At 34.5% G+C, this 144179-nt stretch overlaps 1 protein-coding gene and 1 pseudogene across 13 annotated transcripts; one reads left to right on the top strand and one right to left on the bottom strand.

Annotated features, from left to right (window-relative positions):
• Positions 1-46414: 46414 nt before the first annotated feature.
• On the bottom strand, positions 46415-85975 carry LOC149530970 (uncharacterized). Of its 13 annotated transcripts, none has more exons than XM_089811813.1 (8): positions 85835-85975; positions 85148-85649; positions 84597-84965; positions 84108-84464; positions 76629-76959; positions 76436-76505; positions 46804-46858; positions 46415-46641 (listed from the first exon to the last, which is right to left on the bottom strand). In XM_089811813.1, the coding sequence occupies exons 5-8, from the start codon at positions 76647-76649 to the stop codon at positions 46509-46511; spliced, it is 279 nt and encodes a 92-aa protein (XP_089667939.1). In that variant the 5' UTR covers positions 76650-76959; positions 84108-84464; positions 84597-84965; positions 85148-85649; positions 85835-85975; the 3' UTR covers positions 46415-46508. The 13 variants fall into 12 exon arrangements, 2 of the variants coding, with proteins under 2 accessions (XP_089667939.1, XP_089667938.1); XR_016359248.1 differs by lacking the exons at positions 46415-46641; positions 46804-46858 and adding an exon at positions 65016-76175; XR_016359237.1 differs by lacking the exons at positions 46415-46641; positions 46804-46858 and adding an exon at positions 65016-76153.
• Positions 85976-89648: 3673 nt separating this feature from the next.
• LOC149530969 (reticulon-like protein B10) lies at positions 89649-92388 on the top strand (annotated as a pseudogene).
• The last annotated feature ends 51791 nt before the right edge of the window (positions 92389-144179 follow it).

Below are 144179 nucleotides of genomic sequence, written 5' to 3'. Positions count from 1 at the left end.
AGCAGGACTATGTCATTATCAGAAAGGAAACTCAAAGTCTAGTTAGACCTCTTTCAAATGTTATAGCTAGAGAGTAATAAAAAGTGGGGGGACATTGAGGAAATCTCTAAAGCTCTGCAGGGGAGGATGATGACTCTGGTGTTGACTGGATGAAAGTGGAGGCTAAAAAAACCACTAAATCAAAAAAGAAAATTGAGGTTTTATCTTCAAAAAAGAATAAAGAAAATGCTTTATTAAAAACTAGGAATAATAAGAAAGAAGATAACTAGCACACCATCTAGAAAAGGCTTCAAAAAAGGTGATTTTAAGAGAAACAAGGCTAGGGAATACAGTTTACCTTCAACACTATCTAGTAAAGGTATCAAAGCTAGAGATGCTGGTCTATCTCCTTCTTCTACAAGAAGACCCTCCAATGTGCAAAGAAGAATAGTGAAGACTACTAGGAGTATAGTAGATGGTAGTCAGAGGACTATCTTAGATTCAAAATCATTTCATAAGAAATGAAGTTTATATCATGGAATATCAAAGGATTAAATAATCCTCACAAGCAAGATATAATGAGAAATATGATTAGGAATAACAAACTGGATATTTTTCTTATTGAAGAAATAAAAATGTTAAAGGATAAAGTTGAAGGTTTGTTGGTTTTTTGGGGAGGTAAGATTATTGGGAATTATTCTGATGGGGCCTCAGGTGGTATGGCAGTTTACTAGAATGAAAAATGTATTAATTGGGAACTTATCTCTTAGAATACTAATATGATGAACATTAGATTTACCAATTTTAAGGATGGATCGACTTGGGTGCTCACTAATGTTTACACTCCCAACTCCATATGGGGTAGAAAGGCACTTTGGGAAGCCATTGCCAATTAGAGAAAGAATTTTGCGGATGAAGATTGGGTCATGATGGGGAACTTTAATACTCCATTAAAAGAAAATAAGAAGATGGGAGGAAGTCAAACTAACTTGGATAATAGATTGGATTTGATGGATTTTATTGATAATCATCTCTTGCATGATATGGATTTGCATGGGGTTGATTATACTTAAACCAATAGAAGATTTGAGAAGGACCTCATCCAAGTTAGATTTGATAGAGCCCTTATTAGTAGTGACTAGTTTTTGAAGTTTAAATATTCTCTTTTTGCTCAGGTTCAAGTTGGATTGGATCACTACCTCATTTTCCTTGTGGCTGATCCTTTAACTTATAAGAAGAATTATCCCTTTAGGTTTCAAAAAATGTGGAGCCTTCATCCAAGACTGAAAAATCTTGTTAAGAAATGGTAGAGCATTCAAGTGGAGGGTACTTCCATGTTCAAATTTGTAAATAAGTTGAAAAATGTTAAAAGAAACATCAAAACATGGAATAAGGATACCTTTGGGAACATTTTTGACAATAAAAGGAAGGTTATTGAGGAACTTAAAGAGATTCAGGACAATATTCAAGTTGAAGGATACAAGATAGTCTCTAGGAAAGCGGAAAGTGTGAAATTGACTGAATTGCATGATATTATCATTGAGGAGATATATTGGAGACAGCAGTCTAGAAAAGTCTTTTTGAAGGAAGGAGATTGGAATACTAAGTACTTTCACATCACTACCTTGAAGCATAGAATGACTAACAAAATTTCTAGACTTATGGCTAATGGGGTTCCTACTGAGGATGAGGAGATTATTAAAAGGGAAGCCATGGATTTTTTTAGTAATTTATTGAAAAGCGATCCCAATCTGGATAAGGATAAGAAGAATATGTTTCAAGATTGTATCTCAAAATGTATTTTTGAGGATCAGAATAAATTCCTCACTGCTATTTTGTCTAATGAGGAAATTACCAAGGTTGTCTTTTCCTTTGATGGAGACAAGGCACCATGGCCAGATGGGTTCCCTTTCCTTTTTTTCCACAAATATTTGTGTATCAAATTCAAGAAGATGTTTGTAATAGCGTTAAGGAGTCTTTTGGATCAAGGAAAATTCTCAAGGATCTAAATGGTACTTTCCTTACTTTGATTCCTAAAAAGCCTAGTGTTGATTGCATGGATCAGTTTAGACCAATCAGTCTTTGTAACTCATTTTATAAAGTTATATATAAAGTAATAACACTTAGAATTTTATCTTTCCTTCCTAATTTGATTTCTAGATAGCAAAATGGCTTTGTTCCTGGCAGACAGATTTTGGATTCTATCATCTCGGTGCATAAGAATATTCATTCCCTTAATATGTCCAAGAGAGAGGGGTTCCTTCTTAAACTTGATTTATCTAAGCCTATCGTAGGGTGGATTGGGCATTTTTACAAAGAGGGTTGGAAGCTTTTGGTTTTAATAATAGATTTAGGGAGATGGTCCTTATGCTAGTTTCTTCTGCCACCTTTTATGTTCTAGTTAATGGTTATGTAATGTTGCACCCAGAGATCCTTAGAACAAGGATTTAGTTCAAGCCAAGATTTTTTTTTTTTTTACAAGTATGGATGCACATGACAACATCATATAAGGATCACAAAGATCACAATGGAAGACTTCACCACAATCCTGACAACCAATGAATCTATGAACCCCACTACCAAACTGAGACACACAAACAAAGCCAAAAATGACCACACACATGATGAGGGCTCAAAAAAATAGCCACTCATCAACAAAACACCAAGTTGGTGTAAAATGAAGAATCCTAAAATTTAGCTAAGTCTTAAATCCTAAAGCCCTAAAATTTCCTAGAATTTTATCTTATCTTAGAGAGGTCTAAAACCTATCTCAAAATATTCAAAGCATATATTAAAATATATCTTAAGTATAAGGAATCATATATTTTAAACCCCCTAGAAAGACTATCTTGAATTGGAAAGGTGTGAAATCCAATAAGGTGTCCAAAACCAACTTCCAAAACTTCTTCGGCCAAGCCTAATTACCCCCTATTTCTTGCGCAAGAAAGTGCACTAGTCTCGAGTTTCATGTGAGACCTTACATAACTACATGCAAGAAAGTGCATGGCTCCACACGAGGATCCATTGCACACTATATGAGGATTCACATCCCTACGTCAGGAAATACATTCTCATGTGAGGAAGTACATTCTCACACAAGGAACTGCCTTTCCAAATGAGAAAACACATCAGCACAATAACAAAACAAGACTAAACAGCACGAAAATAAGAAAACCTCCACACCGAGGAGCACTAGATCCTTGTAAATTGAGTAATGAACACTTGGGTGCATAAATAGCAAGGAAGAGGAACATCTATCCATCTAAACCATAGTAGTAAGGAATGTACTGAAAGAAACATCGCAGTGAACATAAGCAACATCATAATGTATAGAAATAACATCACAATGAACAAAACAACTAAGTACACAGTTCCTCCCAACCATCAATAGCATCATAAGACCATCATTGATCCTACCCATCCCCATGCGTAACATCCCAAGTGACCAATCAGATCGTCAGTACTATTATAATAGGGACATCACTATTAAAACATGTTAAAATAAAAGCATAAGGAAATCTAACATGCTAGTAGTAAAGCACAAGATAATCCTACAAGTAGATAACATCACCTATCACTTGCTAAACATCAATAAGCAATAGACATGCTAAGAAAGCAATTCACATCATCTAATCATATGCTAAACTTCATAATATGGGAATGTGTCAAATAAACTAACATCATCTAAACATGATATCGAAACATTCCAATGAAAGCATAAATCACAAGAAAGCATACTCTAAAACCCAAAGTACCAAGTAAAACATCTAGCAACAGTTGCACTAGGACAAAAGACCGTCATTGTACACCCATCCCTAGCAGTGGTGAAGCTAGATATGCCTCCCAAACATGTGGCACTCATAGGTCCACACCCATCGTTCTGATGGAGATAAAGATCCAACCACAAACACACATAAAGCACAACATCTATGGCTAACACTCACACCAGACAGTATGATGGTTGTAACCAAGAACCTAAGACAATGCAAGGAGTACAGGTCTTGGTCAGACACTCAAAAGGCTACTAAGTAGGGTCTAACATCATGGAGAGTCGCTTGGCATTGAAAAGCCCAAGCTCAGACTTGTCCAGATTCAACATCCCTTAATGGAAAGGCTCTAGCACCCCACATCTTTTATTGTCTTAAGTTTTATTACCACTCACACATTTTAATTAGTTATCAATTATTTAAAACTTCCTCTGCCAACCCTCTAGGCACAATGATAACCAGGCTACAGGATAGAAGCCCCCTCCATATGCTACCCTACCCTACCCAAGCTCATCCTATGACAAGTTCCCGTGGGCATGCATACTCCCATCTCAACCCTAATGATCATAACTTCTGAAAGTACCACAAAAGATTGGGTCTCGCAAGTCACCTGACAAATGTACGTGCATGTACTTTTGTATAGCGCACCACCATCATGAAGATCAAAACACAAGGATTGGATGAGAACACAATGCAAAACAAAACACCCAACCCAAAGAACCTTGAGAGGATGGATTCTACATGAATCCCAAAGCACAAAAAACCATGCATCATGAAATCACTCAATCGGCCTCAATCTAAGAGTATGGATTCTACATGAATCTCAATGATGCAACAAGACCAAACATCATAAACTCACTCAATTGGCCTCAATCCAAGAGCATGGATTCTACACGAATCCTAGTGTCCATGCAACAAAAGAAAAAGTCTAAAAGAAACCATACAATAGGTATAAAATTACTCAATTGAACACAAAGTCGAGAGTACGGGTGCAACATGCATCCCAATACAACATAAAAGTGCAATAGTAGTCTGACTGATATCCAAATGGATCATCTAGGTCTACAACACACATTGTGCCAAGAAAATAGGGTGGCACACAAAACGAGGTAAAAATCCCAAATTTTGGAAAACTTTAAAATTAAAACCCATTTGACCTTTGGGTACAAAAACTCCAAAAATCCAAAAATAATTAAGTTCGAACATTGTATGCAAAAATGGCTAGCATAATAGTGCAAAACCCCAAACCTTCATCCCAAAAATAGGGAAATGCTCATACCCAACCAACTAGGCAGAACCAACAAACAGAAATGGAGGGGAACACTTGTTCTTAGTCTCCAAACAAACGGCTACCAAAAATAGAAGTTGAAACAGAGTAGAAACAATAAAACAAGAAAACCCTACTTCACAGCCAAAAGGAGCAAAATGAGAAACTGAACCATAAAATAAATAGCCCAGAGAAGTAGCTAAAAATTGTGACAATCCAAGGTTTCCCCAAGTTTAATCCAACTAGCTCAACCTCACAATGATCACACACCCATAACTCGCACAATAAAAAAAATAGTAAATCCTCATGAAGAGGATTTTGGGTTTTACTCTCCAACTTTCTAATTCAAAAGTGAGAAGTGAGGAATTAAATTCCTTTTTGGATATTTATTCACTTTTTGAGTGAATAATCGATTAGGGAAAATAACCAGCCAACCTTGTTAAACCCCAAATCAACCCAAACAAAAATAGGCTATTCTTAGAAATAGGAATTCATCTATTGCAAAGTTGCTAGAAATTAAAACAAACCATTTAAAAGCCTGAAAACCCAAAAACACAAAAATTTCCTTAACAACTTTCGCAACAATGTGTACTTCTAAATGCATAAACATGCTCACTGGATTTAATAATCTCCAAAAGGATTAATTAAACAACTAAAATAAGAATATGTTGACCATACAAGGATGACATTGGTAAAATATGAATGGTTGAATCACTAACTCCATGTGCCATTGCTAGGGATATAAATCTTGCACACTAAACAACACAATCAAGTGCAATTGCATATAATAATGTAGCCAAAGCAACAAATGCATTAAATCATCTAATTTAACTATTTATTTAATTATATTAAAATAATCTATTTACATCACTCACATTCACATAAAGCATAACAAGATAGGAATGAAGTAAATAACCATAGCATTAAATCCATCACATAACATAATCAGTGATATGTCCAAATACTAGATAACTAGATATCATCATAAAACACACTGTCATCTCAAAATGGCATCATCATGCAATATGATCAACTGAATAGCATAGTAGCCTAATATCTATGATACTAAAATCAAGGTATAACATCTGACCCTCAAGTCCTCTCCAATGTAAAACATAATGTAAGTAACAAATATCCCTTAGATCAAATATAACAAGGTAAATGTCTCTAGCACATAACCAAATAATCCACATGGACAATCTATTTCTGATCATTTAAGTAGTTAATAATGATTTTTTTAAAAATACTTAAAGGCACTTAAAAGATATAAGTGAACATAGTCATAAACATGACTAACCACTGCCACAGGAACCTAGTCCAATGTAGCATGGTAATAGTACACTGTGCAATCTCTACACACATCTTAGGGTAATCATGGAACAACCTCATGATACCACATGGATCCTAGTAACCACTGGCACAAACCTCAGTGAACCATAAATCACATCATAATCTCATGAATTAGTCAAAGCATAATCAAGGCAATTGATACAAAAACATACATCAAATCACCTCTACAATGTAGACCACTCATGGTCACAATCATGATCCATCACAAAAAAAGATGAACAAGGTTGCATCTATCAAGATGATTTATAGAAGTGAAATGGGAGAGGTACTATAGGTTCTCCAACTCCTTTTTTCTGGGCTTCTCATGGTTTGACGCAGGGGGGTTTGTTTTCGCCAATCCTCTTCATTCTGATGGTTGAATGATTAGGTCAATTTGTGGATAAAATGGTGTCTATTGGTGATTTTTTTGGGCTCAAACCCTCATCTAAAGATCTTACTTGTTCTCACCAACAATTTGTGGATGATTCATGGGAGAAGCTTCTATTAGGAATGCAAGAATTATCAAGAAAGCTCTTGAGGATTATAGGTAAGCTTCTGGAAAAATTATCAATTGGAATAAAAGTGTGATATACTTCATTAGTGTTAATGATAATATGAAAAATAAAATTAAAAGAATTATTGGTTGTGAGATTGGTACTTTATCGGGCACTTATCTTGGTTTACTCCTTTGTTTGGACCCACCTGAGATATTTTGGAGTTCATTGATTGATAAAATCCATTTGAAGTTAGCAGGATGGAAGGGGTCCCTCCTCAGCAATGTTGGTAAGGTTATTGTTCTTAAATCCACCTTACAAAATGTTTCACTATATTCTTTGAGTTTTTTTAAGATCCCTAGAAAGTTTGCTTTGGCAATTGAAAAAATTCAAAAGCCTTTTTTATGGACGGGTATGAAAAAAAAAAAAAGATTGGCCTTGATTGCTTGGGAGAAAGTTTGCATGCCTTTCAATAAAGGTGGCCTTGGGCTTAGAAGAGTTGCTTCTATGAATGATTCTTTGCTTTCCAAGTTGATATGGAGATGGCATAAAGAGGAAGGTGAGATATTTTGAATGATAAATATAATAGGGAGAATCAAGATCTTAAACTCTTCCTTAACAATGAGATTTTACAAGGGGGTTCAATTATTTGGAAACATGCTCAAAAAAATAAGCAAATTATTAATAACGGGGTCAGATGGAAGGTGGGAAATGGGAGGATTATTCTTTTTTGGGATGATATTTGGATTCTTAATCACCCCTTCAGTTATGATCAAAGATGTAACAAATTTATGGAGCAGTGCAAGAATCTATTTGGGTTTTTTGTTGAAGACTATTGGGAGGAGAATAATTGGATTAACCTCAATAGAGTGGATAAAAATATTGATGATCTTTTTTTGTTGAATACCATTGGGAGGAGAATAACTGGATTAACCTCAATAGAGTGGATAAAAATATAAATGATCTTAGCAAGATTCTGAATGTTGTCTTTTTAAGCCAAGAGGAGGATGCTCTACTATGGAAATATAATCCTAATGGATTATTTTATGTGTCTTTGTTGTATGCTGATTCTTTAAAAGAGCATCAAGAGCCTTGTTGGGCCAAAACTTGGTTTAAAGGTATGACTCCCAGAGTTAACATTTTTTTTTTTTGGATTCTTTTGCAAGATAAAATTCTGACAACTGAAAATTTGTTGAAGAGAGGGTTTAACATTGTCAATAGATGTTACCTCTGTAAGGAAGCTGATGAATTGGTTAATCATTTTACTATTCATTTTTTTATACTAGAATATTATGGGAAAAGGTTTGTGGCTTGTTGAAAATTACCAAGGTTTTCCCCCGTACAATTCAAGATTTTTTCAATGGTTGGAAGTATCCCTCTACTATGCTTTAAATATAAGATTGTGGGATTGTATACTCTCATTCCTTTGCTGGGTTGATTGGAAGGAAAAAAATGATAGGGAGTTTAGCGGTAAGGAAACTAATCTAGGTCAGTTGTTCTGCAAGATTAAGAATATGGTATCTAAGATTATCAGATCTTGTGGAAAAGGGCACCAACTTTAGAATTCTTGGGAAGAGTCAGTGTTTTAGAATTGGAATTTAAATGGTCTTAGTCTAATGCAAAATGGTCCTAACTTGAGGGATTTTGCAAGATGGGATTGTCCTCCAAATGATTAGTATAAGATTAACTTTGATGGGGCCTCAAAGGGCAACCTAGGAATAGCAGGCTATGGTATCATCATTAGGAATATAAATGGGGATAGAGTGGGTCGAATGGCCATTCCTATTGGGGTTTAAACTAATCATGTGGAAAAAGCAAGTGCAACCCTCTATGGTCTTAGCAATGCAAGAATTTTGAATTTGAATAAGATATGGCTTGAGGGGGATTCCCTTAATATAATTGATTATCTTAATAAAGTTACTAATCCTTCCTGGACTATTAATAATATTATAGGCAAGGCCATTTATCTTATCAATTCCTTTGAAAATTATGTTTTCACACACAACTATAGAGAAACTAATCAAGTTGCTAACTAGGCAGCTAATGTGGCATGCAAGAGTGATGAGAAGTTAATTTAGAATCAAAGTGATAATATCCCTATCGAGGGACTTTTATTGATTGAGCATGATAAAGCTAGAAGTAAACAAAATGTTTCATTAATGATGAATATGCCACCAAGGATTAATAATGATATGGGTAGGATTAAGAAGTGGCCGGTTACTATGAGAAGGACAGTGTATTATCATTCAGTACTACATAGATTGTAGGTCTTTTTTCCCACTAAAATCATTGGCTGCAATTTTGACTCTGGTCTTTTCTTGCAGTGGGTTTTTTTAAGAAGTGAGAGCCATCATTTTAGTGTGAAGAAGATGAGAGGAAGGAGAAAGAGAATTGAACCAGCAAGCTGCAAAGAGTGGAGGAAGAAGAGTGAGATATAGGACATTCTAGAGCAAGGGAATTTTATAGGTTATATGGAGAAATTAAAAGGCATTAACCTTGTCATTACCCAAAAATTTTTCAAAACGTGGAAAGACAGGAGTATTCTGGTGGGGAATTAGAGGATGGAGGTTTTTGAAGATATCATTTCTGAAGAAATGGGACTTGATACGGAGGGTGTTTACTTCTACTGGGATAGGAAGCTTTTAGATCGGGTGGTTGAAGAGTTTGTAAATTTAGCTAAGGAATGCAACAGGCTCATAAAAATTGGTAATTCTTACTTTATCCCTAGCTCCATTTCTTGCCTGTGGAGATTTTTTATGTTTGTGGTGATTGAGTATCTCACTTTAGATGGATTCTTTACTAAGATATATGGTTGCCATTTCATGTTCGTTAACCATTTAAGGTATAGGGTTGGGATAAATCTACCATTTTACCTCAAACAATCTTTGGGTAATTCTATTTTAGCCATTCAAAATGATCCTGAGGGTGATCTTGCATGTCATGAGGGGTCAATGGTTCTAATAATGAACCTTCTAAAATTCAAAAAGGTGGATAGGCCTGAGAGTAAGAAATCTTTAGATTGTGAGATGGAGGGAAATGAAACTAAGGAGGGATTTGATGAGGATACAAAGGATGAAATGGTTGAGGTTGAAATGAACAAGAGAAAGAAATGGGATCCTGGGAGCTCATCCAGGAAGAAAAGAAAGGAAAAGGAGAGTGAATCAGAAAAAGATAATGATTTTGAGGAGGAGAATAAAAAGGGTATTGAGAAGAGGGGAACATTGGGCAAGGCTACAAGAAACAAGGGGAAGAAGGTTGAAAGAGATTTTTTTCCCCTCTAATGATGAACTCTTAATTAAGAGAGTAGAAAGGAAAAGGAAAACAATGCTTGATTAGGATGTGTATGTTGAGAAAGATCTCAAGGAAACAGAGCTAGATAGGAACAAACAAGGGGAGCATGGGATTTCCTTGAGCATAATAGGGATGAGGATGACTAAGGGTTTCTAAAGGGAATATTTGGTAACCCAGGGATAATGATGAAGGATATTAGCACCCTAAAGCAAAAAATGTAGGACATATCAAGGGGTTTTGATCAGCTCAGCAAGATAGCAATGGGGGAGAGAACACTCGATCAGCACATTGACAGAATTTTTGAGGTTATTAGTAATGCAGAAGAGGTAAATAATTTGATGAAGTGTGTGCCACCACCTGAAGCCAAGAATAGAAATTTAGATCAGCTAGGCAAAGATATTCAAAAAAGGATGGATGGTCTGGATACTAGAGTGGGTAATCTGGAAAAATAGTTAAGAAATTGATAAGTAGGAGATAATTTCCATAGCTAGTTAAGAAATTAGCAGATCAAAATTGTACTATCTTGAAGACCGTGGCTGATAACTTTAACACCCTATTGAACAAGATGGAACAAAGTAAAAGGAAAGACTCTAATGCTATGTAAGAGGACCAGGGCCCAAGAAAATGCATAGGGGCTAATTCCAAGAAGAATGAAGGTGCAGAAGCAAAAAAGTTGGATGACAAGAAAGCGTCTGCAAAAAATATGAATATCCTACCAGATCAAGAACTGGATCTTTTGAAGACTCTGTAGCTATCCTAGGGCTATCTTTTTTCTTTTCTTTTTTTGTCTTTTCTTGCATAGTTATTTTTTGGCTTGTATTGTTTGTTATCTTTTGGCTATGAGGCCTTTGTTGTCTGAGCTTCTCTACTCTTGTTTCTATGATACTTTGTACAAAGTTTTGGGTCCTTTAAAACCTATTTTTATGTAATCAAAACAACTCAAACTATGAAAACTCTTTCATACCTCAATCAGTGGCTCTGAACTAGCCATCATGGCAGCAACTCCACGATTCATGGATTGGTGAAGATGAGGAGGAGTCTCTGACATCAACAACTACAAATCATATAATACAATTTATATATTTATCTATAGAGTATACTAAATAAAATGAATAAAATTAACATGAAACAAATGTACCTCTACAAAGCTTGTATCACGCCTAGGCTCAGAGTCCCTTGTGAATGTCAATGGTCCAGTAGAGAACTAATGCACATGGATAAAAAAATCCAATCCTTCTTATGATTACTTATTAAATATATGTATTAATTGAAATGATTAAATCAATACATACCTGTCAATAGGACGTAAAATGGGGCCCAGAAGGCTATACTAGGGCCATTACCACTCTTACCCTGAATTTTGAACAATGTCAAGATACGTTAATTTATTTATCATTCATTGTACATATGAAATGTAATCAAATTAGCTTATTATAATTGCAATTTACCTTTGTATAAATTTCAAATGTCTCACTCAGGAAGTCATCAATGACTAGCCCATCATCCATAGTGTCTCCAACGTGATTGACAAACATGCATAAGAACCCACATGATATGTACATGTAACTGAGGTGCAAAGAAGGCTCCTCTTCAACTAATGGACTGGCACAATGAATGAGGATTTGTGTCAAAGCATTGATAGTTCCTAGAGTATCGGTCTCTACATGTTCCTTCACAATTGAAGGAATAATGACATGCTCACCATGTGGCTTGGCAACAAGTTCCCTAACTACATTAGGGTCACAATGTGCCCTCAGTCTTAAATCATGACCCCCCCCCCCTTCTATCATGAGAATCTAACATGCCAAAATAATTGGGGATCTCCCCAAGGAAAAATTCATAATACAATGTCCTTAAGAAATATATTGGAACCTCATGATAATTGCAGGAAGGGGCATCATAGACCATCCACCATCTATCCCAAAAGCTATTTCTAATATCATCATGGATGTGCCATTGGATGGGGAACCTTTTAGTTGTAGTTTTAAAAGTTTCTTCTTCTCATGGCTTTTTAAACAATGCACATATGTCATCTTTTTTTTATGTCCTTATTTTATACATCTTCATAGGATAATTTGTTTTCATAATATCTTCTTTGTTCTTCTCTCTTAACATGCCAAATATCCAACTGACCACTAACAGGAGCTACCTGACTCACAATGGACTCAAGGGAGGATGTCAATTGTTCTCTTGTAGGATTAGTTTTCCTGCAAGATTTTATCCTACCAATGATTGCTTCTAACTGAGTTTTCCCTCTTTCTATTTTATTCATTATATTGTCTTGGGTGCCAAGAGGAGGTATTTCAATTAGGTGGAGGTTTTGGAGGTTCTTGGTCTTCCTCACGAGGGTTTTCATTTTGATTTTATGGAGGATTTTGTTGATCAGGCTAGGAATTTGGTAGTTGATTATTCACATTTCCTAATAAGAAACCAATTGCATCTTAAAAAACTAAACAAACTTGAAGCAAAACTTTAAAAATAATAGAAAAAAATGTTAAAACATGAAAAACAATGCAAAAAAAAAGTTAGAAGACATGCTCGATGAACCAGATCTTGATCTCTTATGAAAAGGAAGTATTTGGAGAAGGATATTGAGAAAAGATGCCACCTTCTACAAAATGTGTGTGTGATGTTGGGGGTAGAGAAGGTTGTTGAAACAATTGATTAATTGTGTATTGTCCTTGATGTTACACAAAATGTCATATCATTATCAGTTAGTGTATGTTAAGCTCACTTAGGCATTGAAGACAATTTTTTGTACCTGTTGAGTGTTCCAGATTTTTCCTAGTTCATAAGAGAGTGTCTACCAAGTTCAGTGGGCACCAAAGGAAAGTTTGCAGAAGAAGAGTGCTAACTGAGCTCACTCAGTTAATGAAGAAAATGTTGGATGGAACTAGTGTTAACCGAGCTCACTCAGTTACCAAAGAAACTTTGTGAGTATGCAGTATTGACTAAGTTCACTCGGTTAACAAGGAAAATTTATTTTTAAGTTAGTGTCTACCAAGTAGGTTCAGATAACAAAGGATTTTCTCATTTGGCATATTAAGTTCAATTGACTTGTGTGTTGGTTCTAGCTGACTGTGGAAATGAATATTAATTATTCTAAGTTGTATTCTAGCCAACTTGATTATAGAAAAGATATAAATATAAGATCAAATTGAGATTTGGAAAATTAAGTGAAATACATGGAAGATAATTGAAGATTTGATGATGCTAAGAGGAAGCGAATCAAAAGGATAAGTAGAATATCCTTGTGGAGCTAAAAAGATATATTTGATCAAGAAGGATCAAGTATACAAGCCAGAATTGAGATTTGTAATCAGCAATTAAATTGCATCTGAAATTAGGTCATGTCATTATTACTCTCTAATCATTGTAGTAGTGATCTAAATCTCTTAATAGTGTTGGCTTAACAGCTATTTGTAAATCCTCTAACAAGGTGGCATTTCTATTGAAGTGCCTAAAGACCTCTAACAAAGCCAATCCTAATAGGGTGATTAAATCCTCTAATAGGGTCACACCTAATAGTGTGTTTTGTAACCTTTAACAAGATTGGCTCCTAACAGGGCTTACTTCAAAAGAGTGAAAATCAATAACTAGTTGCAATTGGTGGTTTTTCCCAAATTGAGTTTCCACATTAAATCTTGGTGTCAAATGTGTTCCTGCTATTTTTTTATGTGTTTGCAATTAAATTAAATTAATGGTAATCACATATAACATCTTAAAGTTTTCATGGTAAGTATTTGTCAAGTTATTCCAGTATTTATCGAGTTACAACATTTTATGTGTGTTTGTCAAGCAACAATAGAGTTTAGTTTTTAGAGTTTATTTTGTACTAACATCTAAGGGATCTGTAATTTATTTTTATAGTAAATAATTCACCCCTCCCCTCTCAGTTACTCCTATTATATTTCGAACAATTAGTATCAAATATTTTGGTGCTTACAAAGAAGGTTTTATGGACCTAAGCTAAAGATCAGGATGTCTTACAAAAGAGAGATTCCTAGGTTGAACTGAGACAACTTTGCAGCATGTCAAGGACTTATGAGATTACATTTGGCAACTATCAATGATTCAGGTTGTAAGTATCTTGATACTAAATACAAGACACCCACTTGAAAATTATCAGTTGAAGACATTGCTGAAAAGAAAAATCATAATATCATGATGATTGATATTGCATCTACTCTTAGTTATATTGAATTTGATGAAGTAAAAGACTGCACTACAACTCATGAAATGTGGATCAAACTGAAATATATTTATGGAGGAGATGACAATGTAACAAGAGCTAAAGCAGAAAGTCTCAGAGGTCAATTTGATTAGATGAAAATGAAAGAACATGAAAATATTTCAAAATATATAAAAAGAATCAAAGCAAGTGTGAGCACAATCAAAGCATCTAGAGGAGACATTGATGACAAAATAGTTGTAAGCAAGGTACTCATAACCCTTCTTCCTATTTAAACAATTAGAGTGTCTTCTATTGAAGAGATAAGATGTGATCCAAATAGAAATATAACTTTGGATGCTCCAGTTGGAAGATTGATTGCTTTTGAGTTGGATAACTTTGATAACCATATTCCTCATTCCAAAGGTATTGAGTCTGCATTTGAAGCAAACTCTCACTCAATAAAAAGAGTAAGAAATCATAGGCCGATCAATCAGGAAGTGAAGAAGAAAAAGAAAGTTCAAACAGTGATCTTGAAGTTTTTGAGGCCCTACTTGCAAGGAAATATTTCAAAGGAAGAGGAATGTACAAAGATAAAATTCCTCTAATATGCTTTTCTTGTGAAGAAGTTGGTCACATTTTTGTAAGATGCCCAAAAAAAGAAAACAAGGATGAAAAGAAAAGTAATAAATACAATGGCAAGAAGAAAATCAAAAACTACAAGGACTACAAGGACAAAGGTAAGAAATCTTTTTTTATGGCTAAAGATTCTAATAAAAGTGAAGTTGAAATGGTATATATTTTTGTAAAAGATGAATCTAGTGATGAAGGAGATAAGATGGCACTTATATATCTCTCATGTTAGAAAAAATGATACATGGATTATTGACAGTGGCTACTCTCATCATATGCCTAGAGACAAAACTAAGTTTGACCACATGGAATATTATGATGGTGGTAGTGTGAGATTTGGAAACATACCTTGTTGCATAAAAGGGAAAGGATGTATCTATTTGACTAAAGAACTTATATGTGATAATGCTTATTGGGTTGAAGGACTAAAGCATAATCTACTGAGTGTGGCACATTTGAATAACATTGGATTCAAGGTAGAATTTATGGATGGGAAGGCAAAATTGATGGATGGAAAAGGAAATTTGGTTGGATCTGGTAAACAAATGAAAAGGTAACCTATTCTATCTAGATCTCAGTGAAAGTTCATGTTTTATTGTTTAAATAGAAGAAAGTTAGTTATGGAACAAAATATTATGTCATGTAAACTTTGATAACCTAGTCAAGATAAGAAAACACAAAAGAGTAATAGGTATTCCTAGCTTGAGGAAACCTGACATGGGTCTATGCAAAAATTTTCAAATTGGTAAGATGAGAAAGACTAGTTTCAAAAGAAAGAACTATCATTCTGAAGAAGTCTTAGAGCTTGTTCATACAAACTTATGTGGACCTATTGGAATAGAGAGTTATAGTGAAGAAATTTGTTTCATTCTTTTTGTTGATGACTATTCTAGAATGATGATTGTAATGTAGTTATGCTAAGTTTCTAGATTAGATTTTGTAAAGATTTTTTCATCAACATTTTGAATCACACTACGTGATCCATCATCAGGATGAGAGAGTAAGAGATGTAAAACAATGTAAGTTTTTGGATTAGATTCTAATGTATCTAAAAGAAAAATCAAAAGCTTTTCAAAAATTCAAGTGGTATCTAGCAAGAGTAGAAAAAGAAACTAGAAAGAAGTTGAAATGTTTAAGATCAGACAGAGGTGGTGAATTCATCTCCAATGAATTCAATGAATTCTACATTGAAAAAGGAATTAAAAGACAAGTATCAACCCCTGGTACATCTCAGTAGAATGGTATAGCTAAAAAAAGTAACAGATCCATCATGGATTGTACAAGAACATTGATGATAGAAAAGAATGTTGAATCAAATACTGGAAGGAAGCAATGAGCACCGCAGTTCATACCTTGAACAAGTACAACTGAAGAAAGACTCAAATCAAACTCCTTATAAACTATGGTATGACTAAAAACCTAATGTAAGTTAATTAAAAGTATTTGATAGAAAATGTTATATCTTGAAAGAATCTAGGAAAGGTAAATTTGATGTCAAAGGTGATGAAGGCATATTCCTAGGATACTCCTATAGAAGTAAAGCATATAAGTGTTTGAATTTGTCTAGTCATAAAATTATAGAAAGTGCACATGTGAGAATTGATCAGTTTGTAGAAAAGAGTGAAGAAGAAAGTAACAAAGAGCCTAAGGATTATAGAAGATTTGTTTACTATGAACCTGATACCCTACCAAATCTATTTGGTAGAGAGGAGGCTTCACCTCTCGAGTCTCCAAAATCTCCAACTACTACCAAGTTGTAGACAGTGCAACTTGAGTCACAATCAAAGGCTACTGAGCTAGTACAAACCAAGTCTGAAGGACCCCAATCACAGATAGTGGGACCCAAGCTTGATACTGAAGTTCATGATGAAATCAATAAAACTCATTCCAAATCCAAAGAACCTGTGTTAGCAAGATATGTCAAAAGACATCATGCACCTGATCAGATTATTGGAGACAAATTAGATGGAACAATGACAAGAAGCAAATTGAAAGGTACATGTTTACTTGCTGAATTTGAACCTAGAAATGTTAAAGATGCGTTGGATAATGAAATTTGGATTCAAGTAATGAATGAACAATTGAAAAATTAGAGAAGAACAACACTTGGAATCTTGTTCCTAAACCCAAGGATAAAAATGTAATTGGCACAAAGTGGGTATTCAAAAATAAACTAGATAAAGATGGAAAAGTTTTCAGAAACAAAGCAAGGTTAGTATGTAAAGGCTATTCTCAAGAAGAAGGTATTGATTATGGTGAAATTTTTACTCCTATTGCAAGATTAGAAGGTGTTAGAACTTTACTATCATATGCAATACACATAGGATTTAAATTTTATTAAATGGATGTAAAATCTACATTCTTGAATGGAATTCTTGATGACAAATTCTACTTTGAACAGCCTAAAGGTTTTGTAGATCCTAGCAAAAAGGACATGGTTTAAAAATTACACAAGGCATTATATGGTCTCAAGAAAGCTCCTAGAGCTTGGTATGAAAGACTTCATAACTACTTGATATAGATTGGTTTTCAAAGAAAAATGATAATATTAGTTTGTATATCAAAGAAGGACTAGATAAAAAGATTATGTTGGCAGAAATATTTGTTGATGATACTTTATTCACAAGAAATAATGACTTATGCAAGCCATTTTCAAAAGAAATGAGTAAATAATCTAAGATGTCTCTATTTGGTTAGATAAAATTCTTTGTTGAATAGTAGATCCAGCATAAGAAAGATGGTATCTACATTACTCAATCTAAATATATGAAGGAGATACTAAAGAAATTTGGAATGGAAGACTCAAGACTAGTTGGAACCCCTATGTCTACTGAACATAAACTTTCCAAGAATGATGCTTCCAAAGAGTTAGATTAGACCACATACATATCAATGATTGGAAAATTACAGTATGCAGTGCATACAAGGCCAAATATTTCATTAGCAGTCAATATGGTGCCAAGATTCTTAGCAAATCCCAAAGAAAATCACATGATGGCAGTCAAAAGAATCATGAGATATCTACAAGGTACTGAAGAATATGGTTTATGGTACAAATTAGGAGGAAATTTGGATTTAAAAGTATTCACAAATGCTAATTGGGTAGAAAGTATTGATGATAGAAAAAGTACTAGTGGTGGAACATTCTTTCTTGGTAAAATACTAGTGTCTTAGACAAGTAAGAAATAGAATAGTATCTCTCAGTCAACTGCAAAGATAGAATATGTGGTAGTAGCAATCAATTGTTCTAATATTGTTTGGTTCAAATAACTATTGGTAGGTATGAAGGTAGAGATCAAGGATCTAGTAGTCATATACTATGATAACACTAGTGCAATAAATATATCAAAGAATCCAGTGATGCATACCGAAACAAAACACATTTCTATAAAATATCATTTCTTGAGAGAATTGGTACAAGATAAAAAAGTCAGATTGGAATATGTAAATACAAAAGGGCAAATTGCAGACATATTCACCAAGCCATTACCTAAGGATGCATTTCTGCATCTAAGAGGTAAGCTAGGGGTCATTCCCCTAACTGAAGCTCACTAAATGAAGTTTAGTGATGCATCAACTAGAGCATGTTGAAGATCAATTAGTTGATGCAATATTGACAAGGGCATATTGCAAATGAATCTAGCCATTACCTAAGGATGCATTTCTACATCTAAGAGGTAAGCTAGGGGTCATTCCCCTAACTGAAGCTCACTAAATGAAGTTTAGTGATGCATCAACTAGAGCATGTTGAAGATCAATTAGTTGATGCAATATTGACAAGGGCATATTGCAAATGAATCTATACTTGATGTACATTGATATTCCCTAAACATTGTCTTTGGCAGGAGATGTCAAAGAGGGAGAAGTTTGTTGTCATGTCTCATAGAAATTTTGTAAATAGAAAGAGAAAGATATGTTAGAGAGGGAGAATGAACTTGGCAGAGTTTTCTATCAAAAGTATTTATAGTAGTCAGAATTTTTCTGACAAAGGGAGAAACTGAAGGCAGAAAGAGTTCACAGTGACAGAGGGAGTTCTCATGGATGAGAATCAGAATGAAACTAAGGATAATTCCTTACTTTATTCTTTCTCTAAATTTTCATTGTATTATGACATTTATTTCCATCAATGCCAAAGAGGGAGATTGTTGAAACAATTGATTAATTGTGTATTGTCCTTGATGTTACACAAAACATCATATCATTATCAGTCAATGTATGCCAAGCTCACTTGGGAATTGATGATTTTTTTTGTACCTACTAAGCATTCCAAAGTTTTCCTAGTTTAGAAGATAGTGTCTACCAAGTTCACTTGGGCACCAAAGGAAAGTTTGTGGAAGATGGGTGTTAACCGAGCTCACTCAATTAATGAAGGGAATGTTGGATGGAACCAGTGTTAACCGAGCTCACTCAATTACCAAAGGAACTTTGTGAGTATGTAGTGTTGACTGAGTTCACTCAGTTAACAAGGGGAAATTGTTTCTAAGTTAGTGTCTACCGAGCAGGGTTGACTAACAAAATATTTTCTTATTTGACATATTAAGTTCAATTGACTTGTGTATTGGTTCTAGCTGACTATGGAAATGAATATTAATTATTTTAAGTTGTATTCTAGCTGACTTGACTATAGGAAAGATATAAATATAAGGTCAAGTTGGAATTTAGAATAGTAAGTGAAATGCATGGAAGTTTAATGAAGATTTGATGATGCTAAGAGGAAGTGAATTAGAAGGATAAATATAATATCCTTGTGAAGCTAAAAAGATTTATTCAATCAAGAACAATGAAGTATATAAGCTAGAATTGAGATCTGTAATCAGTAATTTAGTTGCATCTAAAATTAGTTCATGTCATTGTTACTCTCTAACCATTGTAGCAATGATCTAAATCTCTTAACATATTTGGATAAATAGTTATTTGTAAATCCTCTAACAAGGTGGCATTTCTATTAAAGTGTCTAAAGACCTCTAATAAGGTCACTCCTAATAGGGTGATTAAATCCTCTAACAGTGTCACACTAAACAATTTATTTTGTAACCTTTAATATGGTTGGCTCCTAACAGGGCTCACTTCAAAAGAGTAAAAATCAATAACTAGTTGCAATTGGTGATTTTTCCAAATTGGGTTTCCATGTTAAATCTTCATGTCAAATGTGTTCATGCTATTTATTTTATGTGTTTGCAACAAAAATAAAGTAATGGTAATCATAGCTAATATCTTAAGATTTTCATGTTAAGTATTTACCAAGTTATTTCAGTATTTACCGAGTTATGACATTTTATGTATGTTTGTCGAGCAATAGTAGAGTTCAATTTTCAGAGTTTATTTTGTACTAACATCTAAGGGATCTGGGATTTATTTTTATAGAAACTGATTCACCCCTCCCCTCTTAATTACTCCTCTTATATTTCCAACAAAGGCAACCAGTAAAAGAAATAGGTGAAAATGAAATGGTTCACGCATTGTAGTCCTTTTATAAGATTTCACATAGCGCCTATGCACTCTTAGGCTCCACAATCCAAGTTGTGGTGCCAAAAAGATGACACCCATATTAGTTTTTCAAAATTTCATATAGCACAAATGTTCACGTTATATGTAATTTTGAAAGACTAATATGGGTGTCATCTTTTTGGCACCACAACTTGGTGCATTCGCCCAAGGTAGCTTACCTAGAATAGCTAGAGTTTATGAATCTATTCAAAGCTTACATCCACGTGGAAGTGGAATTAGAGAATTTGGATGCTCTAGAATTTTTTACCCCCAACTTTGAGAAGTCCAGTAGGGAAAAGAATTCTTTTGAATTCCTGCCACATTTTCGGTGTGAAAACCCCAATGAAATCTCTGAAGTTATTATGGTCTTTTGGAAATAAGCTCTGTTAGGGTTCCTTTTTTTTTTTCTCCCATAATTTGGTGGAGGTTTTCCCCTATTTTGCCAGTGGCCCTGTGTCTCAGTTCACATTTTTGGCAAGCTCTCATTTCTTCTCTTGTTCAGAAGGCTTTGTTCTCTAAAGTCTAATTTATGGGGTATTCCAGGGCCAGTAAGTACATTATAGTATGTATATTTCTATGATTATACAGCATGTATAGTATGTTATGTTTACTTTCAGCTCAATGTATTAAGTTTAAGCTGAGTGACAATATGCTTCTACTAGTAGCTATCTCAGAGGTTGGGCAGTAGGTTAGTATTCTAAGCTAATCATTGTATCACTCGAATTCAAGTTATATAAAGTATATTTTAGTGCTAAGTTCATTTGTCTTATGCCTTCTTTGTATGCATGTTTTAGTTTCTATAGAAATAATTATTTAATTATTTCTACATTTGGCAATCTATTTTGAGCTCTCTCTTAGATTATGCGACAATTTTGATCGATGCTTCAAAACAATTTGTCTGATTTGGGATAGGAATATGAGATGGAAAATAAATTTATAACTCCTTATAAGATTAATCTAGCTAGGTTGAAAAGTCAATCTCAGAGACAAGTCCATTAATGATAAATCTCTAATCTGTAATAGGCATTTATTAGTTTGGGATCTGTAGTTGGAAGAAGTATTGATAACTCTGTTATGTATCCTGATAACTTTTGTATCCCTTTACTTTTTGATATCTATATCTCATTTTTTAATCATTACCAACTTTATTCACTGGGAGCTCGGTTTATGGGGTATGTTTTAATCTTCCATAGATTCAAAGGAAGGAATCAGGTTATCTTTATAGAGAATTTCGACAAGGAAACCATAATTAAAGTAGTCCTTCAATTTGATGATTACTCTAGTTTTGTTCGCTAAGTAATGATAGCATTTTCTTTTCTTAACTCAAGATGTCCTAATACTTTCTTTTAGTATTGTAGTAATATTAACATTTATAAATTATTGTACTATCGTAATACCTTCAGTTTCTTTCATTATTTGATGATGCTAGTTATTTTAATTTAGGTGAGATCTTTAAATGGTTTTCTCCTACCATTCGGTCATATCTAGTGAACCTTTGTTTTCATTTTCCTCCTCCCCAAAATTTGTGTTTTCTTTCAATTTAACTAACAATTCTAACATCTACTTTAAGTTGTATTTCTCAGCAGTGAGATTACAAGGGGAAAGAAATTCAACTATAATAGACAAGAAGAGGCACATATGGAAGCATTAAAGCTTCAATTTATCTAATCATATCTTATATTGTTTTAACCGAAATTAGTGAAAGAAGAAGTAAAATTTTATTCAGAAGAGGATTCGCTTCTTCCTCCTATATTGATTTTAAAAAATCTGGCATTTGACAACTGCGGTATGCCCCTTTTATTTTTGTAATAATAAAGGACTAAGGTCTCAAGCAAGACTAGAGGCTTTCTTCTACGTTATTTCCTACCAGTGCATGTTTGAATGGAGCCTGTTGTATTTATTTTTACCAATTTATTATAATCAAGGCTTCAATCATTTATTGATTTAAAAAAATATTTAACTTTATGCACCTTGCATTTTCATTTAATAATTTAGTAATTATTAAATGTCATTTACCTCTTAGGGTTTCCCTTTTAGGGAACTTTGATCTCCTTCATAAGGATTGATCGGTTGTAATTTCATTCATTTTGTTTTCCACAAGTAAATTCAATCTTCTTGTTTATCAAGCAAACCCTTCTCTCTCTCTATCTTTCTTTCTTCCTTGTAATAGGTTATTTGCATTCAGGATATCTAGGGATCTATGAATTTGTTCATCATCAAATTCTACATGGTATCAAAGCCTTGCATGCAGTTGTTTGTTCTTAATTGAAGAAAAATGAGGGTTGACAAAAGAAATCTTCATTTTTTCATTTTTTTTTTGTGAGAATAGGGGGGTCTCTAATTTTTGGATCACTTTGAGAAAAAAAATGGACCTCATCGTTGTGCTCAGAATGTCTAAAAACCCCTAAATCCATATAAGGCACTTCGATTTTGGACACAGTTGAAATTTGAGGCAAAAAATAATTGCCCCTAAATTTGACATGCTTCCTAAGGCAGCAATTTATTTTTATTAAAAAATAAAGCAAAATTTTAAAAATTTACTTTTTTTAATAAAAAGGCCTTGGAAAAGTTTTTTTTCAAAAAATGGCCCATGCAAAAGGTTTTTTAAAAAAATGAAAAAAACAAAGTCAAAAGCACTTTAAAAGCACTGACATCAGTGGTACAGTCACTGACATCAGTGATACAATTGTTGACATATGCACAGGTGCTAACATTGGCATTTTTCATGCCAAAATTTGATGGTTGTTCCCTCATCATTGTTTGATTTGTTTTGTCCTAAAGACCTATTGTTGGTTTTTTTGCAATATCTTAAGCATGTGGGGGTCTTTTTTTTATCTGAAAGAAATGTCAGAAAGTTGGTTTACAAATAGAGACAATGGTGCAGGTATTTTTTGGATGATTTTTCAGTTTGGTACCTATTTTTGTGCTTTAAGTCCATTGATGACTTCTATCTTCCAAGGGGTGTAAATTCTTCATTATAGCTCCATTTTTTAATCTGAAAAAAGCATCAAAAAGCTCTTGAAGAGCCCTATTCAAATTTGCTACTATTTTTCATTAGTAATACTCAAAGATACAAGTGATTATAAACTAAAGTTTTTTTTCTCTCTTCTTGTTTATGCATTCCTTCTAGCAGTTGGGGTTCAGTTTTTGTATGGTGGGGGGTATTTTGTATTATTATTTATGTTATTTACATCAATAAACTAGAACTTTTTTCAAAAATGATCCAACACCTTCTAAAATGATGGCCAAGACCTCTTCTTGTCTAGAACTTTTGACCCCTCATAACTATCACACATGGAAGACCTTGATGACGTGACTTCTTCGGTCAAAAAGGTTGTGGTCTTCTTTAGATGCAGTGCAACCAGTTTTATAGAGGCCTTTTGAGGTCATGCAATATAGGAACAAGATGGATGAGGCAATAGGATTGATTTCTTTATAGGTATCCAACAATCTATTGTTTCATCTTGATAGGTGCAATACCCCTCTAGCTATGTGGACCAAGCTTGAAGGCTTGTTTGGTATAGTGAATGAGTTCAAGGCACTTCAGATTGAGGTAGAGCTTACCTCTCTTATACCAAATTATTTTCCTTCCATTGAGGAATTCTTGATGAAGTTCAATCAATAGAGATATTTATTGCATGGTTGTGGGAAGACCAAGACTAACATTGAGTGCATTCATCTAATTCTTTCTAATCTTCATAGAAACTTTCAAAGTTTTGCTTCTACCTTCTATTCGACCAAAGATGTGTTGGGTAATAGATTTACCATGCCATCCTTTGAGGCTTTTTGTTATCATTTGACTCGAGAGAAAGCTAAGCTCTCTCAATTGGACTCTCTCACAAGCTCACAAACTTATGCATTGATAGCTCAACCATCTTTAGAGATGAAGGAGAAGACACATAAATCTCATTCTACAAAGTATCAGATTGATCCTAGCACTCATAGTTCATCAAGGCCACCTCCTCCTAAGGGGGGTAAATCAAAGCCAAAAAGGCTGAAGTGTTCTTATTGTAATAAGCCTAATCATGATGAGTCACATTACTATGAGAAGAAGTTAGATGGCTATGCCAAATAGGTTTCAGATTTGATAGCTCTCCTTCAGAAGAGAAACATTGATATTCCTTCTGCTTCTCACAGTTCTTCTTCATCATCATTTTAGTCATATGGTAAAGATATAGGAAAGGGTCATGCACTATGTGCAACTACTATTACTCATTCTTCTAGATGGTTACTAGATTCAAGTGCTTCACATCATATGGCATCTTCTCAGGATTTGTTCTCTTCTGTTGAGGCTTCTCCTACTCGACACATTTTGATGGGGAACAACATTGTTATGACTATATCTAGGAAAGGTTCTATTGACATTGATGATGGTACATCTCATGATGTACTTTGTGTTCCATCTTTGTCCTCTAACCTTCTCTCTATTTATTAGATTACACATAGTGGGACAGGGAAGATAGTTAAGTTTGCACAAGATTTATTGCACATCAAAGATAGTGAGACAAGAAATATTATTGCTACAAGGATTTTTGATCATGCTCCTTGCCTATATTCCTTCTCACATTTTGATCAACCATCTCCACTATCAGAGACTCACTCTCCTTTTTGCAAGAGTCTATTGAGGTGAAGTTGGGTTGCTTGAACTTATGTGTTGTTCCTGAGACCAATGTTGTGACTTCTACACCTACATCTCTTGTTCAGATTTCATCTCTCGCACATGATTACTCTTCATCATTTCCTACTATTGCAGCTCCATTCATCAAGCCACCTACTGCAGTTGTTGAGGATATATTAGAGGACACACATCTGCTCTCAGATGGCAGATTCAACGCACCTATTATCCCATCTCCATTGGAGATTCCATTTCAGGATCATCGTGCTTTCTCATTTGAGTGTCATCTAGGACTTCCAACTACACCTTACATACATGGGTTTTATCATCCTTGTCCATTGCCTTTTTTTCCTTCAGATTGGATCTACATTGGTCTATTCATCAACACAGGAGTTTTGCCATTCTTGGGGGGGTATAGAGTCTCAAGCTTCTATCATCGAGGCTTTTGTTGTACTTATGGTCTTGAGGGATTCTGTTGAGATGTTTCATTTGTGCATCCTTTTCTATCTCTTTTTGGAGTAGGGTTTTTTCTACTAGATTTTCTCTGTTTCTCCATTTCATAGAGATTTGATTATGATTGGGTACCTCATCACACCTTTTTGTCGGGACCCAAGTTTTCTTTCAGCATTGTAGTTTCCTTGCATTGTTTGTAGTTGCATTATTTCTCATCTTAAGTTGGGTGTTAGAGAAAAAGGTTAATTTAATTTATTAAATTACCTTTTCTCCCTTCTTAAGATTTCACTTTATGCACCTTGCATTTCCATTTAATAATTAATTAGTAATTATTAAATTTCATTTACCTCTAGGGTTTCCCTTTTAGGATTTTGATGTCCTTCATATGGATTGATTGGTTGTCATTTCATTCATTTTGTTTAGCACAAGTAAATTCAATCTTCTTGTTTATCGAGAAAACCCTTCTCTCTTTGCCTTTCTTTCTTCCTTGTAATAGGTTATTTGCATGCAGAATACCTAGGGATCTATGAATTTGTTCATCATCAAATTCTACAAAGTTTGCATACCTCAGCTAGTTTTATATGAAATCAATGTTGAGGCCCTATATTGAAAATATTTAAAATATTATATGACAATCTGAGTGTCCTTCAAAATATATATCAATGTTGTCCTAAAATAGTCTTATGATCCACTTGTCCCACCAAACAAACCCTTGTCCTCAAACCTCTCAACAAAGATGTCAATAACATTCCTACATACCTAAATATTAAGAAGCAGTGTCGTTATATCTTGTATCATGCTTCAAGGATTGACATATAGCAGAGAGGAGATTTTTACAACCACTATCTCTAACTTCCCTTTCATTATTATGAATCAAGATGGATTTTGATACTGACTTATGTTGCAGAGGCCACGATTTCCCAATGTTGCCCCATAAATCTCTCAATGTTATCCTAAAAAGCCTCGAGACACCACTCAAATTGCCACATATATATATATATATATATATATATATATATATATATATATATATAGATAGATAGATAGATAGATAGATAGATAGATAGATAGATAGATAGATAGATAGATAGATAGATAGATAGAGCGCTTAGAATTACAAGAAAGAAAAAATAAATTTATATATATATAAATTTATTTTTTCTTTCTTGTAATTCTAAGCTCTCTCTCTCTCTCTCTCTCTCTCTCTCTCTCTCTCTCTCTCTCTCTCTCTCTCTCTCTCTCTCTCTCTCTCTCTCTATATATATATATATATATATATATATAGAGAGAGAGAGAGAGAGAGAGAGAGCTTAGAATTACAAGAAAGGGAAAAATATATATATATATATGTGAAGAATTACAAGAAAACAAAATATATATATATATATATATAATAGAAACATTACAAAGTCAAGTGTTATGTGCAAATATTTAATCAAGCTCCAAAATTAGTTCACCAATGGTTGCCATATATATATATACACTTTTGTTTTTAATTCAATACAATCTTCACACTAATAGAACTCCCAACAAATGACTTATTTACTCATACCAAAATATTTCAATAAGTCGTGTTGACAATGCTCCACTACTTTAAGCATTATAAAATGTGAAGGAACCAATTAAGGCAAGAGTACCAGAGGAAATAATCTGTCAAACTATAATATTGCAAGCCCAACTAATAATACTCATCTTCTAATGTTTGACTTAAACTATTTCAAGAAGTATCATATTTTTTTTCTCTCATAGTATTATAAAGTAAGTAAGATCACAATATTATATCTTCCCTTCTTATGAAGCATCCTAGGGAGCCTCTATGTTGAGGAAAATGTATCAATTCCAAGTAGGAATTACAAGACCAACTATTAAGTTGCCAACATTTGAAATTACTTAAGCCATCAATAGAGTAGGTAGGTTTGAATCATGTCTAAGACGTTCAGAATCAATTTTGGTGAATTAAGTAAGAAACTCTTGTATTTTGCGATTAATAATGTCAATAATATCATTATTTCTATGGTGTGAGCTTATTTGGTTATTGAATAGTCTTATAACAAACAAGGTAACTTGCTAAATACTAAAACTATTGAAAAAAAAAAAAGGAAATCATTAATGGAGAACAAGTTTCAATTTTATTAAAAATGTCTAAAGTAAGGTTTTAAGTGTATGATTAGAAAATCAGAAATTTGAGATGGACTGACAACTTTTCCATCAAAAATATACTTTCTAGAACAAAGCTTTGACTCAAAGTCAATTAGTTTGACTAAACTTAAAAACTTTAAATTTAAAATGTTTTTGCACTCAATTCATTTAGAATATATTTAAAATAAAGTATTGTAGAATATTTTTTAGTTTTAATATAATTAACAATGATATTGATATGAGATAGAAAAATCATCTTTCTTATTGATTTAAGAAAATATAAATATTGAAATTAACAAGATGATATCTTTAAATTTCTAAACTAATAAATAAGAGATTGTCTTTTTATTAATTAAAAATATAAAAAATTAAAATTAGTAATGATAATATTTTTTTAAAAATAAAAATAAAAAGTAAAAAAATCTATTTATTAATTAAAAAATATAAAATTTATAAATAAAATGATATCTTTGTTGGAAATATAAGAGAAGTAACTAAGTGGAGAGGGTTGAATCAATTACCACTAAAATAAATCTCAAATCCCTTAGATGTCAGCATAGAACATAAACTCTACAAAAATATTGTAGCTTGGCAAACACACAGGCACTCGATTAGTATTGATAATATGTTGTAACTCAATAACCACTGAAATAACAGATGTAACTCGGCAAATGCTTAACATGCAAATCTTAGGATATCATATGTGATTAACCTTAATTAACTTAGTTTCATACACATGAAAGAATTAGCATGAACACAAGTGACACCAAGATTTGACGTGGAAACCCAATTTGGGAAAAACCACCAATTGCAACTAGTTATTATTTTTCACTCTTCTGAAGTGAGCCCTATTAGGATTCAACCCTATTAAAGGTTAGAAAACACATTGTTAGATGTGACACTGTTAAAGAATTTAATCACCATATTAGGAGTGGCCTTGTTAGAAGTCTTTAGACACTTCAATCTAGAAATGCCACTTTGTTAGAGGATTTACAAATAGTTGTTAAGCCAACTCTCTTAAAAGATTTAGATCATTGCTACAATGGTTAGAAAGTAACAATGAGATGACATGATTTCTAATGCAACTATATTGCTAATTTCATATCTAAATTCTAGTTTGAATACTTGATCCTTCCTGATTGAATGTATCTTTGTAACTGCTAAGGATATTTTGCTTATCCTTCTAATTCGCTTCCTCTAAGCATCTTCTATTCTTCCATGTACTCACATACTCATTCAATCATCCACTTGACCTTATATCACATCCTCGGCTTGAATACAACTTAGAATAACTAATATTCATCTCCTCAGTCGGCTAGAATCAAAAAACAAATCAATTAGATTCAATATGGGCAAATCAAGAAAATCCTTCATTAGCCAACCTTGCTCAGTAGACACTAACACTGAAAAGATTTTCCTGTGTTAACCATCTTTGCTAACATCCTTTGGTAACTGAGTGAGCTCGGTTAACACTGGTTTCATCCAACATTTCTTTTGCTACCCAAGTGAACTCAGTTAACACTCAACTTCTATAAACTTCTCTTTGATGCCCGAGTGAACTCGGTAGACATTGTCTTCTAAACTTGGCAAACATTGGAATGCTTGGAAGACATAGGAATTTGTCTTCATTGCTCGAGTGAGCTCGGTATACACTAACTGGTAAAGATATGACATCTTGTGTAACATCAAAGACAATACACAATTAACCAATTGTTTTCAACAATCTTAATGTTATAAAATAGTAAATAAAAAAATTATATCTTCAAATTTTTGAAATAATAAATTAAAAAAATTATTTTGCATTAATTAAATATATAAAAAATTATAAATAAAATAAGAATGTATTCAAATTTCTAAAATAATACCATGATGGTCTATAAATAGTTAATACTATGGTATTTGCTAAAAATACATACATGAATAGTCATGTGTTGTTTGAATCTCCTCATAATAGATCAAATGTTGAGTAAACATTTGGATATTAAATTTTTGAGCTCTAAGGAACCAAAAATTTGAAATAAACAACAAAATTTGTTCATAGAGGTGAGAACAAGTACATACCTTAATTCTTACATCATTATTGTCAATCAACATGAAAAAAAGCCCTCACCCCATTCGTAGTTTGCCTCTAATAGAAGCCACCTACAAAGGGATTATTGGCTGAAATCTTTAGCAAAAAAGTTATTTCAAGTCTCTTTCTTGAGAGAACTATTGAACATAATTTTACTCACTACCCCATAAGTTAGAAAATTACATGAATATGGAGTGCAAGGGAGACAGAGGCGGTGTACTTACAAACAGTGCCAAGCACATACTCACATATTCTTGTGAATGTTGTGGTAAACTCTCCAATGCATATCTAGGCTCAAATGTATGATATCATGCAATCATCCTAAAGGAATTAAAAACAATTTACCTAACTCATAGGTGGTAATGTGAGGAAATCAAGAGCTCAAAAATACCTCGCCACAACTAGTAGACATTTTTTATCAAAAATTTTATGTCAAAATTTTTTATCAAAGGAGCGTGAGACAAATCCAAAATGTGGTGCCTACGTAGTAAAAGCCTAATCAGCTAATAAAAATGAGTGTAACACATTTTTAATTAATGATCTAATTGATTGTATTGACCTTCAATTCTTGAGCATTCATCTCATATAAATACAACAATGAATTGCATGTTTTAAAAAAAAATGGTGGTCCAATAATACAAAAGGGACATAAATGCTAGAATAAATGAACAAGAAAGTCATAGTTTTAGTTTGAATAGGAGTTTGTAAAGAAGTAGTAATATGTTCATAGTTCTAGTTTGTTGTCAACAATTCTAGTTTATTGTCAATAAGGTTGTGTTTTTTGTCAATTAGTCAACTAGATGTAGAGTTTGTTTCTAGTTTTATAAGAGAGTAGTTGGTTGTAATTTATGTATATATATATATATATGTGTTGTAATGCCTTGTTGTGTTGTCTCCTGCTTGGTATAACCTTTGTTGCTAGTGTTGTAAAAGTAGTTCATAAAGGAAGAGGTTTGATCCAACCTTTAAGAAGTGGAAAGCAGCTGTGAAGTTGCCACATTTGAGCTGATTTGCTCAAAATCTGCAACATATGTTTATTCGGCAATCTGATTTGGGTTAAAGGACTGGTAAAATTCCTTTATTTTTTGTTATTTTATTTCTTCAAAATGACAAGTTTATCTAATTCCTATCTAACTAATTCAAATAAGTTGGTTCCAATTATGTTCATTGAAGATTTAAGATGCATAAGTTGATGGAGGGATATAATGTTTGGACCATTGTAAATGGATCTTAGGCTAAGCCCACTACACCTCCAAATATTGTTCAAGATTGGAGAAAAGAGAAAGAAAAGCTAAGATTATTTTATGAGTGTCTATAAAAGACTCTAGATCATCCCTCGTATAAGGGATATCACTAGTTCTACTAGTACTCAGAATGCCTTGAAAGGTTTGTATGAGATTACAAATACAAATAGATTTTTGATTTTAAAGAGCAAGTTACTTTCAATTAAAATGGAAGCAAATGAAAGTATTAGTGATTATTTATCCAGGATCAAGGATTCAAGGGATAAATTAGCTGACATTAGTGAATCATTTTCAAATAGTGATTTAGTTACTATTACTCTAAATGGAATGGTGAGTGACTATCAAGCATTTATTACCGGTTTGGTTGCAAGAGAAAATGCTCATTCTTTTGATAATTTGGTAGGTATCATTCTACAAAAAGAAGAAAGGAAGAAGCATGTGAACAGCAGATTTCAAAGTGCAGATTCGACTTTGATGGAAAAAGACAAGAAGTCATTCAAAGGAAAATAATGGTCAAAGAATAAAGGAGGTAACAAATTTGACAACCAAGGGCATAAATATGAAAAAAGATGTCAAGAAGGGGTATCATCGAAATCAAATATAAAGAAAAGTGGTAATTGTAATTAGTGTGGAAAGTTTGGACACTATGCTTATGAATGTGGGAAAAAGAAGTATAAAGAGTCCAAAAACAACAAATATGAGGCTAATTTTTGTTAGAGTAATAAATTATTTCTTATTAATTAAAATCATATTGATTTAATTATTAAATCACTTATTATCTCTAGTTTACTTAAGCTAAACTTTAAGTATATAATAATTAAGTCTTTTATTAATTATTATCATGCAACCTAGGTTAGATTCATGTTAGGGTTTTGATCTCCTTTTATAAGGATTGATCTTTTTGTAATTTATTAGTTCACTATTGATAATAGAAATTTCTCTTTTTGCTCATCAAGAATGTCTCATCTATGGATATGGCAATTCCAGCCTCTGTAGCTTTTTGCTTCTCTCTTTTTCTATGACAGGTGTTTGCATGCAGATGATTCTTGAGAGTTGTGGGGTTGATCTTTCTTCACCTTCAATATGGTCTCAGAGCTCCAGATCTTCATGCCCCTATTTTGTTTATGAGAAGTTTGGCTTGGCTTTCAAATCTATATTTTTTGTTCATAGGGTTTCATTTTTCAGAGTTTTTATTTGTATTGAATATGGGGTTCACTAATTTTTAGTGTTATTTGAGCCCAAATGAACATCACCATTAAACTCAGAGTGCCCAAAAATTCCTATTTTTATATAAAATTTGTCAAATTTGGACACTGTTAGACTCTATGGCAAAAAATATTGCTCCAAGATTGGGCACATTTCTCGAGATGGAAATTTTTAGATTTTAGACATGTCTTCCAATGTGGTGATTTTCAGATTTTGGTGCATAAATTAATATTTTTTGTTTCAAAAATTGAGAATTTTGGCATATTTTCTTAGGTGAGTATTGTCTGAATTTTGGTATGCAAATCAAGATTTTTGAAAATTAGAATTTTTTGGCACATATCTCAAGATAGTAAGTTTATGATTTCTCCATGAAAATTGAGATTTTTTGGAATGTAAATCAAGATTTTTGGCATGCAAATCAAGATTTTAGGTACACAAATCGAGACTATTTTGGTATGGAACTATCACACTTCCATAGGCAATTTTTCGTATTGTTGGGCACACTTTTTGATGCATTCTAGTACAAATCCCAAGGCAGCATTGTTTTTTCTTTTCCAAAGCTTTTTTTGGACCTGCATGTGATTTTTTGGCCATAACTTGCTCATCTGGACTCCCCTTTCACAAACAAGATATTGTCGGAAGTTGATTTTGAGCCCATCATTATGGTGCAATTTATTTGAATTTTTCATGTTGTTTGATGCCATATTTTGGTTGTCAAATCTATAAGTTCTATTTTGCACTCCAAGAGACAAATTTTGAGATATTTTATTTTCTAGATTCTACTCAAGGCACATCCCATTCATTTTTTTGTTTTTCAGCATTTTGATGGATATCTTGGTTGTCTTAGGTCTAAGGATCAATTTTGTTGTTTCAGATAATTTTTCACAGGTTATACTATCTATTGTATCTACCTTATGCCTCTTTTGATCTTTGTTGACATCCTTTTGTAGTATTTTTGAAAACACACTGAGATAAAATGTCACTCTATTGCATTTCAGGATCTTGTAGATCTTTGTGTTTTTTTGTACTCACACTACATTATAAAGTGTCTTGAGGTGTTTTATGTTGCCCGTATTTTCCATCTTCCTTTGTCAAGTGAGTTTTGCTTCCATGACATTAACCTCATGATGTGTCAATGGCACATGTCAGTATAAGTGTTTGTACTTCTTTTGCACTCTTGATGTTCCTGGTTCTTCTTTCTACAGGAGATATTGCATTTAGTTTCAATGTTCATGTCTTATCTCTCATCATTATAGGGTGGTTATTTTGGTTCTATTTCTTTCTTGGTTCAATGGATTGAGCTATGTATTCAGTATTTGGTCCTATGTACTAGGTGATTGCAATGGTTGGATACCTATGCATTTTGGTGAGATGGATCATTTATCATATAGATATTCTTTCATTCATATTTTTGGATGCTATGAAGATACCTTCCACCTTTGATTGATTAGCTCTCCAGACTTAGTCTTCTCTATCTAGTCATGTTCTATACAATGGAGGTTCTTCAAATCAGTAGTTTGGCAGTGTTTGCAGCTTCATGCTTTAGTGGTGTTCTTCATGATCATGTTTTGTTCCTATCTTCTAGAATATTCTTTCCATCTCTTTTTGGATTAGGGTTTTTCCCATGTGGTTTTATTTATTTCTCTTCTTTTTAGAGATTTGGTTGTGCTTGGGTACCTCATCAGGCCTTGTTATCGGGACCCAATTTCCTTTCAATAGTAGTTTCTAGATTTTTAGCTACTCCCTAAGTTTATTTTAAGAGGGGGGGGAGGGGGGGTGTTAGATTAATATGGTATTTTCTTATTAATTAAATAATATTGATTTAATTATTAAGTCACTTATTATCTCTAGTTTACTTAAGCTAAACTTTAGGCATATAATAATTAATTCTTTTATTAATTATTATCATGCAACCTAGGTTAGATTCATGTTAGGGTTTTGATCTCCTTTTATAAGGATTAATCTCTTCGTAATTTATTCATTCACTTTTGATAATAGCAACTTCTCTTTTTGCTCATCAAGAATGTCTCATCTATGGACTTATTATCTCTACTTTACTTAAGCTAAACTTTAGCCATATAATAATTAATTCTTTTATTAATTATTATCATGCAACCTAAGTTAGATTCATGTTAGGGTTTTGATCTCCTTTTATAAGGATTAATCTCTTTGTAATTTATTCATTCACTTTTGATAATAGCAACTTCTCTTTTTGCTCATCAAGAATGTCTCATCTATGGATCTGGCAATTCCAGCCTCCATAGCTTTTTGCTTCTCTCTTTCTTTGTGACAGGTGTTTGCATGCAAGTGATTCTTGGGAGATATGGGGTTGATCTTTCTTCAACTTCAACAATTTTTTGAATGGTCATGAGGATAAAATAAGTGATAACCTTCAAGATTTAAAGTTGTTTGTTTATGATCTTTCTCTTTCAATTGAATCAAGTGATTGTAATGATTGGTTTATAGATTCAGAGGCATTAGTTCACATGTTGTGTCATAGAAATTGGTTTTTTTTTTTTTTTTTAAATCAAGAGAAAGATGATAGCAGAAAGATCTATTTAGGAGATAGTAGATCACATAATGTAAGAGGATGTGGTGATAAGAGTACAAATACCTAATGGTCATGTGAAGAAACTCTCTAATGTTATGTATGTCACAAGAATTAAGAAGAATTTGATTTTAGTTTCAGCAATTACTCATCAAGGTCTAAAAGTTGAGTTCTTGAAGGCAAGTTTTCAAGTTAAAGATATGAAAAAACACAATAATGTGATTGGTGAAGGAATCAAGACAGGAAGTTTGTATAAAATAAATATTAAAATGGAAAATCATCATATAATGACTTCTACATGTGTGTTTACTAAGAATCTATGGCATAAGAGGTATGGTCATTAAATTAAAAGGATCTTATTTGTCTACAAACTAAAGAGATGGTGCAAGGTCTTCCAATATTTAAGGATGAACAAATTATTTGTGATGGTTGTGCACTATAAAAACAACATAGAAATGAATTTCCCTTAAGAACCAATAAAAAATAAAGAAATATTCTTGAATTAGTGCATTTAGATGTGTGTGGTCCTATGCAGACTCAATCACTTGGGGGAGGATCTTACTTTCTCATCTTCGTTGATGATTTCACTAAATATACTTAGGTGTATTTCTTAAGAAATAAGAGTGAAGTTTTTGAATATTTCAAAGAATTCAAAATCATGGTAGAAAAAAAAAACTCACAATGTTAAGATTCTTAGATTAGATCAAGGGAAAAATATAGTTCAGATAATTTTGTGAAATATTGTAGAGATAATGGCATTCTTAAGCAATATGCAGTTGCTCGTAGTCTTGAACAAAATGATGTAGCTAAAAGGAAAAAAAGAAAAAACAATTATTGAGTGTGCAAGAAGTATGTTGAAAGATAAGAATCTCCCAAATATTTTGTGAGTTGAAGCAATTAAAGCATGTGTCTATTTGTTAAATAGAAGACCTACCAAGTATCTTGCAAATAGAACTCCTTATGAAGCTCTCCTTGGGATTAAGGCAATTTGATGCAGGAGCATCCTAGGGAAGTCAGTAATCCTATATGCAAGGGCTTCGTGCTTAAGCTTGTGGAGTTCTAATTTATGTGGTTGGGGATTTTTTCAAGGCATATTGGGGAACCTTTCGTTAAGAGCGTGTAAGGATTGGATGGATCGTGTTGAAGTTAGAGATATTTTACCTTGTTGTTGAGTTGTATTTTCTATTTTTTGTGTGCTATTTGCACGTTGTGTAGCTGTTGATCCTTAATGATTCAGCCTTTTTTCATTCAGTGTCTTAAAGAAGACCTAAACTACTACCTTCAGTTAAGAGCACAAGTCTTAATTCATCTAGAGTTGGGAGATATCATTGTTTTCCTCGGGTATCAATTTTTGGCTAGTTTCGCATAAAATGTAGAGTTTTTCATCTTGCATGATTCTGTATGATGAAATGTGACCTTGTTAAGTTAGGGACATGTTCTTGGGTCATGTGTGGACCTAAATGTAACTTGGCATCAAATTTTTTTTATAGTTTCTATAGTTTTGGTTTGGTCTTCCAAGGTGGCCCTATAATGTAATTAAATGCTTGACTAGCCGACTTGTGGCTTAGCTGGCTATATAAGGAGCTTCAGTTGATGTCAAGAATTATTCTTGTGGATCATGATTCAGAGGATTCGATATCATCAGAAGGAGGAATAGCTGAGATAGAGAATTTGGAGAAAAGTTGGTGGTTGCAGTTTAGAAACAAGGAGGTTGCTTGGTGGCTTGCAAGCACAAGTTTAGATCTTGATAGAGGTTTCTACCAGATTGTTGTTATGTTATAGATCTAGGCTAGCTAGGATTTGAAATGGATCTTAAGGGATCTTGCAGAACTATTATAATTTCTTTGTATTTGGCCATTAATGAGAAGGCCTTACAGCCCGGCACATTGAATGTAATCAATTATTTTATGAATAAAGAGTTTTGAATTGGTATCAAACCTTACATTGTTGTATTGTTTTCGCTATGTGGTTATTAGCTAGGAGCTAGGACATCTCCTTTCAAGATTCTCCTTCTTTGCACTACATCAGATGGTATCAGAGTAAAGGTTTGATTTGGTTGATTATTGCAGAGGGTTTGCAAAGATCTTAGAAGATGCCTCCAAGAAGATTATGTTAGAGTAATTATTTGTTTGCACTTATTAATTAAATCACTTTGATCTAATTAAATAAGTTTCCTATTACTCTAGTTTGCTTAAGCTATCTTCTAGGTACATATAATTAATATTGTATTAATTATAATGTGCAACCCTAGCTTTTTTAGGCTTTAGGTTACCCTTTTCGAGTTTCGATCTCCTTTATAAGGATTGATCTCTTTATAAATCAAGAATCCGTTGAATAATATTTTTCTTCTTTGTCTAAGTTTTTCAGATCAAACCCTTGCCTCTTCTTGTCTTTTTCTTCTCCGTGACAAGTTTTCTACATGCAGGTTTTCTTGGGCTTCGTGGATTTGTTATGTTTTTCTATAATCTGAAAAATGCACCGAAAAGCTGGTTCTAAGATGGAGATGCTAGTTCAGGGGTTTTTGGGTTTTGATGCAGTTTGGTTGCCTACTTTGGCAGTCAAAGTTGGATGTTCTATTTTGCACTCTGGGAGGCGTATCTTAAGCATCTGATCTTCAATTTTGGACTTCTTTATATCGCTAGAAAGCTCTTTCTGTGCTCTTTTCAGTGGTACTGGTTGTTGTTCCAAATTCTGCTCTAGGCACATTTTATTAAGCCTTCTACATTTTTGCATGTTGGTGGATATCTTGGTTGTTTAAGGTCTAGGGATTGATTTTGTTGCTTTAGATGTTTCGTTTTGGCTTGTACTTTCTATTGTACCACCCTTATGTTTTTTCTGATCGTTGTTGATATTCATTGTAAGCATCTTTATGTAAACACACTGAGATAAAGTGCCACTCTTGCATTTCAGGATCCTTTTCATTATTTTGATTTGTTGTACTCGCACTATTTTATAAAGTGTCATGGGGGGATAGTTGATTTCCATTTAGGCCCTCTTCCTTTGTCAAGTGAGTGTCCCTTTCATGACATTAGCCCCATGATGTGTCAATGACACATGCCTTTATAGGTGTTTGTACCTCACTCTTGATGTGTTTGATTCCTATGTTGTAGGAGATTTTTGGCCCATCTTTTCAGTTGCCTGTCACCTCACCCCGTCTGCATTAAGGGGGGGTTATATTGTTGGTTCTAATGCTTCCTTGGTTTGATGGTTTGTTAGTGTGAGCTATGTATTTAGTACCTAATCCTACATACTAGGCAATTGCAGTGGCTGGCTACCTATGCATTTTAGTGAGATGGATCATCTACCATATAGATACACTCAGTTCGTGCCTTCTATTTCTGTGGAGGTTCTACAGATCGGCACCTTTTGATAGAGTTTTGCAGCTTTTCATGCTTCAGTGCTTCTCTTCATGATCTCTCTTTGTTCCTATCTTCTGGAACATTCTTTGCTATCTCTTTTTGGAGTAGGGTTTTTCCCATGTGCTTTTCTCTATTTCTTCAATTTACAGAGATTTCCTTGTATTGGGTACCTAATCAGGCCTTTTTGTCGGGACCCATCTCTTTGCTTTCATAGTTGTGCTAGGTTAGCTTACCTCCTGAGCTTTTCTTAAGGGGGGGTGTTAGAGTAATTATTTGTTTGCACTTATTAAATAAATCACTTTGATTTAATTAAATAAGTTTCCTATTACTCTAGTTTTCTTAAGCTATCTTGTAGGTACATATAATTAATATTTTATTAATTATAATGCGCAACCCTAGCTTTTTTAGGCTTTAGGTTACCCTTTTTGGGTTTCGATCTCCTTTATAAGGATTGACCTCTTTGTAAACCAAGAATCTGTTGAATAATATTTTTGTTCTTCATTTGAGTTTTTCAGATTAAACCCTTGCCTCTTCTTGTCTTTTTCTTCTCCTTAACAGGTTTTCTACATGCAGGTTTTCTTGGGCTTCGTGGATTTGTTATGCGCTTTTGCTCAAATCCTACAGATTAGGCCCTAGGGTGATTGAAGATCTCTGTGATGTTGTGGAAGCGAGGATCTCAGAAAAGGTTAAAGAAGATTTTTGAACTGAAATGGAGCTGATGAAGAGTGATATGATCATTGAGATAGTAAGTGCTATAGGTGGTGTACCTCGACATATGGGTACCGAAGATGGTTACAAGGAAGTTGTTGAAGACTTTGATGTAGCTGGATCAAGTAGAATTGATCGTATGGAGTGACCTATGGGAAATAGGGCTGGTCAGTTTGATAGATCTGGATCTCGGTTGAAGCTAAAGCATAAGATGGAGATTTCAAATTTTTAAGGTACTCTGAAGCCTAAAGACATGATTGATTGGATTGGAGAATTGGAAGACTACTTTGAGTTAGTGGATATTGAAGATCCACTCACAGTGAGGTTGGCACAAACTAAGTTGAAAGGGCATGCTGCTCTTTGGTGGAAAGAATTGCAGCAAGATTGAGAAGAAGAAGGCGAATTGAAAATCACTAGATGGAGGTTAATGGTGACTAAGTTGAAGGCTAAGCTCATTCGTACTAATTATGAACTTGAGTTGTTTAAGAAATTGCAAAATCTAAAGTAGAAGGATATGACTGTGAAAGATTTTACAAAGGAGTTTTACAAATTGACTATTCAGTCTAGACATAGAGAATTGTCTAAGGAGAAGGTGGCTAGATATATTAATGGCTTGAGATTTAATATTCAAGATGAGATTGGTATGTTGAATATTGTTTTGGCTGAGGATGCTTATCAATATGCTTTGAGAGCAGAAGAGAAGCTAAAAAAGAGACATCAAAGTAATCCTCGAGGAAAGGAGAAGTGGGATCACTTGTTGAAGAACAAACAAATTGCTACAGACGAGCCAAAACTTGTTGAATAGAGGAAGAGATTAGACAAAGGTGCATTTATAGTACTTGCTACAGATTTCATGAAGGACATAGAGCTTATGAATGCCCTAAGGCTGGTGACAAAAGAAGTGTTGTGGTGCAAGAGGTCGAAGACTTGGTGAATGAACCTGAACAGGATGCGGATAACTTTTTGATTCAAAGAGTGTTGCTTGGAAAGAGGACACCAGAACCTTGTCAAAGGAGGAATTTGAATTTGTTCAAGACTCGTTGTAAGTCTAGAGGTAAGATTTGTAATGTGATTGTAGATAGTGGTAGTATTGATAACTTAGTTGCTGAAGACATGGTTCAAAAAATTGGTTTGAAGAGGGTAAGACATCATTGTCCTTATAGGATTGGCTAGTTACAAGATGAACATTCTTTTGAAGTGAGTGAGGAATATCTTGTTGATTTCGAGATTGGGCAGTATAAGGATCAAGTGTTGTGTGATATTGTGGACATGAGTAGTTGTCACATATTACTTGGTAGACCCTAGTAGTATGATTCAAGGGCTATGCATGATTGTGTCAAGAATGTGATTATTATTGAGAAAGGTGGTAGGAAGAATTCTCTCATTCCTTTGCAGAATGAATAACTCAATAGGAGGAACCTGAGTATTGGTAGCCAAGTTGAGTTGAAGGATTTTGAAAGGGTTAGGGATCAGCATGGAAAGCAAACTTGTTGTACATCGAAGATAGATGTGAAGATGACAGTTGTAGAAGAAGAATAAAGGAAAGAGTGTACAAGTTGATTTGGTGGAGGACATGTATGTGAAGAACTAGTTCAAGGTTAATGTGTTGAACCTTGGAAGATGTTCTTCTTGCTATTAAGAACATATTTTCTTCTCACCTGGGGTGTCTGATGCAAGAGCATCCTAAGGAAGTCAGCAATTCTATATGCAGGGGCTTCATGCTTAAGTTTGTGGAGTTATGATTTGTGTGTTTGGGGATTTGTTTAAGAAGTATTGGGGAACCTTTCCTTAAGAGAACGTAAGGATTAGATCGATCGTGTTGAAGTTAGAGCTATTTTAGTTTGCTTCTCAACTATATTTTTTTATAATTTGTGTGCTATTTGAGCGTTGTGTAATCGTTTATCCTTAATGATTCAGCCTTTGTGCATTTAGAGTCTTAAAGAGGACATGAAATGCTACTTTATGTCAAGAGTGCAATCCTTATTTCATTCGAAGTTGGGAGATATCATTGTTTTCCTCGGGTATCAATTTTCAGCCAGTTTCACATAAAAAGTGGAGTTTTTCATCTTGTGTGGTTTCATATGATGAAATGGGATCTTGTTAAATTAGGAACATGTTCTTGGGTCATGTGTGGACCTAAATTTAACTTGGCATCAAGTTTTGTTTATATTGTTATAGTTTTGGTTTACTCTTCCAAGGTGGCCCTATAATGTAATTAAATGCTTGATTAGCCAACTTGTGGCTTAGCTGGCTATATAAGGAGCTTGGGTTGATGTAGAAAATTATTATTGTGGATTATGATTTGGAGGATTCAATAATATCAGAAGAGGAATAGTTGAGATAGAGAATTTGGAGAAGAGCTGGTGGTTGTGGTTTAGAAACAAGGAAGTTGCTTGGTGGCTTGCGAGCACAAGTTTAGATCTCGTTGGAGGTTTCTACCAGATTGCTATTATTTTACAAATTTGGGATAGCTAGGATTTGAGTTGGATCTTGAGGGATCTTTCAGAACTATTGTAATTGCTTTGTATTTGGCCAATCGGGAAGGTCTTACAGCTTGGCACATTGCCTATAATCAGTTATTTTATGAATAAAGAGTTGTGAATTGGTATCAGATCTTGCATTGTTGTATTGTTTTCACTATGTGGTCATTAGCTAGAGGTTGGGACATCTCCTTTGGGGATTCTCCTATCCTAAACTGCATCACAATTGTTAGTCATTTGAGATTTTTTGGAAGGAAGGCTATTCTCATATTTTTAAAGAGAATAGAAGAAAACTTGATGCAAAGTCATTCAAATGTATATTTGTTGGTTATTGTGTTGATCATAAGGCTTGCAGGATGTATAATCCTCCTACTCATAAGGTATTTTCTACAGTGATGTTATATTTCATGAATTCGCAGATGATGTTCAAGAGGAAAGAACAGAGGATGAAATCATTTGATTGAAACTACTTCAAGAAGACAATTAAAGTTCAGATATTGTAGATCAACAAACTCGTGATCAAAGTGGGCATGACACAAGTTAGGGTGAAGCTACTCCATCCAACTATGAGGCATTAAGAAGATCATCAAAGCAAATCAAGGAACCAATCAGGTATAATGATTATGGCTTGATGAATCAAGTAATGAGTGTAGATGAACCTCAAAATTTTGAAGAAGCTAAGAATTATAAAGAATGGATGAATGCAATGCAAGAAGAATATGATTCTATTATGAATAATGATACTTGGGAATTAACTAAATTGCCCGCAAGTAAAAATCATATTGGTTGTAAATGGTTGATCAAGATAGAGTTTAATTCTACTAGCATTGTTGATAAATTCAAAGCTAGATTAGTTGCAAAAGGGTGCTCACAAATGGAAGGAATTGATTATGAGGATACATTTGTACTAGTAGCTAAAATGAATACTATTAGACTAATGATTGCACTTGAAACTAAAATTGATTGAGATATTCATCAAATGGATATTAAATCATCATTTTTAAATGGTGATTTAAGAGAATAAATTTATTTTGTTCAACTTTAAGGTTTTGTGAAAAGGGGAAAAGAACAATTGGTATGCAAGTTTAAAAAGGCATTATATAGTCTCAAAGTAGCACCAAGATCATGGTATGAAAAAATTGATAAATTCTTCATTCAACAAGGATATATCAAGTAAAAATTATCCAAATTTATACATAAAGAATGATGAACATGGGAATGTTGTTTTGATTTCTTTGTATATGGATGACTTAGTCATTACAGGAAATTCTAAAGAGATGATTGATGCAATCAAGGAAGCTCTATCAAAGGCATTTGAAACTAAGGATCTTGAAAAAAATGCATTATTGCTTAGGAATGGAAGTGTGGAGTCAAAATGGTAGGACTTTGATTACTCAAAGTAAGTATGCAATAAAGTTAATCCAAAAATTTAATATGCAAGATTGTAAAGCATCATGTACTCCATTACAACAAAATTTCAGGTTCTCCTATGATAGTGATACTTCATAAGTCAATGGGACATTGTACAAACTAATGGTAGGAAGTTTGAACTACTTGACAACTACAAGACCTAATATTTCATACTATGCCAACATACTTAGCCAATCCATGGCTAATCCTCTTGAAGTTCATTGGAAGGCAGCAAAAAGAGTCATACGATACCTACAAGGCACCATATATTTTGGAATTGAATATACTAACCATTTGAATGTTGAGTTGACAAGATATTCTGATACTAATTGGGCAAGAGATCCAAATGATCATAAATCAATAATTGGTTATGCATTCAACGTAGGATCAAGTGTTGTTTCTTAGACCAACATGAATCAACCATTTCTCTTTCATCTACTGAAGTTGAGTGCAAAGCATTATGCAATGCTACCTATAAAGCAATTTGGCTAAGGAGAATTCTTAAAGATATGGGACAAGAGCAAGAGAGGCCTACTCCAATCAAGTGTGATAATCAAAGTACAATCAAGTTGGCCAACAATGTAATTTATCATGCAAGATCAAAGCACATTGAAACTCAACAACATTTTGTAAGAGAGAAAGTTCAGTCTCAAGAAATAGAGTTGCAATATTGCAACACAAATAATAACATGGCTGATGTATTCACTAAGCCATTGGGAAAAAAAAAATTGTAAAATGTAGAGATATGTTAGGATTGCATCATAATTCCCTTGTTGATTAAAAGGGGGTTTTGGAATAAGTCAACAAGTGAGTCACAATTTTAATTGAATAGGAGTGTGTGAAGAGCTAGTGATCTATTCACAGTTCTAGTTTATTGTCAACAATGCTAATTTGTTGTGTAAAGAACTAGTGATTTGTTCACAATTCTAATTTATTGTCAACAATTCTAATTTATTGTCAACAATGCTATTTTTTTGTAAATAAGGTTGAGATTGATGTCAATTAGTCACATCTAGATATAGAGTTTGTTTCCATTTTTATAGGAGAGTAGTTGGTTTTAGTTTGTGTATAAATATGCATTGCTTATGTTGTTCTCAATAGAAAAAATCAAAAGAGTTCGTCATTTGCTCTATTTTTAAGCTTTGTATTCTTGTTTCGTTTTTTAATTATAAATTCCTATCTTTGGTTGGAAAAATACACAAAGTTGTTAAATCATTCTACCAAGTGCATTTATTAAGGAGAACATGACCCTCACTTTGCAAGTCCTTAAAAATTGCTTTGCATGCCTTGCTAATCTTTATAAATAGGAAAATGAGTCTTAAGGTAAAATCTACAACATCATATTTCTCCTATCACACTTCCTCAAGCCCAAGATCAATTTTATTTGCTAGATTATTTACACATTCATGATCAATTCTAAAAGAACAAATTAAAAATAGTAAACAACACAGTCAATATATAGATTCGAAGTGTCCAACATACTGTTCAACATATCAATAAATCAATTATTAACATCTTCATCAAAATCCCTCCATCTAAAACTTAACTAAGTATTATACTTAAGTTTTATACTTTTTGTTCAAATCGTAGCTTGTTTATATATAAACATGTCCAAATAATAATTTTATCCCCCTATGCATATGTTTGTTAAACTTAAGTATTGGTGAACATTGTAGAAGTTTTACACATTTTAAAAGTTTTACTTGTATTGCTCGTCAATATATTTAGAATACCAACGTAATCATTTGTCTTTTATAAATTCAATTTCTTTGCAAAAAGGTTGGAGGCCTAGCTCGATTGGCGAGAGCTTCCTGTGGTAAAGCACAAGGTCCCAAGGTCCTTGCAAACTAAACAAAAATAAATAATAAATTTAAAAAATTGCAAAAAGGTTATAAAACCGCATGTTCTGGGAGTTGAAAACTCTCACCAAGACTAGTTTGCAGCTCTCCAATGAACTCTTTACCCTAATATAATCAAAATAACAACCCTCCTTGATTTGAAACCACATGTGACCACCATAGATGTAGAGAAGACAAATCAAGAATCTAGATCTCGAAAGTCACATGATTATACAAAATAAGTTTGTTGTTTCCTATAGATTGGTGAACATGTGTTCGTCACTTCCATGACAAAGTCATACCACTTCATTACACTGATTTAATTCAATTCTTCCAAGAGCCACATTACATTTACCTATGCATTATTTTTTGCTCAACTTTTCAAGAAGAAAAAATATATAAAACCCACCAAAATATTGATTTTACCCTAACAACATATCTAACTTATAAAGCTAATGAATAACACAAGTAACTCATGGAACGACATCTCCTCTACTACATAATATTATCTTATCTTATCTACTACATAATGTTCCAAAATGTCTCCTATATATCTCAAACTTTCTCAAGAACAAACGTAAGTCATTGTCCAAGACCATTCTATGAAATGCAAGCTTAGATCCATCTTTTAATCATTAACTAGGTTGTTGTTTAACTTACACTATTTTGTTCAAATAATTAAAAATAAAATAGTTAAAATTTTGTATTTTCATTGTGGAGACCTAAATTTAAAACTTTATAGTAGCACTAAAAGTGAAATTCTAAATGGTGTCTATTTAGAGTTTAATACTAATTTCTAAGTTAATTGTACTATATCACTATTTGTAATGTTGGAAAAATAAAGTGGTCACTAGCTTATACTTCCAATAATGAACCAAGCCTATTTCCACCTTGATTACATTAAGGAGAGTGTGTCCACTTGACTCAATCTCAATTTTGATTGAAAAGGATTAAAAGCACAGGGTGAATCCAAGCAATCCTTGTTTGAGTTGAAAATGATTATGAGAATATGTGAATTGAGTATGAGGATCAAGGCTAGAAGGTGCAAAATTGATGATGAACAACGTAAACGAATAATTGCATAATAGAATCACAAAACTAACCTAGATCTGAAATGAGGATACACAGAGGAACGTGCCACATAAATCTAAGTTGAATTAGGTGGTTAATGTCACCTTGGGCGCCCTTGACACACTAGTGAGCCTTTGAACATCGAGCAATATCTAAGACCTTGAATCACTACACTAATCTCTTGCCAAATTTAAACTGGTATGGGAGATCTATTGTGCTCCAAGTGCCTTGACCAAGCTTTTGGTACTAAATTTTTGAGTGAAGCTCTATCTCTATCTTTTGGTCACTTTTTCATCATCAATCTTTGACATAGGCTTATAGCTAGACTGCAATCTGCACACAAGGGGAGAGAAGTGATGTTTGAATCTATATAGTAGTTTGTCTTAGTCAAGCCTCAAGTTCGAACTCAACCCTACAAAGATAATGAATTGAAAAAGAAATCTAGATTGAAGTGCTTGATTAGAAGCACTTAGTTGAAATGGTTATATCTCCAATTTATGATACAATGTTCTTAGAATAAGTCATCCATGTGTTGATGAAATAACATGAAATCATAATTGAAACAAAATTAAAGATGTATTCATGTAGCTTGTGACCTTTGAATAAGATATACTCTTGAAGAAGAAGAATTGCTCCTGAATTAGAATGGAAATGATGTCTCACGTTGATGAGATGTAGAAATTGATTGGTATGGATGTCATGTAAAGGGATTTGAAAGGTAAATTTGCCTTTTGACTAAGTAAGTATTATTATATTTTACATCAAGGATAGCTCTGTGATGGAAGTAGCTTAAGGATTCACAAATTCAAATAGAAATTTTGCACATTTTGGCAACTTCTTAAAAATTTAACATCTAGGTTTGAATCAGAATTCTTTAAAGAATCACACATAAGTTTTACAAATAAATAGATATAACAAATTCCTTTTGCGAGAGTGAAGATGAATGAGTTAAACATAATTTCCCAAAGTTACAACCCAATCCATAAGTGGAATAAAATTTATTACAATTTTACCTAAACTACTAACAAAAAAATCATATTTAGACCTATCTTCACCAAAACGACCATAACTCCTGCAAATCCTGATGAAAGTAGACCAAGCCAAAACCAAATTAAAGCTAACCCAAGGTCCTTTCCGAAAATATAAGTTGCAAGTTTGTATATTTTTACATGTATTTGTACCAATACAAATAATAGACAAATTTCTGAAAAAATAACATAGAAAACTTTATAATAAAACTTACAAAATCAAGTTTCTTTCTATTCCACTCATCTCCAAACTCCTCCAACTTCTCATCTCTGTAAATTGCAACCAATACGTCATATTTTGAAGCCTTTACAAGTTCTCTAACCTATTAACTACCCCCCATGACTATTCACCTTCCCTTTTTCATCAACTTTTCATATCATCAACATTAAATGACAGTGTTTTATTACATATTGGCAACTTTTCATTTATCTTGACATTATGACCTTAAACATTATAAATGACCCTAATACATATCAAATACATTAGTCAAAACTACTTTAATCATGGTTGAACAATTGAACCTTAATTACCTTTACAATATAAAAATTGACTTATTAATCTTGTAATAGGACTTAATTTGACTAAATTTGACACATAAATGGTCTAATAGATCTTATTGAATTAAAAAACTAAAGACCAAATACTCCTTAGGACATTTGTCCCATAGCTGATCTTGCACCACTTAGGAAAGGGCAAAACCAATATAATATCCTCTCATAATTTCTTTTTAAAAAGTGAAGGTCTACCTTGCACCTAGCGACATAGAACCAAATAAAATGGCCCGGATTTTTAGGGATGCAAAATTTTAGGGTCCATATGTTCAATGCATTTTCATAGAAAGAGACGATGTTTAATTAGGAAAAGTGTCTTAAGATTTGAATTGAGGTGGCATCTATAATAAATTAAAATGATAAAAGAGCACGAGGAGAATTAAGGGCCAAAATAATAAAGTGTTCTTATATTAAAATGGAATAGGACTCAATATTAATTTAAGTTGATAATTTAAATCGATAAAGATCCAATAATGCATTAAAGAATATGAAATTACCAAAATGAGTACTAGAGAGTGTGAAATTGGACACCCCAAATTAAAAGTGTACAATTTACACATTATAATATCTACATCGAAAATTTAAATGAGAACAACATTTGAATTTTAAGACTATAATCTAAGCTAGATCTACATTTGTATACAAACATAATTTTTTTCATTTTTTCTTTGTTAAAGAAATGGGTTAGAGACTTCCAACAACACTACTAGTTCATCCTACTCTGTCCAACCTGTCAAAACTACACAGAAGCAAAGCCGTATTCTGACAGATTCAACTTGCAAGCTCCTAACAGAATACAGAGGACATTCATTGTGTCTTAACAGATGTCCAGACAAATCTACTCTGGTAGTCTCCTACATATTTTAATTCAAACCAGCTGCCACTAGCCTGATTTTTTAGAGGCTGGATTCAAAACCATGAATCAGAGAGTTATGGATTTCCTTGTGAGAGCCCTCATTCAGTTTAACCACAAGCAAATTGAGGAGAAACTAAGTGGTTTTAAGTTTTTACCACAATCATCATTGACGTAGTTATCACATTAGCTTGTACGCAAGTTCTTCAACAATGTGATTAGTATTCAATATTATAGTCTGTGTATATCTGTTATACTCTTCGCTTTTACAATCCATGCCAATAATACGCAAACATATAACAATCGAAAAGGATGTAGGTTTCAAGATAGATAGTGGTGGAACAAAGAAACGAATTGGGAGGGAAGAGATAGCAGGAACCGACAGAGGAATTGATGCAAGTATAAGCAGGGAATAACAAGAAAGAAGCCAAGAAAGTTTGGTCTAAACCTAGAAAAAATTATGAAGTTATCCGTTATAAACTTATTAGGTATTTGGTAAATGACTAAACTTTGACATTTGGTCAAAAGTAATGGCAAGAAGTACCATATTTTTAAATCGGATAATAGTCTGCTTGTCACTAACAATCCATATAAATTTGTAGAGCAACTTTATGGGTGGCAAAATAAACTACTCTGCCCTCTATATTCATCTTTATTACGAAATAAAACACTGCCCATAGATCTTGTAACCCAGATTTATCACTGACAATTATAATTTTATATTCTAAAATGATCTTAGAAGCCTATATTTTTATAAAGATCTAAAATTTAATTCAATCACTCATACAAAAGATCAATGTGTACCCTTGAAAATCTGATTAATTGTTTTTAACGGTTAACCAAAGCTAGCACAGCATGTAAATTTAAACCAAAATAACGGAACCTCTAATTAATTACGCAGCGAGATAAAACCTTAGACCTAACAATCTGAATATACAGAAAACTGTAACAGGCTAAAACAAAGATGAAATCAAGATGAAGTAGGCAGTATAATGGAGAGGAAATGAAGAGCTCCATTTCTCCAGCTTTGTCAGCCATGTGAAGAGGAGCTAGTCGGTGTTAGGGCAAGATCATGAAATCCACTGGGCATGTCCTTTTGATTGATACTATATCATCTTGGAGGGACAACTACGTATATATTAGGACTACAAATTTCTACAATCCATTAGAGTGCTATATCATTTTTGGATTTGATTGTGTAGCAATTTTTTTCCATCAATATTCCAAATCACACTAGGTGATCCATTATCAGGATGCAGATAAGCCAAAGAGAAAAATGATATGATAAATTGCAGGCTTAGCACCTACTAAAAAGAAGGGAGAACGGAAAGGATAGAGGAGGAAGACAAAAAATAAGGTATACAAGACCTTCAACCAACTCAGAAGTAGGAACAAAAATTAATAAAGGATCCCAATAAAAATAAAACAATAAGCAAGCAAATATACACAGAAGAACACCAAAGAAATAAACACACGAACTACAAATATATAAATAAAATATATAAAAGAAAAAACCACTAAAACAATCTAAATAATCCACTTCATGTGGCTCCACTGCTTGTTAAACCTATACAATAAATTAGCATTGCTTTCAGATGCATAAACACAAGGAATACCGTATAACAATTTTTAGGCCATAAATCCACTTTCATGTGGCTCTGCCGCTTGTTAAACTTATATATTGAATTGGTATTGCGTTCAGACACATTAACACTAGAAATACCATAAAATGCTCAAAAATATTTACAGAGCTTGGATTTCTTGGTTAAATTTCAAATATCTAGGAAATCTGTATCTCCATCACACTTGCTCTAGTAAGCAAAAATATTGCTCTTTAGATGGGAATTCATCTTTTCAAGCAACCACAAACCTACTGTTTGATCCAAATATGGATTTAAAATTTTGGTGTCATTTGGGAACCCAAATGGAAACCTATGAAACCATCAAGAAGCCTATATAGAAACCTAGCTGTTACAGTACAGTTCTACTTACCTGATGAGAGCATTCAAATGTCTACTATTTATGTTTGAGCTATTATAAATTAGTGTTGCAGTCACATACAATGCAAGCCCCAAGATTGAGATAGCAACATGGAAACCTAATGTTATAATGCAGTTCCATTTACCTGAGAAGAACCTTAAATGTATAATATTTATATTTGAGCTGTCTATAAACGGGTTAGGGGTTGCAGTTGCATCGAATGTGGGCCCTAAGATAGGAGATCATAACAATATGGAAACCTAGCAGCTGTTGCAATACAGTTCTAGTTATCTCGTGCAAATGTCTATTATTATTTTTTCAACTTATATCTAAACATACATGTATTGCAGTCACTTTGAGTTTGAATGCAATCCCCAGGATTGCAATAGTCAAGCAAAGCGGAGAGGGCTGCTGTCAGGTATGTCCATCAGAGTCAAGGGCTGCAGTCAGAAGGATGCAAAACAGAGACAATAACAAAGCACATTATAAGACGACCCATCATCCATTGATGCATAGACTGATAAGGAAAGTTGTATTTATTACATCAAGAAGATGAGGATGAATGACATTCCTTATCAATATTTACTAATCGACAAACTATTATTCCCTTAAATTGTTTTGACATTGATTGATTGGGGGTAAATAACTTAACAAGTGGCCTTCTTCAGTGCTGTGGGCTTCTACGGCATGTTCTTTTGCTGAAATATTCTTAAGATCTTTCAACCAAATAAGCTACACACAAAGCTTAAATTCACCAAAAGAATAATTTTAAACCAACATATTATCTACAGGCAGACGGAATCTATTTTATCACAGATAATGAAAAAGTTTTGTTTCAAAATAAATGCTGATAAAATCAAATGAATTTTTTAAGCACTCGAATTCAAGACAAATATGCATCTACTAACAATTTTAGTACTCAGTTTGTACCAATCAAAAGCTCCATTGATATTGGCACATAGAGTTGATCACTGTTAAAAGGGGCTGATGGCAACAAGAATAGTTGCTGCCACCAGCAGGCCTAGATTGGATTGCGTTGTGATTAGAATTGCAGATGGTGGGTGCAGAAATAACCTTCTAGGAAGCTCCAGCAATAGCAGATAGCCTAAACCCTTTTGTAAGCTTCATAATTTTACCATGACTCTCCTGCTAAAAAATCGCTCCCCTGTCAATTTCTGTGACTGCCAATAATTGACTGGGGCTATGTCCAGGCAGCTTATACAGGGTTATTGTCCTGTGCTAGCCTGAAGGTTGCAGAGAACTCAGTATTCAATGAAGAGAAAAACAAAGTAATGACCAATCTAACTTGCTTTGAAAACATCAACCCTCTATAAAAACCCAGGCCATTGCAAAATGCTGCAATTTATCTAGATTATTCATGACGGGCGGCCAGGCATTATTCCCAAAGTTCAAAACATATATATTAATTATCACCATGGTACTTGCTAGATATAACAACATTATAATTAAAGTTATAATTTAAGTGTGGCCCCTGATGGAACTCTAAATTTTTGCAAAATCTAGAGTCCCAAATGCCATGCCAAGGGGAGAATCCTCGTCTTCAAGTGTGCCACGCTTACATTATTCAGTTTCAGTGGTACTGTGCATTTTGGAACTATTGTTCAGGAAATTTATTGAACCTCGAAACATATTCAGGACATGAACTGATTATGACTGGATAATATTCAGGAACAAGGAAGCGTTTTGATCATAACAAGATAGCAATGTAAATATACATATCATTCACTTTTACCCATTGAGAGATTAAGGGTTGCAGGTTCAGATTGTTCAAAAATTTATGACCAAAGGATACTTATATATATATTGGAGTCCATGATTAAATTAAATGAAGTGATAATACTGGTGTAATAAGAGTGAACAGGGCAGTGAACAGAGATTGACCATTATAGAAGCAGCAGTGGTATGTATGTACAATGAGGGGAATATAGATTGCATATTTTATTTTTAAAAATAATGATGGTTTCAGAAATAAGTATACGATGCAGTAATGAATAGAAAGGTTGGAATATGAGAGTCACCCGAAGTCTTCATTGGTAAATACGGCAACAGAGATGTCTGAGGTATTACAAGGTATAACAAATACTTGAATAGCAAGAGCGATAGACTTCTGAGAAATTTTCAGAGCCCGATACAATATACATGCTAAAGACTAGATAATGGACAGGCTCGCTGGAGAGGAGTCGCTGGAGCATTGTTTTTCACCAATCATTGTCCAGTGATTTATACCTAACACACATTCTGTATTTGTTGTAGGTTGAAGGATTTCTTGCGGACCTGGAGTGTGGAATATTGCGAGCATGTTATGATCGTTCCTTAATCCAGATCTTGATCAACATCTATGCATTCCAATAACTGAAGAGATTCGAAGGCCACCTATATCATTGCCCGTGATTTTATTGCCATTCAGAATATATGAGAATGGTCATGTACTGTTGGCTTTAATCCCTTATAGATTAATACCAAATTATAAATTAAAAGCTCACGCTATGTAAACAAGCAATTAGTTTTTTTTTTTGAACAGTGGTGTGTCATTTGGAAATAACCATATGACCCATCATTCTCTATAAATAGGAGATTGAAAGCAAATGAAGATATGATTCATATTCATATCTACTTTCCAAAAAAAATCATATTATACATGCTCATTTGATGTATTATATTCTTTCATTGACATATGAATGAATTTTTGAACTAAGCTCGTGAAATCCGGATTATTGAATAAATATTTTATATGCAAGGAGCGTCTCCATTGCAATTTTAGTTCCGGCATGATAAGTAAGAATATTTATTTTATTTTATTTGCACGAAGCTTTAGAGTTAAAATATTATATAGTTTCGTCCTTTATAATTATTATTTTTTATTTTATCAATAATTTATATGATAGGTAAGTGGACAAGATCAATTATAGCATTTTAAAATCAAACATCATAGATATTGTGAAATATAATATATTTAATTGTTTCTGAATCTATGTCTAGTTTGTCTCCCAACCACAAGAGTTAAGAACACATTCTAAACTATTTTAAAATTGCGTCCATATATTTGATCTGTTGCATCTTGATTACTAAATTGTTTATAATTGATGTGCGTAGAATTTTATAAAATTGTATGTTTTAAACTTATAATACTGACTCTATCGCCCTTCGAGACTAGTCTTTATATTTTTCATAATTCGCAATCCATACACTGGCAATTATTTCATATCTTGCCTTTGAAGAATTAATATATTCATTTGTTGCATTAATCTATAATTAATCTTTATTTAAAACACTATCACATTTATACAATCATTTACTTTTGTTCTCAGTTCATAATTTGCAAGTTAAAAGCTTTCTATAATTCTTGCCATTTTGGAAGCTTTTTTTATATTCACATTCTAACAAATCTGCTATAAGCATCCTGGGCTTTAAGTGTTTTGTTTAGGATTAGGTACACCCGCCTTGGTTTTGCAAAGCTAGAAGCGCAAGGGATTTGGATTGCATCGATCAATCCTGTCAAGTTGGCCATAACCAATTGGATATCCCAACATCAAGTTGGCAAAACTCGTAGGATTCGAATCTGTGGTTTTGGGAACCAACAGCCCCAACATTAGATGTAATGAATAATTAAATATATTGTAACTCAAGCTTTTTGGGCTAATATTTAATTATTCACGTATCCCTCTTATTTATTCAATATTTTCCTAACCCTGTGAATGAAGAAGGCTAGGAAAATTCTCTCCCAATTGCTGTCATATGGAAAGGGACATCACAATCCTCCCTTCCCAGGATTGCTGGTCCTCAAACAATTGCAACTTGGGATGTTGAAAAATTTCTTCTCCTTCCCAAATTGCATCCCCAACTAGTAAATCTTTCCATGTTATCAGATATTCCTGGTTCACCTTATTTCTCAACTTCCTCTCTCCAATCAGCAACAACTTTGAGTACTACTACCAATCTTTCCTTCTTCATCCAAAGGTGGCAGCTATGGAGATGCACCAGCATGTTGACCCAATTCCTTTTTCAAGCAAGATACATGGAAAACATTATGAATCTTCTTTCCTTCAAGTAGCTCCATCTCATATGCAACCTCGCCAATCCTCCTAAGAATTTTGTAAGATCCATAAAAAAATTGCTTCAACTTTTCTGCACCACTACTCTTCAATGTCAACTGCTTGTATGGTAGCAAGCGCAAAAAACTAAATCCCCAATCTGAAATGCTCTTGCAACAAAATGCCTGCCTACGTCCATTTTTTGTTGATTTTGTGCATGCTTGATGTCATCTTTTAGTGTTTTGAGAATATCATGATAGCTCTGAATTGCCTCATAAGGGACCTTACTATCATCAAATGCTAAGTCCATGAATCGTAATGCACTATATTTTTAGAGTGCTCCAAAAGGTGTCATGCCAATAGACATGTGATAGGTGGTATTGTAGCAATACTCACTAAATAAAGCCACCTAATCCTAGCACGCTACAATCCTGAAACATAATTTCTAGGATAGCCCTCAACCCACTTATTAATAACTTTTTCCTTTCCATCCATTTGAGGGTAGTAGCTGGTGCTTGGTGTAAATTTTCTACCTGCCAATTGGAAGAACTCCTACCCAAACATACTAACAATTTTCTTGTCCCAATTGTTGACTATGGTCTTCGGAAGTCCATGCAACCTAAACACCTCTCTAAAAAATAAATCCACAACCAGAGGTGTTGAATAGAATAATCTATAGCAATGGAAAGTAATTGTTTGTACATCTGTCCACCACTGCAAAGATCCAATCTTTCCCCAAAACTCGCAGAAGACCTATAATAAAATTCTCCACTTATATCCCTTCCTACTTCTGCTCAAGTATCAGAAGCAATTGTAGAAGGCCTACAGGGAAAGTGTATTCTCACTTGTTTTGTTAGCAAGTTGAACACTCTATAGCACGTTGAAGTGCATCATCTTTCAGTCCCTTCTAGGAAAAGCTCTCGCAAATTAGGTGATCTAGGTGACCTACTAAAGGTGCATTACGTAATGCTCTCAAAATCTTGGCCCTCAACTTGGAATTTGGTACAAGATAGATTTTGTTCTTGTAATACATAATACCATCCATTACTAAATAGCTACCATCTTGTACTTTTCCATCAACCCAATCTGAATCAAATGTATTCTTCGCAAATTCTGACAATAGTTGAGATCTCTAATCAGCTGAAATCTCAGTAAGGGAGCACAGTGTTGGTCTTATGGATAAAGCATTGGCAACAACATTCTTCTTTCCCTTTACATACTCAACATCAAAGTTGATTTTGCTTACCAAATCTTCTTGTTGCTCATTTAGGTCCTACTCCAAAAAGTACTCGAGACTATTGTAATCTGTCTAGACCACAAATCTAGATCCTCAATTTTTTGCTTTCAAACACAATCAGGTGTTGTTCTGCATCAATATTCCCCTAATCTGATGCATCACATTACTAGACAAATAGTTTTGTGAAGTAATGCTAGTACTAGGCATGAGCTTGTAGTTTCCTTGAACTTGTCAAAAGTCACTTGCACCTCCTCAAAACATAAGAATGCCAACTCTTTGGTTAAATCTGTCAATGGGCACATGCACTATGAGAAGCCTTTAACAAACCTCATGTAGAAAGAAGTTAAGAACAAGACCCCAAAGAACCTCTCAACTCCGTTACGTTCTTTAGCAATGGCCAATCTAGGTTCACTTATATCTCTTCCTACTGAAATTTTACACCATATGCACCAATGATATGTCCAAGATATAGTAGCTTTGTCATCCCAAACTCACACTTTGAAGCTTTCGTATAAAGCGACTAGGCCTCCATGATACACAATGCCACATCCAAATGATGCAGATGATCACTCCAAGTCCTATTGTAGATTAAGTTATCATCGAAGAAAACTAATCACAAAATATGTGATTCATGCAAGACTGAAATGTTGTCAGTGCATTCGTACGTAAAGATAAGACCACAAACTCAAGATATCCATAATGGCAACAAAAGATTGTGTTATGAATGTCGTCCTCTCGGACTTTTATCTAATGATATCCAAAGCGGAGACCGATCTTAGTAAAGTACATGGCCCCATGTATCTCATTTATCCTGGGTTTACAATATTTGTTTTTAAGTTTTCTATTTAAATACTTTTTAGTCTATGCACATGCACATCATCCCATCCTCTTCTTCACCAGAAATATGGATGAAACAAAAAGACTCAAGCTGGGTCGAGTATCAATAGGATGTAGTAATTATGGGCTTTGAGCCCTCCAACTCAATGACATGCTCAAACCACACTCCAGTGGACTTCCAGGAGGTATATCACCAAAGACTGTTTGCTTCTCTAACATTGTCTCGATATCTACATGGTATTCTGGTTTGTTGGGTAGACGCCTGTCGGCAAGAAACAAAGAATTGCACTGCCCTATCTACATCTTTGTGCTTAAATAGTACCTCCATCCTCCTAGGTGAAACCACTCAAGGACCCTCACCTTAAGTGCTACTTTCTTACCATCAATCATAAATTATAGCTGCATTTGTTAAGTCCTCAACATAAGTGACTCCAACCAGTGAAGTCACAATATGGCATCGACATTGCCCAATCCTAGTTCATTAAAATCACCCATTGGTGTGTAGTCTCCAATTTGAATATTTAGTTGTGGATTTACTTCGGTACAGCTCAATGGGAATCCACCAGCATCTATAAAGCTGAATTCAGGAAACTACTCAGCCTGAAGTCCACATTTAATCACTACTCTCTTATCAATTAAATTATGAGTGGCTTTGTTGTTCACTAAACACACCAGCCATTGTCCTCTAAGGACAATCTTCAGCCAGAAAGGACGGCTGTGAGGAACACCAAATAACACAGCAATGCATAGAGTCTCTCTGATTGTAGTATTCCCCAATTCTATCTATTGGGACAGACTTTCTTGTGCAACATCCTCGTCACTACTACCCCCTCAATCCTCTTGATCTTCACTATCTAAATGAACTTCAATCAAATGCACTTTGCCTTCAAGGCAACGCTGACCCGGCTCCCACAGTTCTTTGCAAGAGAAACATAACTTTCTCCTCCTCAGTTGACTCCTTGACTCCTGTTCAGCTTTGGAAGGTACATTCTTTTATTGTTTAAGACTTGGAAGGTATGTTCTTTTATTGTTTAAGACTTCTCTTATCAGATTACCATGGATTGAAACCTTTATTTGGCAGCTCAAAAGATGGAGTCACCTCAAGATCTAAAATTAATCCAATAGCATCATCCAATGAACTAGACCTATGAGCATTTGTCACTTAACCCTTCTTGAAAGAGCATTGTGACCCGCTCCTGCGGCATGTGAGGGACCATGATCTTCTGAAACTCATTAATGTAAGACTCCAAGGATATCCAGAAACTCATTAATGCAAGTCTCCAATGGCCCCACTTGCATCAACTAAGCCAAGTCCCTGTAATAAACTTTGATGTCCTAGTCAAAACGAATGTATTATACCATGGTTCTGTGACACTAACCCAGGTACCACCAGTCATATGCCATACCCTCCAAATGCATTTTAGCAAATGTATGGTCTTGTCTTCCTCCATAGGCTTAAGTGACAGGAATGTATCAAGTTCGTACACCAAAGACCTAGCACTAACCTTCCCATTTACATCAAATATAGGCATAGAGACCTTATTCTGAGCATCCTTGAAATCTTGAGGTTGAATGCCTTGCCTGATGAGCCACCTAGGTCTCCTTTCTTCTCTCTCGTTATGGAATCTAGCTTTATCCCTTCGCTAGTTCATGTAATGATTTTCGTTCATTAGTTGCCTGACATCAGCTGGAAGCATTTTATACTCATCATTTCCTACCATAACATTTTCAATGATGTGAGTTCTTCCTCTGCCTCCACAACCACTACTTATTCAACTGGCCTTGGCAAGAAATGTCTAAGAAGTCAATCAGGCCAGGTGTCTACAGGCTTAACAGCATTAGAGGCTATCCTAACATGATGTTCATTCCCAGCATCACTTCTAGCTCCATCTGATCTAGTGCATGCAGTTGTTCAACCCTCAGATTTCCATTTGCAATACGAAGAAGTTGCTGAGATTGTACAAACATTTGCATCATCTGTTGCTGCTATTGGTCGACTGGGCTATCTGTGCCATAATACCCTGATGGTCTAATTGACCATTAGACCCATCATTTTTCTGTTCCTCAATGTTGTCTTGATCAAACCAGGGATTCTCTTCTTCTTCCCACTGTTGTCAGCCCTACTGCTGGTGAAATATATAAGTGATCCCGATCCTCTAGAGTGCGTAGAACTGATTCAAACTGAAATGCAAATGCTTACAAGCAACATGCAACCATAAAATCTGACACGCACGTGATTAGAAATTTAGAATGCCTCCAGATAGACATGCACAGAAGGTACCTCACAGGCTGGCAGGCATGGTGGCTCTAATACCACTGAAAGTATTCTAAATAAGATCTTTCAACCAAATAAGCTACAAACAAAGCTTAATTTCACCAAAAGAATAATTTTAATTTTAAAACCAACATCTTATCTACAGGCAGAAGGAATCCATTTTATCACAGATAATGGAAAGTTTTGTTTTCAATATAAATGCTGATCGAATCCAACAACTTTCTTAAGCACTCAATTTCAAGACAAATATACATCTACAAATAATTTTAGTGCTCAGTTCCTACCAATCGAAAGCTCCATTAATAATGGCACCCTGGATGAGGTTGATCGCTGTTAAAGGGGCTGATGGTGATGAGAATCATTACTGCCAGCAGCGCACCTAGATTGGATTGCATTGTGATTAGTATTCCAGATGGTAGGTGCAGAAATACCCTTCTTCTAGGAATCTCCAGCGATAGCAGATACCTTAAAGGGCCTAAAACCTTTTGTAAGCTTCAGACTTTCACCACGACTCTCCTGCCATAAAATTATTTTTCTTGCTAATTTCTGTGACTGCTAATAACTGACTGGGGCTATGTCCAGGCAACTTATACAGCGATATCATCCAGTGGCAGACTGAGGGTAGTGGGACTCAATATTCGATGAAGAGGAAAACAAAATAATGACCAATCTTTGTTCCTTTGAAAGCATCGACCCTCTTTATAAAAATCCAGGCCATTTCAAAACGATGCAATTTATCTAGATTATTCATCAAGGGCAGCTGAGCATAATTCCCAAAGTTAGAAAAATATCTATTAATCATCACTATGGTACTTGCTAGGTGTAATATAATTATAACTTGTGGCCCCAGCAATAATCATAATGAATAATTAGATATATTGCAAGTAACTTTAGCTTCTTGGGCTAGTATTCAATTGATAACTATTCACTTATCCCTCTTATTTTTCAATATTTTACTAACCCCGCAAATGAGAAGGGCTAGGAAAATTCTTCCCCATTTGTCATGTGGAAGGGGACATTACATTTGCAGTGCAGACAAGTGAAAGCTAAGTAGAGAAGAGGTCATGGAGAGTGAGATAAAAACATGAACACCTACAGAATCAGATTAATTTGGTATCAGAGGAACCAATCAACTGGTGAGTTAACAATCTTTTGGGAGAAAAAATAATAAGTTGTTAATCTGAGTCTCTAAAAACCAATGCAAATTGTGAAATAGAAAGGAAAACAATTAAATCGGAGAAAGATGTCACAGAAGAGTGAACTATTACTGGGATTCAAATGGTACTTAGCAGTTTTTCTGGTCTAAGATCCAAGAGGGTGAAATTTCCTCCCCATGAGCAATAATCATACTATCAAAGAATGTAAAGAATCTTGAATGCCCCTAACAAATGGGACTTGGTGAAGCCAGGAAAGAGCTATAAAATTGCGAAGCTAAGATCATTTTAATCCAGAAAACTAAGCTTACCAAAGATTTTGGTGAGGCCTTACTAGAGAAATGGAAACAGTGGAGATGAACTGTCAATGCTGAGAGCAGTTCAGGACGATCCTGTGGTCTCCCTAGTATGTTGACATTGTTGTCCTAGTATCTGGTCAGCAATTGCAGTTGCGTAGAGTCTCTAACTATTCCTCAATCCTTGTTTTTCCTTTTCAACGATAGGACTTCGAGAAATACTTGGAACAATTACGTAATCAATGGAAGAGAAATTAGTTATTGTAGGCAGTGACTTCAAAGTCATTCTATCTTTGAGTGATAAATTTGGTGGGCTGTCCAGCACCAATCAATCTCAGTTACATTTGTTGCTTTTTGGGGAAGATGGCCATTGGTTGATGTGATTCCAAAGAAAGGCCGCTACATTTAAATAAACAAAAATTTGGATTCTAGCAACATTTCTAAACACTTGGATACCTTTGTTGTCTCTCATAGTTGGGTGAACAGAAATTGGAAAGTGAAGAGTAGCAACTCATCAGTTTTGGGATCAGTACATTTTCTAATTTCACTCGATGTCAATGGTGACTCCCCTCCACAGAAGAGCCCATTTAATTTGAAAATATGTGGTTCCATGATCCAAACATTTTGGACAACAATAAATTCTTGGTGGTCAGATCCAACTCCCCTATAAGGTACAAAGATGTTCAAAATTGCTTAGAAACTTATTCATTTAAAAGGCTGCCTCCAGAATTGGAATGTTAACTACAAAAAACAAAATCTGGTAAATTATTGAGATTGAAATTGGAATTACTTTTACCAATATGGACATAGTGTGATTGTTAAGGTGTTTTTTTTTTGCCATTAATGTTCAAAGCTCGCTAGGGTGTTATGCTTGGGGATTGGGGTCCCCCATTGGTGACCTCACAGGTTCATTACTCCAAGTCAAAGCATTTTCCCCTTTAAAAATAAATGGAATTAATATTCTAAATTAAACTGTGCTTTCTTCAAGAATGGATCAATCGTCTATTCTCTTGGAGTAATCCCTGCTTGCCAAAATGTCTAAGATCATTCTGAGGAAAGAGATCTTCACTGACAAAAATCAAGCAAGCTATGGCTAACATATAGGGACAGAAATGTCAAATTTTCCGTAATTCAACCCTACATCAGAGATTTGTCAGTCGAATTGCTTATATTTCTTCTAGGGACAGAAGAGCTTTAACAAATCATTTGGAAATTAGGGAAGAAGCAATTGGATTTTTTGAAGAGTTTTGAAGATGTGGAGAAGCTTGTATTAAGGGAATAGAATATAATGCTTAACAACATCCCCTTATTGGTAACTACAATTCGATGACGCCTTTCTCAGAAGAAAAAATATTGGCATTATTTCAAATGCTCCTGGATAGGCCCCTGGTCCAAATGATTCCCCTTTTCTCAATAATAATTCAGGGATATAATGAAGGAAAATGTTTATTGAAGATATGGAATAGTAACCTCACTAAACTAGTCTTCGTGCCTTTGATTGCACATTCACTGCTTTGATCACAGAGAGATCTGCTCCGTCATCTTTTGGTTGTGGTAATCCTATTTTTTTGTAACATGGTGTACAAAATTATTGCTTGTGTAAGTGGTGAAGCATTTGAAGGTTACCCCTCCTTTTCTCATATTGGCTATATATAGCAGTTTTATCCATGGCAGAGTCATCTTGGCAAGTCCTGTTATCAGATATGAAGCAATATAATCAATGATGACCTATAATTCAAACTACGCATTAATAAAATTGCATATTTCCAAGCTTGTGATAGAGTAAACAGGAGATTCTTCAGGAAAGTTTTGGAGTGATTTGGTTTTTGTATTAAATGGTCGGAATGGATCTTCGAATGCATCTCTAGTTCTAAAAGATTGATGGAGCCCAATTGGTTTATATAAACCTACTAGACGATTAAGACAAGATCATCCCCTCTCTTTGTTTCTGTATGTTATTATGGTGAACACTCAGGCAGAATCAAAAGTGCATGAAGCAGAATCAAAACAAGGCAAGGCATTTTGGTGGCCAACAAAATCAATGCAATCACATATTAACAATTTACTAATGACACTATTCTTTTCAAAAAATAAACCCTGATGAAAGCCAAAACAATCGAGGGAATTCTCTATTCATTCTCTAGCCAGCTCAGGTCAGCTTAATAACGAAAACAAGTCCAAATTTTTACATTTCAATATTTATCCTATTCTTCAGGGTCTATTGTTGATATCATGGAATTCAAAATTGTGAAGCTTCATAACAAAATATTTTGTCATTTCTACTTTTTGTGGGTGCTAGGAAGGCTTCTCTTTGGAACAACCTCGGTGATTCTTTTCAAGCTAAACTCAGGTCATTGGAAAGAAAATGACTGCCATTGGCAGGCAGGTTTCTAATGACATTTTGTTTTAGCTGCTCTTCCTCTGTATCTAATCATAATGTCCACCCTCAAAGCTTTGTCAAATATCATTAGAAGTATAGATATGATAATGGGGTTTTTTAAGTCAGAAGGAACCAAAGACAGAAAAGAAAATTCCCTTGGGCTGCTTGGGAAAAAGCTTGCACTCATTAAGTTTGGCAAAATGTTGTTCTATTCTTCAAAAAATATCTTGATTCTAACTCACACCCTCACCATTTCAAATCCCCTAGACGCTCTCATGTATAGAGTTCAAAAATCATTTAACATGTGAGATTATGAATGGCCCAATGACAAATATTTTGGTAAGATTCCTAGAATGACCTCCAAACTTTGGTAAATACTAAATATTGAGAATCTGAAAAAAAAGAGATATCCTCTCCATACCTTGATGTAAGAATGTTTGCAACTATGTGTCCAGCAAATTTACAAATGGGATCAGAATTTTGAGTGAGGAAGTTTGAAAGATCTTCCTTGTTCAAGAACCACTACCAGCAACTAAGGCTCGCAAAAGATTTAAGAGGCTGCAAGACTATTTGTGGACTGGATGATGACATTATATGATGGGCTTGTGCTGACTCAGGGAACAAGTCAGCTAAAATAGGATATCTTGCCTCTTAAATTCAAATTTTGACATTCTTAGCCAACTGATCTATGCTGGATCAAAGATTGTCTTCCAAAAATAAGGGCTCTCCTGTGGACTGTCAGGCATCAAAAGATTCTCAGAAGGCATCAAATTTGTGCAATATGTACTGCTTAACCTTCAAGGTGTCTTTTGACTCTGAGATTCTTAATCAGTCGTACTTTCATTTGCTTTCCCTTTGCTCTGTAAAGTTGGCCATAGCTATGTGCTACATTAAGATAGTTTGAGGCTTTGATAGATACACTTCTAAAAATTATTTCACAATTGACCAACCCTCTAACCCAAATCTATTGTCTGGACACATTTGGAAAGAATGAAAACATAAAATCTTTCGAGACCAAGCTTTAGGGATTGAGATTGTTCTCCTGAGATTAGATATCAGATTTTTAGAGGTTGTACTGTCTAGATTTAGAAGCAAGTCAATGTTGTATATATTTGAAGTTTTCTCCCATTCAAGGTGTCTCCTTTGAGAACAAGCTTAGGGATTGAGGTTCTTCTCTTGAGATCAGATATAAGTTATTGTAAGAGGTTGTGTTGTCTCCTTGGGACAAGGGGCTCCTAACTTGTTGAACTCATTTGAAGTTCTCTACCATTCCAGAGCCCTATGGAGCTCAATTGGGTTCTTCAAAAGGGGATGATATAAAATGGATTCCACCGCCTTCAATCTGAATTGTGATGGAAACTCTAGACTAAATCATCAAAGAGTTTATAGAATAGGCTGCATTGTTGAGAAGCCCTCGATGGGCCTCAATAGTTCAATTTCCAAAAAATTGTAATGGGGAACAAATAATGGGGTAGAAGCAAGCGTGTTGGTTTTAGGCCTACAAATTTCTCTTCAAGCAAGAACCAAATATCTTCACATTCCTATAGACTCCAAATAGACTCCATGGTGATGTGCTATGCTATTGGAAATGAAGGTTCTCAATGTTGGAAACTCAATAATATATTCTGAGAAATTTCACTGATATTGGATCCTCTTGTTTTCAATTCTTTCAATGGCCATTACCATGAGGCAAATGGTGTTACAGATCATTTGGCAAATTCTTAGTATTGATTCTCTAGAGTCTCTAATAGCGAAAAGGTCCATGGATAAGTGGAATGGCTTGAGAATATATTGCGACAAAATATGATAAATGTTCATCATCGCCTTTTGGGCCAATGCTAAGATAACAAAATAATTATTTGAGTCATGCTTCTTTTTTGTTTGTTGTACTCAAATATTAGGATACATCATGATTTCCACCACCTCCCATATTTGGCTTATGCAACAAAAGTGCCTCCTTCACAACATGCAACATGGCATTGTTTCAACTTTCTCATTGCTAAAGTTCTTAGTATCTTATTTTCATTCCATAGCTTTATCATCTCCCCCTTATCATGGAGTTGTGCTTCCATGTCTATGCCACCAAGTAGAAGATAACATTCGTAATACTCATCACAAAGTAAAGGGCCGGAAACATTTTTATCATACAATCTAGGACAATGAGTGTAATAAAGGAGGCTATGGGCACAAACTATCTTGAGGCAAATACTCATAGTTTATTCAAAAACAACATCCCATGTATATTTGTTTCAAATGTTCTAGTCTTCACTCTAGATAAGGGTTTGATGAAATAAGTGGGTACAATTTTATGTGAAAGACAAATTCCTTGGGGAACTTGAAAAGAAATGGAAATCATTAAAATATCCTCTACTAGGCCACTCCCATTGTTGGCTATGAATTTAGTGGTCTAGTTTCTTTTTGGCTTTTCATGCGATTGAAAGTAATGTTTTGAAAATATAGTGAATCTTGTTCAAAAGAAGTTGCTAGAAGGGAATCTAATGATCTAGATTCTAAAGGAAGTTGATGAAACACCAAGACAACTAAATGGTATCTCCCAGCCTCCTCATGTGTGATTGGCAAAGTGTGCCATCAAATATCTCGTCAATGAAGTAGGAATAATTACTAGTGAAGGGCTTTTGCTAGTTGGACCTAGCAAAAAGGAGGTTGGTGACTAGATCTAGGTTAAAATCATATGCTACATTATCTAGCTTCTTTGCTATTTGATTTTTGTATTTAAGATAAAGCAAAGTATATAAATGTCCATGTTTTCTATAGCCTTGCTCAAATTTCTTGGTTTTGTTAAGTCCAACCTAATTAAAGTTTTTTGTATTAACATGGTAAAAGTAGTTGGGTTACATCACTAAAATAGATGGTATCTCAGTTACCTTAAAATTTTACTACCTCAAAAGAAACTCAGAAAACTATTGGATAGCATCTGAGTAGCTACCTATTGAAAACATTACTTACAATTTGAAGTAGCTACCTATTGAATACATTTACTTACAGCTTGAAGTAACCTACAGTCTATACTATCTGTTAATACAAAAAGATTCAAAATCAGCTTGAGAGAGGTGTCCTTCCAAACATCTGATAGTTGCCTGTCATTCCTCCTACTCCATATGCCCCGGTGCTGTTTGAACATGGAGATCTTTGTTTGTAGCAGCAGATCTATCTTCAATACTTAATCCTTTGATGAACTGGTTCAGATTATCAATTTCTCTATGACTGAGCATGTCCTTGTGAATAGAAAAGTATTGGCATGAGACGAAGTCCTCCTTGTGGATCAAGATTTGTCCCTCCCGCATCAGCACCATGAACCTGTCTTTGGAGATTTCTAAAGCAGCAGCACCCTGTGGCATCGTTTGAAAAATGAGTTTATATCCAAACTCAGTAAGTTGTCTCCTTCTCTTTTGAAAAATATCCCCATTTCGCTCCTTCCAAAGGAAACATAAAATTTCACAGGTTAAAACAGACCAGAAAGTGTTAGCTTTAAGATCAAAAGACTCCACAAAACCAGCTAAGATTTCACTCCAAGAAAGACCAAGTATACTATTCCAAACAAGAGGTGACCCAAAGAAAATGGACCAGACACCACAGGCAAAGACACATTCAAAAAAAAGATGCTCAAAAGATTCTAGGACAGAACACACATCACACATAAGAGGGCTACCTAATCCATGTGTCAAGGTATTACCAACACCAAGTTTCTCAAGAGCAGTAACCATCTACAGCAAGATTTCTTAGGCTCACAAGGAGAATGCCAGAAAAAGTCAAAGATAAACTGCCACTTAAAGCTTGAACGCCCCAACCCCCAACCATGGTTGACCCTATCAAAAATAGAACAGTCATCCTTGACCATATTATATATGTGCTTAGTAAAAACCTTACTAAGCTGATTGTCATATTTCCATTTGATCCACTGCAAAAACTGATTAGTATTCATAGTATGCCCGGGGAAGAAGTTGCCCACAGCTGTAGCAATAATAGAGTAAGTTTTCTTCTAAGAATTAGGAATGTGAAATTTATCTGAGATTACATTCCAATACCCTAACCTATTGTCAACCATAATATATTAAACTAAAGAGATGCCATATTTATACCAGTTTTTAGCAGAACAACTTTGGATTAATGCAAAAGGTTTACCATTGGCTTCAACTTCCCACCAAATAGATCTATCCAAAACAGAATATGTAGGAGAACCACCAAATGCACCCCTAAATAGGATAAGATTTCTAGCCTGGGACCAGGCCTTCCAAATGGATTGAAAGATTTTTGAGCCAAAAATGGATAATTGAAAATTTCCAAATACTTTATCACATAGATGAACATTGTTCTAGCTTATACCTTTTTTGATTTCCAATCTAGAGATGTTTCTAACCAAAACTTTCCATGGTTCCTCCCCTAAGAGGCCTTGTATGATCCATTTAGATGCCAGTGCCATACCCTGAGCTTTCAAATATTTAATACCTACTCAAATATTTAATACCCAGTCCACCCTTTTCTTTAGGTAAACAACACCACTACCATTTGACGTAATGCCTTTTCTTGTTCCCTAACCCATCAAACCACAAAAAATCTCTCATTATCCTTTCCAAAGTATCAGTTTGATTATTGGCAAACAACCATGCTAAAGAGAAGTAAATATGGTGAGCAGATAAAACTTTTTGAGCCATTTGCACTCTGCCTGCTTAGGAGAGGAGATGAGTTTCCCACTTCATATATTTCTTTTCAAATTTGGAGAAGAGCCAAGTCCACATATCCTTGAGAGATGGATTAATAGAGAATGGGATTCCTAAATACCTAACAATATCATTTGGCCCCAGCCATTGCCACCCTTTACTCACAATCCACTCCGGGGGGAGGGAAACCAAGCAATGATGGATGATTTATGGGGAGCCACTTTAGCCCCAGAGACCAAACAAAAAAATTAAAGCCTATGATTCATGTTATCAAAATTGACTTCATCCAATTCAATAAACAAAGCAGTATCATCAGCAAACTGGGCATTGAATAATACCTCCTAATTAGGAAGGTGATACCTCTAACAGGAGGTCCTAGTTGAGAAGATCTGAGAATATAGAACAAGGCATCAGCTACAATAACAAACAGGAAAGGGGAAATTGGGCATCCCTATCTTATAGATCTTTGAAGAACAATACTATTAGTAAGCTCACCATTCACATCAATGACTGTAGAGGAATCCTTAAGTAAAATGCCAATTCATTTGCAAAATAAGAAGGAAAACCAAAATCTTGTAGCATACCCATAACAAAGGGCCATTCGATTCTATCATAGGCCTTTTCAAAATCTAACAAAACCATCACTACATTTTGAGCATCATTCTTAGCCCAGTGCATTGCTTCCCAACTTGTAATAAGATTTTCAAGAATAAATATCCCTTTATTGAAACCTATTTGAGTGGGTGATATGAATTCATTACAAAGACCTCATATTCTTCTAGCAAGCACTTCAGCCACAATCTTGTAGGATAGGTTCAGTAAAGCTATGGGTCTCCAATTCTTAAACTTGAGACTTGTCACCACCCTTTGGTAATAATTTAATAACACCTTTGTTAATGTCAGTACCTAGTGATCCTAGATAGAAGGCATCTTCAAACAATTCCAGAAGTTCAGGGTCAATCCATTCCACATTATGTTTGTAAACTTCAACTAGGAGGCCATCAGGACCAAGTAATTTAACATTTGCTAGAGAGAGAATTGCATTCTTTATTTGTTAAAGAGTTATAGGCAATTCAAGCTTCACAACATCACTATTTGAAATCATTTTCGGGATAAACTTTCTGGATATTCTCAATCAATTATCTTTTATGTTTGGCTCTAATAATATTAAAAAAATACTTGGAACCTTTGTCTCCATATTTCATCCAATTCATCCTAGCTCTGGTTAGCTGCCCTTTTATCTTGTACCTCTGAATTCTCCCTAATTGGCATTTAATCCCAACAGCCTCTCCTCCAACTGAGGATCACAACCCTTAAGCCGTAAATCTTTTTCAATGGAATTCAGGGTGCTCTGTAGAATTTGTTCCTCCTTAATCCTATCAATAGCTTTTTTCTTACCAATAATTTGGTAGAATTTCCTACAAGATTCCACTAGTAGATTCCACATATCCCTGGGATTCAGTGCTTGATTACAGAGTTTACAAAGACTAGTCATCATTCTAATAGCATCATCATTCTCTTCATCACTAAGCAAGGAAGTATTTGAGTTTAAAACTAAGCCTTTTTCTTTTTCCTGTTATCTAAAAAGTTGTCCATAAAGACATTAGCATATATTGGGTGGTGATCTGATAAAGAGGAAGGGGTAACACAAACAAAGGCATACCCATCTTGTTTTCAACAGAGAATATGGAATCCTCAACATAGACCCTATCTAATCGAAAGTAAACTCTTTGTTGTCCAAATTGATTATTGCACCATGTGAACCAAATATCAGAGGAAAACTTTTTCTGAAGAGCTAAAGGGTCAGCAATTATAAACTTGCTCTTGAAATTGGACCAGAAAAACTGTTCATTTCCTTTCCAACAGTAAATTTCCCCCCCACTCTTCTCCTCTTTGTTTACCACCATATTAAAGTCCCCAACAAAAATCCAATGTGCTTTAGGTAGGCCATTAGATAATCATTCCCATAAAGTTGCACGGTCCCTATAATCATTAGGGGAATAGATATTACATGCCCCAATTGAAATAGCATTGTGATGGAAGATAACCCACAGGGCTCTATGACAAGGGGGGAACCATTTGAGATGACCTTTTCAACCCATTGTGGTCCAACTAAAATAGTAGTGCCACCTTTGCCTCTAGGGTGATTAGAGTAAAATCATATAGATTGGTCTCATTTAAATGATAGATTGGTCCCATTTAAATGTCAGAATGGTATAAGCTTGGAAACCCACAATCTTAATTTCTTGCAGGCACATAATATCTTTTAACTTGAGATTGTTGCATGATTTTCTAACCGTATATTTCCTGTTAGGCATCTCAAGACCTCTCACATTCCCCATGTATAAGTGTATCATTTGAATTGTTCAGATTTGGAATTATTGTACAATCTATTAAAACAATATGGAATATCCTTTCGAGATTTCCTATTATCATTAGAAAGAGGCCGTCTTTGAATTATTTTCCTCTTTTTCTTAGAGGTTTTGTGACTTTAGTTAATGGCTCCTCAATCATTGAGTTTGTTGTGTTATCGTTCTTTTAAACAACTAATTTTAGGGTCTTAGTTCCTTGTCTCTATTTAGGGGTCTCCATTAGAAGTCCTAATATTCTCAAATCTTTTATTAATGGTGTTAATAGCAAGTTCTTGTGCATTAAGCTTGGGTGGGAGTGAAAATTTATCATCAACCCTGGCATTAACAATTTCAGCACCGGAATTTGGTTGACAGTCGGTTAGAGAATTGGAGATACTAGAGCTTGAGGCTGGCATCACATCAATATCATCTTCAAACAAAGGGTTATTCAAACTGACATATTTATCACTATCAATAGTCTCCGTAACTACATCATTAGGCAGAGTTTCATTAGGATCCTTAAGAGAATCCTTATTGGCATCCAATGTGTCAACCCTAGAAAAATTATTAACACTAGAATCATCCTTTTTACACTGGTCTGACTTACCACCATCTTTAGAATTAGGTTTGAAATTACTGTCAAATGTAGGGTTCTGTAAGTTACTAAGAACCGAACACTTTTTTTGTGTGTCCATTCTTTTTGCAATGAAAACATGACCCTAAATTTCCTAATAAAGAAGCTTCCCAGAGAAATTATTCTTCTTCTAGTTCCATCGATATATAATCTGAGAATTCTATATTAGGAGCTAGTGCAAGCAAAATCCTACATTCAAATGAGGTAGAGTATACCTAGCATCCTCAATCTGTAAACTAAACCAAGAGGCTATACAATTTGTGCAATGAAAGGCCAAAATTCTAGTTGTAAGTTACTTACTTTCCCAAGTGGGGTGGAGCGAGCAACAACTTGCTCAACCTTACCTTTGGCCGACCATTGAACGGCCCTAAATAAAGACTGGCCCACATTCCAACAATTCTTTTTTAAAACTCTTTCTTGTATTCCATGTGATTTAAAAAATACCACAAATAACCCTTTTTGAATCATTCTACAAAAACCTACTTGAATCCCTAACTTCCTTTCCCAAATGTTAGCAATCCAATCATCAAAAAAAATATGTGAAGGCAAGGAATCCTATTCTAAGCAAACAAAGAAATAGCAATGTCTTCCAACCGCATCTGCTCTTTTGTAATGGCCATAACCATGTCTTGGTTAGGAGACAGAGAGAGAGTTCTGAAGTCATGGGGAGCAAGCTTACCATCTCGACTATTTCTGGCAACTCCATCTTCGGTTGCTCTCCCCTTGAATCTATCTCCATCAATTGTGGGTCCTCCAAAACCACCCTCTTTCCTGCAAAAAAAGTCCATTAAAGTTTGTTGACGGTGAACATTCAGGTCTACACTAGTCGGAAAGCACTTCCTTGTATAAAGGCTTAACTTCTCCTTTATCATTTCTGGGTGGTGCCTTATCACGATTGTCTTCGCAATCATTATTTATACCATTCTTGTCAATATCCATCTTGTCTCCAAATTGTCATCATTTCGCATCACTCCCATCTTGCACATGGGCGAACCAGGCTGGAAATTAAGGGGGCTTGGCTCCAACGATATAATACCTTAAACCCTAATCCAACACATAGAGCACAAAAGATTAAACCAAAACAAAGGATGAATGAAAAATAATTAGGGATACCTAACACCACACACAAACCAAGAAAAAGTATGAAGCCACATAGAGGAAGGAAGTAGAGCCACGGGGGTCTGCACTGTGTACGTTTGCAGACGATGAACACCTCACCAGGAGTCGTAAAATTGTAGAGCATGCTCCTATTTTACCCCTCTTTTAAAATAAAATAAAATAAAGAAAAAAAAACTAATTAAACTTTGAAAAAAAATCATGTTTATTATGATGGTTCAATACAATTGGCATTGGACCCCAAGTCTACTTTTACATATCAAAAAAAAAATTGTTACTTCATTACATTATTTTGTTATTGATTAGTTAGTGTTCATATGTAGTAGTGTCCGTTAGTGTGGAAAGAAAAACCTAGTTTTCTATTATATTGTCTTTACTTTGTGGGAAAGTGAAATCTTAATGATTAAAGTAGAGGTTAAGGGAGAACTATATAGAAACCTAAATGATTAGATCTAATTGGCACAAGCGCGTTCAATTGATGAACTATACGTCAAGTTATGCAAGGGTGAGTGAATGAAAGGACTTTGAGTCATTCCTTGACCTGGCTAAGAAGAAAGTTCTTGGTAGAACAAAAAGGGCTAATACAATGGCATCTGAAGATGATGAATAGCCACACCACGGAAGCAAATGAAGAAAATGGAGAATTTGATGCACACTCTATAATGAGGACCAGTTTCAATTCGTATTTGAATCTACAAAATATAGGTCACTAAGAAATCCATATCCTAACTCATGAAGCCATGTTGGTGCCCAAAGAAAACACAGCCAAAAAAATGCATTTTGGTATTTAAATTGAAATTAAATAAGAGTAGAACCATTACGTAACTTTCTCTTAAAAGCCTTGAAATATTTATCATATGTATTACTTGTCAAATTGGAGTCAAATGAAGCTTTAAGGCTTCAAGTAAATTGTATTGAACCATGATTGAAGATTTCATGGATTTTTTGAGGGCTCATGTTCCACTTGACAAATGTCTATCTATACAATGTGCATTTCTACTTACTCTTGTGATATTTTTGCTAGTAGTTTTGTCTCTTGGTTGGTTGTTAGCCTAGGTGCTACCCTTTTGTTTGTCCTTGTCTTTTGTTTCTATGTGATTTGATTGGATTCAATGTTAAATCTTTGCTAGTTTCGCACAAGGAGTTGAGCCATTGAAAAAGCCAACCTTACCCTTTATTTAAAAGATATTGGAGTCAATTGGATAAACCTTGATTTCTAAGTTAATGACATTTGTACTATACATGATGTTGTATGAGTTGATGAAGATTTAAGCCCACAAGCCAAGAATCATCTGCAAGCGCACCATCTATCACAAAGAGACATCAAGCAAGGATAATTAACTCAACATAACCTAAACACTTTGTATTGATTGTAGTATGTACAAAATGAAATGGCATTTACAAAATGGGACCTTTTTATTTATTTTTTAATAAGTGTCTAGCACACTATTTTTACATCACCAATGGCACTCCACAAAATGCCCTCTGACCCCATATGAAATGCTTTTGACCCAAAAGTATGAATCGGTGAACCACAAATAAGAGACTTCATCTTCATTAACAAAGTTGAGGCTCAAACCCCCGAGCAGATTGGACCAGCAAAGGCACAAGTCCGCGATCATAGTGGCCCAGCGATGGTTTGAACCTTGGTGGGCACAAGTTACAATAACGTCGTCACTTAACCAACACACTAAGTGGTGAAACCCCACAAAAATGGGGATTAATTATGATGCATAGATAAATTGGAAACATAGAAAGCAATGAACCGCAAATATAGATAGAAATAAATTAGAGCCAAACTAGGTTAAATCTGGCTCAACTAAGTGCACTTAAGCTAAATATGCATGCCTAATTATGCATGAGAATATTGTTGAGCATATGCACAATCATGAAATGCAAACAATAGAAAATGTACATGATGCAACAACCAGCTGTATGTGCAACAAATATGCATCCCTCCCCCCCCCTCCAAGTGAAACTCGGGGAGAAGTAAAAACCTCTAAGCATGAAATGCAAGAATTAATGGGTCTTGGCCACAAGGTTTGAATAGGTGCCCATGTACAAACCAATGCAATTCTCACAAACAAAGAAAAGGAGAAAACTCAGTAGGAGAAAACTCTTCTTCAAAGGAGAGAACGAAATACAAGAGTACATGTGACTAAGCATGAAGAACTCCCAAAATGTCCCCAAGTACCAAATTGATCAAATTAGCACAAACAAAACCCCCATAGGAAGAAAGGAAGAGACAATGTACCCCCCCCCCCCCCCCCCCCCCCATAATGAAGAAGCTCCAGCGTTGAAGATGTAGGCTCAACGACAAATGATGATGAGGATTCAAGAGAGACAAACCACATTACTCCCCTACGTAAAAAACACATCCAATGGCCAACGTCGAAGCAACTCCATGCAAGGAATGGCAAGGAATAGTCTCGTGATGTGTGCCAAGGAAGACTATTCAACTTTCCACATGTCTAAATCAAAATATGTCAAATCAACTAAAGAAAATCCAAACAACCATTAAGATACCTGGTGAACAACCTCTATAGGCATTGAAGATGGAATAACAGGAAGACTCAAACTATCATCAACGAGAAAGTGAAGATCCTCGATCGTGTCCCTAAACATCTGGAGTGTGACATGTCAAACAAATCTGCAATGTTTGGAGTGTGTAATGTATCAAACAGTGCTGCAATGTCTAGAAAATACTCATCCCACATTGCTGAAAGGGAACAATTAACCTACTAAACTGAATTGATCTATGATGAAGCAAGATGTGAAGGAGGCAAAACATAAGTCTCACAAACCAAAATGGATGACTAAAGTACACTCAAGTTCAAGTGACCAAACCTCTCCTAAAATATCTGATCCACTCAAGATGCATAAGAGCTAGGACCAACCAAAAGAGTTGCATGCATAAGGAGCAAAATGAGAGAGCGTATATAATCAAGATACATCATCAACTATGCCAACTACAATGATGTCTCTACTATGTTGATCTCTGATGAGCACTAAATCAGGGGTGAACTCAATTGTCTTGCCCTTCCCACTATGACTAATTTGGTCGATGGAAAGGAGTTTGGAAGATATTGAAGGGACACAACAAACATTATTGAATGTGTCGTCATCAACCTCAATAGAGCCACTCCCAATAACACTTGTGTAAGTGTTATTACCCATCAATATTTGTAGAAAAAGTACAATGCTCAAAAGAAGAGAACATACCCTCAAATCATGTAATGTGATGAGAAGCTCTTGAACAAGAAGCCAACTGTTGGATTGAGTGTGTGCCAAAACAAAGAGAGCATGGATTTTCATCTTGTCTTCACCAAATGCCATAAGATGCTAACCCACAACATGTGGTTCTAATGGAGTAGAAGAGGAAGCACTAGATAAAGACGGCTGAATATGATTCTTTCAGAGAATATCTCTTTCAACTCATAAAACTACTTCACAAAACAACAATTCTCATAATGTTTTGTGGGTGCAATAAGCACACTTAGGCTTGTCCTTCCAGGATGAAGACCAATTGGAAGAGATGGAAGAATCTGAATCGTGTCCATGAGACTCCCAGGTTGATTGAGTAGATTGTGAACCCTTATGCTTCTACTTTTGCTTTGGCTTCAGCTTTTGTTTCCCTGTAGATAGTTAAGCAACCAATGCTTGAGATTTGGAACCAAAAACTGAATCCAACTATGTCAACTTGGCCTACTCACATGTGAGGTGCTCAGAAAACAACTCATATTAAGGCATAGTATGGGCATCTCTGAAGGCATCAATGCTGGAATGAAATGATTAAGCAAAGAGCTGGAAAGGTCCTCGAAGCTGCAACAAAATCAGAAAGATGCACTCATTGTCTGTCTTGGTCTTGCCACAACCATGCAAAAGTGATTTAATGGATTTGAACTTCTCCAAAAAGTCCTCAATGTAGGGAAAGGAATCAAGTGTCAACGATGTCAAATGTATCTCAACATGAGGTGCACAAAACTCATTAATGCCCCCAAAGATCTCTTGGAATTTGACCCATGTAGCAATAGAAGTGGTGTGGGAATCGATATGGAACTAAAGACTATTGGAAACATGTAGCACAATCCAACCCATAGCTCAATCCATGTTGTCCCAACGCTGAAAAATCTCAAACTAATGGATTAAAGTAGGTGGGGTCTCATTGAGACAAGACAATAAACCTCTGGATTGAAGGAATCTGGTCATCTCCCATTTCCAAGTGTGATAGCTATGAGGTGTGAGTTTCTCAATGAAAACCTCCATTAGAATTAGTTTTCAGGTTAGGCAAGGGCTAGGGAAAGATGTAAATCTAAAAGATGATGATTCTACCCCCTCCCTCCCAGCAAGAAGACCCAACTCCTGTACAACTGTATAAGCCAAGAAATCACAAAATCAAGAAATGAACAAATCTGAGATCACTGTGTACGTGATACAAATTCTAGAAAAATGAATGGTGGATCTAGGGAGAACACAAAAGAGCTTTCCAATGATATCTGGTTTTTGAAAAATGGGAAAGGATGCACAAGTTATGGCCCTGGAAGCACAAAACAGATGGTCTGACTTCACCGGCCTGATATACAAAATATGTGAAGAATCTGATGATGACCACTACATCGGCACAAGGATCAGCATTCTGATGATATCTCATTTGCGTGATTTCAAATTCATTTTCTCAAATTATAGCCAAAAATCCAAAAATACATCAAAATGCAATCATGGGGCTTCAAGGGTTGCTGAGGTGGCATTCGTATGATGACAACATGTTGACATCCTAAGTCACAAGTTTTGAATTTGAATTTGAGTTTGTCGATCCGAAATTCGGCAAGGGTAAAAATTTATAAAAAATTCAACATTAGGTTTAACTTATATAAATTTACTTATTTTTAAATATAAGTAATATATCCACAAAATTGTCAAAAATAGTTTGACATTGCTAAATAATTAAACTACATAACTCAATATTATTTTAAAATAATATAATATTATTATGAATAACAATATTATATTAAATATCATAAAATTCGGATGAAGTTCGGAAAGGGTAAAAATTCACTAAAATTTGAACTTCATGGATGAAATTCGGCGAATCCTGTGACTTAGTTGACATCAGCAACATATTCTCAAATATTCCCTTTGATGAAAAAAATGCCCCCACTGCTACAAAATCTGTCACCAATATATTCTCCAGCTGTCAGAACATACATAAAAAATGTCCCCACTAGTTAAAAAATCTATCCCTGAAATATTCTCCATTTGTCAAAATATAATATAGGAATATTCTCAGAATCTAGAATATTCTCTCTACTGGGATCACAGTTCAGTCAACTGACATCAGCATCCTTTTGCCTTTGTGTGTAGGTCCGAACCTGCAGTGCCTTGACTTTTGCAAAAAAAAAAAAATTGATAAATAATTTTTTTATAAGAAAATTATTTGGATTAAAAAATTACCAATTATTTTGGTTGTGGGGCAGTGTTGTTTCTCGTGCGCTGACTGCCTGCTGATGCAAGGTCTGCACACCTGTATGGGTTCGTACAAATCCATAGAGTCATAAAGATAGTGCAACCTTGACAATTGTGCCCCCAAACAATTTGTCTAATTTTCACATTGACGAAAAAATTAACATTTGGCAAGCATTTTTACAGTTTTGAGCCTTCTAGGCATGATGGTGAGGTCCCTTTCACTTCATGATGCCCAATTTTTTCCCTGAACCACAGAATTTGCCTTGATTCGCATGTCCTCCAGCCAAATTGACCCAAAACTTCAACTGCTTAATTTTTGACAAAAAACAGCAGTCAATCATTTGGTTTTGTGATACTGTGAACGCAATGGCAGCCTTTGTTTGAGCCCAATATGCACAAAAATATAGCTCAGGGTCAGACATCTCAATCATATGGAAAAGAACTTTGCAAATCAGGTTCTCATATCATGTAGTTGCAGTAGCAATGACTGAACAGCTGAAATTATGTAGGACCTAAAGATATGAACAAGACATAAATCATATGTAAGAACACCACCTATCATAAAGAGAAATCAAGTGAGGATAATTTGCACAACACAACATTAGAATTTTGTACTGATTGCACAAAATGAATGCTGATTACAAGATAGATTTAATTACAATGCATAGATGAATTGCTTTTATAGAAAGAAATGACTAAAAATAGAGAAAAATGAACTAGAGCTAAAAAAGCAAACTAGGCTAAGGCTAAATTAAGCTCAACTAAAATTCAACTAAGTGAAAAACTAAGCATGCATGTGCAAACATGTGCTCAATTATGCATGAGAATATTCTTGAGCATGTATATAATTGTGAAATGCAATAGTGTCATACGTGCATGATGCAACAACTACATGCATGTGCAACAATATGCATGCTCTAACAGATGCAACATATTTTTTTGACATCTCTCACTATAAATCATCTTACGTAATCTGCCCATAATTATGAGTTTAACATTATCAGATTTCCACAATCCATAAGTTGAAGCAAATCATTTTTCTAGATTCGATTGCGTGTGTTTATTTAGCATCAAGTAAAACGTTTCGGATCACACTCTGTGATCCATCATCAGAATGAGTGAGAAGGATAGTAGAAAGATATGTCGACCAGCCAAACAGAGAGAAATAAAAAGGGAAGGAGAGAGAATGACACATACGGCAAAGAGGAAAAAATAAGAAGATTAAACTAGCACTTGCACCTTTAAGGAGTACAAGGGTTACGCCAATAGTGAAATATATATCAAAGGATTATATTGAGACATATTGATGGATCTAGATCCCTCTTTATTTCGATATCCATGTCTCTCTTTTTTACTTATAATTTCTCTATATATACATCCATATCCCTAACTTTATATATTTCTTACATACACACATAGGCACTAATTTTCTCCCTCCCTATTTCCATCTTTCCCATCTCTTGACCTTTATCCTCTCTACTTCTATACTTGATTTTGTCTATTTCTCTTTAACCTATCTATCTATCACCCCATAATGTTTATCATATATCTCTTCATCTTCCCATCCTCTCTCCTCTTCCCCACTTTGATATTTGATTTTGATCCATTTATCTACACTCTCTTTATATCTTTCTTACATATACACATCCCTACATACACGCCTTTACATACACACATCCTCTTCCCCATCCCTACCTTTATATCTTCCTTACATACACACATAGGCACTCATTTCTCCCTCCCTATTTCCATCTTTCCATCTCTTGACCTCTAGCCTCTCTACTTCTATACTTTATTTTGTCTGTTTCTCTTTGATCTATCACCTCATAATCTTTATCATTCTATCTCTTCATATTCCCATCCTCTCACCACTTCCCTACTTCGATATTTTATTTTGATCCATTTATCTACACTCTCTCTTTTGCCCTCCCTATTTTTATCTCTATCAAGTTTTTCACATCTCTATATTCCTTCTATCTCTCTTATTCTTTTTTCTCACTATCCCTCCTCTTCCAACTTCTCTTTACTCATCTATACCTCTTTCTCTCAATTTTAATATATCATTTTAATTATTTATCTCCTCCTATCCATATTTCCTTTTTGATGTCCATATCTCTCTCTTTACCTCTCTTTATCTCTCTTTATCTAATATACTCCTCTATCTTCCTCACCCCCTCTCTCCTTCTGTATCACCTCTTTCTCTTCCCATATTCATCTTCTTAGACATGTATAACATTCGACAATTAAACTATGTTATACTTTTAAATTAGTTTATAACACATAAAAAATATAAAAATAATAAATGTTTAATATAATAGGTATTAGTTTTTAGATAAATTATTTTTGAATTATTAATTAAAATTTAGGAAAAAATAGAGACTAAATGATTTGGTTAATTATTATCTTATAAGAATAAGAGAGCGAAGAATAAATAAAAATTTGAAAGGTTATTATTATCGTTATGAGATCTCGAAAGGCTGCAATGGCTACTATTACAATCCGAGCTAGGAAAAAGTATATTGGTCCACCTTTGACAGTGAGAATTTTGAAGTTGTTCCACCATGAAAGGCAAATGGGGCGATGGGCAAATGGGGGACCAAGATCTTTTTGATGGAATAGTGTACTTTGTAATGAAGCAAAGCTCCTCCATGTGAACTTTGTGATGCTTCCTGTTCCAAGTAATTTGTGTACAACTAAGAATTTGTATGGATCATTTGATAGAAATAAGGAGCTAACATGCATTTATCTCCATATTTTCTTCTTTGAATCTTGCTGGTTGCATAAGGGTTAACAACACAAAACATTCCTTCCAATTTTTGGTATGAAATAGGGTTGAGGAATTAATTCTTGTTATCATTAATATATTAAAGTGGTGTATTTAATATACACTTTAAGAAATAGGTATATGTCAATATCTTTTGGACTGAAGTATTTAAGATAGATACTAATTTATCATATGTAAGTAAAACATTCTACTAATTTATCATATGTAAGTAAAACATTCTAACTCCCTAGGATGACAAAATATCTTCATTTTCCTCTTCTTATTCATCCTTTCTATGAAAGATAGCACAGGAGTATTGATACCCGAAATCAAGGCTCGGGAAGTGAATAGAAACATTCTAACTCAAATCCATTGCAAAAAGAGAGAAGGGTTGTTGGTGAAATCCCTTGCAGAGCTTGAAAGGCTTAATCTCACTGTCATGAATGCTAGAATTATATCTTTCACAGAGACAACCCTGGACTTCATATTCACAGTTCAGGTAACATGACAAAAATTACACATCTACAATGCAGTCATGATCACACGATTGTTTCTAAAATAGATTTCATTAGTTTTCAATAGTTGTTCAATAAAAGTTCAATCTTTTAGCTTTTCAATGCTATTGTGGTCACAAGATTGTTCATGATAAAATTTAAGTCAGTAGTCAATAGATTTTCAAGGACAGTTTAGAATTTGCCCATAAAATTTCAAATTTTTTTCATTTACATTGAGTCAATTTTGTAACTGACAAACAATCTCTATTGTGTGTTTCCATCTGCATTACATTAACTAACCCGATTCATTTTATATGTTGGCAGATGGAAGAAGCCTGTGATTTGAGCGTTCAATGTATGCAGATAGGAGTGAACAATTTTTTTTTTGGTCTACTATAAGATTCCCGGTGAAATCTTTTTATCAGATTCATGTCATTCATGTACAAAGTTGTTCGCAGCAGCCATTTGTTTCAGAGGGTATCTTTCTACAGAGCCTCCGTAGGTTTCATCCTGTATCTCCAGTCCTGGCATTGTTCACCATAGTGGGGCCCCTTTCAGCACACTTCTCCCCTCTTGATTAATAAAGAACGCCTTTCAGTGGAGTGGTAAATTAGACATGTTTTTCAAACCGCCATCTGACATGGTAAGAGCACTAGGAAATGAGCTGATTTGCACAATGTTCCCTGACATCATTCCTTTTTTCCCAGCAGCCGACTGCCAGAAAAACCGAACAAATTGTTCAAAGTTTCTCAAGGAGTGAAGCCTATCGGGTTAAAAACTCAATATAAATAAATAAACCCAAAGCCCAAATATCTCTAAAGAAGAAACACATGACAAAAAAACAACAAAAACAATAAAAAAAGAAAAACTCAAACAAGGAACAAAATAAAAGAAGAAACATATATATAATATAACAATATAAATAGATTGCACTCATACATGCAAACTAGTTATAATAGCGTGCTCTATAAAGAATACAGTATATAACAATAACAGCAAGAATAAGAATAGCAAATATAAATTAAAGAAAACTAAAGACAAATATACAATAAGATAAAAAAGTCAAAAATAAAAAGAATTGCTTCAATTATGAGTTTATCAGATGGATTATAAAATTAGTGCATTGTAATTGTACTTAATCTTTAGAATTTTGGTTTCTTGTAGCTTGTTTATGTTATTTTCTCTATTCCACAGCATTTCCTAAGCAAGAATGGCAGGAAACAATATCAAGTTTGTATAGAGTTTAACCTTTCTTAAGTATTACATTTCATAAAAATCTTAAATATCAAGCTATAAAAGTACATAGCATGTTTGTAGCAAATAGGTAAGGACACAAAATAAAGTATATTTAGAAACTTCAGTGGCCTTGGCTTTAGCAAAAGAAATAGAAGCATTACATATGATGTGCCCAATTTGTTACTCTGTAGAACCAAACAACAGAAGAATGCTTCCCAACAATCCAATATTTTTCTCTTGTGGACACAGCATCATAATGTTTACAACTTAAGACTACATGAAAATAAGAGTGAGAGCATATGATCTTGATGAAACATTGTTGGAGAGCATGAAAAATATCAAAGAATTTGTTATATCCAACTTCCTTGAGGTGCCTTTGGGTCCATTTAGATTTTGGAAAAACTCGTATATCAATCACCAAGTGGGGTGCATTTTAAATCTCATGCCTTCAAGTAATGAGTTCCATAACCTCCCTTTATTTGAGGAACATGAGAATTCAGGGGTCTCCAATCATAGACAATGCACGCCACGTTCCTCTTCAAATTGACAGCTGCAAGTACAAAATGATTGCGGTAATTGTGAATGGAAATGTAAATGGAGAGTTATTTACATATAGGGTATGTTTGGGATTTATAGGGGGTATGAGAGGGCTTAAGGACCCCCAAGCACTTTCATCTGTGTTTTCTGAAAATGATCTTTTTAAAAATAAAAACTACAAAAGGGAACACATCCTTGAATTCTGTTGAGAACAGGGGGTAGTCAGGTAATATCCCCTGCTGCCCCCATGTCACTGTGATGGTAATAGAGACAAGGACATAGAAATGGGGATGGGAATGCATCCCCATTTATCCATGGTTATTTTTAGATACTTTTTATCTATGTGTTAATAAAAATTCATATTTATAAGGTGCTTTTCACAATCCAAGGAAATGGCTAATAATGACATTTCTAGAAACTTCTAGCAAATTCACCTAAGCTTGATGCTAAAAAGTCCATTTCTCTTCAATGTTCCTCCTCATGTTTGTGTGAAGCCACTTAAAACAGGCTGCAATCAAAGCTAACTTGGTCACTGAAGTATCTCAATAATCCAACATTTTTGTTCACTGGCTCAAATTTCTTTGAAACATTTCCTAGTACAGAAAAGAATGATCTTCCTTTTCCAATGTACATTCTATCATCTTGGTCTTGTTATGAGTTAATAAAATAATCAAGCTGTTGCTAAGACTTTCATTTGTATAGTCTTGTTCTTCACTGCATGGCTCCATAATTTCAGTTACTTTACAAAACATTCTCAAATGGAAAGAAGATAAATGACAAGTCTACTGGCATTCAATTGCCTCTTCGGTTTGACAAAGGCCAACATATGTTGCATCACTTTTTAAAGAAATGCACATATGGGTTGAAAAATCGGTCTTGTTCCTCAAAAGCTCAGAAAATTATCTAAATGATCCCAAGTGGTGACAAATTTAAAAAATTATTACATTTTATTAGCATATATATATGTTGAACAGTCTTCAAGTTACCGCGGCATTTCCAGGATGAGGGCAGCATAGCAAGGGATCCATTTCAGGAATGGCAGTCTACGGGCTTCATTTTGGGGGGAGAGAGAGAAAGAGAGATGGCTACCAAATTAAAAGACGGCAGTATTACAGTACAGGCTGGGGCGATCGAGTCGGGCTACCCAAGCTAGGCCGACCTAGGTTGGCAACCCAGGCTGGTCAACCCATTCGGGGGATGCAGGCTGGGCCGATCAAGGCGGGCGACCCAGGATGGACCGACCCCGGCGGGTGACCCAAGCTGGGCCAACCTGGGTTGGCTACCCAATTGAGCAACCCAGGATGTGCTGACCTAGGTTGGTGTGTGTGTGTGTGTGTGTGTGTGAGAGAGAGAGAGAGAGGTGGCTGACAAATTAAAAGACAGCAGTATTACAGTACCAATATAACATAACAATGTTAAAATAATGTTCGATGATGTCTGCAGAAGCCTACATGCCAACCACATTCCAAAAATACCGCACCCATGGCAAATGCTCCTTTAACCACTTTTACAACTGACAATAATGACTGAATGATAACATATCAAGACTGTTCAAGTGTGAGGCCCTTAGGAGCTATGAAATTAGAATCCAAATTATTGCTGTTTCTATTAACTGTTATATAACTTATATCATTTACTATGAATCTAAATTGTCATATTTTTATTGCTGTTATACTATGGTTGTCGCTATCACTACTATCATGATTAATTTAATTGCTGTTATAATGCTGTTATAGTCATATAATAGTATATTCATGTGATGTTATACTGTTGTTATAATGCTCTACTAATGCATTTAACAGTCATTTTTTAATGTTATGAAGTTTTTTTATATTATTAAGATTTGGTTCTCAACAGGGGACACCTAGCCATCTCCGTTATGGTGAAGGGACATATGAGACATCCCCGTCCGCCTCATAGACATCCCTGCTGTCTCAGGGAAGGCCAGGCATTCCCTGTGCATTTTGTGCCATCCCCAATTTTAGGGACACATTCCAGGCCACATTTTCTAAGATGAGGGGAATGGCCAGGGGATGTCCCCTATCGTCCCACCATCTCTGAAATGCCTCAAGGAATGAGGGACAGGAGTTTTAGGGGTGAGGACACGTCTTTGTGTAAAACAAGTAACCATGTAAACAGTAATTAGTATTAAAAATACTAAAACAATTAGCTACTTTTCAAAACTTACTGTATGATGTTACACAACCAAGATTTTAAAGAAAGTCATAAAGAAAAAACATTCACAAAAGTAACTTGAAAAACCACTGTAAGATAAAGCCCATGAATGGGATGAAAGTATGAAACATTCCGTGCTTGAAGGCTCAAGCTAAAAACTTAAAATTTACAAATTAACCCGAAAATGCATGTTAAAGCCACTGTATAGATGGCCAAAATCTCAGATACAACAAGAGAAGAAAATCCTCGAGAATGGAGAACTTTCAGTCTCTCTGTTCTATATTTAAATGCTCCAAGGCTATGACAAAAGTTTCCTATACCTTAAAGATGTATCCAAGGAAAACTTGGGACATATTCAATGCTTCCAGGGCAATAACATAATTATGAGATGCCTTAATATAACTTTGCATTAGAAAATGAGCATACTCGATATTTCCAGGTAAAGTACGCGTACCTTGAAGATCTACAAAACAGAAAATTAGCAAGTCGGACCTAGCTGACATGTAAATGGCCAAAACAGGAGGTAGACACGTTTCAACGTATCTTAAGGATATAAGTTCAATCCTTTCTATGTACGGCAACAGTGTTCTGCCTTGACAATTTATCAATCGACTTAATATGCACTTACATTCATGTGGGAGGGTATTGGGTGTAAACTTTTACATAACATTTTGAAGCACAATTCAGCATTCTGAAGTAAAATTCCGCTGAGCTGATAAATGATGAGATCAGTGAAGCACATAACCAACAAAACATGCATTAAACTCAGTGCGATAAAAAACTGGCTGTTTTCCCCTTTGCTGCAATTTATCTGTCATCAAAATATCCGATAGATTAACAAGATTGTAGAGCATCTGCTAAAAAGTAATTACACCTTAGTATTCTAAGTCTTTTCTAAAACAAGTAAAGAAAAGAAAAGAGTCCGAGACACAATGAGATTTACCTCAATTGTAAGTCAACATTAACCAGGAATATTCTTTATCAGTTATTAGTGAATGTATGGTATAAATCGAGCCAAAAAAGAAGATTCATGCTCTTATCCTAGCGAAGAATGGGGCAAAATCAATCAACTTCAGGAGGTCAAGGCAACAGGTTCAAAAGACAAGGCCGCCAACTTTAGGACGCTGAGGCCGACAATGGCTGAACCTATAGGTAGATGCACTCGTGTGATAGATCAAGGAAGCAGAGTACTTCCCATTCAAAAGAGGTTAAAAGGATTATCCGTAAGCCCTTATTCAATTAAACGGTTGTTTTTGTACCCTGTTAGTCAGGGCTACTCTTTAGCCCTTGTTCTGTAAGATCACATCTGCTCCTACAAAAACATGGAGGATCCATGACTTAATTCAATTTATTTCAGTTACATTATTTCACATAAATTTCCAGGTGTGCAATATCTACACCTTCAATATATTTATGATACCCCAGTTAAAAAATTGGGATAAGATTGAAAAATTCAATGACTATGAAAATTTTAATTTTTAAAGAAACTTATACCTGGGTCCATCAGTATTAGGATTCGAGAATCAAGGGAAACAAAACGGTAGAATTAAGGCGGGTCTTGCAGAGAGGACAAGCATATAAGCGCCGGCGGGATTTCTGAGCCCATTTAACGAGACAGGGTCCGCAGAAGAAATGTCCACAGATAGTTATTGTAGGGTTTTCACAGGGCCCCTCCATGCAAATGCTGCACTCGCCTAATTCTGCGGCAAAAACTCTGATATGTCGTGGAATTTGATTTCCCCTGTTGCAGTAGCGCAGGCAGGCCTTGCAATACATCCGAAGATTGCACAAATTTACAACTGGATCTTTGATGTCTCCTGCCATTTTGTTGCAATAATAACAGTACACAATCTTCTCTTTGTGTTCTTCACATGCATCCTTCATAACGACGTCAATGTGCTCCTCCTGGTAACCCATTTCAACGTCAGTATCGTGGATGATATATGAGTCCAACAGCCTCCTTAAGGAAACTGCTGCCATTGTCACTGTTCTGAACCTGTCATAAGAAGAACACGGTGAAAAGCCTGCGAATTACAAAAACATAGCAAGCGACCAGACATTAATGTTTCCAGAAGCTCTTCCTTGTCTACAAAGAAATATATGTTCTTCTATTTGCAATCCAAATACCAAAAAGGAACCAGCGAATCAAAATTTACAGTGGCAGCTCAAATTTCACAGTACCAGCTAAATTTTGAAGGAAGCAATTTTATGGAATGGATACGGAGAGTTCCTTCTTTTACCCGCTGGCAGCTGATGGAATCGGAAAAAGGTAATTATAGCATTAACAGTGTATTAGAAAAAACTAAAAGCAATAAAAAAACATGTTTTTAAGAAAACTAAAATCTAAAAAGTAATCTACGCCGTAGCTGTTTTTTTTATATGGAAGAAAACTAAAATCTAAAAAGTAATCTACGCCGTAGCTGTTTTTTGGCATATCAACGGTTTACCATTCTTTGAAAACGTTGGACGACCAAAGAGATCGTTTGGTCCATTGGATTATTTGTCATGACGTAGCCTTTATTTTGTCTTTTTGCCTATTAAAATTGTGCACTACATGAATGCTTGCGAGCAAATTAGGTGGTTTAAAGGGATTGAAGAGGATGGAAGAGGCAAACATGGATGAAGCAACTTTATGAAAAGGAGGATGGAGTGGACTCACCACCTTTGGTTTCAATATGGAAGACCTCTTTACTATGCAAGAAATTGAGAGGGATATTGAGAAGTTAGGTATCGGTAAGGTAAAAGATGCGGAGTTGCAAGTGGATTATTTCAAGTGAGGCATGAAAATTTTTTCACCTTTCATTACAAAAATCTTCAATCAACATGGATTTTCTAGAGACTGGACGATTAGCCTACTATACCTCTTTACAAGAGCGGTGGGGTCAATAACCCCTCTAATTACAAGACCATAATGATTAACCCTCTACTTGCAAAAGTTTTTGGTAGCATGATCGAAAACTAAATCAACAAATGGGTTGAAGAGAACCACAAACACACAAGAGGTCAAACAAGTTGCAGGCCAAAACATTCAACTGTTGACCATAGCATCACCCTAAGACACATTATCAAAAAAGCATGGGAGAGAAAGGATGAGGTTTTTTGTTGGTTTCTTGACTTTAAAAAGGCTCTTGACAATGTCCCCAGGGACAAGTTTTGGAGCAGGATAGAAGAATTGGGTATCCCTACAAATATTAGAGTTGTAGTTCATAGGATGTATGAAGAAGTATGAGTTAAAATCATAACTTCAAAAGGCATTTCAGAATGTTTTAGGAGTTTATTAGGGTCAAGCAGGGTTGGCCGCTTTCACCAACTTTGTTCGGCATATACATTTACAAACTTGAAGAATGGTTAGGCATGCAAAATGCTGAGAGTGTCCAATTAGGTGAGTTTGTGATAAGGTTGCTCCTGTATGAGGATGATATCATTTTGGTTGCCAAATCTGCCTATGGTTTACAAAAACATTTACTTTTGCTTGAGTGCTTTTGTAGAATGGTTAGGATGCAGGTTAATATGAGTAAGACTAAAGTTATGATCTTTTCTAAAAGCAAAAAATATCACCAGCATAATTTTTTTTGAGGGCAGCGTTCTTTAGGAGGTAGCGGAGTATAAATACGTATGGATTGACTTCAACAAAGATCTAAGCTAGGAAGGTTGTAGAAAGAAAAGGGTTTTGGAAGGATAGAAGGCACTTTATGCTTTGCAAAATAGGTGTTGTGATGTTGAGATTTGGGATTGGAAAACTAACCAAACTTTGTTCGGGCTTCTTGTGCTACCGGTTGTTCTATATGGTTGTGAAATATGGGCCAACAACATTTCAGTCTTACAGTGGAGACAAATCAAGATTATCCAAAAGCGTTCGATCGTTGACAAGTTTAAAATCAAAGGCACAGTCCCATTTGATATCATGCTTTGTGAAGTGTGGGCTATACCTACTGAGGCTCATGCTATGGCCCACCTCATTAGCTATCTACAAAAAATTGAAAAGATGGATGCAAGTAGATGGCCTAAAGTGGTCTTTAATGATATTTTGTGTAAACGTAAAAAGACTTGGATGCAGCAAAACATCAAATAGATGAGCAAATGGGATATCCATTTCAACACATGTCCCACTAACAATAAAGAAATAAAAGTATTTGCTATCGAGAAATTTCATAAGAGAATTTTGGGAAAGGGGCTAGGTAGGAAAAAGACTAACTACATCAGTGAGTTCAACCCCACATGTGATCAATGCCAAAAGGAGTACATAGAGGCCAACATACCTTGGAGAGATAAGACTCTTATTGCACAACTAAGGACCAACTCCCATCAACTCTGATGTGAGACTGGACGATGGAAAAGACCAAAAGAGCTCTAGGAAGAGAGAATATGCTTGTTTTGCAATTTTAAGAAGGTGGAAACCGAACATCACTTCATTTTGGAATGTGAGACATACAATGATAGTAGGGTCAAATTCACAAATATCATATCTAATAACTCCTAATACAATGTATTCAACAAGGAGAACATTGAAAAGTTTGGTGGACTCATCATCAGCCTACATAAAAAATGAATCAAATTAACAAAGTTGGTGTAGTAGGAAAGGTGTCCCATAGGCTATGTTCAACCTCATGGATGTTAAAATCTCATCTATCTATCTATTTATCTATTGAGATGGGGAAACTCATGGATCAATGCATGTTTGTTGTTAGCAACCATGAATTTACTTCTCTAAATTTCTTTTTAAATTGGATTTAATTTTGAATGTTACGCACTCTGATTAGGCATGGAAAAGGATTCTGATCCAATGGATGACAATTTTAGAAGAGAAATCATAAAATATGACGAGTTAGTTTATGCATCATGCAGGGTCTGTATTTTATGCATCAGATAGGGCCTTTATTTTGACCCAGAGTCAAAAACTTAGGGCCAATACAATTATTCCAAACAAACTTTACCATCGGTTTCAAAGTGACTCGATCATATTCATGTCATTTCATCCATCCAAGTTCCCAGCGGCTAACAGACATTTTGATCACTATGATAAAGAATTTGTTTTGACTCATGTAAGTTCCTCAAATTTGTTGGTAAATAGAAAACCATCACATCAATTTGGAAAATAGAGTGAAATTTAAGCAAATAAAAATTGAAGACAATAGAATACATCTACTATGCTTCTAAAATAACTTGCTAAGACTTATGTTGCCTTTTTCCTCTACATCTGGAGGCACGTCAGTTTGGTAAAGGAAATATTGAGAGAGGAAAATATATATAATAATCACAAATAAGAAATGAAAAATTCACATCAACTATAATATTTGGCAAAAAATTGAAGGACAAACGTCATTATTAGTCCATTTCTTTAAGGCATGAGATTGTAGTTTTCACCTCTCTTCTATGGTTAATTTAGATTTCAAAAATTGAAGGCTATTCTATAGGTTATTCTATAGTCTCTACAAATTTATTATTAAAGTGAATTTTGTGTTTTCTTTTTTCTTTTTTCCTATTGGGCCGTCCCTTTTTTTTAATGGTATTTTTTCATTTCCCCTCGTAAAATTATCAGAAAATCTTACATAGTGCTATGTTGTCCATTTCTTAAGGATAGATGGCTTCTATTTCTACAATAATATAACTTTATGCATGTGAGCTTCTCATCAAAGTCATCAACTTATTTTTCTTTATGCAGGAAACTTGTTTGTTGGTAAAGTTGGAGAGTAGTTCTACAAAATAATACATCTTTGATTCCAGTGATTCACTTGATCCTCCAAGCCTCAAAATATCATTTTTATTTCAAATATTGTAATTTTAGAGTTTCTGAAATCTGTTTCTAAAGACTAGGGTTTTTGATGATTTCATATAGAAATAATATCTGAAATTTGAATTAATTATTGCAGTTGAGTTGTTGCAAGCCTCCTAGCTTGCACAAATTTTATGTATGTAAATGCCCTAGAGCTTATTTTATGCATTTTGAAGTTAGTTTATGTTGTATTTTAATTGATGAATTTTATCTTGTTGGCATATGAGTTTTGGAGTTTTCGATGTAATTCTCTGGGGAAAAGGAGTATTTGTATCTATTTTCTTCTCGGTGGTGGTTTTATTTGGTACTTTTTAGAATAATCAATACATAGTTTTGTTTCATCATTACTACTTTTTGTCATCGTTCTTTTGTTTACAAGGGCAAAAACCGCTAGGATTCTTCAAAGGCAAGCAATTTTAACTTATCCTCAACATTTTGACACAAAAAGTGAACCGAATTAACAAAGTTTGTGTAGTAGGAAAGGTGTCCCATGGGCTATGTTTAGCCTCATGGATGTTAAAATCTCATCTATTTATCTATTTATTTGTTGAGATGGGGAAACTAACAAATCAATGCATGTTTGTTGTTAGCAATCATGAATTTACTTATCTAAATTTCTTTTTAACTTGGAATTTATTTTGAATGTTAGGCACTATGATTAGGCATGGAAAAGGATTCTAGTATGATGGACAACAATCTCAAAAGAGATATCATAAAATACGATGAGTTAGTTTATGCATCATATAGCGCCTGTATTTTGACCCAGAGTCAAAAACTTAGGGCCAATACAAGTATTCTAAACAAACTTTACCACCAGTTTTAGAGTGACTCAATCATATTCATGTCATTTCATCCATCCAAGTTCCTAGCAGCTACCAAACATTTTGATCACTATAATAAAGAATTTGTTTTAACTCATGTAAATTCCCCAAATCTGTTGGTAAATAGAAAACCATCACATGAATTTGGAAAATGTAGTAAGCAAACAAAAAATGAAGACAATAGAATACATCTACTATGCTTCTAAAATAACTTGCTAAGACTCATGTTACTTTTTCCTCTACATCTGGGGGCATGTCAGTTTGGTAAAGGAAATATTGAGAGAGGAAAAAAATATAATAATCACAAATAAGAAATGAAAAATTCACATCAGCTATAAAGTTTGGCAAAAAATTGAAGGACAAGCATCATTAGTAGTCCATTTCTTTAAGGTGGGAGATTGTAGTTTTCTCCTCTCTTCTACGATTAATTTAGATTTCAAAAATTGATGATTATTCTATAGTCTCTACAAATTTATTATTAAAGTGAATTTTGTGTATTCTTTTTTCCTATTCGACTGTCCCTTTTTTTTTTATGGTATTTTTCATTTCCCCTCATAAAATTATCAGAAAATCTTACATAGTGTTGTGTTGTCCATTTCTTAAGGACAAATGACTTCTAATTCTACAATAATGTAGCTTTATGCGTGTGAGCTTCTAATCAAACTCATCAACTTATTTTTCTTTATGCAAGAAACTTGGTTGTTGGTAAAGTTGGAGAGTAGCTCTATAAAATAGTATATCTTTGATTCCAGTGCTTCGCTTGATCCTCTAGGCCTCAAAATATCATTTTTATTTCAAATATTGTAACATTAGAGTTTCTAAAATTTGCTTCTAAAGACTAGGGTAAATTTTGATGTTTTCATATAGAAATAATATCTAAATTTTGAATTGATTATTGTAGTTGAGTTGTTGCAAGTGTCCTATATTGCACAAATTTTACATATGTAAATGCCCTAGAGCTTATTTTATGCATTTTGAATAGTTTATGTTGTATTTTAATCGATGAATTTTGTCTTGTTGGCATATGAGTTTTGTAGTTATCGATGTAATTCTCTGGGGAAGAGGAGTATTTGTATCTATATTCTTCTTGGTCGTGGTTTTATTTGGTACTTTTTAGAGTAATCAATACATAGTTTTGGTTCATCATTACTACTTTATGTCATCATTTTTTTGTTTATAGGGGCAAAAACCACTAGGATTCTCCAAAGGCAAGCAATTTTAACTTATCATCAACATTTTGATTTTATTTTGACGCTAATTTTGATTTAAATAATCATTTATAAACAAAATTTAATAGTTATTATTAATGGCAGACCACTTCCTGCTCTCCCTAATTTAACATTATGAAAAGGAACAATGACCAGAGGCGTTGCTAAACTAAGTGAATAGATCAATTTCATTTTGTCAATTGCTCATGAATTTTCTCATGGGAGAAATAAAAAGTTTTTTGTAAAGGTCATTTAATAATCTTTTGGATGGACTTAGGAGACAACTTTTATGATTTGCTAAGCATTTTTCATATCAGGATTCTGTTACTCAATGGGTCTACTATCATGAATGTGTTTTTAGTTGTTTTGACTAGATTCTTTGAGAATTGTATTTAGACCATTACAATATACATTATATTTGCTAAATAATTTTGTATTATAATGTTCTATTAATCTTTTGCATTTTTGGTGGCTTTCATTCTCTTACTTCTATCAATTACTAGAGGGATGTGCAACTTTCTCACAATTTTATATATCTATTAATAGTGGGAAGTTTTTAGTGTTTTAGCAAGTAATATGAATATCAAGATTTTCAATATTTTGACAAGTAATATGAATATCATTCTTCAATTGGAACTTAGGTCCTATTTTTTGGATTTTAAGAGGATACTATTATTAATTATGCTTATTTGTGTTGTAACCTTTTATATTGCATATCTTAGTTTATTTCTCATTGTTCCTGCACTGTACAACATATATGAGTATCGTCTTGATACTAGTGTAGAAACAACAATGAAGGAAATTGTAAAGCAAAAATAAGTAGCACAACGATAGATTTTGAAACATTATAAGAACCTTGATGAAAAATTCATAAGCAAGATCCTCAAAGGAATTTCTAATCTCTCAACAACTTTGAAGGAGAAGACTTTTTGAATTGTCTATAGATCCATGTCATGAGAAAAAATATGTACATGTAAAATCATTTTTTTGAAATAATCATAATTTTGGCTAAGCAATCTTTATTTTTCTTTGCTTGTATCCTACGATATGCAATACAACATAAACCATAAAAAAGAGGCATATTTTCTCAAGATCCCTGAATTGTATTTTATCTTGCCTAGCAGTTTTAAGTTTGGGAAAGTATTTTCATTTTTTTATTTATGTAAGGGTATTGTTGGAAATCTAATGGAAAAGTGAGATGTTGAAAGGGGGAGTGAGGGGGCATGTATCAGGATCTCCAAAAACTTCTACCAATTCAAACATAAACCATATTAAACTTATTTCACCATGCACCTCATTAACCTTAATCATGCAACATCATATAGCAACTTTTAATATTGGATCTAACATCTACTACCATGAATAAAACACATTAACATGTAATCAACACTTCACACAAGATTTGGTAATACATAAACCCTCCAAGGTGAAGGTAAAACTGCAGTGGGGATGACACCCACAAAATCTTCACTACTATAGTAACAAAGTGCTTGTTACAACTACAATTTTGATCACTTTTGATGATCTACCAAGTGAAGGGTACGCTCTATCAAAAGCATATAAGGCTATTAAGCCTACCTTTACAAAAGGATTTAACTTCACAATTAAATGAGTACTTTGTTAGGATTTACAATAGGCTTGTTAGGATCACTCTATTAAGAGATTCACCTAGTACACTGATTAGAATGTAACAGTACATGGATCCTTTAGTTTGTACTAAAATGTTGATAAAAGATCTTCTTTAGCCAATATATAATCACCTTAATGTGACTGGTCTACAATATCTCCTCAGTACATTACTTGGTTGATTTATTCCTTGGCAACTTGTTTATTCTCATTCAACCCCACATACATGCATTCCTCTAACTCGCAACACACTTGCTTTGTCTTGAAACCATGCTTAAATAGCCATCTTAAGAAGTTTCTTGATCAAAATCAATGATTAGGATTCATCCTTTTTTCTACTTAATCCTTACAATTTTTTGATTGGTCCATCCTACTGCATAAGGATTAATGATGCGTAATCACAGGCATAATTATCTCCTTAATTTGCTCCTCGAACCTAGAAACATGATTCATGCTCGAAAAAATGGTTTACATAGGATTTTGTGCTATTCCAAACTCATATACTCAAACATAATAACCAACACTTATACCTTTTTGATGCTCAACCATGCTTGGTTTTTCATGATGTTCCTCGACATGAACTATGTTCGGCTTAAATTATTTTATCTCTGCATTGCTTGGAAACAATTGAAATGTTTGACGATTGTTGATGTGCTTGGCAACAACTATTGATTGATACCTACAAAACTTCTAGACTTCTACTTATTTCAACTCAGCCTTCATAGTGGCTCATTTGCAATGTTTACAAATTAACTCTGCCTAGTAAATGACTAAGTGTTTTGTACTAATAGACAATTGCCTTTAGGGTCAATAATCTCCCTCTTTGGCATTAGTGGAAAAAACACTTATCAAGAGAAAAAATTGACATAACCAAAAACATTCAAAGATTCAACTCCCATTTAGGGTCTGCTCCATACCTATAGCTCAATAATTATATACATTATATACACTTCCTCTTTGTTCTGTATACTTGATCACCATTTCAGCCTCTTTAATATTGATTTGCCCCTTGTTTTTGTCATAATTGTTGCATAGTGGATTGGGGATTATACCAAACTTATCCAAAAATGGGTGGTGTATTCCCAAAATGATTGCCATTGTATTATCCCAATTAGCCTTGAGTGTCTTAAGAATTTGACTCCTAATCTCCAATATGGCAGTTAAGCTAATATGTATTATCTACTATAGACAAATTTTGATTACTTTAAATTAGATCCTTCACAATCTGCATATGTCTTTGCATCACCTCCAAATGAGGTATCAACAAAGTTTATATAGATGTGATCTCTTCCCTTATCTTACAATCCTTATGCACTAATTCTGGTTGCTTCACTTGCAAAACTCTTAACTTGGAAAAATGTACCTGAATTGGAGCTAGGATCCAAGTTCAATTCTTTACTGCTCTTTTGCAGATTGACATCAATCTTATCCATTTTCTCCCTTATTTCTTTAGTGGACATGAGGACATCACATAACTTAATAAACAATGTATTTACACTTTGAACCAACTTCTCCAAATAAAATCAGGAGTAGAAATTCAACATGTTTAAGTTGAATTTTTATTGCAACTTTATCCATAACTCTATTCTCAAATTTTATCTCTGACCTTTGCATTAGTTTTTCTATTGTATCTATATCAGGGTCATGTTCATCCAACTTATCTACACCAATAGTCTAAAAAAAATTCTTTAATTTCATGAAGTACCTCCCTTTGTTGATGTTCTTTTCTCATTTCCTCTTGCTTAAACTTCCTATCCAACAAGTCACTAAGTTTCCCCATTTGATAAACACTTAATTTAGATGTGTCCCAATCAGGAATCATAATCTCTTCATCAAGAGTAACAAGTTTATGTTTTATGCCTGATTGAGACTTTGTCTTCTTTTTCTTTAATCTCTTCCCCTTTGACTCAAAGGTGTTGCAGCTCGACATTGTTTGTTGTAGACCTTGAGTTTGAACTTCCACATTTGGTCTATGTATCTCCTCATCCTTCTTAGGCTCTATATTTGTCTCTACAATTTTATTCTTCTCTATATAAACTAACTATCGTATAGGTTTAGTGGCCTTCTCCTCGATAACATCAATATGGAGTTCACTTGTGGAACTCTATTATCTAGCATCTTTTTCTCCCTCAATCAAAGGTCTTAAGGCACTCGGTCTATCACTAGTAGAAGACTAATCTTCTTTAACATGTTGACTCTTTTCACTCTTCTCTCCACCGATATTAACATTGGTATTGCTCTCCCTAACATCATCTTTCTGTTCAGGCACTTGTGTGTTCTCACCTTCATTAGCTGATTGACTCTATTGCTTGACTTGACTCACATTTACATCATCTTGAGTAACAACTGGACTGAATGAAATAATAGGAATAGTATAAATAATAGGTGTGGATTCTACTTGTTCTGTGCTCTTTTGTGCACTGATCTTAGGATAATATTTTACTTACACTTCCATAGGGTTTGGATCCATTAATGCTTTATGAGCTGGCATCTTATCTGGCTCAGTCTCTACATTACCTTTACTTCTATTCTTAGGATCATCCTTAACATACTCTTCTTGCAACACATCCCTTGTTGCATCATCTTCAATCACAATAGTCTTTGTTTAGGCTTCACTTTGTTGAAACATATTTGTTGGATCGTCATAAATGTCCTCTGTGTTATCCAACTCTACCTTACTAGGCTCAGCTTTCTCATCCTCACCCTTCTTCTCATCACCAACCATTAATCCATATATTTTCTTCCATATGATTCTACTTTCTTCTGCTACATTTTCTATTTTACTCTTCAAAATTTAAACAAATTATCTTCTCTTTAGAATATATTTGTTATTATACTCACTCATGGCTTTGGAAATTTTCTTTCTGCTTAGTTCAGGCATAACATGGGCAAGTGAGCTCTCTCTTATTTACCTCTTAGTCATTAAAGCATATTTCCACCTTTCATCTATCTTCCCATACAATTCATTAGGTATCAGATTACCTAATTCCAATGGAGTATACCTAAAATTGGCCATCATATCAAGAACTGCCTCTTCAACTCTAGTCTTATATATTGTATCTAATTTATCATACTTTATATACTTAAATCCAGATAATCCAACACTCCTCATAATATTTTCACATACCTGATCAATAGTTTGGGGTTTCTTATGTACGACAATCTTGAATTAACTTGTGTCTTTTGACTCAATCCTTTCTTCATCATCATCATCGTCATCATCGTCATCATCCTTAGGTATTATAACCTTTCTCCTTTGCCTATGTGATGGCTTACTCAACTCAACCTCATTTGTAGTTCCTCTCCTCTTTGTTAACCTTTTTCTTTGTGTTGGTTTTGTAACTTTGACAACTCCTTTATGTGGCTCGACAACTATTGCACTAGATGTTCTAGTTCTTTGTCTTATTACTCTTTGGGTTGCAAGGGCAGGCTTTGTTTCCTTCTTCTTTTCTTTACCCTCTAAGGCTTGACTAAAGCTATTTCCTTCCCTTTGCCTCCAACTTCTTCTTCATCATTTCTAGACACATCTTCATCTTAACCCTCGGTGATCTGTAAAAGTTGTTCTTGTTTTGCACCTTCTCCACAAATTCTCTCTAGATTTTCTATCATTCCTTTCCTTTTCCTCTCCAATTTGGGAACTTTTGTGATGTAGGAGCATCCTAGGATTTCTTGAAATCTTGCATATTGGAGGGATTTTGGTTTGTAGTTGTGGACTTGGTCATAAAAGAAGTGGTGCTCGGTCATTGTTGGGCATAGTTTATGCCTAGAAGCTCGACATGCTTTGGGAGCTTGGCATGCACTGTGGTGCTTGGCAAGGTCTTGGAGCTCGACGATGTTTGTGGAGCTCAGCGAGGTCTTGGAGCTCGACGATACTTGGGAATTTACTAGTGCTCGGCTTGGTTTTGCTGACACTTGGTTTGGTCTTGGTTCCTATTAGTGCCGAGTTGTTTGAGAAATGACTTTTGGCATTTAATTTTTGTATGGGTATTTAATTCCTGTTGTAGCCAACTTATGGCTCAACATACATTTAATGTAAGAGATTTAATTCAATTTGTATTATGTTGGACTGACTTGTGGTTTAGTTGGGTATAAGTAGGGGTTTTGTAGAGTTTTAGGCAGTTATGATTAGATAGCCTGAAGAAGGGGATGGAGTGTAGATGCGAACTTTGAAGAGCTAGAAGCTGTGGCTTGAGAATCAAAGGATTGCATGGTGGATCTGAGGCTACAAGTGTGGAATTCTTATTGGTGTTCTTATCCAGTTGTGGATCTCGACTAGCTAGGATTGAGATTGTAAGTTGGATCTTGTGGGATCTTGTAGAACTAATTTTGTAATTGTTGTTTGTGTTTGGCCCTAACTCGAAAGGCCTTGCAGTCAAGCATATTGTATGTAATTAGTTATATCTATGAATAAAGAGTTTTGATTTGGTATCAAATCTTGCATTGTTTTTGCTTTGTTGTTGTATTTCCATTGTGGTGTTATTTGTTATGGGTTTGGACATCTCCTTTGGGGATTCTCCTACCTTGCAGTACATCATTTTCTCTACATCAAGATATTCACTTTAGTTATCTCATACCTACCGAATGGCTTAATATCTTTGTCAATAGGCTTATCTACTAAAGTTGTACTAGTTGTTATAGCTTCACCTATGTTTATCTCTTATCACAATGGTCTCAACCATGCAATTCTAGGCATAACTGATTGAATGTATGTTATGTTTGTATCAACTAGAAAATAGATATTGTCATAATATTTGTCTACTAAGGATTCGGGGATCCTTGACCTATTTTTCATTTTTGTTTGAACTCTTCAAAATAACCATCCATAATCTCTTCAAAATTATCTCCCAATTGATTAATGAACTCGTTAATTTATTGTGTATAGGCTTCTTCTTATTCCATGTAACATTTGCAATGGTGGGGAAACAATATTGAACATAAAATAATATGCAAACAAGTAGTGAACCAAACTTACACATGATGTTCTTTGCTTTCCTTATGCTCTCTACATTTTCAACCAATTGTTTCAATTGTGGGTCAGCAAGGTCATAAGTATGACCCTTCTTCATAATTTGCCATGCCTCATCTACGACCACATAGGGGATACTATCCAGTCATTTAGACTGATAGAACTTATGTGCAATGACCCTCATTGCAAAATCAATTTTTGCATCCTTAATGGTGGAAATTTTTATTCCACACTTGTTAAATTGTGCTAGTGTGTTTGCCTCTATAACCTCCTTACTTTGGCAATGAATTATCTTAACCTTATCCGTAACAAGATATCTAGTGACTCAGTGAATGATCTACCTGGTAATCTCAATTGGTCCTCCTTCCAACCATAATTTTTGTTGACAATTGGCTAATAGTGATATGTAATTATTGTCATTTATGGTAACACATGATGTACATGTTGACAGGAAACCTCAAAAATAAAGATACTTAGTGTTTGGTAATCAAAAAATTGTCTAAGTATAGAATTTGGTTTACAACAACTTGTATTGTTTTGTTTATAACATGTTGTTGACATCATATTATGACTAGCAAAGTTACATGGAGATAGTATACATGTTGGTGATGATGTGTATAACCTTCAAATTCAATATGAATTGTACAGAATAGAGATAATCATGTTTTAATGAAGTAGGACAACAAAATTGAAGGAAAGAATTGTTTTGTTTACAAAACAATTACTTGTCCAATCAGGGTCAACATCTTAGATGTTTACTCTAACTTGGAAAAGTGAATTGTGGTCTTAGCCGACGTAGAAGCAATTTGTGAAAAAGCATATGGTATTTATGAAAAGGGCATTTTTTGATAAGAAGTGTGCTATCTTGTAAGATTGTGTAATTGTGGATTGTGAATTGTGATGTGCGAACTTTTGTGAAAGCGATATATGCAAATTTTTATATGAGCTATTTGGTGATCTAAGATCAAGCTAAAGATCAGAGATTAGTCAAGGAAGAAAGATAATAGTAAATTACTTGTTTGAGCAGTGAGCTCTTCTTGTAGTTGAAATTGCATGTTTGGGTAGTGGGCCCTTCTTGCATACATTGTACCATAACTCCTAATAGGGTTGGAATCTCCTAACAGGGATTCAAAGTCTCCCAACAAGGACTCCTTATACTGAATTTTCTCATTGACTCCTAATAGGGTCCATTCTGTAACAAGGAACTTATATATTAGTATATTATCTAGTGGGTATCATCCCCATCGGGGTTTTCCCTTGGCCAAGGTTTCCTTGGTTAACAAAATATGGTGTTATGGGTTATCTTTGTGCATTGTTACTGTTACTATTTAGCATTACTTTATTGCTTTGTTATGCATGGTTTAATGTAAGTAATACTATCCAGTTGGTGACTAAAGTTTGTAGATTACTGATTCAACTCCCCCAGCAATCCCTATTTCTAACAATTGGTATCAGAGCACAGTTACTTTTAGGAGGCTTAATAGCTTAAGTAAGATCCCTATAGATATGGAACAGTTGATGAAGAACCTTGAAGAAGCTCTTGAACAAATTGATCCCCTTATTGAAGAAAGAGATAAGCCGAAGGATAGATATGAAGACTCCAAAGTATACATTGGTCAATTGAAAAAAAAGATTGAACATCTCAAATCCAAGCCTAATTCTACTAAATTTGGAACTAGTGATGATGACTATTCAAAGTTGAAAATAGAGTACAAGATCTTGAATCATGAGTTGAAGATTACAATTTGAAGTTGACTTTGAGAAATGATCCTAGCAAAGTTGAATCTATTTTTGAAGACTAAAAATGTAGATCTGAGAGAAAGTTTGGCAAAGAAAACATCTGAGTTTGAAAAATTAAAAGAAGATCATGAAGAAATCCATAAGTACAATACCATTGTGAAAGGTGAATTAACACAATGCAAACAACAACTTGAGAAGCTTTATTCTAGCAAATAAAAGCTCTATGATTCAATGTCAATACAAAGACCTACTTATGATAAGACTAGTCTTGGTTATCTAATTAACATGTCTACAAAGAAACCTGAGATTAGATTAGATTCGAAAGGAAAAGACAAATCTGATGATAAGATTGAATCCAATCAATCTTCCGAGAAACCTAAAGAAGCTAGACAAGACAAGGAAGTTGAAATCTTGGATGAACCAAAGCAGGTGGAGACTCTTAAGGAAACCAGGTATGAATTTAGAGGTAAGTGTTTTTTATCTAATGAAATAGGTCATATGAAAAGAGATTGTACTGATAAGTCATTTAATCATGTTAAGGACTTTTATTGTCATAATTGTCATGGTATGGGTCATAATGCAACTGATTGTAGGATACCTAAGTATGATAATGATAGAAGAAATAGTAGAATGTCTATAAATACTAACCCTACAAATAGAAGAAGATCTAATCAAAGGACATCAAGAGAAGGAAGATCTTATAAAAACATAAGATAGATCATGTGTTATAAGTGTAACAACTTAGTACACATTGCTCAGAATTATCATGCACCTTATGATCAACAGAATCCTAGAAGCAGAGCACCAGTATGTCAATTATGCAACAACTTCAAACACATAGTGAAGTACTGCAGAATGGATAGAAACTTTAGAGTTAGAAGAAACTTTGGGAACAAAAGGAATGATGGAAAGAACATCGAAAATGAATGAAGGAACCATGAAAGGAACTCCGAAACTAATAGAGACAATGAGGAACACATAACATTGTTAGTGAACTTTGAGAAGAACTTAATGAATCATTTGAGAAAGGATTAGATGTCTCAAAAGAAAAGTTAGATGATGATGAGACAGGAAGATCAAAGTCAGTTGTTGAGTTTGATTTAATTAAGTTGAATTAAGCTTGTTCACAGCATCAGAATTTAAGAACTTCATTCAGAAAACAAATTAAAGGTAGCAAAGTTGGGAAAATATGTATCTAGTTATGTGTAGATGGTACCTAAGATTGCTTGTAATTTGAGGCTCATCTAAACAAGTTATGAAGGAATCTAGAGTTACTAGTAATACAATAAAGATTGATTCTGTAGCTGAATATGAAAAGTAAGTTTTTGCAGAGAATTTGGTGATGCAAAGTCTTGAGAATGTTTGTCATGATGAAAGGAGGCTATAGTAAACCTCAGGTGACATCTGAAGATCGGATAGATGATTCTGAATAGTTATTTGAGTACAAAATGTAATTGATAGCTTTTTCATATTTGTAAAGTATACAATTAATGCAAGTTCAAGTTGATGGTATAAATGGAGTACATAATTGATTTTCACTTCATTACAAACACATCCGAAGTGAAGAGCATTCAAAAGTGACTTGTTACAGTGATTTCAAAGCAAAACCTATTTTTAGAAAGAGGTATTTTATCATTTTTCTACAAATTTGTTCAATAACATGTAACGCCCCACCAAAGGGATCCAAAAGAATTAACCTAAAGTTTCACTAAGTTTTCTAAACATTTTTTTTTTTTTTTTTTTTAAAGTAAGAAAGTATAACATACACATCAAACACATAGTAGCGGAAGCAATAACATGTAATCATCGACAAACATACATTGTAAGTTACATTTCTTAAAGATCTCAAGATGTTGAGTCACGTTTAAATTTAATTAAATCTAAGTCTAACAACTATCACATACATATGAAAGAATAATCAGAAAGTCCCATGTCCATAATATACATTTGTTCCGAATGCCTCTCGGTAAATTAATTCGGAATGCTCAATCATCCACTATACAAGTCACAGGGTATGAAAGGCTTAAAAGAATATACATAAGTAAAAATAGAAATACATCAACCTCCATGAATCCATGATACAAAGTACAGTAAAGATATATACAAAACTATTCACCATACTTGATACGTCCATACATCCATAATGATAAAACATCTAACATAAAAACTAACCATCCATCATAATAATCCAAGGACATAATGAAGGTAAATGCCAATCACGAAAACTCCAACCACGGTGACCACGGAACGGATCTCAATGGTAAGAGTAAAAGCACTACCACTCGACCGCGTGGAACCTAAATGGTCCACTCCCACCGTGCTGAGGAGATAGTCTCAAGTCCCAAATAGGATAACAAAACCTATAATCATAAATACTCTCTAAGTCCAGGAAATCCTATAAGTATGCTAACTCAAGGGTTCCTAAAAAGATCGACATCTAAATCCCAGAGGTACCACAAGACACGTAGGAAACCTAATATGCAAGTGGGAAAGTGTCATCGCAAAAGTCATGTAGAAGTTACCCGAGCAATCCCTTAGGAATCCCAGGTCCCTACCGATCCTGCGGCCACTAGTATCCTCTCGTATTGACAAGGCCTACTATGGAATGCAAGGTCGTAACCAAGCGTTCTCTCTACCCCATCCTAGTCTGTACTAGCACTCAAGGCATGAGAGAGAACATACAATTATCTTGTTGGGTTCATTTTCTCTCATTTAGTGTAAATGTTTTCACTTATTAAAAATGACTTACAATGGGTTTCTCAAGGCAGCCTCTTAGGGCTCCGACCCCCATTGTAAGCCACTTCCTGACTCTACACATAGATAACCTACCCTAGGCTCATGAAATCATAAATCAAAGAATCATAAAAAAAACCACCTCAGTCCTATACAAGCAACTGAAAAACATCATAAAAGATAAGCCATAAAATTACATCAATTCTTCATGAGCAACAGATAATATCAATAAGTAATCATATGATCACGACAGTTCTCTATCAGCAACTGAAGGCATCAATGATAAGTCACAAAATCCAAGGGTTCTCCAATGAGCAACCAGAAAGTATCCCAATAGTAAATTACAATATTGATCGAAGACTCCAAAATGGTCAAGTCAACACATGACATCATCAAGAACATAACAAACACTTCAGTCCTTTCAAGCGACCGAAAAGCAATCCCAAGTATAACTGATCGAGACTCAAAAATGGTTATCAAATATAATTGATCGAGACTTGAAAATGGTTAAGTCAAGTATCTCAAATACGTACATCTCAGCTTCACTCAAGGAAACTGGAAAGCAATAACAAACAGTAAACACAATCATGTCATAGAGCACTTCATCACATTACCATGGTTGGGTTAAGAAAGATCGAGACCAAATCATCATGACATCACAATCACAACCCCGAGCCTCTGGTAACGACCTAAATTGGTCAATACTAGAACAACCCCAAAACACAGAGAACACAAAGAAAACGTCAAAGTCTCAGAGATTGGATTTGAAAGTATATTATTGAGTTAAGGTAAGGTTTATGTTTCAGTTTAATGTCGAATTCAAGTAACTCAGTTTTCTCAACTACCCTTTTACGATTAACCCATTTCTATAATAACTTCCATTAAGTCAATATTCCAAATCTTCCATTAATCATTTGATATTCATTATTAATTAACTTTAATTAAACCAATTTTAATTAAATTAATCAATAATTTCTTGTTCTAATTACCTATCTTAATCTATTCATTAATTATTAACTTATTAATATTAAACCAAAATTATTAATGAATTAATATTTACAAACTATGTGAAATACATTTAATATTTATTTATTAAATATTAATAAAAATAAAACTATTATTAAATAAAATATATTATAATTTTATTAATTAAAAATTTTAAATAATAATAAAGTCGTTTTGTAAATAATATACTTTTTTATAAAAAACGAATTAACAAATATGTTATAAAAAAAATAAAACCATGTAATATATATAACCGTCGGCTTATATAAGCTGACAGCCTGCCACAGTCCTGCGGACACAGGGCCTGCGGCAGCAGGTTCTGTCGGCTATGCCGACAGTGGGGGTGGGCACGGGGTAAATCTCTCCCCCCCACTTAAAATTTATATTATTAAATATATATATATTTTTAGAAGTACGAATATGTGTTATATCAATTTTTTTTAAAAATTAAATTAAATTTGTTTGGATATAAATATATATATATAAATTTATAACTATATATATATATATATATATATATATATATATATATATATATATATATATATAAAATTTCTTTTAATATATATATATAAACATATGCATTGAAAATTTGTTTCCTTCTATATATATTAATATAGAAAATATAGTCAATCATCCGAACGTTTAATTTAAAATTCCTGTCTAAGATTCAACCCTTCCCATTTAAATTTTGTATACAGAAGTTATAGACAAGTATCTGATAAATTCTAATATTGTAATGTTTAAACATTCCTCGCAGAGAATTCAGATTTACAAATCCCAGACACGAAGAAGACAGGAAAGGATAATTGCGTAATAAATCGATAAACAAAAACACAAGACCCTACCTAATCCTGATGCTATTATGCAATCTCCAAGAACTGTAAAAGAATTCGCTCCTCTCAGTAACCTTCTTCTGGAAAACCTTCTTGGTATCAGCCTTCTGAAATTCGCTTCCAAAAGTAGTCTCCCAAAAATTCCCGTTCAAAAACGTATCCCCATTCGTGTCCCCCAAGAATGAACCCCCAACGTTGTGATAAGCCAATTTTCTCCTCAAACCGGGGCACTTAATTGTGCATTCACCCGAGAAGACTCTTTGCACAACTGAGTTAACTCCAATTAACCTTTATTATCTTTTCTTTTATTTTGCATTCAACTTTCATGCATATTAAGTTGATTTATTAAATAACTTTTTATTTAATATTCTACTTGACTTCTATTTTAAATTAATTTATTACTTTAATCTCATGAGCACTTTTAAGAAATTAAAATAACATTATTAATTTCTATAATTTAATCTTTTAATTTATTACTCAAATTTAAACTCATGCTTAGATCATGCGATCTAAAATCCTTTAATAATTTAATGTCTTTCAACTTTTTAAATTAATTTTAGAAACTTAATTGATAACATATTTAATTAATTTAATTAACAATAATATTTTAGCATTTATTTAAAAATGAACTCCAATTATATTATTATTAAATTAAATAAATATTATCCTGTTCTAAATTTATCTTTGAACTTTAATCTCCAAATTTAGTTCTTTTATTTAATTAATTTCTCAATTAATTAAATATTAAAGATATCATATTAATTCTCCATTAAATTAAATCTTTAATTAATCTTTTTAATTAGACTTAATTAATAGAAAACACATCAAGGACTCATATAACAACATATGAAAACCCTACATAGAAAAGCATATACTAAATCAAAACAAAAAGGTTATAATCTCGAAATTACATCATTTGATGCATTCAGAGGGTACTTAACTCAGATACTTGTCCTAATTATCAATTAGGACAATTGGCTAAAGGGTTTAGGAATTGGACTTAAGAGTTTATCTCCCCTCTCTTACCATTGAGACAGTGCGATAGGGTGCGCTCATCCTGACAATTCAGGGAAGTCGATACCCGGTACCTGCAACCTGCATAAAATTCACGCATGTACAAACACAATATTCTAAGCTAAACAGACAATGGCAGGAAGTGGTGCATCCTGTAGATCCCGACTAGCAGGTGACTACGACTCCCTTCCTTAACCACATAAGAAACACCATACATAAATAAAACAACACGCACACCATACACATGCAGTATGGGGTAAGTATCCATAAGAAGCACATGGAATAATAAACCATCTAACTAATCATCATCGATAACTGAAACCATTGAATAATCATCATACATGCATGAAATATAGAGTACCAAGTAATCTCATCATATAATAAACTGAGTGTAAAACAACATCTGATAATCTCTAAAATAATAATACTAATCATCAAACATAAATTGGCCTAAAAGAGTTTGGCAATGATATCAGAAATGTAGCTCGAAAATGTAGACTAGGGGCAGGCACTACATAACATATCATAATTGATAAGAATCATGGCTATGTCATTAGTACACAGTGTTGAGAATGAAGATAGACTTAAGTTAAATATTATTTCTATAAAACCTAATGAAGGAAACCCTAACTTAGCGATGTCTAGCACTCCAAACAATGTAGTTTACCTTGAAGACGTAGGATGTTATTTGAATAACAAGTTTGAATCGATTGGTAGTGTATTCATAAACAAAGATATGGAATTGGTTTTCAACCATGACATGACTATGAAGCCTTGATTTGAACATCTAAGGGAATTAGATTTGTTTAAGTATCATTTCTACCATGAATTAGACACAAAGGAATGGGTATAGATTATATTGAGTAGGATACATGATGGAAAAATGTGGATGCAAGATAATGTAGTTTGACATTTCTATCAACCTTATTCATGAGGTAACTGGTCTTAGAAAACAAGGTAGTGTACCTATAAGTGAGAAAATGGTCAAAAAGAAAGTTGAAAGCTATACTAAGGCAGTGTCTAATGGTAAGGCTATGGTGATCAACACCATCAAGCAAGATGATGAGAGATTTCTAAGTAGAATTATTACTTATTCAATTTGTGCAAGTTCAAAGATTGATGAACTTTCAGCATGATTCATTTATGCAACATCTAAGATATGTGTAGAGAAAGAGCAAGTGAATCTTAGTGAAATACTAAGAATGCAACTCCTAGAGAACCTAGAAAATATTAAGATAACAAAGAATGGTGTGTTTAGATTCCAGTCATTGATCAATCACATATTCTTCCATGTACTTAAGGGATTTCCTTAATTATCAATCTTAGATATAATGAGTAGTGATAGATGCACTATGGAGAAGATTACAGAGGTATGCAAAAGGCATCCTGTAGACAAGATATTGGACAACAACGACCTAATAATGAGAACATTTTAGAATGAAATGAAACAAAGATTTAGAATTACACCTACAATTGTGGACAAATTCAAGGAAGACATTTGAATTTTGGTTGATACAGATCATACATATATTCAAGCAGTGGAACCTCGGGAGACATTTATGGATCCCTTGAGCTATGAATTAAATGATGATGTAGTAGTTGGAAATATTGATTTCTTGCTGAATTTAGATAGAGATAAAGTAGAATATAGATTTGGCACATATGATGAGATTATGCAATCAACTCATTAAGCAACCTTGGAGAAGGCATCACACAAGAAGGTTGAATCTATAATGAAGAAGGCACTATCAGAGGCTAGAATGACAGAGAGCGAATCTAAGGCTGTAAGACAAATAATGAAGTAAGGTATACTAAACATACAACCTTTTTCAGTATCAATTGCTGAGACATCTTCGGAACAAAGCATTCCATATGTAGTAGCATCCGATGTTTAGCCCAATGAACAAAAGAGAAAATCCAAAAGATCAGTGGAAGTAGTGTTTACAAAGATAAAGAGAGTCAAATAGCTAGCCACAAGACTAGGAAAGAGACTGAAAACATTGTTGACAATTGACTCTAGTTATGAAGAAGATGAGGAACAAGAAACCAAGCAAGCAGAAAAGGTGACTCCTCCCAAGCAAGCAGTAGGAAAAGCTCGACAACCTTGGAAGCCAAAGATAGAAAAGATCAATATAGATATTGCAAATGAAGATAATTTTGTTCAGATGAACAAGTTCTATGATTTGTACAACAATTTTGAGAAAGATTAGATAGATATATCTACTATAAGATATATTGTGGCTAACAATTTGAAACTAAAAGATCTTGAGAGCATTATAAACTAGAAAGTCAATGAGATACTCATTTAGAAGAAGGTTCCTACAAGGTAAGAAGACCTTGAACTTCACAAGTCTATCCTCAAAACCATTTACAAGATTTGTGATGAAGATGAAATTAAAAGATTGTTGAATAACCTCGCTCCATACTTAAGGAATAAAATGAGACCATTTCTATTTGTGACTAGAGAAAAGGATAAGTTAAGAAGTGAGACTATAGCAACAATCGGTCAAATGTTGACAAAGACAACATCTCCTCCAGATCCTAAAACCTTGGAAGTGTTAGAAAGTTTTGACATTATGTAGATTGATCAAACCAATGTTACCATTAACATTGATGATACCAATCCATTTGGTGGTTTCACACCAAATGAACTAGACACCGAGGATATTGAGGATAAGTTGAGACAAATTGAGGAAGATAGAAGGCTACTAAAAGAAGAAAATAGAGGAAGCCAAGCAGAAACTACTTGAGGAAGATAAGAAAAGAAAGGAAGAGGAAGAAGAGAGAAAAATTGCAGAAGAATAGAAGAAAAAGAAAACTAAGGAAGAAGAGAAAAAGAGATTGGAAGATAAGAGAGAAAGAGAGGAAAGAGAAAAGAAAGAAGAAGAAGAGAAAAGAACAAAAGAAGCAACAAAGAAATAGAGGGAGGATGAGACTAAACCATCTAGTTCATCCAATCCACTATCTCTTGTCTGTTTGTCTATTGATGATGATGATCAAACAGATCTAATCTCATCACCACCCAAACTTATACAAAAGAATAGGACAATGAAAAGTTTGTAGAAAATATTAATGGAAGTGACTGACTGACTGCATAGTACATTGGTAGTTTAGCACACTAAACCAAATCCTAAATAGAGAGCACAAGCAGTGCTAAAATCATTTGATGAAGAGTTTACAAACTTGTTGAATGTTGTAGAGGCAAAGGCACAAATTTCCGATGATGCTAACTTGTCTAGCACCATTTGTCAGAATATCGAGAATGACTTAGTTAATCTTGATACTTGTATAAAAGAACTTAAGAAATGCTAGCAGGAAGGGAAAACTTTTTATATTAAGTGTACCCTATCATACAAGCTAACTAAAGACATTAATAGTTAGATAGAGACAGAGATGAGTGAGCTAGAGACTTTATCCAACTAGATCTAGCATCCATCTTGTAAAGTAGATGATTTTGAAGGTCAAGTTGCCAGTATTCATAGTGACATTAGGAAATTGGAACTTCAAAAAGAACAGATTTTGAAGAAGACATCTAATTTTAGAGAATCTATTGCTCTAAAATTATCTTTTGTTGAGAAATAGTTAGAGGAATGTGTCAAGGCCAAGGACACATAGTCAAACTTTTTGTATTCATATATTAATGCAGTTGAGATTGCATCAAATGCCTTGTGTGCAATTCTCACCTCAACTAAGTCTACCAAGGAAACATGGAACAAAGGTATGGATAGTCCAAAGGCTATTTTTGATGATTGTATGAAGATCATATCAACATAAGGATGGACAATAGTTTTGATAGTTTTTGGACAATTTTTTTTTAATAGAATCTTGACATTTTGACCTTTGTCATTGATCTCAAAGGGGGAGAGATACATGTGAAAATTTTATAAATGTCAAAAAGGGGAGAGATACAATGTGAATAAAAGTAGTAAATTATATTGTAATGGGGAGCATATGTAAATTTGAACAAGTTGTAATAGATGTAATGTTTATATGTTGTTTATGTTAAGTTTTTGTCACTTAGCCAATTTTCCCTATTTTGTTGCCATCAATGCCAAAGGGGGAGATTGTTGACAATTGGCTAATGATGATATATAATTAGAGTCATTTATGGCAACACATGATGTACATGCTAACAGGAAATCTTAGAAATAAAGATACCTTGTGTTTGGTAATTAGAAAATTGTTTAAGTATAGAATTTGGTTTACAACAGTGTATTGTTTTGTTTATAACATGTTACTAACATCATATTATGACTAACAAAGTTACATGGAGATAGTATACATGTTGGTGATGACATGTATAACCTCAAAAGTTAGTATGGACTATACAAAATAGAGATAATCATGTTTTGATGAAGCAGGACAACGAAATTGAAGGAAAGAATTATTTTGTTTACAAAACAATTACTTGTCCAATCAGGGTCGACATCCTAGATGTTTACTTTAACTTGGAAAAGTGAATTGTGGTCTTAGCCAACCCAACAATAATTTTTGAAAAAGCATGGTATTTATGCAAAGGACATTTTGTGATAAGAAGTGTGCTATCTTGTAAGATTGTGTAATTGTGAATTACAAATTGTGATGTGCAAACTTTTGTCAAAGCGATATATTTTGTGATCCAAGATTGAAAATGAGTGATAAAATTCACTATATAGGTCAAAAATGTAATTTTAGGGCCTCATTAATGTTTTGTACACATATTGGGTCCAATATAGGCTATCTCAGCCATTATTGCAAAACTCAACAATAACACTTCATAGCTCCTTCAATTGAATTCATCCAAAACAATGACTCAGTTGTCATTAAAAAATTTATGTAGTTGCTTAATACCTTTCAATTTTCAATACTTGACACTTAACCATTACTAACTTTGCAACTTGATAACTACACATTCACTCAGTTGATACTACAAATCTATCCTTATGCATATAAATTTATGCTAATTTGGACTTTCATGCTTTCAATTTTAGGAATTGTTGTATGATTTGACAATTTGAAATATAATTCCATACTGACTTCTTTATTTCCATTGGCGGTACTAGAATCACCTGATCTATTGGATTGGGTGATCACAATTTCTTCATTTGAACTACTACCTCCTTCATATTTCTTCTTCCAGGTTTGATTCATCTAGCTTCTTTCTTTTTTAGCACTAATTTTTTCTTTTCCATTATTCTCTTCATCAATGGGCATTGGTTCTCTTTTTCTATAGTCTCTTCTTAGGTGACCTACCTTCTAGCAACGAAAACATAGCAGACCAAAGTTCTTCTAGTTTCCTGATATTCCTTTAGGATATATTCTTGCACAATTTGTTGTAATATGTCCATACTTTCCACATAAGTGATAGGTGACCCAAGTATTATAATCCCAATTAATTGCATTGCCTTTCCTAGTTAAATTTACCTGACCTTTAGGTGTCCAATTGTATTTTGCATTAGATCTGCAATCTTGTGCCTTGTGACCATACTTCTGACATGTGTAGCAATAACCTTCAAATCTAGATGTATCTAGTGTCTTATTGATTTTGATCTACACTCATATGCTTGGTGTTCATACATCTTACAATTAAAGCAATAACCATCAAACTTAGGTTTAGGATTGGACTTGTTAGTTTGCGGTGACTAATCAGGGAAGTGCTAAAGCAACAAAAATACTTGTATAAAAGGGCTTAGGGTTAGGGATTGTTTCATAAGGTGTGATGGAAAATTGCTTCTTGTGGTGGTATTGAGCTGTAAGGGACTACAAATTGTAATTAGGTTGTAATCACTAGATCGTAATAATAGTGGACTTGTTGTTTGTTGGACATAGCCCAGGGCTTGGGTGAAACCATGTTAAATCTTGGTGTCTTGTGTTCTCTTCTATGTGATCTATTATTTTATGATATTGTTTATATTTGCATGTAATTTTTATTTCTATCTGTGGTTAAATCCTTATAGGACTTACCAGTTTTACTCCTACAAACATTTGTTGTATGACTTGGTTTTCCACATTGATAGCACGTAGGCTTCTTGCTCTTTGATTTCCCATTTCTTTGTTCTTTATGCTTTGATGAGTCACTTTGCTCAGCAGATGATATGAACTCGATATAACCTAATCAAGTAGTGTCATGGGGTCTTCTGTGTACTTTTAATTTTTCACCAAGTTTTCTTATGGCCTCTCCAAATCTATTCATTCTTTCAATAATTTATTTTTCAGCTCTCAATTCATTTTTCAATTGATTATTCTTTGATCTCATATCTACAATCTCTTCCACCTTCCTAGTAATTTCATGATTGGCACTTAATAATTGATTGACTTTGTCAAATTGATTGTAACCTTTGTACTTCAGTGATCCTTTCATCAAGTCTTGTAGCTATTTGCCTCTTATCTTCATCAGTCATTGCCTTTGTTGAAAATATTTTGATATGAATATGAGATTATAATGTTTCAATTTTTTTTTATCATTGATGTCAAACCTGCTACTTGCTGGTAAGACAACTGCTTAGTTGATTCGAGTACTATCATATGTTTGATTAATGAGGAGGTTTTGATCAAATATGATAACAAGAACACCTAGAGGAAAGGTTGAGTTATGGTATGCAAAAGGAGTACAAGGATTAATTAAGACAATGATGACACAGTGCATTGATTATCTACTTGAGGCTGCAAAGGATGGATACACTAATTAAGTCTAGAAGAACAAGTAAGAAGACTTGAGTCTACCAAGCATGATCAAGTGGATAGTAGGCGTGGAGAAAAGTTAGTGCGAGCTGAGCAGAAAATCAGTTGGAGCCAAGTAAAGTGAAGTTTCAGTGTATGTCGAGTGAACTTAGTGTAAGTCGAGTAAATTTTAGTTGATGCTGAGCACCAATAAATTTTAGTTTTTGTTGAGTTATCTAGTGGATGACAAGTGGAAGAACAATATGGAAGATGAGTAATAACATATTGATGTCAAGTGCCAATATTCATGTTAAATTATAGATTTGACGAATCCAAGTCGACTATTTTGTTTTCTTAAATTGTGTGAAGAAGATAACTATGATGAGTTGGTGGTACAAAATTGAAGGTAAATTGTTTTAAGGTGAATTCAAAGAGGATTGAGGGAGAATTTTCTAGAGGAACCAAATGCAAAGGTGGGTAGATTCATTGAATCCTACCTAATCTTACCTAACCCTAAAATGGATGATTGAGGGTGAATGAAAAAAGATCTTAGATCTTTATTTATAGAGAGATGGTTAGAAGTAAAGGTTGTCATGTGTAAGAAGCTAAGGAAGACAAGGAGTCTAGGGTATTGCTTCATTTAGTAGCCGAACAAAAGAGACTGTTATTGGAAAGAAAAGAAAGAAGGCTTAGAATATGAATGCTTGAAGAGTGAACACACTATTAGAGATAAAGTGTGTGAAAGTCAAGTGGAATGGAGGACTGAAACAAAGAACTATAATTTGCAAGTGAGTTGTAAATTGTTATAAGATCAAGCCTTATAATTACTTTCTGATCATTATATTAGTCTAGAGTAAATCCTTTGGATTAAGGTTGACCTAAAAGTCATTTGTAAATCCTTTAACTGGGTGACATTCCAAGTGAATGATCTAAAGTTCTCTAAGAAGGTTCACTCCTAACAAGGTGATTGAAATCCTCTAACCAAGTCATATTTAACAATGTGTATTGTAACCTTTAACAGGGTTGGATTTTTATAGGGCATCACTTCAGAAGAGTGAGAAGTAGTAGCATGTTACTGGTGGTTTTTCTCAAATCCCCCATAAAATCCATGTGTCAAATGTGTTATTGAATCTGTTATGTTTCATGCGTACATTTTTGTAAAGTTGTTTTAACGTAGGATAGTAACCTACAAAGTTTAAGCATTTTATGATCTAATGGATGCATGCATATTAAGTTTTAATGGATATGGGTTCACTAAGATGTGAAAATATTTATTTGTACATCTAGACCTTGGATAACTGATTCACCCCCCTTTCAGTTATTCTAAAGAATTTCAATAATTATCATATTTAGCCTTTTTATTTTGTTCTGTGACTTCACATAGTTTTACTAAGTGCATTTCGTGCTCTCTCTTTAGTGCTCTCACTTCTTCATTCAGATTGTTTTTCTTTTCTGATAGATTTACTATTGTTACATCATATTCCTCTACAATACAACATTTGGGGTCAAACTGTGATGACCATTTGTGACTATGATGTAATTTGTGGTGGTTTTCATGTTTTTTGTAATTATCCCCTACATCGTCACAATACCAACGTTGGCATCATAATTATGACACTCGCATGAGTATTAAAAAAAAATGACATAAATCATTCCCCATTTATTTTGATTGTGGAGAGTTGCACATGAAAGAGGGTAGAGAGCTCCAAATAAGGGTGGAGAGCTCTTAATGTTATTGTGCCCTTGTGATTAGTGCATTTCATTACTTTGATCTCTACATTTCATTGATGTGCCCTTGCTCTGCAATTTCATTGATGTGCCCTTTCTCTATGATTTCGTTGCTATGATCTCTGTATTTTATTTTCATGCCCGTGATCTTGTTGTTGTGCCCTTGTGATCTCTTCATTTTGTTGTCATTCCCTTGCTCTACAATTTTGTTGTCATGCCCTTGCTCTACAATTTTGTTGCCATGTTGTGCCCTTGTGATCTCTATGCCTTTTCTTTGCAAATGTCGTGCCCTTATTTTGCAATTTTGTTGTTGTTCCCTTGCTTTGCAATTTTCTTCAAGTGCTATGTAAATGTTTGTTTCTTTTCCTTATAAATAGGTATCTCTTTATATTTACTTCTAAACATGTATATTTAGAGATCTTTTTTAAGGTGCTTATTTCATCTTAGGACAACAGAAAAATTGATCCAACTGCATACATATTCCATAATCTAAATAATAAAATAATAAAACTCACTCAACCTGTGCTAAGTGACTTACCTCAAGATCCTCCACAAAAATAGTGTAGACCAGGAAAAATGGGCAGAGTTTGCAATAAATTTTACAAAATCATATCATAGTAGATATTTTTAGAAAGAAGCTAGCCATAACCTAGTTAAATTGGTCTAGTTGTTGATTAGCTAGGTTGATTACAAATTCCTGTAGAACTATCATTAGATTAGGTACAATAAAATGAACAATTAGTTGTTCCTAGCTAGCAGGGTCAAATACAATTTTCCAAGGTGATAAAATTGCATATGAAAGAAATTGAAGAATAACTTCAATGAAGAGTTGAGTGTAAGAAATTGAAGAAGCAAGTTCTACTTCTATGTAAATAACATAATCACAAGGCTCATTCCCTTGCAAAGATCTCTGCCACAATGGCACTACCTCTAAACCATGCAAAGGACGTTGAAGTGGTTCCCAAACTTGAAACACTCATATAAACATTTGATACTTGGGATCATTGTAGGGAGACTATGCTAGTATGTGAAACACTCTTATAAGAAAATACAAATGCAATACATGAAAAATTGCACAACTTGTTGTCCTCCTGATATGTGGACTGTAAATTCTCAAATATACTTGCAAGCGATTCCAATGTCATAGTACCTACCACAACACTTTCCTAGATTCTATCCAAAAGCTCCCATAATATCTTCTACATTGTCTAGTTGTTGTTTCTATCATGTAGTCTCTTTCTAAAGTCACTCGTTCTCCTTCTCTTTCTAAAGCCACTCCTTCTCCTTTGCTCTTGTGCCTTAAATTTTGATTATCAAACTTCTGAATATTTGCCTCTACCTTATCTAAAATAAACTTCACATTGTATTGTAACTCTAGCGTAGGTGTTTGATCATTGATAGCTTTCATTTCAGCATTCAAGTTTTCAAGATTGGTCAACACCCTCACTTGCAAACCTCTCATGTCAAGCACATTTTGTACTGTTTCAACACCATGTTCTTGCTTCTGAACTAACAATTTTTCAAGTGCATTTTCTTGTAAAACATTAATTTTTTTGAACAATTGTAAACTTTCAGAAAGTGCATTGTTGTTTTCATGTATATATGTATGTATATATGTACATATATATAAATATACATATGTGTGTGTGTGTGCACGCATATATGCATACATACACACACATATCTATGTGTCTATGTATGTATGTATGTATATATACATAGAGATCTTGTGGATTGTGGATTATGGATTATAAACAAAAAAGAAAAGAAAACACAACATTAATCATTCCCCATTTGTTTTGATTGATTGTGGAGAGTTACACGAAAAAAGAGGGTGCAGAGCTCTGAACGAGGGTAGAGAGCTCTGGACATTGGTGGAGATTAGTGGAGACCTAGGATTTTGTTGTCATTCCCTTGTGATTGCTACATTTCATTGTCGCATTGTGCCCTTGTGATCTCCGTGCCCTTGCTCTGGGATTTTCTTCAAGGGGAGAAGAGGTACCTATGTAAATGTTCTTTTTTTTCCTTCTAAATATGTATCTCTTGTTCATATATAATAGCTTTGGTCAGATTCAAGGATAACTGATTATGATGATTGTATTCATATGTGCATGTATGTATGTATATCATCTCACTGTGTGAACTTCTTTACATGCATACATACACACTTGCATAGTACTTGTGCTAAATTAAATTAATCATTCATGTCTTGAATTCACACAAGCAATTATCCTTGCATTCAATCGAAATGATTAATACCAAACTAAATATGCAAAAATCTATACTTGGATTATATTATCTCTTGGTGATCGAGTAAAGATCTTGCGCGTAATATCATCCAGGTAATAATCATATGCATTCACATTAAGTCATAATAGGATCAAGCGAATGATCCATTTATGTTATTTCATACTTGTTTTATTGAACATTTTGTTTAACATAATCAATAATACTAGAACCATATAACTACAACTAGTACTCTTGTTTATTTTATTTAATCATATACATTCAAGACTATTATTTTTATTAAAATCAGAATGTATATTTGTAATAGGCCATATGGAGGACTACATAAAGTAAAAGATCATATGTAGGTCAACAAATAATGCCCATGTAATTCATGTCTATATTTGACCATATACATGTTAGAGAGCAAGGGTTGCATGTAGCTCTAGTCCTTGCTTATGGTGGGGTAAGAGGAAGGTGTGTATAGATAAATTTGGGAAATTAAAGATGACAATAATGTATAGAGGAAGGAAATTATAGTGGGTAATATCTAGAAACAAATGTAGGAAATTCTAATCAATCATTGTTCATCTCTTTGAAAAAAAAATGCAAATAACTGCAAACCTAAATTTTACTGACATACAATGTGCTCCATGTCAGAAGTATATCTATATGGCTCCATTATAGTGTCATGTTACTGGTAAAGTAGTATTAATTCCAAATAGTCCACAAGTTTAAATATCTCTCACATTATCAGCTTTCTATATGAGTGTAATTTATTATTTGGATAAATCTCTAGAACTAATATGTAGTTTTATAAAATGATAATGATGGATAGAGTGTGGTAATTGAAAGGTAAGTGGATTACTCAATTGATCAATTTCTTGAGTTCATCTTTGACATAATTATGATTATGTATAAGAGCATTATATGTTTCTTCATTGTTTCTAATATATATGTTCATTCTAAATATGTACTCTTTCTTGTTTTTAGCACATTCTTTGACAAAAATTTACCTTTCGACCATTGTTTGGGCCTAAGCTTCGGAATCAATGTAACTTAATTTGAATGGTAGTAGAATTTCTTGAATTTATTGACACAATGCTAAGTGCAATCCAAAAAAATTGCATTTCAATTCTTTGTTGGGGAAATAATCATATTTTATTCCTTAATTTTGGATGCAGTAATGTTGTGGTTTCACAACGCATGCCCCATTTCTCCTAGAAATGGGAACCCCCTAGTAAATTTTTGCTTTCCTAGACCCCTAGTTCGGAGTTTGATTTTTAAATTTTTTTTAAGGATTTTATTTGGTGTTTGAGTCTAGCCTGGTCCTTTGCTTGAAAAGCCCAGTTGTCAAAAACTGAAGATTTTAAGTGTAAAGGTGATTTGATATGGTAAAGGTGTGCACTAGCAACCATGCACACCTTTCGAGGTGTGCACATGTGCTAGGTGCCTTAGTGCAAGAGCACTTCCCTTTGGAGGTGTACACCTGCGCACATGCACAGGTGTGCAAACCCGAAGGCTGTGCTCCATCCTAGGGCTTTAAAAGCTTAGGACCCCACCCCCTTCTTCATTCCATTTCCTCTTGCATCTAGATCTGCACGCACCTTTGCACCTATAGAGGTGCATATTTTGTTGCCTGTAAACACATACACAAAGTTATAAAACACTAAAGGTGCACACCTTGCACACCTATCCAAGGTGCACAAGCTGCACACCTTTACTCACAAACTTAAAAAAGTTAAACATCTAACACTTAAGTGTAAGGTATGCACATGTGCACCTATCCAAGGTGCACATGCTGCACACCTTTACTCACAAACTTAAAAAAGCTAAACATCTAATACCTAAATGTAAGGTATGCACATGTGCACCTATCCAAGGTGTGCATACACACACTCTACAAAATACAAAACTAAGGCATTATAACAATGGTGCGCTGTTGCACACCATTTTAAAAAAAAAGCTAAGTTTGGTAAGATTAAGGTGCGCACATGTTCACCTTGTAAAGTGCACATGTGCACACCTTGTTTTTATATACTTAGAGTGCCTTTGAAAGGAATAAGGGTGTGCACATGCGCACCCCGCAAGGTGCGCATGTGTGCACCCTTTAGTTGAAAAAGATTGTTTAATGGAAAGAGCACACCTAGCGCACCCTCAAGGTGAGCAAGGTGCGCTAAAAATTGCATATCAGATTCATTAAATAAGGTTTTTTAGGTGTTTTGTGATCTTTTGTGTTCTGGGTCTAGTTTTCTAGTAATTAAGGTTTGTTTAGGGTTTAAATTTTAACCTTCCAAACTAATGTGCTTAGGTTTTGTGTAGATAAAATGGATTTTTCCTCCTCCTCACTCACAAAAAAGATTGCTCCAAAATCAGTGGTCTTTAAGTTTCAAGGTGTCCAACCAAAATCATGATTCTAGGATGCGCATTCAAAGATTTAGGACACTGAGTTATGTCATATTGACTAGAATGCATTCTTAGCACTTTGCAACAAGTCAAATGAGAAATCCCCAATGATTTCTACACTTATTAGATCAAGATTGGTAAACATGGCTTCACACCCTATATCAGTGCAATCTTCAAAGCTGGTTATGGCCTTAGCAAAGAATTATGTTTCAGAGGAGAGAGCTGTGAAGAACATAATAGGGGAGATCATCCTAGATCTAAGGCCAAAGAACATCGAGAAAGTATTCCATCTTCCAAGGGTAGATTAATACATTAGGTTGACTTATCATCAAGTAGAAAGGTGGTACAGGGATAATGAACAAGAAGCTACAGAGATTATTTAATCATCATATTTGATTGATAACACACCTATGGGATGAAAAGTTGGAAAAGTTGACATGGCTAGAGGGTATATGAAGGATGATATCATATCTTCCATTATGCTTTTGAGTAGGATTATGGGTCTACTGGCAGTAGGGCACTTGAAAATTTGGATGGTACATTTCCCCATGACCATCAGAACAACGAAGATTCCAATTGACTAGGTCACAATACTTAGTGAGAATTTGGATGAATAGCTGGTGGTAGTTAAAACTGACCCCAAATTCTATATGACTTCATATTTGGTATATATGTTAGTAGCAAGGACTATAGACTACCCAGGATTATTTAAGAGGGGAAGGATGCAAGATGTTGATGCATGGGCTTATGTGGTATACCCCCAACTGGTAAGGAAAAAGCTATCAGATCAGAGTAAATAATATATGATAGTGAATGATGCTTTCATTTTTGCAATCATCTGATTCATTGAAGGTGATTATGAAAAAAGGATGTCATTAGAGGCAGCAACAAGAATTGCAGAAATAGGCACCTACTACATCCAATACAAGACATTCACCTACCAAAGGGTAGCGAGTACAATTGTAAATCTTAAGAAGCTCCCTAGGTATCCGTGTGATAGACTCATTTTGTTGGAGATTGCATGACAACTCACATCTACATATGACAAAGTGAGAAAATAATATAAGAAGACTTGGGTATGGCCCATCACTATAGGTCTGTTTGGAGTCAAGTAGAAGCAAGATATCATGACTTTTGATTCAGAATGGGATCAGTATCCCTTGGAGAACTATAACTCCCCTCATCCATATTTTGACAATATTGGCAGAGTTCAATATTTGGTAAGAAAACAATTTAAACATGAAGATGCCATAGAGGATCATTGGATGAATGTAATAGATGACTATGATATCTAAATAAGGGATTATTGTAGGATGACTCTTTATTTGGTAGGAAATTCCTTGAAAATAAAGATCCCATTGAAGGTTGTTCAACAAGACATTGTAGAGGTCTTAGATCCCCTGTATAATCAAGATAAGATATACGATCATCCAATCATGAATGCAAAAATTGATATAGAAGAAAATGCAGATATTAATCATAGGGTGAGGCATATCATCCAGATGACCAAGGAATGGATTAAGAAGCCATTCAAGTTAGATTTGGTTCTTGAAATAGTAGTCTTATAGGCCACAACCTTCCCAGTAAAGGGAAGAGGGGCGAAAGTTACAATACCAACATTTACAGCCCAATGTCCAATTAGGCCGAAAATAGTGTATCAACATGATAGGGAAGTTTGATACATCAAAGAATATAAAGGTAAGAATAAAAGGAAAAGAGTTTCTCCTCAACAAGCTGAGCCTGAAGTTGGAGGGACTCAAGCCCAAGAAGCCACTCAAGCTCAAGATAATCCACAAGTGCCACTACTAGAACTAGAATAGGGACCTGAAGAGGAAACACAGGTGGTGTTCATACATGTTCAAGAAGAAGAAGCCTCTCCATAAGCTCCTAAGAGAAAAAGGGCTAAAACTCCAATCAAAAGGAATAAAAGATAGAAAGTGCAAAGAAAGGTTATTCCTATTCCTTTAGTCCTCGAAACAATTCCTGAAGAAATTGAAGAGGATGAAGAAGATGAAGAGGATAACCTTCCCTTGAGTCAAAGGCCTCATCTAGCTAAGGCTACTTCCCCACATGTTCAAGAAGAAGAAGCCTCTCCATAAGCTCCTAAGAGAAAAAGGGCTAAAACTCTAGTCAAAAGGACTAGAAGATAGAAAGTGCAAAGAAAGGTTATTCCTATTCCTTTAGTCCCAGAAACCATTCCTAAAGAAGTTGAAGAGGATGAAGAAGATGAAGAGGATAACCTCCCATTGAGTTATAGGACTCATTTGTCTAGGGCTATCGAGGCAGAATGAAGAAGAAGTTCCACCATAATACCACCATCTATTCCTACACAACCTATTTAGGTTACAACTTCAGAGGATGAGCTACAACAGTGGGTCAATGAACAAGAGGACCAAGGGACTGATGTCTTTAAAATATTAGATTTTAGTTTCATGCCTATGGGTACTGAACTCATAAGTGATAAGATTAGGGATACACCAACAAATCAACCTTTGGGAGAAGATTGGAGTTAATTTCCATTGTTTCCCCAAGGACCTTTAGGTGCCCCACCATCATCAAGTCAAGATTTATCTTTCTCGAATAAAGGTTTAGCCACTCCTCTCCCTCATGGTAATGAAGAGTAAGTACAAGCTATTTAGAAAGAATAGCCACAAAAAAGACCCTCTGATGAAGTATTAGAAGAGGGGAAAATATATGAAGAACCTCAACAAACTTCTCAAGATATAGAGGTGAGGACTGTGGACTCAACAGATACAAGGATGCTTGATGTAGATCCCTCATAGAAAGAAAGGACTTTAGAGAGGAGTGATAAGGGAAAGGGTCTAGTAGAACAAACCCCCTCTTGATCTAAGTATATGTCTATGATGGGAACTACTCCAAGTTGGTTGAAGAAAGAGTTGATGGTTAGGCATAAAAGACAATTGTATTGTAGTGTGGATGAGGGAACATGAGAAATAGTTGAAGCCCTCAAGAAACTTGAGCTACCTACGTGTGATGTGTGAACATTGGCCTTTATTATGAGCAACCAAAATTAGGACTTGTTCGCTCATATTGCATCCCTCCTCTACATGCAGATATTGAACATTTGACCCCAAAATATTATTAGATTAAAGAGGTCTTATTGTGAAATCCAACTGTGGACATGTCTAAATTGATGGTCACTACATGAATTAAGGAAGTGTTTAACCACCTAGAATAAGATGAGTCTGAATTATTGAAGCTGTAGAAATAGAATGAGCTTCTAAGAGGCTATTTGCATGAAGTGGTTGGTATTTTGGACCTTGATCATCCTAAGGAAACTCTAGGTGTGACACTTGATAGGAAGGAGAATGTAGGGGTACAATTGGATCCATTTTTGAAGGCATGTCAGCAATGATGAGAAAGTTTTAGGAAAAAGATGTGTAGATAATATAGGGAAACCTTAAACTATTGCACCATATGCAAAATAATGTAGACAAGTTGCTTTCTATACTAAACCAGAATTTTCGATTGATGGATGAGGTATATACATGGGGTAAAGACCTTCAAACATTATAGTCATTAAAGGGCTAGAGGTATCGTATGCTCATGGATGTATATACTCTCGATAAATTAGATAAGATAGATAATTGGATTGAGAAGATTGCTACTGGTAATAAAGTAATGGAGACATTACATGCAGATATTCATAAGCTCAAGGATCAAACCCAAGAGTAGATTTTGGATCTATTGCTACTATTAATTTATGTATATGTATGTATGAATGAATGTATATACATACATATGTGTGTGTGTGTGTGTGTGTGTGTGTGTGTGTGTGTGTGTGTGTGTGTGTGTAAATACATACACACACATATGTGTGTGTGTGTATAAATACATACACACACATATGTGTGTGGCTTATATGTATGTATATATATAGAGAGATTTTGGCATAACAGAAATTAAAGATTCCATGATCCAAATAATAAAATAACAAAACTCACTAAACCCATGATAAGTGACTTACCTCATGATCCTACTCAAAAATAATGTAGACTAGGAAAAATGGGTAGAGTTTGCAAGAAATTTTACAAAAACATATCATAGCAGGAACAATTAGTTATTCCCAGCTAGTAGAATCAAATACAATTTTCCAAGGTGATAAAATTGCATATGTAGATGTATGTATGCATGTAGTTGAAAATAATTATTCAATTGTATGATTGTCTTTGATGTTAAAAAAATGTCAAGCCTTACCGAGCAAGTCAGTGATTGTCGAGCTCACTTGGGCAATGAAGATAGTTTCCTATGTATGTTGAGCATTCCAATGATAACCAAGTTCTAACAAGGCCACTCCTAATAGGGTGAACTAAATCCTTTAACAGGTCACATCTAATAGTGTGTTTTTTAACCTTTAATAGGGTTGGCTCCTAACAAAACTCACGTTAGAAGAGTGAAAAATAGTAACTTGTTGCAATTGGTGGTTTTTCCAAATTGGGTTTCCATGTTAAATCTTGGTGTCTCATGTATTCATGTTATTTTCTTTATGTTCTAGTAAATAAGTCAATTAAGGTTAATCAAATTTAATATTCTAAGATCTGCATATTTAGTATTTACCAAGTGATTGTAATTTTTAATGTAAACTAAGCTATGCTATGTTAACTGAGTGATCTTGTGCTAACCAAGTTACAACAATTTCAATAGAGTTTTGGTTTTGTATTTGTTTTGACATCTTAAGGGACTTGGATTTATTTTTGTGGTAATTGATTCATCCCTCCCCTCTTAGTTACTCTTATATTTCCAACAATTGGTATAACAACATTTTGTGCTTGCAGATAAGGTTTCAAGGACCTAAGCTAAAGATCAAGATGTCTTACAAAAGGGAGATTCCTAAGTTGAACAGAGATAACTTCAAAGCATGGAAGGAACTCATGAAGCTGCATTTGGCAACCATTGAAGACTCAGGCCTAAAATACCTAGACAACAAGTATGTGACACCTACTAGAACTTTGACTATGGAACAAATTACAGAAAAGAAGAATCATAACATAATGATGATTGCCATTGCCTCTACTCTCAATTATGTTGAATTTGATGAAGTCAAAGATTGTCCTATTGCTCATGAAATGTGGATCAAGCTGAAAGATATTTATGGAGGAGATGAAAATGTGAGGAGAGCTAAGGCAAAAAGTTTAAGAGGTCAATTCGACCAAAAGAAGATGAGAGAAGATAAAAAAATTGCACAATACAGTGAAAGAATCAAAGAAAGTGTGAGTGCAATCATAGCCTCGGGAGGGAAAATAGAAGATGTGATAGTGGTTAGCAAGGTTCTCAAAACTCTTCTTCTTATTTATACAATTAGAGTTTCAACAATTCAAGAGATGAGATGTAATCCCAAAAATGATATAACTTTGGATACACTAGTATGAAGGTTGTTAGCCTTTGAGTTAGATAACTTTGATAACTATGTTCCTAACTCTAGTAACATTGAGTCTACATTTCAATCTAAACTATCACTCAAAAAGAAAAGTGGAAAATCTAAAGACAAATAGTCTGAAAGTGAAGAAGAAGATGACTCTAATGATAATCTTGAAACCATTGAAGCCCTACTTTCAAGAAGATTCCTTAAAGGAAAAGGAAAGTACAAAAGTAAAATACCTCTATTCTATTTTTCTTGTGAAGAAGTTGGTCAGATTGTTGCTAGGTGTCCAAACAAAGAAAGTAAAGAAGAAAAGAAGCACAACAAGTACAAAGGTTCTTAAGAAATATTTCAAAAACTTCAAGGATAATAAGGATAAAGATAAGAAATCTTTTTACATGGCTAAAGACTTTGATAGTAGTGATTATGATGAAATGTTTTACATTGCTATTAAAGATGAATCAGATGATGAAAATGATAAGATGACCCTTATTTCTCATATTAGCAAGAATGACACATGGATCATAGATAGTGGTTGTTCTCACCACATGATTGGTAATAAAACTAAATTTGAGAACTTGGTACACTATGATGGTGGGAGTGCCATATTTAGTAATGATGAACCATGTTATGTAAAAGGAAAAGGTTGCATTGCATTGAACAATGAACTCATATGTGACAATTCCTATAGGGCTGAAGGAATGAAACATAATCTACTTAGTGTGGCACAATTGAACATTAGATTCAAGGTAGAATTCATGAATGGAAAGGCCAAGCTACTGGATGGGAAAGGAAATATGGTTGGGACTAGCAATCAAACAAAAGGTAATCTATTCTATTTTGACCTAACTAAAAGTTCATGTTTCCTAGCTCAAGTAGAGGAAAGTTGGTATGACATAAAATATTGTATCATGTGAATTTTGATAACCTTATCAACATAAGCAAGAAAAAAAGAGAGAGACATTCCAAGCCTCAAGAAACCTAACATGGGCAGGTGCAAGGATTGTCAAATTGGTAAGATGGGTAAGACAAGCTTCAAAAGCAAGAGTTATCATTTTGAAGAAGTTTTGGAGCTAGTTCATATAGACCTTTGTGGACCTATTGGTATAGAAAGGTACAGTGGAGATAAGTACTTTATTTTATTTGTTGATTATATTCTAGGATATTGACAATGATGTACTTGAAAGATAAATCTGAAGCATTTCAAAAATTCAAGTGGTATTTGGCTAGAGTAGAGAAAGAAATGGGAAAGAAACTAAAATGTCTAAGGCCATATAGAGGAGTAGAATTCATCTCAAATGAATTAAATGCATTTTGCAATGAAAGAGGAATCAAAGATAGGTATCAACACCTAGCATACCTCAGTAGAATAGCACAGAAAAAAGAAGAAATAGATCCATTAGGGATTGTGCAAGGGTACTGATGATAGAAATAAATGTTACAATCAAATACTAGAAGGAAGCAATTAACACAATAGTTCATACCTTGAACCGATTTTAGTTGAAGAAAGATTCAGAGCAAACACCTTATGAACTATGGTATGGCTATAAACCTAATTTCTATTATTTCAAAGTATTTTGAAGCAAATGTTATATCCTAAAAGAGTCGAGGAAAATAAAATTTGATGTGAAAAGTGATGAAGGCATATTCCTAGGATACTCCAACAAAAGCAAAGCATACAAATGTTTGAATCTTACTACTCACAAGGTTATAGAAAGTGCACATGTAAAAAATGACGAATTTGTAGAAAAGAGTGAAGAAGAAAGCACCAAAGAACCTAAAAACTAGAAAAACTTTGTTTACTATGAACCTGATACTTTACTTGAAGTTCAAGCTAATGCAATTGGAAATTAGTAGTCTTCACCACCTGAGTCCCCTAAATATCTAGTTCAACCCGAGTTGTAGCCAATGCAACCCAAGTCATAGTCTGAAGGACCCGAGTCTCTATCAGAAGGACCCAAGTTTCAGATAATGGAAACCAAGTCATAGTCTGAAGGACCTAAGTCACAGATAGTGGGGCCTAAGCATGATTCAAAAGATCATTTTGAGCATGGTGTACCAAGTCAAATCAGAAAGAAGGAACCTATACTTGCCAAATATGTCAGAAGACATCATGCACCTAAGCAGATTATTGGAGATCATACAAAATGCACAATGACAAGGAACAAACTAAAAGGTACATGTTTTCTTACTAAGTTTGAACCTAGAACTATTAAAGATGCATTAAAAATTGAAAGTTGGATTGAGGATATGAAGAGATTGAGGGAATGAAGAGATTGAACAAATTGAAAGGAACAAAACTTGGACTCTTGTTTCTAGATGCAAGGACAAGAATGTAATTGGCACAAAATGGGTATTCAGAAACAAGTTAAATGAAAATGAAGAAGTATCAAGCAACAAAGCAAGGCTAGTATGCAAAGGTTATACTCAAGAAGAAGGTATTGATTATGGAGAAACTTTTGCTCCTATTGAAAGACTTGAAGGTGTTAGAACACTACTTGCTTATGCTACACAGAAAGGATTCAAAGTATATCAGATGGATGTAAAGTTAGCTTTCTTGAATGGAATCCTAGAAGAAGTTTGCATTGAGCAACCTGAAGGTTTCATAGATCCTAGCAAAAGGAATATGTTTTTCAAATTACACAAAGCTTTATATGGTCTCAAACAAGCCCCCTAGAGCTTGGTATGAAAGATTGCATGGTTATTTGGTAAAGATTGTTTTCAAAGGACAAACGACAACAACAGTCTATACATCAAGGAAGGATCAGAAAAGAAGATATTGCTAGCAAAAGTCTTTGTAGATGATATATTATTCACTAGACATTATGACTTGTGAAAATCCTTTGCTAAGGAAATGAGTAAGGAATTTGAAATGTCAATGTTTGGAGTGATTAAATTCTTTTTTGGCCTACAAATTCAACAGAAGGATGGTATCTACATTACTCAATCAAAGTGTATTAAGGAGATGTTGAAGAAGTTTGGAATGGAGGATTCTATACCAGTTGGAACACCTATGTCTATTGGACATAAGTTTTCCAAAAATGATGATTTCAAAGAGGTAGATCAGACTACATATAGATCAATGATTGAAAAAATTCAGTATGTAGTGCACACAAGACCTGATATTGCACTAGCAGTTGGTATGGTGGCAAGATTCTCTGCTAATCCAAAAGAAAATCATATGATGGCAATAAAAAGAATCATGAGGTATCTAAAAGGTATTGAAGATTATCGTTTATGGTATAAGAAAGGAGGCAACTTTGAATTGAAAGCCTTCATTGATGTTGATTGGGCAAGAAGTATTAATGATAGGAAGAGCACTACTGGTGGAGCATTATTTCTTGGAAAGAGGCTAGTGTTTTGGACAAGAAAGAAGCAAAATCACATCCCTTAGTCTACAAAAAAAGAAAAATATGTTGCAACAACAGTCAATTGTTCAAACATTGTTTGGTTCAAACAATTGTAGTCTAGTATGAAGGAAGAAATCAAGGATCAAGTAGTTATCTTTTGTCATAACATTAGTGAAATCAACATTTCAAAGAATCTAGTGATGTATACCAAGACAAAACACATTGCAATAAAATATCATTTTCTAGGAGAATTAGTGCAAGAAAAAGAGGTGAGATTGGAATATGTGAATACAAAGGAACAAATTGTAGACATATTTACAAAGCCATTACCTAAGGATGTATTTTTTTTATCTAAGAGGTGAGCTAAGGGTTATTCCCCTATTTGAAGCTCACTAAATAGAGTTTGGTGATGCATCAACCAAGCATTTGAAGATCAGTCAGGGTTGATGTAGTATTGTGAGAGAAATTTGCATATGAATCAGTACAATCAAGTACATGACATATCCATTGATTGCTATCTTTGGAATGAGATGTCAAAGAGGGAGAGTTTTCTATCATATCAAGAAACTTTGTAAAGAAAAAGACTTTGTTGTCAGGTTAGATTAAAAGTAAAGAAGGAGAGTTTGTTGTCACAGGGAGAAATTGCAGTAAGAAAAATCAAAGAAACACTCTAGAGGAAGAGATTGATGTCAGAGGAAGCTCACACTAATAGAGGGAGTTCTCATGGACGAGAATCATAATCAAACTAAGGATATTATTCTTACTTTTATTTTGCTCTAAAAATTCAATGTATTACATGGCATATTATGTTGCCATCAATGCCAAAGAGGGAGATTGTTGAAAATAATTATTCAATTGTATGATTGTCTTTAATGTTACACAAAATGTCAAGCCTTACCAAGCAAGTCAGTGATTGTCGAGCTCACTTAGGTAATGAAGATAGTTTTCTATGTATATCAAGCATTCCAGTGATAACCAAGTTCAAAGTTAGTATCTATCGAGCTCACTTGGGCATAAAAGGAAATCTAGTGTTAAATGAGTTCACTCAGTTACCAAAGGAAAGTTGGCATGGAAATCTAGTGTTAATCGAGCTCATTTGGTTACCAAAGGAAAGTTGGCAAAATCCAGTGTTAACTGAGTTCACTTAGTTATGAAAGGAAAATATTCTCTCAGTTAGTGTTGGCTAAGTTAGGTTGGCTAACGAAGGATTTTCTTGTGACAACATATTGAGCCTAATAGATTTATTTATTAGTTATAGTTGACTCAAGGGTTGATTATTGATTGTTTAAAGTGTATTCAAGCCAACTTGACAAGGTAAATCATATAAGTATAAGGTCAAGTTGAGGATTGAATGCAAGAACATGTGGAATAGAAGAACTGATTTAAGGAAGCAAATTAGAAGGATATCTGCAAGAAGATAGAGTATCCAAGTTAACCAAGCTGCAAAGAATATTTTGATCAAGGAGGATCAAGTAATCAAGCCAGAACATAGATAAGAAATTAGGAATGTAGTTGCATCAACAAACAGGTCAGTTCATTGTTATTCTCTAATAATTGTAGCAGTGAATCAAATCTCCCTGCCAAATCCTCTAATAAGGTGGCATTTCTAGATTGAAGTGTCTGAAGACCTCTAACAAGGTCACTCCTAATAGGGTGAACTAAATCCTTTAATAGGGTCACACCTAAAAGTGTGTTTTGTAATCTTTAACAAGGTTGGCTCCTAATAGGGCTCACTTTAGACGAGTGAAAAATAGTAACTAGTTGCAATTGGTGGTTTTCCCAAATTAGGTTTCCATGTTAAATCTTGGTGTCTCATGTGTTCATGTTATTTGCTTTATGTTCCTGCAACTAAGTTAATTAAGCTTAATCACATTTAATATCCTAAGATCTGTATATTCAGTTTTTACTAAGTGATAGTAACTTTTAATGTAAACTAAGCTATGCTGTGTTAACCGAGTGATCTTATTCTAAACGAGTTACAACAGTTTCAACAGAGTTTTTGTTTTGTATTTGTTTTGAAATCTTAAGGGACTTGGATTTGTTTTTGTGGTAACTGAATCACCCCTCCCCTCTTAGTTACTCTTTTGTATTTCCAACAATTATGTATGTATATATGTGTGTGTGTGTGTGTGTGTGTGTGTGTGTGTGTATCTATACACACACACACACACACACATGTGTATGTCTATGTATGTATGTATATATATAGAGAGATCTTCTAGATTGTGGAGATCAATGTAGATCTACGATTTCATTGTCATGCCCTTGTCATCATTTCATTTTATTATCGTGCCCTTGTGATCTCTGCATCTCATTCTCATGCCTTTGTGATCTTTGTATATGTATATACATACATACATACATACATATATATGTGTATATATTCATAGATACACACACACACACATAAATGTGTGTGTCTATGTATGTATGTATGTATATAAATAGAGAGATCTTGGCACAAAAAAAAAAAAAAAAAAAAACTCACTCAATAGGTAGCATGGCGACAGATGCGATGGCAACACCTATTGGTAAGTAGATTCCTCTTTCTCTCTCACAATTTTCATGTGTTTATTTCACTTGAACTATTATTTCTTAGGGGGAATTTTGTAAAATGAGATACATTTTATGGAGGACGCAATGAGGACATTCCTAGATGTACCTGTGTGATGAATTACTCATGAGCAATGAAGATGGACTTCTCGTGAGAGTAGCAGGAAGTGATGAGGATATTCCAGGTACTTCAAAGATTGATCCTTTCTTAAAGATTTTATATGTTAACAAGGAATTTAGATGTTTGGGAGGGGGGGGGGGGGGGGGGTGTGGTTGTGGCCAAATGAACTTCCACCTTCATGTGGTTGGCCCCAATTAGTAGAGAATATTAAACTATTCTTGAAATGAAGTCAAGTTCAACATTAACTTATGATTGAATGACAACTAATTATGTGAATCTCTTGGTTTCAAGCAATGTAGAAGGACTCCATAGTTTAATATGAAATCTCAATTCATATGCATATGAGATTAGGTGGAGTTGAAAAATGCAATAGCTTTGCATTTTTTTTTCGAGGTCTTTAATCAGGCATTTTAAGTTATAGAAAATCACAAATATTGTTCATAATGGTCTATAATTTTAAAAAATTAATAGACCTATTAAATAAATGTAATCATGCTGCATTTTTTCAGCTCTGCCTATTGTTGATGCATATAGAATGCAACTACATGTGCATTCTCGATTCAGATTTACATAATCTTATTTTGGATGCGACGAAAAAAATGACATGCACTAGAAGATGGGAAAATGATGTCACTTTTGTTGTACTTTAAAGACTGAATTTTTCTTAAAGATTTTAGCTGTTAACGAGGAATTTAGATGTTTAAAGGGGTGGGGGGTTGGGCCAAATGAGCTTCCACTTTCATGTGGTTGGCCTTGATTATTAGAGAATATTAAACTATTCTCGAAACCAAGTGAAGCTCAACATTAACCTATGATTGCATGACAACTAACTATGTGGATCTCTAGGTTTCAGGTAATGTAGAAGTACACCATAGTTCAATATGCAATCTCAATTCATATGCATACAACATTAGGTGGAGCTGAAAAAACCCAATAGGTTTGTATTTTTGTTAGAGGTTTGCATAGACCTATTAAATAAATGTAAACGTAGTGGATTTTTTTAGCTCTACCTATTGCCCATGCATATAGAACATAGTTGCATGTGAGTTCTCATTTCAGAGTGGTAGAATCTTATTTTGGATATGACAGAAAAATGACATGCACTAGAAGATGGGAAAATGATGTCACTTTTGCACGTTTGGAACCTTTTTTGTACTTTAATGATTGATCCTTTCTTAAAGATTTTAGATGTTAATGAGGAATTTTAGATGTTGGGAGGGGTGGGGTTAAATGAGCTTCCACCTTCACGTGGTTGGCCTTGATTAGTAGAGAATATTAAATTACTCTCAAAACCAAGTGAAGCTCAATATTAACCCATGATTGCATGACAACTGATTGTGTGAATCTAATTATTTTAGGTGACATAGAAGGATGCCATAGTTCAATATGTTACTATAATTAAAATAACTTTAAAGTTTTGAGAATAGAACCCTATACACAATTATATGTGAATGATAACCAAAATAGATTGATTTGATAACAAAAATGTGCTTCCACATAGATGCCACATCTATAAAGGATACACTGATATCAATTGGCACTTGTATGACAAATGATTACAAATAGCCATTTACAAAAATTTGTAAGATGTGTCAACTTCACCTCGATAACCCACTTTAGAGACCAAAGGTGGTATGATAGTTGTCCATTTGCAATGTCCCTCCCCATATCCCTCAAGTGATCATGCATTCTTATCCAACCATCTTCATCCTCCTCAACAAGACATCTGTTGAAAAGAGTTCCCCAACCAAGTGCTCCATAAAACTTAGCATCCCATACTGCAATGACTGCGCTTCTTGTTTCTCCAATGAAGAAACATGTTGCATCCAAGAGTATCTCCTTCTCTTACTTCCTTAGAGCATCATAGCTGACTATAAGCCTCTTTGTGATGTCCTCATGGGGAATCTAGGAATACTTATTCAATATTTTCTGCCAATTTTTTTAAAAATAATTTAGCAAGTCATTGCAATTGTGATAGCTTGTTTTGATGGATAACCATCTCTCCTAGATCTTTATTGTCATATACTCATCACATTTATGATATATTGTTTTGACAAATAGTCATCACTCCCACAACATTGTTATCACATACATGTTGTACTTGCAACAGAGGCACTGATGGCTAGCCATTGGTCTTATAATATATTGAAAGCTTAAGCCATCATAATTGTGACAGACTACTATCACAATTGGGATGGTGTGAAGATGAACTCTTGTGTTGAGATAATGGGTGTTGCACACATTGCATAATATTGTTATTTTATTATTTTATTTTATTATGTAATGTTGTGCCTAGATGGACGTGCAACATGTAAAGATTCCCATGGAATATTCTTGATGAGTTGTATTGTAACATTGTAAAATATTTTATGTAATTATTTAATATTGGGGAAAAGAATTAAATGCCCAATATTAAATGTGGGGTCAGCGGGTTAGGTAGCACATGGTTTTAGCACATGGTTTATGTAATACCACTTGGTGGTTTTGTGGGACTTGCTACTATATAAGAAGCCACAAGGGTAGTTGTTGTAGAGAGTGTGAGAAAGAGTGACAAGGAGAAGACAAAAGGCAAGAGTCGAGCGGGACAAGGCTTGACAGGTTAGCCAAGGGAGCATTTGTGAAGGTTGAAAGCATGGCATGGGATGTGTGGATTCATGCTTGTTCACATAGTTTGCTCAGTTGTGGCTATGGCCATGAAGGCTTCCATGGTTGTATGGCAATGGTATTTTTTGCTGAATAATACATGGTGATGGATGCTTTTGGAGGCTGGGTTTTTCCCTCAATGAGGGTTTCCCAGGGTATATCTTGTGTCACAATTTTGTGGGTATGTTGTCTATTCTCTTGCATGTGGATTTTAATTCTGTGATTATTTTAGATTTATTATGGGTTATGTGGAAATAGTTATATTCTTTATTGCCAAGTTTCCTTACAAGTGGTATCAGAGCCTGGTTTTGGCTTGGTCATGGGTTCAAATCTCCCCGGTGCCTTCTCGACCCGTGTAAGCACCTGGTATGCGCGTCAAGGGGGAGATTGTTGGGTGATGCGATGCGCTCCCCTGCCCATAGGTAGTTAATTATGTGGTGTTCCATGTTCACTAATAGTCATGACTTTTGGTGCATCGGCAAATGGGCCCTACAATTGGTATCAGAGCTATGGTTTTATTATTATAACCCTAGATTGAATCCATGGGAATGCATGAGAGGATAAAAGAAAAGGGCAAGATATATGAATGATTTATTGTAGATCTGAGGGTTTTGGATTTGCTATTATGATGGGATGTTAAAATATTTGGGCATGGGAAATTGTTGGACAAAAGAGTTTTTTGGATGTTTCATTTAAAATGAGAGTTTTGGGGGGTAGCTTGCATAAATGACCTCCTGGGTAAAAACAGACCTCACCATTGGATCCGGGTCGACATTTCCATAAATTTTGATATATAATATGTCCTAGTTTGGCCATGTTCAGAGGAAATGAAAGAGTTTTTTGGTTTCAGCCCATGATGGCCGTCAAATTTAATCCCGTCGGAATTTTCGTCACTGAAAAAAAATTAAAAAATGAAAAATCGTACTGAAAATGGTAAAAACACTGTCTTAGTAAAATGGCCATAACTTTCTCTCAGAATATCGAATTTCAGAGTTCTTATAGGCGTTGGAAAGCTAATTTAGAGCACTACAAGATGGTGTAGGTTTGGTTCTATAATTTTAAAATTTTGTCAGGTTTTCAGAGCCCTAAAGTCAAATTTTATTTATTTTGAGCACGGATTAGGGCATAACTTGGGCATACAGAGTCGAATTTTGGACTTCGAGTAGTCAACAGAAAGTTCTTGGAGAGCTCTACACATTGGTTCAGATTTGGTGTAGGTTTGACATGATTTATTTGATGATATATTGATCTGAACAGTTTATAGACATATTTTGACTATGGTAACATTATGAGTTTATGGCATTGGAAATTTAAGATTTGATGTCATTGTATACTCAATTCATATTTCAGATTGGTCTCATGATGATATGGTTATCAGTGTTTGGTTTGGATATGCATGATGACTTGTTGGGTCTACAAGTTGTGCAGTGTTGTAAGCGGTCTATACTTACAGGTTGCATTTATGGCTTGGTTATGAGTTGTCTTTGCCCATTGATCTTTCATTATTGATGCATATTCAGATTGGTGGCTTGGATTTGGGTTGTCTATGCCCTAAGTCACATGATTTTATCTTCATGTAGAAGGGATGAGATGTTGTTACCAGGTATAGTCATGGCAGAGGATTGTTGTTGACTATGCTGACAGGTTGGACATATTTTGAGAGTCAGATGCTCGGTTCATGGATGTGATCATGGTGTCATGGATTTTGGCATGACATGATTGGATATACAGGTACATCCTTGATGTTCATTAGCTTGGATTTCTGATTTGGTTATGGTGGTATATCTTCTTGGTTGAGGATCATGGTTATTTAATTTCTTTTGAGGAGCTCATGATGTGCACTTTGAGTTCTTTGATAGTTTGATGCCTTGTTTGATTCTCATGGTTAGAAGATGGGTTTTCATCAAGATTTCATCGATAGCTTGGATACACAGTTTAGTGGGAGCTTGTGACAGTGATGGGGTGACAGTGCAGCATTAGTTTCTGGTTTGGATTATATCTTCTTGGTTTGGAGAGGATGGATTTTATGATGCCATAGGTGACTTGGTACCACGGTTGAGTGGGAGTTTTGTTGGTATTGATATATTTATCAAGTGTTTACAGATGTTGGAGGTTTGTCTTAGATCCTGTTGCTGCAGAAGCATCTTTGACATTTGCATGGTGCACTTGTTATCTTCATGGTGTATGGAGATGGTTCTTCCTGGTATGTGGAGATGGTTTTTCTTCATGGTGTGTGGAGATGGTTGCATCTTGAGGACTCACAAGGTTCTTGGCAAAGGTGTGGTTTATGCTTTTATTTGGCATGTTATCCTTGGTGTAAGGATGGTTTCATTATTATGTCATGGTATACTCTTGATACGCATTTAGAGTTGTGACATGTTATAGTGTGTTCATATGGAGCATGTTATCTCTTTAGTTGAGATGGTAAGATCATGTTGTCATGTTTATGTTCCTAAGGCCATGGTTGGAACTTTGACATTGATCTTGGTTTAGTTTCTTGGTATTGAGTACACTGATCATAAGCTGGACACTTCATGATATTGCTATGTTGCATTTGGAGTTTGCATGGATTGATTGGTTACAGGCACTCATGGATACTTAGAGACGGTGGTGATGCTAATTTCTCTTGGATTAGAGAAGTATTTGTTGGGACGGTTGATGGTTTCAGCAGGAAGTCCGAGGGGCAGTCACCTGATATGGACTTGAGAGGAGATTGTTCTTAGACGAGTCTTGGTTGGAGACTTGGGTATCTTGATGAGCATTCTCATTCCCCACTCTTGGTCTACTCGACGGTTTGCTACTTGAGAGGTATAGCCCATTATTTTCTCTCAGTTGCATTATATTTATGCTTGTCTTTCATGGATATGGATCTTGAGCTATGGTACATGAGTTAGTTCTGGAGGGTTCATTTGAGAGATGGTTAAGCATTGGTTATCTCCATGTGCATATGTTGTTATGCTGGTTGAGTTTGGGAGATGGTTTTATATTAGGCATATTCCTTGGATTAGGAATGGTTATTCCTTGGTTTAGGAATGGTTTATTGAGTTTGATCTTCTTGTGAGAGGCTTGCATCCATGATGAGTTATATGGTATGGTTTGGGTGTTGTTGAGGCTTCTTGTTGGGGTTTTATGGAGGAGATTATACTTGCATAGTTTACATCTAGAGGTGTGTGTAGAAGGACATGATACAGGTTATGATTTGCATGGTTTCTCTGGTCTTGGTTATCTTCCTGGATGTTCAGTTTTAACTACATTGGATTTGAGATTGGTTAGAGATTGTGATCACTGGTTTGTGCTCATGTATGTCATGTGAGAGATGACATGGTTATTTCTTTATCTCTTTTCTTTTTTGGTTGTGGAGAACTTGGAGACTATTGGAGACTTGTTACGAGAGTTGTTCTTGCAAGATATTAGTTTATGTATTGTGGATGTCCTTGATACTACATGGATTCACTTCTTTGAGATGTTGTGAGTGGATTGGTTATAGATTTGACATTATCTTTTGCAGTGGGAGCTTCTTGGTATATATGTGGCAGGTATTGTTCTTGAGGCTTATGATTGCAGGTTGCAGATTGGATATGTCGGTGATATGAGATTCACTTGTTATAGCTTTGAGGTATGGATAGTTGGATGGGTTTGGCACTTTGCTGTGGGTGCTATTTCAACTATGGATATTTTGACAACTACGGATACATGTGATTACCTTTGGATCAGGTTATTTGTGCTTGGAATTTTAGTTGGTACAAGATTTTATGATCTTCTAATGCGACAGATTGGGTGGTTTTCTCTTTGGATGGCTTCTATGTATGTCCAGTGGGAGTGGCATAATAGGAGGTGAGATCATTCATGTTCGAGATGCTGGATACTTTGATTTTGTTGCGGGTACCAGAATGGAGCACTTGGTGTATTTTGATCCATGATGGTGGATGTGCTGGGAGGGATTGTTCCCTTGTTCATTTATGTGGCTATGGATTGATCCTATGCAATGTATACAACAAGTGGGAGATTGTTGAGATAATGGGTGTTGCACACATTGCATAATATTGTTATTTTATTATTTTATTTTATTATGTAATGTTGTGCCTAGATGGACGTGCAACATGTAAAGATTTCCATGGAATATTCTTGATGAGTTGTATTGTAACATTGTAAAATATTTTATGTAATTATTTAATATTGGGGAAAAAAATTAAATGCCCAATATTAAATGTGGGGTCAGTGGGTTAGGTAGCACATGGTTATGTAATACCACTTGGTGGTTTTGTAGGACTTGCTACTATATAAGCAGCCACAAGGGTAGTTGTTGTAGAGAGTGTGAGAAAGAGTGACAAGGAGAAGACAAAAGGCAAGAGTTGAGCGGGACAAGGCTTGACAGGTTAGCCAAGGGAGCATTTGTGAAGGTTGAAAGCATGGCATGAGATGTGTGGATTCATGCTTTTTCACATAGTTTGCTCGGTTGTGGCTATGGCCATGAAGGCTTCCATGGTTGTATGGCAATGGTATTTTTTGCTGAATAATACATGGTGATGGATGCTTTTGGAGGCTGGGTTTTTCCCTCAATGAGGGTTTCCCAGGGTATATCTTGTGTCACAATTTTGTGGGTATGTTGTCTATTCTCTTGCATGTGGATTTTAATTCCATGATTATTTTAGATTTATTATGGGTTATGTGGAAATGGTTATATTCTTTATTGCCAAGTTTCCTTACATCTTGCCCTTTCCTTGTTCCAAATTATGATAAGTTTATCCATCATAATTGTGACGAACACCCTTTCCATTGCAATTTGTGATAGAAAAAGTTTGATGGCCATCCAATGGGAGCCAATTTGTGGTACTATTGCTTGGGAGATAGATGGTCGTCACAATTACGATAGCCTACTATTGCAATTCAGGCCCAAATGTAGTAGTCCTATATATGCCTTCATTACATAAGTCCTTAATGATTTCTTCATGGTGTTATGTGTCATTTTTTTGGATTTCCATCTCCTTCCTTCATTTCAAGGATTTTCTTAGTTCCTCCTTTGTAACCTTAACTTGTTCTAATGCAATATGCAAATCAAGCTTTCAGTTTTCAATCACCTTTCCTAGTTCATAGGTTTCCATCTCGAAAATATTTGACTCTCAAGTGGTTAGACTTCTTTATTAGATATCTAAGTTCTAATGCCAATTGATGGAAATCTAATGGGAAAGTGAGATGCTAAGAGTGTGTGTTTGTGTGTGTGTGGGGGGGTGGTGGTGTGAATCAAGATATCCAAAAACTTCTACCACTTCAAACATAACCCATATTAAACTTAATTCACCACACACCTCGTTAACCTTAATCATGCAACACCATGTAACTATTAGCATGAATGTTAATGGTATTACTTTGGGGGAGCATCCTAAGCATTACTAGAATAGTTAGGGAGATTTTTAGCATGATTGACATGTTGCATTCATGACTGTGTTTGTCATTGATGTCAACATAGTATTGTTTTTGTAAAGACTGGCATAGTAGTAGACAAAGAACATGGTCATACAAATTGTGTATTGATGATAAGGTCAAGTGTAGTTGAGTATATGTTCTACATTATGTCCTGATAAGGTGGACAGGTGCGTGTGCAGAGAGTTAAATACTGAGAGTTATTCAATAGCTATAGAAGATAATGTGTAGATAGAGAACTTGAGAAGTGGTTTATGATGTTTGGATTGTCTCTCTTAAAATGGATATAATCATGATGAGAGAAGTTAGACAATGAAATTAGACAATCTAATGATGATGTCAGTGAGTGCATGAGGTTAGAGGTCACATGTGTGAGAAGTTGTAATTATGGTGAGCCAACAATATTTTTTAATTGTGGAAAGATGTAATGAATTGTAATATCTTAATAAGGACCTATTATAATTAATTGAGAAAACCTCAAGGCCAACTTAGTGAATCATTTTGAGGGTATGGTATAAAGGAAAGTTATTATCATTGTGGTGAAGATGTGTGTGAATAAGTGTAAGTGTGAATTGTACAAGTGATATGTAAATTTTGTAAATGTGAGTAAGTGATCAAAGGGATCAGTGTGATGTGAATTTGAAGATCTAGTATTGAGATTTGAAAAAGTGTTTGGAGTAGAATTGGCATAGTAAGAGGACAAAGAAAGAGTTTGAGTTGTGAAGATCAATTTCATTTCTATTATTTTACAAGGAATAATACAGAGGCCAGTTGGACAATGAGTTTGATAGTCTTGCATCCAAAGTTGTTTGGACAGTGGATCCATCTACCTTTTACAACTCCTAATAGGGTTGGAATCTCCTAACAGGGATTCAAATTCTCTTAAAAGATTTGATACCAAATCACCACTCTTTATTCATAGATATAACTGATTACATGCAATATGCCTAGCTGTAAGGTCTTCAATACAAACAACGATTACAATAATAGTTATGCAAGATCCCACAAGATCCAACTTATAAACTCAACTTGAACCAGTCCAGATCCACAACTAGATAAGAATACCAAGGAGAATCACACTTGTACCCTCAGGTCTACCAAGCAATCCTTTGGTTCTCAAGCTGTAGCTACTTTCTCTTCAAAGTTCACATCCTCTTGTCCAAGACAAATCCTCCTAATAATGATTCCTAAAGACTCCAAAAAACTCCTTACTTATACCTAACTAAGCCACAAGTCAACCCAATTCATTACAAACTAAATTAAATCCCTTACATTAAATATATGTTGAGTCACAAGTCGGCTACAACACAAATTAAATGCCAAAAGTTGGCTCATAGACAATTCGATACCAACAAGAACCAATAATAAGATGAGTGTTAGAAAGACCAAGTTGAGCATCATTGAATTCCCAAGCATTGCCAAGCTTTGAGAGTATGTTGAGATCCTTGAGCATGTTTAGCTCCCAGAGCATGTTGAGCTCCCAAACCATGCCGAGCTCCAAGACCATGCCAAGCTCCAAAGAGTATGCTGAGCTCCAATATCTTGTGAGCTCCCTTTAATGACCAAGATGACTTGGGAAACACTACTAACAAGCTCCTAGTGAAAATTGAGCTCCCAGTATCTGTCAAGTGCCTCAAAATCCAAAGCCAAACCACACCATCCTACAAGATTGTGAACCAGAGATACTCCTGCATCAGACACCCTAGGTTTGAAAAGATGTTCTCAAAAGATGGAAGAAAGTCTTTTGGGATTCAACATATAAATCCCAAATTGGTTCTTTACATAAATATCCTCCAAGTCTTCAACTTATACACTCTTTCCCTTATTCTTCTTCTACTTCTTCATATCCATCCAAGGCATGCTACAAGTCTTCTTTCCATACTGATCTCCAACCTTCCTCAACTCGACTACCAATACTTAGGTTCCTCTTATCAAGCTCTTCATTTTGCAAAGGAATTAGGGAAAACTTCCTGCCACCTTTCTCAATAGTAAATACATTCTTGGCATAATCATGCACATCCCTGCAATCATACTACCAAGATCTACCAAGCAACACATGACAATTGTTCATGTCCATAATATCACACAATACTTGATCCTTATATTGCCCAACCCATAAATCAACAAGGCATTGCTCCCTCACTTCCAAAGCATACTCACCTTGCAACTATCTAATCCTATAAGAATAAGGGTGTCTCACTCTCTTCAAACCAAGTTTTTGAACCATCTCCTCAGCAACAAGGTTATCAGTACTGCCACCATCCATAATCATATTACAAAATTTTCCACTAGACTTACAACAAGTCCTAAACAAACTAGTCCTCTGACAAGAATCCAATGTCCTATGACCAACTAGTACTTGCCAAGCTAGTAAACTCTCTCCTTTCTCAGGTTGACTGTCTTGGACTGCAACCTCATTCACAACAACAACTTTCCTACCATGAGGACATTCAAAATATCTATGCATCTAGTCACCATCAATCTCCATCTAGTCATCTTCATTTCACCTTCTTCTTCGTTGTCTCTTTGCAGTTCCTTCCATCAAAGAGTAGCATGTCCTTTCATCTTAGTTTGTACCAACCTCACTCGAAGCAGATACACAATATCCTCAAGCTCAAAGTAATCTTCTAATTCACCAATCCAATCAATCAAGTCTTTAGGAATCAAAGTACTTGAGAAATTAGAAACCTCCATCTTATGCTTCAGCTTCAACTAAAATCTAGGCCTAGCAAACTAACCAACCCTAGTTCCAATAGGTTTCTTCACATAATCAATTTTTTCCTCACCACTAAATCCAGTGACTTCAAAGTCTTTAGCTGCTTCCTCATAACCATCTTTAGTATCCGCATGCCTAGGTGCAACACCTAAAACACTCATAGTTTTAGAAATCATGTCACTCTTCATCAATACAATCTTAGATTTGAATTCTTCTCTAATCTTCTCTGAGGTCCTTTCTTCCATGACATTACTAAGATCATCAATTTCCCTAAGGTCCAATCTTCTTAGAGACATCTTCCAAATTTTTTGCAAACCCTAAGCAATAGATCCACAAATCTGGGAGATCAACCAAATCTACTAGATAAACCTTCTCCAACCCAAGATCCTAGTGCAAAATACCTCAACTTTGGTGATCTGTCCACACACTCAAGGACAACCTTTGCTTTGATACCACCCGACATAGTGCAAGGCAGGAGAATCCCCAAAGGAGATGTCCAAGCCCCCAAAAAATAACCACACAATGGAAATACAACAATAATGAAACACAAATGTAAGATCTGATACCAAATCACTATTCTTTATTCATAGATATAACTAATTACATGCAATATGCCCTACTATAAAGCCTTTTGGGATAGGGCCAAATACAAAAAACAATTACAATAACAGTTCTACAACATCCCACAAGATCCAACTTACAAACTCAATCCCAACTAGTCCAGATCCACAATTGGATAAGAATACCAAGGAGAATCACACTTGTACCCTTAGGTCCACCAAGAAATCCTTTGGTTCTCAAGCTGCAACTACTAGCTCTTCAAAGTTCACATCCTCTTCTCCAAGATGGATCCTCCTAATAATGATGCCTAAAGACTCCACAAAACCCCTTACTTATACCTAACTAAGTCACAAGTTTTTCCAGTTCATTACAAACTAAATTAAATCCCTTACATTAAATATATGTTGAGTCACAAGTCAGATATAACACATATTAAATACCCCTACATAAATTAAATGCTAAAAGTTGACTCATAGAAAACTCGGTACCAACAGGAACCAAGTCCAAGTTGAGCTCCCAAACCATGTTGAATTCCTAGACCATGCTGGGCTCCTAGACCATGTCGATCTCCAAGATGATACTGAGCTCCAAAGAGTATGCCGAGCTCCAATATCTTTTGAGTTCCCTTTAATGACTGATATAAATCAGGAAACACTACGGACGAGCTCCAAGTGCAAACTAAGCTCCCAATATCTGTCAAGTGCCCCAAACTTCAAAGTTAAACCACACCATCCTGTAGGATTTCAAGTCAATCAAGGATGCTCCTACATTAGATATGTATTGAATATTTCATTAGCTCCTAACAAAGTCTTTCCTCTTACAATGAACTTTTATATTAGTACATTATTTTGTGGATACCATCCCCACAAGGGTTTCCCTAGTTAACAAATCTAGTGTTATTATTTATGCATTCCTTCTTATGGTATTTTGATTATATTGTTCACATGCTTAAGGTTTAATAAGGTTGATAAAAGCTATATTGGTCTGATAACTCATTCACCCCCTCCCCTCCCATTTAGTTATCTTGGTGGACTTTACTTTATAACAATAACAACTTGTAATATAAGATCTAATATCTACTATCATGAATAAAACACATAAATAATGTAATCAATATTTGACACAAGATCTGGTAATGCAGAAACCCTCCAAGGTGATGGTGAATCTATAATGGGGATGACACCCACAAAATCTTTAGTACTGCAGAAACAAAGTGCCTATTAGGGCTATAATTTTGATCACTTATGATGATCTACACTGTGAGGGGTCTTCTCTGTCAAAATCATACAATACTAATAAATATGCCTTTAAAAAAGGATTTAACTTCAGAATTAAGTGAGTACTTTGTTCGGAGATTTACAATAGGCCTATTAGGACCACTATGTTAAGAGATTCACTTGATACACTGATTAGAATGTAACAATACCTTAATCCTTTGGTCTACACTAAAATGCTGATTTTCATTATCACCTTATTGTGACTGATTTTCATTATCTCCTCACTACACTGCTCGATCATCTTACTCCTTCACAACTTATTGATTCTTCTTTAGCTTCACATATATGTATTCCTCTTAACTCCTAAGACACTCTCTCTTTCATTTCTAGATCAAAATCAATGATTAGGATTCATCCTTTTTGTTGCTTAATTCAAGTCCTATTTTCTAATTGGTCTATCATACTGTATAGGGATTAATGGTGCTTAATCATAGGTATAATTATCTCGTTGATTTATTCCTCAAACTTAGAAACATGAATCATGCTTGAAAAAATGGTTTACAGAGGATTTGGTGCAATTCCAAACTTATATACTCAACCTTTTTAACTCGACACTTATACCTTCATGATGCTTTGCCATGCTTGGTTCTTCATGCTATCCCTCAACATGAACTACATTCGACTTAAACTATTTTATCTCTACATTTCTCGACAATGACTAAAATGTTTAGTGATTGCTAATGTTCTTGGCAACTACTACTATTTGATGCCTACTAAACTTCTACAATTCTATTTATTTTCAGCTCAAGCTTCATAGTGGCTCGGTCGTAGTGTTGACTGACCAACTCTGCCTAGTAAAAGATTAAGTGTTTTGCACTAATAGACAATTGCCTTAATTAGGGTCAAAAAAATATATGCGATGAACAATATTTTACTTTAATATGCTTCATATTTAGTGTATGCATATTTTATTATTATTCTGCATTGGTTTTTGATAGCTCCAACTTGCTTAAAAAAGCTTCTACTATCACTTTTATTTCTTAAATTCGCTTGGAATTAAAAAAAATAGTTTTAGTGTATAGATATTGTAATAAAAATTGGTTTCTTTCATATTTTGTTTATATTATTATTTAATTATTTTTATTTTTATTTTTGTAGACAAGTACTTCTAAAATCCCTATTTTTGTTATACTATTTAATTTTATGGTTTTGGTTTTTGTTTTCATTTAACCTTATTGGGAGCTACTACTTCCTAGCTCAATTTTTTTAACAACTAGATGAACTAGTAGATTTGGGGCAAATTCTGAATAAGAGACATAATATTTCCCTAGTTATCTATATAATTATTTTCAATGTAGAGTAGAGAAGATATATTTATTATATTTTGAAGTAGACTTTGGAATGGATAAAGTATTTTCTTAATAGAGTTGACTTAAGATCAGCTTGGCTACCATTACAACACTGAAAAAGTAAACATTGGTAGTTAGGGGAAGCTTTTCAAATTGTGTATTCCTCTTCATATTTTCCTAGGATGGTCTTGTTTGTGGAGGGTAGCTGCACAATTTTTTCTTACACTCTTTCTATAGTTAGCATTTTTTCCCTGAAGTACCCATCAGACACCAGACATCTTAATTTTGTAAGTGTTTTTTGGCTAATCCCATTTTTGGGGCTTCCTTCCTAAAAAAAGAAATTATTGGAAAAATAGCCAAGTTTTTTCATTTATAATATCTACACTTTACGTTTAATTCTAAAAGTGGAAGCAATATTCATGCATCCTTTTCCTTGAACAAAGTGGATGCAAAATTTTCCAAATCCTAATGAAATATTATATTTTCCTCTAGAT

This window comes from Cupressus sempervirens, chromosome 11 (assembly GCF_028749045.1).
Source record: "Cupressus sempervirens isolate cs-2001-9-10 chromosome 11, ASM2874904v1, whole genome shotgun sequence".
Lineage (NCBI taxonomy): Eukaryota > Viridiplantae > Streptophyta > Pinopsida > Cupressales > Cupressaceae > Cupressus > Cupressus sempervirens.
This window is presented reverse-complemented; position numbering and strand designations above follow the sequence as displayed.

Excerpts from the sequence above, each read along its gene's own strand:
- LOC149530970 (XM_089811812.1), bottom strand. The coding sequence starts at position 85,633 with ATGGCAGCAGTTTCCTTAAGGAGGCTGTTGGACTCATATATCATCCAC.